Source organism: Schistocerca piceifrons, chromosome 1 (assembly GCF_021461385.2).
Source record: "Schistocerca piceifrons isolate TAMUIC-IGC-003096 chromosome 1, iqSchPice1.1, whole genome shotgun sequence".
In the NCBI taxonomy this organism is placed as follows: domain Eukaryota; kingdom Metazoa; phylum Arthropoda; class Insecta; order Orthoptera; family Acrididae; genus Schistocerca; species Schistocerca piceifrons.
Genome location: NC_060138.1, coordinates 622,935,546 through 623,079,724, shown reverse-complemented (window position 1 = coordinate 623,079,724; position 144,179 = coordinate 622,935,546). Strand labels below are relative to the sequence as shown.

General features: G+C 38.8%; 1 protein-coding gene across 1 annotated transcript; it reads right to left on the bottom strand.

The window, feature by feature from the left end:
• Window positions 1-52,840: 52,840 nt before the first annotated feature.
• LOC124757593 (zinc finger protein 721-like) lies at window positions 52,841-133,603 on the bottom strand. Its single transcript, XM_047249075.1, has 6 exons — window positions 133,054-133,603; window positions 95,858-96,059; window positions 92,656-92,817; window positions 82,960-83,102; window positions 59,523-61,100; window positions 52,841-54,114 (listed from the first exon to the last, which is right to left on the bottom strand). Exons 2-6 carry the CDS (start codon window positions 96,038-96,040, stop codon window positions 52,917-52,919), a joined length of 3,264 nt encoding a protein of 1,087 aa, XP_047105031.1. The 5' UTR covers window positions 96,041-96,059; window positions 133,054-133,603; the 3' UTR covers window positions 52,841-52,916.
• Window positions 133,604-144,179: the final 10,576 nt, after the last annotated feature.

The following is a 144,179-nucleotide window of genomic DNA, read 5'->3' as shown; positions in this document are numbered from 1 at the left end:
AATGCTGCAAATGTTGAATCGTCACTGCAGTCTTCAACAGTACTTCTTACACAACTTGCAGAGGGCATGTCCTCTGATGGAGGACAGTGGGTCAAGGTGAGTCATAATCTGCTCAAAGGATGAAAAATCCATATATTAATTTATTACAAGCTCAAGCCAACATCTGCCAACAGTTCGAAGGTGAGCCTCAGCCCACAAACCATAGGGCAGTGAAGAGGTGTAGTATGGTATCGGCCCCTGCTACACTCATTGCAGCCCTTGTAATGCACGCAATCTCAGCCAGCAGCTACGCAGCATCAGGGCTGATGTGGCAGGCTTTTACTACCTAGTGAGCATGGGACGTCCACTCCCATCCAGCTATGGCAAGTAACGGTCGGTCATCCAATGAGTGAACCCCAGACCAGCACATGGCTGGCAGTGACTAGCACTACTGAGCACCCAGCAGCTTGGACCCACAGAAGGCCTCAGTATGACCTGTGACCCATCAGGCGGCTAGATCCTGCTGGCAGGTAGTCCTGTTAGCATGACAGCAGAGACACTATGACTCGATGATGCGCTACTTCAACATATGCCCAGCCTGGCCAGATGGCTAATGCTAATTCATGTCAAAATCAGTTTGTTGTGGTGTTGAGGCTACAGATGTCAGGTATTCCACACGCCCTGGTATCAGTAAGCACTCAGGCACTGATTAGCAGGCAGTCTTTAATGTCCAGTGGATGCTGTCGTACAACTCTGCATCAGTAATGTTGCTGTAAGTGGCCAACTTTACAGCTTGTGTCATTATGTACTCATATATTGTCCATCCTGATTGTAATACTCAACAAAGTGACCTGTTATGTCCTAGCACCAGCACAGGGTGAGTTGTAGTTCGACACACTATACACCGCCACTTTTGTAAACTCAATTCTTGATACATTTTACTGAATACCATCCCGGCTTCTCTTGAAACAAGTGGAAACAAAGATTTTCAGAGGTGCATGTACTGAATAGCTCAAACGTTGCGAGAACACTATAACTTTGTCTGGTAGCAAAGCTTTCTAATACAAAACAGTTTCTTGGTGTGCATATGTGTCAGTGGTGCATGCAAATTGGGCACATCGTGTCATTGAATTGAGAATAGAGACCATAGCACAGTAGGAAAGTAGAAATAACTGTTTGCAAGCCAAATGTTGACAAATGACAGAGACCAAATGAATACCTGGAAAATAATTAAGTATCACAGGTTGTTGTAAATAAGCTCACCAGAGAGCGTGTAGTGCACATCACTGAGCTGAGAAAAGTGAGGCCAAAACAGTCTGTGGAAGTCCTTAAGTCTGTCACTGTTGTTTCAGCACAAGATCAGGCAGCAGTGGGTGTATCACTATGCATTGCAGAAAGTGACCTCATCAAAGATATGCATAATTGTGTCAGCTGATCCACTGATATGCCCTGTGTGATTACAAGAACACTAGCATTTGCATTGCTTCCAGAACACTTTCCCTGAGCGCATCCAGACATCGTAACAAGGTTAAACAAAGGAACAAAAAGATGCCTCTATATGTGACATTTCCCTGCTTTATTTCTTTGTTGATAGTCCTCAGTGTTGACGTGCTTCATTGTTATACTGGCTGAAAATTGAGGGGTGGAAGATGTCCACCGACACTGTAAACGATGTAGCTGACAATTGCACAATTGTGTTTCACAGTTCTTTACTTTCATTGTTCACAAGCCCCCAATATTACAGAATTATATGGCCAGTTCACTATTGGTAAATGTTGATAAGCCTCATTAATAGCTTGCAGGCAGAATCAGCATAGTGTTACAATAGTTTGCTGTTGAACATCTATGAGCAGTAAAAACCTAATCACACAGCTCATAGCTCTTGCAGAATAATATGGTACATGTGACACTATTTTTCAAATAAATTAAACAGACACTGTCATTAATTGTTCGAACACATGGCCTTTTTATGTTACACTTATTCCACCATTAAGTAGCCACATTGTTGTTAATCTAAACAATATATGTTTCATATCTGAAAACTGATCATGGACTGACTGTCTTTGGACAAAAAAAATGGTCCTTTATATATCCTCACAATAATAGGTACTGAAACTACACATTGTTCAATGTTTAAGTTACAGAAATTACAATTAAAACATAACTCATTCAATTAATTGAATACATCAAAACAATTCCCTCTTTTTAAATCTTCCTTCTACCACAAAGGTTAGGCCAAATTATTTGTTTAAATAATGAAATTATCAGACATAGTTACACAAACAATACTTTTGACAAACCTGGTAATTATTTTGGAATTAATTAAGGGCCGGCTTTGTAAATATGTTTTCAAATAGCACCAAGTAAATATTTTAGTGCAGAATTTATATTTATTTATGAGCCAACAGTAGAATCTTAAGTCATGAAACAATTAATGATATTAGCCTATAACAAAAGAATTAACTAGGAGTGGTCAGAATAAATTAGGAAGTTAATTACATACACAAACTAAGCATACAATTAGACCTGGTGCTATTTTCCATAAGACAGAGGGCCAACCTGTCTCTTATATGGAAATGCAGATTATACTCATGCATGTTAATGGTAATTGTAATTAGGCAGAAATGAAAATAAAATGAATTTAAGGAAGCAGATGGCAAAACAAGAGAGAAAGTAAAGAGATCCCAGCTTGCTTCGTCACATATACCTTAAGCTAATGCAACCTCTACAAGAATTGGTTGAACTTTTAGTGAAGATGATACCTAGTGAATTTCACACTAGCCTAAAAAAATATGGCACATTCTGAGCAGCATAACAAACAAAATCAGAGCTTCAAACAAAGGGAACTCCAGGCTTGATTATCAACAATATCAGAAAATGGGTAGATAGTTACTCACCATAAAGATGACCCATTGAGTTGCAGACAGGCACAATGAAAAGACTGTTACATATTATAGCTTTTAGCCAAATCCTTCTTCAACAAAGATATCCTGCACACATTCACACAAGGAAGCCCACCTCACGCACACTTGACCACTACCACCGGCAGCTCTGACCGGAGCATGTGGTGTGTTTGTTCACATGTATTTGTGTGTGTGTGTGTGTGTGTGTGTGTGTGTGTGTGTGTGTGTGTGTGTTCTTTGCTGAAGAATGCTTTGGATGGAAGCTATAATGTGTCACAATACTTTTCTTATGCCCGTCTGCAACTCAGCAGGCCATCTTTATGGTGAATAGCAATCTATCCTTCTCCTAATATTGTTAAAATTAGAGCCTCTCTCACCTGAGATGTATCACACTCCTTGGGAACACAGCATTGTGCAGACGCTGTGTTTCCAGCATGGCATAGATCATGTACATGGGTGTCCACAGAATTTTATCCAGGAAACGCATGATTCTATAACTGCCATTACTGATATTGTTTATTTGGTGAGTTGGAAGATATTGTGCTGCATGGGCAAAGCATCACAAGAGATATACAAAACATTTTATGTAAAGGTAGTATAGGTAGTATAGGTGTTTTGCCATTATTTTTTTAAAGTTACATTGCTTTATTCCTAATCAGCATGCAAAGTATATTCGTGTATAGTATTAAACAATGGAAATTCCAGGTAAGAATATCAACCATGTAGAAAAAGATAGATTGTTACTGTAAAGAAGACATGTTAAGTTGCAGACAGGCACAATTAGAAGACAGTTTGGCCACAGCCTTCAGCAGAAAGAGAGGAACACACACCATTCATGCACACTTATTCATACACACAAATGAGCACACCTCAAGCACACACGACCACCGACTCCAGCAGCTCAGGCCAGAGTGACAGAATGCACTCTACCTTTTCCTACATTGTTAGTACATTATTAATGTGATTATGGATTCCACCTTTCTTTTTCCAGTAATGATCCTAAATCAGAGCCATTTCTGATTAAATCAATTGTATCTGTTGAATTGAGACATAAAGATAAAAAATAATCATACAGATTTTTTATTCATAAATAAACTATGTTAGGTGAATACAAGATTTTTTTAAAAAAAAAGTCAGAACTGAGAAATTCAACAAATATAACTTACAAAAAGTACCACAGAGCAATACTTTTCAAAACGGAAACAGGAAATAAACTTAAAGAAAAACTTATTAAAGTCTGATGCCATCTGTAACACTGTTTCCTTACTAAGCTTCACATCTAATCATTCTAATGGATTTCTTGCATTATCTTCATGTCTTATATATTTTTTGTTTACTTGACTGAGGTAATTAGAGCTTAAGGAAATGGGTTTTGAATCTAAATTTTTTACCTGTTTATGTAAGATGTATCCCAGTCTCAACATTCAACTAGATTGATGTGGAAACCCTCCAAAACTTCTTTCAAATTAGTCTGTAGAACTAAACAGAATCTCGCAGCCTAGGACATAAACAAGGCTCAACTCCCCAGCTTGACACATTATTATTACACAATGCCAACTACATTGCATTATTTTGTAACTCTGTGGCTGCACGTTGCTTTGTGCTGCACTGTGCCCTGAAGACATCAAGAAGCATCTTTGCTGTATTGACAGTGTAACAAGCAAAAGTAATTTCATAATTTCCCTCAGCACTCAGCACTGCTAAATTTGTCGTTCATAGAACCACAGTCATTTTTAAAAATGCATCAGAAATCTGAAATGAATGAAAAGCCTGTACCCAGGATTCCAAGACGAGGCAACTGCACCCCTTTGATCCTCCCCCCTTCCCTAGTAGATGCGTATGTTCACGTACACAATGTCAGAGAAGAACAAGAAGAAAACTCAATGCTCTCAGAGGCTGTCTTAACTGAGAAGCACAGTTTTTATTTCGAGATGTTGATCAGTTTGCTGTTTGCCTTTTGGTCACCATAATTAAGGATACAGGGTCTGTCCCAGGAGTTCCTGGAATAATTTTCAGAAGTTGGCAAAGCTGGCTGGTGTGGCAGAGATTCAGGCAGAGAAGTTGGTGTGGGACCTAAGCTTCAAAACAAGACTAGTGTCATCTGGCTGTGAGCAGTTTTTGAGACAGTGTCACGCTCCAAGCACCAATATCTACTGCATCCTCATCAAGCAAAAAATGGATCAGTTTTTGGAGCAACATTGTGCCATCAAGTTCTGTGTGAAACTGAGGAAAAATGGGGTGTAAACAGTTGAATGTTTTCCAAATACAGTAGGACCTAGATAAATCATGCTTTGGAAAGTGATGAAACAAAGTAAACTTTCAAGTGACACATGAAGTTCTGGGGAGGTCAGGAGTCTGTCAACAATGATGACTACGCAGGATACATGTTGACATCACAAATGGATGACTCTGTGCAAAAAGTGAGTCAAGTTGTGGACAAGGACCAACAATTAAGTGTTTGGATGATTGCAGAGTAATGTAGAATACCCAGAATAATCATTAACTGCATTCTAACTGAGGATCTTCAAATGAGGAAAGTCTGTATGAAAACAGTGCCAAAAGTCCTGACAAGTGAGATGAAGGAGAAGCATTTTCTGAAATACCAGGAATTGTATAAGCACTATGAAATGGAGACAGAATTTTTTGACAGATTGATCACAGGGGAAGGGATGCGCATTTTTGAGTATGATTATGAAACAAAGCATCAGAGCAGTGAATGGCACACCAAGGGGTCTCCTCAAATGAAGAAAGCAAGGATGAATAAATTGCGAATCAAGGCAATGCTCTTTGTGTTTTTGTCATAAAAGGTGTGGCCCAAACTGAATTCATGTGACAAGGACAAACAGTTGACAAGGAGTTTTACTGAAAAGTGCTCAAACAGTTGGGCAACAGGGTTCGACGTGTCTGAAAAGAAAGTCACAATAACTGGATCGTGCACTATGACAACATGTAAAGCTGCACCAAACTCACTGTCTCTGAGATACTGACCAAAATGGGTGTGGTATTACTGTCCCAGACACTGTATAGCCCCGATCTGGCACTAGCAGACATGTTTTGTTCGCAACGATCAAAATAACCCTGAAAGGAACTTGGCACTGGACACTGAAGGCAGTAAAAGCAGCTTCAATGACTGCTGTCAATGAGAATCCTGTTGACAACTTCCAAGGTACCTTTAGTGATTGAATGAAGTGCTGGCAACTGTGCAACAAAGCAGGTAAAAATATTTTGAACAGTTCTGAAAAGATTGTAAACTGGTATTGAATGAATGATTTTCAAAAAATTCATTCAAGGAACTTTTGGGATAGACACTGTATGACAGACGTATAGAACTTGCAGACTGGCAGCTGACTTTGAAATCTATCAGATGAGAGCTATGTACCTCATGCTGTAGCAGCCCACACAGACAAAGAGGGCCAAGAAGACTGTAAAATTGTTTTGAAGTAATCCCTTATGGAACATTAATACTTACAATAGCAATAAGCACAATTAGTGCCTACATATAAAAACATAAATGTCAGCATACTCACATAAAAATGAATTTAGTGGGGTTAAATAAATAGCAGTAAAGTATTACAACTGGCGAAGAAGCAACTTTTTTAATTGTAAGCGATTTTCTGTGCACAGAGTAAGATGTTGATTTAGCGACTTTTAAGCACAATATAATCCCTATGAGTTCTTCTTCATGATGAACTTAATCAAAAATGAATAACTGCAAAAATAAACTAAAACTCCTAAGCTAGCTGACAGTACAGATGTATTTGAATTTTTATGGCATAAAATTTGTTATATTTTCTTGGAAGTAATCATTAGAATTATGTAAAGATACTTGTCAGTGTGCTATACTACTAGGTGTCTGTCTGGTTCAGTCTACAGACTCAGCACAGGGAGAATAACCTTTTGCTATATACATGGCATCTCAGCTGAATAGAGATGGCATCAATGTATTGGAAATACCAATATTTTGTAGTAATAATATCCACATTCCTAGATCAATATTATACTGTCATATTATTAACAGCATCAATACATTTCCCCAATATATGGAGATTTCATAATTCCATTTTTTTAAAACTTTCACTACATATTGAATCTAAATAACCAATGTATTTCATGAATCCTGCCAAAAGAACGTAACAGAACGAATATTCACTAATTATTTCTTGTGTCATAGTGATATATGGCATATAATAAAGGAGGCAATAAGTTGGAAAGGATAGATTTCTACTCACCTTATAGAGGAGATGTTGATTAGCAGACAGGCACAACAAAACGATTGCTATACACTTTAACTTTCCAGCCAAACAGCCTTCTTCTAAAGTAGGAAACACACACATTCACACAAGGACAACTCATACACGTGACCACTGTCCCAGGCATTGAGACTCCAGTGTGCATAAATGTATGGGTGCTTCCTGCTTTAGAAGAAGACCTTTTGGCCAAAACCTCAAACATATAGCAGTCTTTCTGCTGTGCCTGTCTGTCTTTCAGAATCTCCTATTTATGGTGGGTAATAATCTACGCTTTTCATAATACTGTTGTTATTCCATCCTGGATTTTCCATTGTTTTAGTTATACAGTTATGTAGATAAGCTTCCCAGAGTATTCACAGATTGCCTATATTATGAATCCAGACCTTTTGCACTATTTCTCTTACGACACAGACAAATCCGTCTCCATAGCAACCTCGTACTGATCGGTGTCTCCTTCATCATCCAATATTAACAGTGGCCAGAGACAGTGATCATGTTTGTGACAGTTGTGCTTGCATGAACACATGTGTGTAGTCTACTTCAGAAGGTCTTTCAGCCCAAAGCCCCCATATTTAGCAATTACCTATTTTGACAATCTCCTGGCAAATGATCAGGGTAAAATGTATTATATTCAAATGTTTTATGTTTTTTATGTTATACTTTTTGACATGTTCCATATCCATGAGAATCATCTCATTTTTTGGGTCTATGGAACAAAAACTGAATCTAATCTAATCTAACTGAATCTTTTTGTTGTGCCTGTCTGTGACTCAACACCTCCTCTATATTGTAGGTTGCAGGCTCTCCTTTTCATAATATTGTCTTGCTTCTATCCTGGATTTTCCATAGTTTGACTTAATAAACAAATTAGAGACATTGTTAACTTCATAAAATATCCAGTAAATAGCAGTGGTTGAGTGAGACAAGAGCAGAAAATTATATATATTCTTGAAAATGATACTGGTTCTGAGGAAACATTGAAACTCCACATTCCATAAGGCAAAACAATGTTTGGTTTCATTAAAGACTGTCAGTTTCTTGTTTCTAGGCCTAACTGTCTCTCCAAGCTGACTGGTAGGGAGCAGGAAAGTGCTACAGAAGTGAAGAACTCATATTTAGGGCATCTTACAACAGTATTATAAAGGGAAATCCATGTCACAGCTAGTATGGCAATTTCACCACTATATTGTTTCATCCCATCAACCCAGCAGTTAGAAAGCTGATCTTCTGAAGGAATTTAGTAGGACATTTAATGGCAGAGTGCACTCACATGTATTTACACTGGTCATGTTTTTTGACCTGAAATTCAAAAACAAACCCTTACTTTTATAAGAGAAAAAATTACCCTCCTGTAATAAAAAAACTGTTTCCTTGGTTTTAAAATGAGTGTTACACAAATTTTGCAACAGTGTTTAAACTGATATATTTTCGAACTTCATTTCTTTGGCAGACACTGAACTAAAGGTACTAACTTTAAAATATGTTAAAGTTGCATTAAAACCCACATTTTTAATGTACAAGTACTTGTTATTTATTACACACAACAAGGGAGACCACAGTGTAAAATAATAAAAGTATGTATTACTTTTTTGTAAAAACAAAATTTAATTACAGCTCAAATATTGCACATTGCACTATTAAACCAGTTTAAGGCTCCATGCTTTAGAAAAGTTAAATAGACATAAATAATTTGTATGTGCCAGTTATGAAATAAAATAATCACCACTGATTTGAAAATATCAGGAACAAGCTAATTATCAAAAACTGACAAAGAATTTGGTGCAGTTTAATTGTCTTATGAATAGCACAGATATGTGATGTCAAGGGTGTGGAATATGTTAGACAGGTAACTACCACTGACGGTTTAACTGAAATTTTCGTCTGAGCCCTCTGGAACATTGCAGAAATGCTAACTTGTTTCTTGGACTTGTAATGGGACATTCTCCTCTAGCATTACTTTTCCTCAGCAGTTGTCATTGACGACAGTATTATTTTTCGAATTTTGGACAGTTAAGTACTATCTCAGTTGCTTTTCTGAAAACTTTCCTATAATTTTATAGACATTATGTTGTATTTCAAGCTAAAATTTATGCAAAGGAATTATTGAAATATTTTAGTTTTGATGTTATAATGGATGAGTACTAGTTCTGAACGTACAGTTAAAATTACTTTTTTTTAGAAACATTTGAAATTACAGATTAGTTGCACACTTAAAATTTTTATTATTAATTATTCAATACTGTACTGTCTACTATGTTTATATCTGGATTCATTTACGAAATAATAATCGAAATTAATACTGTGACAGAAACTAGTAGAAATTCATTTTTTAAGAAAAGCTTGTAAACCCTTCAAAATATTGTTATTTTCACAGACTGAGAGTCATAAGCTGTGATCAGATGTATTTTTGTATAATAGGTACGAACAATGTAATTTCAGCTTTGTTAATGTGAAAAATCAAAACACTGTATGGTATACTAAAATGTGAGGAAATATATTTATGTAAAAAATGCTGCAACAACAATCCTCAAATTTATTTAGCTCAAACCAAGTGTGAGGACCAGGTGTGAGATTTTCAGTTTCAACAATCAGACCCCTAAACATGAAAAGGTGGAGCCATCTCAACATGATAAGCTAAGTAAACTTGACAGTTTTTTCTGATCTTCGCCCTCTCAACTCTTCATAAAAGACTTTGCTTATTAAAATTGAAACAAATGAGCCCTCAGTCACAATTATTTTTAGTCTTATTGACCAGGTTTCAAAACTTCTAAGAGTGCCTTCATCAGATTTAAAACAATTAAAATGACCTATAACATAGGTACAAATTTATAAGAAAAGAAATTTTTTATATAAAAAGTAAAAGTACTGACTAACTATAAAAGACAGAGGCAGTACTTACATGTCATATATAAAATAATTAACAAGCCAGAAGGGCTTTAGTCACAAAATATATGTATATTTTGTGAAAATTTAGTCACAAAAAATATATATTTTTTGTGAATATGTAGACTTAAGCCCCTTCTGGCCTGTTAATTATTTTCTATCCGACATGTAAGTACTGCCTCTGTCTTTTATTGTTAGTCAGTACTTACACTTTTTATATAAAAAATGTCTTTTCCTATAAATTTGTAACTATGTTATAGGCCATTTTAATTTCTTTAATTCTGATGAAGGCTCTCTTAGAAGTATTGAAATCTGGTCAATAAGACTAAACTTAATTGTGACGAAGGGCTCATTTGTTTCAATTTTAATTTAGAAATGGTCACTGAACCAAGTAGTCATGTTTAAAACTTTGCTTTGCTTATTAATTACTTGGGCAGAGCATTATTTAATGTGGACAATAGATGGAATCAGGAAGGAGGAGGGAGATTACAAGTGTGGGCATTGTCCGTGATTAATTAACTAATAATGAAGTTTTGCCTGCTGCAAAAATTGTTTTATTTCATTGATTTTTGAAATTTATGTATGAATAAATTTTAGATTGTATGGAGCAAAACTGAAGGCTGCCCAACAAAAGATCTTTATACCAATAGTGATGATGCACTACCAATAATGATGGACCGGATCTAATGAAAGTGAGGAGGACTTTACAACCAAAGACAGGGACATCAAAAATGAAAGATAAGTACAAACTATTTTGAAACTAATTTGTTTGTGGACTCGTGCACTTGTTAACAAAATGAATAGGGACAAAAGCAAAAGTGAGATAGAAATGGAAGCTGCATTATTCAGTCAGGACATGTTTGAGCTTAGTGAAATTGCAGACAGTAACGAAACAGTAAAGACTGATGTTTTTCGCTTACTTTTGGCAAAACTAGAGGAAATGAAGACAGATAACAATAGAAAATTAAGTGCAATTAATGATTGGGTAACTTAAATAAGGAGAGGTAATGATACCAAATTTACTTCATACAAAGACAGTTAAATGGCTTGAAAACTGAAAACAGTAGTAAAATGGACAGTTTGTAGCTGAGTCAGGGAAACATCCAAAAAATGACAATGACATCAGAGTTGAACTGAAGGCCTTAGCAGGAAAAACTGTGTGAGTTGGGAGCTACTACCTCACAAAATGTCACCAATTTAAACCTAAATATTTTAAATGTATCAAATGATCTGCAAACTAATTTAATATTTTAGATGAAAAATTTCAACAGTTTAGGAAAGTTGTATTAACAAAATTCTATGTGCAAACAATGGCATTGTGTGGTCCAACACTCCCATCAAACATTTTTCATCAGATAATTTACATCCAGTGAATTTTCTGCACCACTGCAGAGATAGCTTTCTGTCAGGCATGAATGACAGTCAAATAATTAAATTTGTTAAGAGATTTCTTGAATATAAAGCTTTGTCATAGGTAATTAAATTTAAGTCAGTGGGAAATATATCAGAGTTTTGAGAAAAGTTTTTTAAATAAATTTTGTTCAGAAGGAGAACAGGGGAGAATCAAAAGTGAATTTTTGAATGGTTCTAATTATAGGAATAGAGATGACACTTTGAAAGAGTTTTGTAAGAACAAACTCCAAAAATTAGTACATCTTGACAAACCATTCAGTGAAATAACCTTGATTGATGTCCTGAAAAGAAGTTTTCCAGAAAGATTACAGTGGGATTTGGAATATGGACCTGACAATTCTCTTGAACAGTTCTTACAATATGTTGACAAGCTGGATAGGGCAGTGGAAAGAAGTACATACCACAATAATAGGAATGACAGAAATCACAATGGGAGTAATCACAGAAGTAGAGATAATGGTGTCTTCCACCGGGATCAAAGTGTCAATAGAGAAAGAAATTCTGAACAGCAGCGTGATAGGAATAACTGGAATAGACATGGGCATTTTAATAGAAGAAACGGTCATAGAAGTAACTACTCACAAAATGGCAGTTCGCCTCAAAGAAGGTCCACAGTTTTGGGGTGAGGAAACATAACAAGCACAGGAGCCAAACTCACACTTGCAATAAGACAGTAATAAAAGTGTATCTGAAATTGAACAGAAGGAATATCAGATTTCTCATTTATGTTTTGACCAATAGTTTTGGGGTACCATGTTTGATTATGGTGATGTAAGTGCTAATCACAAGCCAGAATTTTAGAGTAGTGAGAATTTTGGTGTAGTACGTACTAATGATTTGTTCTCTTGTGCGGAAAACAATGTTGTTGATGTATATAAATCGGGTGATGACTGTATTGTATCTGAACTAGGTGGTATTTTTGATGCAGATGTGAATGAGAGCTGTGAAGTAACTGAGGTTGGTAAGTCTGAGACTGGTGGGTTATTGCAAATGAATGTAGGTAAGGTAAATGACTTTGATGGAGATGAGACTTGTATTATCAGTGACGTTGTTGATTAAGTAATTGTGGAGGAATGTGATGATGATAAGTCTTAGGTGTTTGTGGTGTTTAAGAATAATAGAGTTATTTGTAAATTATGTTTCCAATACAGGTAAGATAAGTGACGTTATAATGTTGTAAGTGAGGGTCATGGAATACCAGTCTAGTCAAAACAGTTTTTCATTCATGCCATGCAGCAGAGTAATGATCCAAACAAAGAAAAAAGGTGAAAACTTTTTGAAGTTTGTTTGGTACCAGATTGATGATAACTTAGGTAAAGGTGCATTGTGGAATAAGTTAGCTGTGGTTGGTCAGAATTTGTATCCCAATCAGTTGAATGAAGTGAAAGAGGATCTAAGCAGGAAGTGTAAGTTTGACCGTAGTGTGTGTTGTGTACCTTGTCTAACAAGTGATGTTAGTTGTGCCATGTGTAATAAAACATGTTAAAAATGTTTCTGCAGTGAAGTTTTGGATGTGTATCAATATTTAACACAAGAAAAACAATGTTCAGTATACCATGTTTTACCACACCTGTTTTCCACCTTGTGTAGTCCGGGGTGCTGCTTCTTGATGATGTCATAGGTTCATTTTGACAATACTGCATCATCACATGGTATTTATGTAATAGTTTGAATAAATTTCATCACTTATGCTGCTATAAAGACTTTTAATGCATTGCCTAATTATATTAAATGTACAAGAGAAAATGAAACGCTGTTCAAAGGTATGTTAAAAAAAAACCTCTTTGACCATCCACTGTACTCCTTAGAGGAATTCTTTTCCAGAAGTAATGCACTCCCTTAATAATAGATGTATTTAGTCTCTTAGTTATTAGATGGATGATACGATATTATGTTAATGTTATAGTGTTAATGTTATAGTTATAATGTTATAGTGTGAATTGCTATACTAGCTTGTAAATGAGAAAAAGTGATATTTATTAATATCTATAACATTGTATTATATTACTACTCTGTATCATTAATTGTATTTCTACAATTTTATTGACACGTTCCACATTCAGGCGAATCACTCACATGTACGGATCCATGAAATATGCATACCAAATAAAATAAATAAAAACATGTCTAGAATAGATTTTATTTTGTACGCTAGATGTTTGGCGGTGAATGTAAGACTTACAAGATCTGACTACATGCTGTTGATACAATATTCAGTGTTTCAAACAATTACTGTCATTGTTATATATTGAATTTTGGTTTTTTACAATTAAAGGTATATCTTCCCAAATTACGTAGAAATTTACATGGAATAAAAGTGAATAATTTCATACAAAGACAGGAAGGAATCTGTTTCTATTAAAACTATTAATTACATGTTTTATCATTGCAACAATATATTTTGTTAATTTGCATATATTATCTTACTGACTTAAAGGAAAATCATCCTATCATTTTCAGGTGAACAGACGATTAGTTTTATTGAATGAAAGGCCTATATTCAATTAATTAAATTTTATGTAAGTAAAATTTTACATTCCTATATGGTCATAATTACAGTTCTAACAAACATCAATTAAAACATGAATAGGCTTAATTCTGACTGAAAAATCATCGTGTCATATTTCTAATAGGGATGCAAACTATTTCTGTCTTAAAAACATAAAATGGCTCTCTCTCAATGACTTGGAAATATTGAAACTTTAATCATTAACTATTCCATAATTACAACAGCAAAATTATTCCTACCATGTGCTTGAAGTTTTTATTGTATGTAAATTATGACAGTACATTAGTTTTTAATCAAATATATATATATATATATATATATATATATATATATATATATATATTCCTCAATGGAGTAAAAGCAGTGATGCTTTAATATGACTTTAAACATTTTCTGAATGTTCTGACATTGGTTATTGCTTAGTTGATCTGGGTCATTTTAAGTTTTTGTTTCATCTGGTAAAGTGAACATGAATTTCACATGTGTTTTTTTTTTTTTTTTTTTTTTTTTAAATCTACAGTCATTTCCTATTACATTTACTTCTAAGAATAAAAATATTTCTATAATGTAGATAAATGTTTGTTCCATTTTACATCGTTGTTTCCTGTAATTCTACCTTACTTTCCCCTTTTAATAGAATTGTGGTGCCATCTGAAAATATGATCCAAATTTAAGCTTAAATCATTTATGTGCAGGTCCTTGGGGTACACCAGATTTAATTAGTTTATAACGTGACAAGTGTTCAGAAATAGTTTTTCGGTGGACATTTATGTGCTTGATGCACACTGCTTGCTTACAATTTATCAGGAAGGAACTGACCCATTTGCTGTACATACCTTGAATACCATATTCTTCAAACTTTCCCATCAGAATCTTATGATCCACCACACCAAAAGCCTTCAGTATCTCAATAAATACTTTGTTGATTCCTGTTTCTTGTCTGTCAGGCTTAGTATGCAGTTGATGCACTCATAAATGGCATTTGTTATTGACCTGTTAAGTCCCATAGTGCTCAGAGCCATTTGTTATTGACCTCTTATTTCAGAATACTGTTTTTATTTAAAAATTCTGTAAGTTTGTCACAAAGAACTTTAGCTAACAGTGGAAAATTAAGGATGGAATAATGACAATATTATGAAAAGGATTCTATCCTTTTCATAATATTGTCATAACTTTATCTAACATTTAAAAAAAAATGAAAGACAAAATTGTAATGAGTCTACATTTATTTACATTATCTATCTCACTAAGTTGTAACCAGTTTCAGTGGCTACATTTGAATTTATTAACTTGCTGATAGTCAGAGATATGACTGAAGTGTGTAAGAGATTTAATACAGTTCTTCCACTTAAAATGTCATTTGAGTTCAATTTTATGCACTCATAGAAAATTTGTCTTGTGTTTACCAAAAAATAGTGTAGTCAAAATACATATAATACTTTTAAAATATGCTTATTGAATCACAACACAGACAAAATTGAGACAGGTTTACTGCTCAAAAACTGATGGAAGACTGAACTGCCAACGTGTCTGTCGCTAGTGGTGCATTTATAAGATTCCACAATGAAACAAACTCTTCTTGTATCATTTAAACTGAATATAAATGAATTTGCTACTGAAATTTATATTTTTTGGTTATGGATTTCAGCTTTACAGATCATGTCAATATCTCTGGTACAATTAGTATGTTGAAATATCACATTAAAATTTCATGTAATCGGTAACAATACTTTAATTATTTTGGTTAATTACTTTACAATTACAGAATAACTTTTGATCCTAACATGAATTCTGTGTCTTTACTGTGGGCTCTGTTATAATTACTATTACACCTTTTGTATTGATTCTACAAAGGATTATTTCAGCCGGAGTTTCCATTGGTTCTTAAACAATCTCTATATAAATTGATCATAATTCAGTACTATTGGTTTAATTTCACCATATGTCAGCTAGTTTTCATAGATACAGTAAGTTAACAGGTTACAATCTAAACTTCTGCATGTATACGACATCATGTAGAAATAGCGTGATAGTATTTCCATCCACAATTAGTGTAGAATCTCTCATGATATTATCATAATAATATTTTTAAAATACTGGAATAATCGTAGAGGTTAAGCAGTCACAGTGTATTTCAATTAGATTTGATGCATTCTTATAATAATAATAATACTTTATTCAACATCAAATGATACAGTGCATATGCACAAAAACAGATTACAGTTCTTGATACCTAACACAATAATACATTCTGCTGAATACATCATTGGTTAACAAAATTATTAGATTATAAATAAAATGGTTTGCTTAACACTTTCCATATTTTTTCAAAGCACTTCTTATCCTGCTTGTATGTATGATATTCTGATAATGCACAAAAGGGATTTTGTATCAGGAATTTCTGTAGCTGAAATTTAAACTTCACTTGGGGAAGGTCATAACTGTGCATTTTGGCTAATTTTAAAGCTGCATATTGTGGACCCTTTTCAAAGAATGATGTTCTGTGGCTGCTGATGTACATTTTCTCTTTCTTTCTGGTACTGTACTGATGCAAATCAGAACAAATGTTGGGCTGCAGTCTTTTAACAAATAATATGGCTTTTAGAATGTACATGTTTACTATGATTAGCACACCAGTTTTTGGAAACAAGCCTTGGCATAATTCCTTATAATTTGCTTAACATGTGTGTCCCATTTTAGATTGCTTTCAATTGCTAAACCAAGAAATTTTACACTAAACCCTTTTTTTACTACATCATTGTCTATGTATAGTTTAGTTTCAACATTGAAACTACTGTTTTTAAACTCCAAGAGACACGTTTTACTGGTGCTTGCATTGTGTAGCCTCTATTAAAACATTGAACAAATTCATTTGTCGTATTATCACAGTGTATATCTAATTTACTAAACGATTCCTTTTTACACTCAATGGATGCATCATCTGCATACAGAACTGCTTTGGAATTTTGAGTGCAATATTTTTTGTCATTTACATAAATCAAATACAGAAGAGGACCCAATACCAACCCATGGGGCACTCCACATTTTCTCTTAGAAAATTCGGATTTGTGAACAAAACTTTCAGTTTAAGCAATATAAACTGTTTTTGGTTACTCGTGTAAGACTTTGTTAGGTCATGAGCAGCAACTCTGAGGCCAGTGTTCCATAGATTATCTAATAGGTAGTAGTGTTCGGACAGTAAAAAGTTCTCAATGCCACTTATTACCTCTTGTTGTTAGCTGCAATAGTCAGGAGACATGCTTTACTGATGCTTCACATTTTAGTAATTTTGACTGAGATAAACTCATGCTGCAGTGTTCTTCTTTGGCATGCCAGTGTAGAAGTGTGCACAGAGACAGCTAAGTGAAAAACTCATGCAGTACACGTGTCTATTTGAAGTTCTAAAATAGCATATTTCACTGTTGGCATCACTTCTGCATAATCTTTCATTGATTGTATCAATACCCAATTGCATTGCAATATATTGTGTAATTTTGAATATTCTCGAGTGCTGTGATAAAATCGTACTGTTATTGTCAATTATAGGCTGTAAATTAATTGTGCTCTTTTAAAATTTTTAGGAAAAGTAGGCCTATCCTCAATCAAAACAACCATTCTCTAATTTTATGGTACAATTATGTGATAAATAGGCTATTTTTGACAATTTTAGTATGCTTACAAAGCTATATTTTTGTAATTTACCAGTACAAGTGTCTTGGATATGTAACTTATTTCATAGCAAATCAGTGTTAGTGGTTCACAGTTCTGCCAAAGAATACATCACCTCTGAACTTCATTGTATATTGACACAAATAAACGTGGATTTATGAGGTTTTTCAGAAGCTGCCATTGTCCTTTGCATAAGCTACAAGCAATTTGTAGTAAATTGGCGTTTGTGATTTAATTACTGTAACAGATATTCTAACATATTGTGTTACATCTAGTTTTCCATTAAAGAGAAGTAGCCCTATACCTTATCTGCATTTATCGTAAATTAACTCTGTTTTTGAGCTTGGTAACAACTATAATTAACCTCAAAATGTTTTAGCAAACTAGCAACTTTTACCACAGATTTTTTTTTTTCACCTTAATAGGTATCTGGCTTTTTGTATTTGCTTCAGTTCTTATTGGGATTTTTCCACTTTTAAGCTCAACAGATCAAAAGACAATCAGTGAGTGTAATTTAATATTATTTGGCACCAGCCAAGATGCAGTCCCACTGTGAATGCTATTCTCGAACACAGGATGAGTTGGTTGATGTTTGTAAGCAGCTGGAAATCGCCCTGACTGCTGTCAAATGATTGGCAGCTGTTGCAAATCGATGTGTTGGAAGAGCTCCTGAGAGTTGTGTACCTTTGATACTGATACCACAGGTACTTCAAGTACTATCCTCTCCTGTGGATCCTGTCTCCTCTGCAGAAAGTACATGATCTGTCATTGCAGTTGACTGCAAGTGGTGTGTCAGTGTAGATCCAGGCATCCTGTACATGGTGGATGGGAACCAGGGAGGACTCAGGGTGTTGTACTGACCCCCCTAACAAACAATTTTGAGGTGATGTCTTATACTGAAACTGAAACTAAGCCAGTAGGACTCACTTCACCTGTTTTGGGGAAACCTGTTTTGTCTGGTGTCAAGAGGAAGCAAACACCAAAGTATAGGAGTCTATTAATCATTGCCAGTTCAAACTTACAGTGAATGATTATGCCCCTTATGGAAATGGCAGCAAGAGACAGGAAAGGACACAAGAGACAGGAAAGGACACGAAGTACTATGCTTGGGGGCTTCATTCAATATGTTGAAGAGGCTATTCCAGCAGCTGTTGAGGGAAAAGAGTGCAACCAACCATAGATTGTGGTGCACTTGGGAACAAATGATGCCTGTCGTCGAGGCACCAAGATCATACTTGGGTCACTCCAGCAACTGGCAGAGAAGGCTGACAAGACCAGCCGTGTGTGTGGAGTTTCAGCAAAGCTCACAATATGCAACATTGTCCCCAGAACAGATTGTGGCCTTTTGGTTCCGAGTCAAGTGGGAGGACTGAACCAGAGACTTCAAAGTTTCTGTGACAAGCTAGTCTGAAACTCCCTGGACTTGCACCATAGGGTTGAGAATTGTAGGATCCCCCTAAAAAAAAAATCAGCTGACTGTGCTTGGAGTGCATATGAGCAGTTTTTAGATTAGGGGACTCTCCATCCAATCCAGATAATGATAACTGTGGGAATCCAGGAAATATCAGAGTAAGATTAAAAGAAATGCTTCCTGTAGGTGAGAGAATTAAAATCTTAATGGTAAACTACCAAAGCATTCAGAATAAAGTGACAGAGTTTGAAGGGCTCATGAAAAGCAGTGAAGCTCACATAACACTAAGTACAGAAAACTGGATGAAACATGAAATCAATAGAAATGAAGTTTTTGGGAAAAATTTAAGTGTATATCAAAAGTTTACGGAAATGGAGATGGTTTTATATGTTGCAGTAGACAAGAAATTCAAATTGACTGAGGTAGAAATTGAAGCTGCATATGAGATTGTTTGGGAAGGGGTGGGCATAAAATGATAATTGGAGCCTTCTGTTACCCACCAGACTCATCTCCTGATGTGTTTGAAAACCTCAGAGAAAATCTCTAATCATGTGTGCATAAGTTCCTCAATCACACTGTAATAATAGGTGGAGACTTTCACCATCCAATAATTAATTCGGAAAAATAAAGTTTTCTTAGTAGAGCGCATGATAAGACATCCTGTGAAACATTACTAAATGTCTTCTCTGCCAAGAAGAGATAGTTAGAAACCTCAGACAGTTAGGAACCACACTCATGATGGAAATATATTGGTCCTAGTGGCAACAAATAGACCTGATCTCTTAGAGGATGTCACATCGAAACTGGAATCAGTGACCATCATGCGTTTGTGGCAGCAATGATTACTGAAGTACAAAGGACAATTAAAACAAGCAGAAAGGTATATATGTTCAGTAAACTAGAAAAAAAATCAGTAGTGTCATATCTCAGGAGGAACATGATACTTTCAGCACATGGCAGGAGCATGTAGAGGAACTATGGCTCAAGTTTAAAAGAATAGTTGGTGCACTGGCTAGATATGTCCCCAGCAGAATGGTTCATAATGGGAGGGGACATCCGTGCTATACAGTCACTGTAAAGAAACTTTTAAAGAGAGAGAGATTACTGCATAATAGGTGTAAAACAAAGCATAGGGCTATAGACAGAGAGGTGCTGAATGAAACATGTTTTGCTATCAATGTGTGATACCTTCAATGACTACCCTAGCAGAATATTGTCAAATGATATTTCACAAAACCCAAAGAAATTTTGGTCATATGTAAAGGCTTTAGTGGCACTAAAGTTAGTGTCCAGTCCCTAGCGAATGAGACAAACTGAAATTGAGGGTAGCAAAGCAAAAGCTGAAATGCATAAGTCAATTTCCAAATGCTCCTTTACAAAGGAAAACTCAGGATAACTTTCCCAATTTAATCCTTGGACCACTGAAAAGATGAATGGAATAAGTATTAGTGTCAGCGGTGGGGAGAAACAGCTGAATCATTAAAATTAAACAAAGTTCCAGGGCTCGATGGAATTCCCATTAGATTCTACACTGAGTTTGTGGCTCAGTTAGCCCCTCTTCTAACTATAAACTACTGCGGATACCTCACACAAAAAACTGCTCAGTTCTTGGAAAAAAGCACAGGTCACACCCGTCTACAAGACAGGTATAGTAGAAGTGATCCACAAGACTACCGTTCGCTATCCTTGACATCAATTTGTTTCAGACTCTTAGAACATATTCTGAGCTCAAACATAATTAAGTATCTTGGACAGAATGACTTCCACAATTCCAAACGGCAAGAGATTCAGAAACATTGATCTTATGAAACCCAACTCGCACTTTTCTCACGTGATACACTGAAAGCTTGGGAACAAAAGTCTGGTAGGTGCAGCCTTTCTTGATCTCCAAAAAGTATTTTACTCCATACCACACCCATGTTTATCATCAAAAGTATGATTATATAGGGTATCAAATCAAAATTGTGACTGGATTGAGGACTTTTAGATAGGGAGGACTCAGCATGTCATCTTTGATGGAGAGTCATCGTAGAAGTAACTTCAGGTGTGCCCCAGGGAAGTGTGTTGGGATCATTGCTGTTCATGTTGTGTATTAATTACCTTGCAGACAATATTAATAGTACCTCAGACTGTTTTCAGATGATGCAGTTATCTGTTATGAAGTGCTAACTGAAAGAATCTGTACAAATATTCAATCAGATTTTTAAGATTTTAAAGTGGGGTAAAGATTACAACTTGCTTTAAATGTTCAGAAATCTAAAATTGTGAACTTAAAAAAACAAAAAAATATAGTATTCTAGACTGTAATATCACTGAGACTGTTGGAATTGGCCAACACTTTGTAGGTATATAAAATGGAATGATCACATAGGTTCAGTTGTGGGTAAATCAGGTGGTAGACTTCGGTTTATTGGCAGAATAATGAGGAAGTGTTATCAGTCTACAAAGGCGATTGTTTACAAGTGACTCGTGTGACCAGTTCTAGAATATTGCTAAAGTGTGTGACATGCATACCAAATAGGACTAACATGGGATATTGAGGGCAGGGCAGCGCAAATGGTCACAGGTTTGTTTGATGCATAGGAGCTTATCACAGAGACACTAAAGGAATTGAACTGGAAGATTCTTGAAGATAGATGTAAACTATCCCAAGAAAGTCTGTTAACAAAGTTTCAAGGAAAAGCTTTAAATGATGAGTCTAGGAATATAGTACAATCCCCTACATACTGCTCACAAAGGGAGGATAAAGGTAGAATAATTACTGCATGAATAGAGGCAGTCAAAACATTCTTCCTATGCCCCATACATCAGTGGAATGGGAAGAAATCCTAATAACTGGTACAGTGGGACATACCCTCTGCCATGCACCTCATGGTGGTTTGCAGGTTATACATCTGGATGCAGATGTAGAAGATTGTTGAGGGACCCCATCAAGGCCAGTAGAGTTGGAATTTTTTCATTATTTTAATGCTTTTGCTACTTCATCTTGTGAGACAGAGCTGACGTTCATTGATCCTCTGCATGCATTAATTTTATATTCACTGGCTTGAGTGTTCTCATTAAGGTTTGATTTTATCATATTATCAGCAATACCTACAAAAAAGTTGTTAAATGTGTTGAACAGTGGAAAATCCAGGATGTAATAATGACAATATTATGAAAAAAGGATAGTTACTACTCACCACATGGTGGAGATAATGAATTACAGATAGACACAACAAAAATATTGTCAAACAAAGCTTTCAGCCAAACAGGGCTTCATCAGAATAGACAACATACACACACAAACTCAGACAAATGCTACTCACACAGACATGACCACTTTCTCTGGCTGCCAAGGCCAGACTTCCATTTGTTTCGAAAATCTGTAATCCAGTGTAACACATTGGATGCTATCAATAAAAGATTATCCATACCAATCACTTATTTGTGAAGATATTCCACATGATTATATCTCATTAGTGGCCAAAATTGCAGTACAGTATCAGGATATGTAAGATGCTTGTTCAACTGTGAATTATGTGTGAAAAAATGATTTTTTTTTACTAGAGCAGAGTGTCCAGAACCTGTGCTGATTATTTTTGAGAAACTTTATAGACTCCATGAATATTATAATCTTTGAGCTTACCATGTGTTACAGGATCCTGAAATAGGTGTCACAGATATCAACAACTAGAAAAAAAAAAGAGTCATTCTGCAGAGTATTCACTGTGCAAATCTTGTCTATTCACTTTTAGAAGTATCTTCATGCACTCTCTGTCCATTGTCTTCTGTTTAAACACGCAGATCCATGAGAAACTGTATGGAAGGTTTCAACACATTTATTGACTTGAAAATGACTAAAACTTCCTAGAATTTTCTTAAAGATCTTTTACCGTGGTTTTCCATGGAAACTGTTGTAGGTTTCATACATATCCCTCTTACATGTGCGTGAGTTGATATAAGGTTTTCTGTACCATTTTCCCTAATTCTCTTATGCAGTGGAAGTAAAACAATGCCTGCTTTCACAACATTCTTTAAATAGCACTATTAAACCAAGTTAAGTGTTTGCCTTTCTTTCTGCGTCTTATATTTCCCTTGGTTCAGTATTTGGAGCAACTGTCATTTTTCTCCTGTTACCATTTCTTTTCTTTTAAGTCCCATCTGTTACTTTTTCTTCTTTCTCTTTATTATTATTATTTTTTTTTTTCCAGGTAACCCTTTCCCACCTTCTTCTTTGTTTTATGGCTTAATCTTTCCTCCTCCTTTCATTTCTTTTGTGTATTATAATTAATTTCTTTTACAATTATTATGGTTTACCATTACAATTTGTGTTTTTCCTACTTACATTTTAACAATGAATTGTTACTTTCTGTTCAGTAATTTGTTTTGTAACAGAAACAGTGAAACATCAAATAAAAGTGTAAAAAGGTCTAGCATTGTTCTTCCATAGTGTAAGATGAATGCTAATTTTGTGAAGGCAGGAGGGAGCTATATAACAGAGGAAGATAGCTCAGTACAGTTAGACTGACTCCTGTAAGATTATGCTAGGCCTGATAAATTTCCTTGCAGCAGACATAACTGAATCTTTAAATCAGTCCATTCTAGGAACAGAAAACACACAGAGCTCTTTCACATACAGTTACAGCAAAGAACAAAGTTGAGACTACTAGACAGCAAATAAGCTGCCTGGAAATTTGGCTCACTACAAACCTTACCAGTATAAGCTCAACCCCTGCCTTACAAACTTTATAGCGGTTTAAGCTAAAAACTCCACAAAGATATATTTTTGGTCACAATACCAGAGAATTAAATCAAATTCTCTCTGACAGAATTTTTCTTACGAGATGTTTCTGACTAATCTTCATTATCTGTCTGTTCTGTTTTCCTCTGGAGTGGGTCTGTTTTAAGAATCAGAGTGTAGAGCTCTATTATGTGGAAAAATTCAGAGGTACTGTTGTAATGAGCATACAAATAGAGAAAAAAATGCATGAAAAAGGTAAAACTTCTTTTTTCTTGGATTTCTTATTTGTACTTAGCAACCTTGTCGCATTATATTATTAATCTTAAACTTAAGTGCAGTTAAGAGAAATTTCTCTGTTTGATAAAAAATAACAAGTTGGAGTACATGAACATTGATTCCAGTGGAAAGTAAAAAAATTATGTAAGTACTATTCACCTCCATACACCAAAAAGTATTTATATGAGAGAGAAACAGCACTTTGGATTCTTAATAACTATCTTTCTTTTGATAACTTAGATAAAATAATCCACTCATAAAAAATTATTACAGTGAATAATACAAATCTTTTGTGTAAAATATAAAAATTTTTCACATGGATGGCACACTAGGAAAAGTAATTTAGTCAGCCGCACTCATATTACATAAAATAAATCAAATAAACCACTCATCTATAGCTAGAGATGTGTGGTGCATATACAGACAGAACAGAAAACTTTTTATAGTAGCTTTTGAGCTCTTGCCCTTTCTCTGGTAGAAGTAAACATATTCACACACACAACCACACATACACCTACATGCACATGTCCTTGGCAATGGCAAGCTTGACTATACTATTAATAGCAGTTGCCTGGGTGATGGAGGTGGGCAGGGGATACGGAAGGATGCACGAGGTGAGGAGTAGGGTTGCCAGACGTACAGTTTCAGCTGGGACAGTATGGAATTTTCCTGTTTTGTTCTGGGTATGGTGCAAATCTTTAACCGTACACCAAATGTGCTGATTTTAAACCTGAGGCATAAGGACCTATATTTTTTAATATTCCAGTACCAAATTTTATGGTGCAGATTACGTTTTTCATGCTAGGTCACACATGTGATGGCAGTTGAGACTGAGAGTGAGATGGATGTGACTTCAGAAGCAGAACTGCATTGTGTGCAGCCTATTAAAAAGGAAATCAACAAGGCCTGCCTAGTTCTCGCTCGGCAGAAGTCAGTTGACTTCGACCTACTCATATTTTGTGTCGATTGCTGCCAACCTCAGCAATGCAACACAGAACCTCAGGTTGTAGCCTTGTGAAGTGATTGTTATGGTGTGTTCTTTTTATTGCCAAAATGTAAGTTTTATTACTGGCTCTTTTCAATTTCGAATTGTCTATGATACAGAATTAGGAGCAAAAAAAGCACCATCATTCAACATGAAACTATCAATTCCAATTGGAGCCTTGCTTGGGCATAAACTGAAACCAGTATGTATGTGTGAGTGTAGTACTAGCACTGCATTACCGAAGTGCTGCTTGTTCTCCCAACACCACACCCCATCAGAATTTTACTTCTTTTTGTGAACAAGGTACACTTCCACTCCATACAACAAGGCACATTGTTTCAGTTACTTCGGGAGCAGGTTCAACACTTTATCACAAACCATCATATATTTTACATTTCAGAAGTAGTGTGTTGAAAATGGATGGAACTGTGACAAATCCCACAAAAAGAAAATTATATATTCAAACCAGCACACACTGTAATAGAAGACTGCAAGTGTTTTGTTCAGTTTGGGAAAAAGAATATCCAGAAATGCAGACAGTTCCAGGAAATGTATATAAAGCAACAAGTACCTTATGTGTTGGAAAAGCTGGAGAGGGATTTTCAATTTCACATGGCAGTGTACCTGATGTTAGGCATCATTTTAATAGTGTCATCTACAGACACTGTCCAGACCACACTGATGAAAAGTCTCTACAAGGTGGACTCTGTTGAACCAGACAAGGTCTGTAGTACGTGCATGCTCATTTCAACATTTCTAATTTTCAAGGTAATAATGGACCTGTTTAGTAAATTATAAAAGGATGCTATTATTACTGCGTCTTTCTTCATTTTCCGATAACAGTGTCTGAACTTACATTCATGTTTCACACAGTTAAACATCATATTAACTTGCCAACACTGACTGCAATTCTCAGTTATTTATGGATTTGGCCATTCCAAATAAAATCACATGTGGTAAAACAAAATGTCAGGCATTAATTACTGGTGTTTTGGGGCCAAATAGTGTCAATAATTTAACTCGGAAGCAGAAGGAGAACAAGTTTTTTGGTGTGAGGTTTGATGCTTCCAATAAAGGTAATGGAAAGTGTTATCCTATTTGTGTGTGGGGCATTTGATGTGCAAGTAGGCATCTCCCACAGAATTCTAGATTTCTATGAGGACTCTGGTAATCTCCATCTGCAATGACTGAGCAGGTCTTGAAAAGGGTTCCAAAACACAAGTTGAATTTTTCCCAGGTTTCAAGTCTTACTGCAGACAATACACTGCAAACCACTGGAAGACAAACTGTGTTTATGCTCACTTAAAAAACAGAAACTCTTGGTACAGTGAAATCAAACTGTTGTGCACATATAGACCATAATTGCTGTAAATATGGTATGAATGCTATGTCAATAGATAGTGAAATGTTAGTAAGTATGACGTTCAACTATTTCTCAAATTCAGATAAAAGGGTATCTCAGTTGAAACATTTCTTTCAATTTGTTGATATACTTTGTTGAGACATGTACCTGCAAGGTGGTTAAGCCTAAAGCCTGCCACAGAAATACTGTTGAAACATCTTCTGGCAATTATATCAAATTTGTCTAGTGTAGATGATTGCCCCAGCTTTATTAAAAACAACTTGATGTGTGTGTCTGATTCAGGCAAACAATGTATTTTAGTGGAATTATATCTACAATTTTCCTTACACTTAACTGTTGTTTTTTCAAAGGGTGAACTCAACTTAGGAGGAAATGAACTGACAATTTGTGACGTATACCAGGTGATGGAGAAAATAAAAATGGAGTAAGAACATAGGATAAATGATCTGTTTTTGGTTATAAGGTGCAACTGTTGCTAGATAAATTGGAGGACCTGATCCCAGGTAACAAACAAATACAACTGAAAGACTGCAAACATATGTATGAAGTTTGTCTGAAATATTTAAGTAAATGGTTTGATTTTGATGAGAGTAACATTTTGTCCTTAATGGATTGCATATCATTCGCAAAAAAAAAAAAAAAAAAAATCTGAGTTTCAAAATATTTTGAAATTAGGTGAATCACTTTATATTGTTGATTTCCTTCGTGTATACAATATGTATTCAGAGGTTGATATGGTTTCTGATTTGTTTTGGGGAGAAGGTAATGAGAATTTGTAAGCAAAGTTAGCTACTATGACAATACCATAGTGATGGGTCTACATTATAGAAACGATTGGTGTGTCAAAACTGTGCTGTGTTTTAGTTTTAGTATCTGTTTTTTTTTTTCATTTTTTTAGTATTTTTCATTTAAATGCATTCACAGAGAGAGTTTTCTCCATCATGAACATTAAATGGAGGGATGAGTGAAACAAATTTTCAGTTGATCTAATGTTGTTGTTGTTGTTGTTGTTGTTGTTGTTGTTGTGGTCTTCAATCTTGAGACTGGTTTGATGCAGCTCTCCATGCTACTCTATCCTGTGCAAGCTTCTTCATCTCCCAGTACTTACTGCAATCTACATCCTTCTGAATCTGCTTAGTGTATTCATCTCTTGGTCTCCCTCTACGATTTTTACCCTCCACGCTAACCTCCAATGCTAAATTTGTGATCCCTTGATGCCTCAGAACATGTCCTACCAACCAGTCCCTTCTTCTTGTCAAGTTGTGCCACAAACTCCTCCCCAATTCTATTCAATACCTCCTCATTAGTTATGTGATCTACCCATCTAATCTTCAGCATTCTTCTGTAGCACCACATTTCACAAGCTTCTATTCTCTTCTTGTCCAAACTATTTATCGTCCATGTTTCACTTCCATACATGGCTACACTCCATAAACGACTTCCTGACAATTAAATCTATGCTCGATGTTAACAAATTTCTCTTCTTCAGAAACGCATTCCTTGCCATTGCTAGTCTACATTTTATATCCTCTCTACTTCGACCATCATCAGTTATTTTGCTCCCCAAATAGCAAAACTCCTTTACTACTTTAAGTGTCTCATTTCCTAATCTAATTCCCTCAGCATCACCCGACTTAATTTGACTACATTCCATTATCCTTGTTTTGATGTTCATCTTATATCCTCCTTTCAAGACACTGAACATTCCGTTCAACTGCTCTTCCAAGTCCTTTGCTGTCTCTGATAGAATTACAATGTCATCGGCGAACCTCAATGTTTTTATTTCTTCTCCGTGGACTTTAATACCGACTCCGAATTTTTCTTTTGTTTCCTTTATTGCTTGCTCAATATACAGATTGAATAACATCGGGGAGAGGCTACAACCCTGTCTCACTCCCTTCCCAACCACTGTTTCCCTTCCATGTCCCTCAACTCTTATAACTTCCATCTGGTTTCTGTACAAATTGTAAATAGCCTTTCGCTCCCTGTATTTTACCCCTGCCACCTTTAGAATTTGAAAGAGAGTATTCCAGTCAACATTGTCAAAACATCTAATAAAAAAATGAATTGTACATTTATTTCAATAATGATTTTTATAAGGCAGTATTGTCTAATGAACAAATGTTGAGAATTGCAAGCTCAGCTGAAAAGTGTTCCTCTTCATAGTGTTGAGTACATTATGAAGAAAATATGTAGTAAATATAATTATTTTAAAAAATGTCAGTGTCAATATATGTGTTCCTATTTTTCCCCACTGAAATCTGGTAACCCTAGAGAGTAGACAGTAGTGGGATAATGTAAGGCAGGTATTTCCTCAGATGACTCATCAGCTGCACAACAAGACAAAAGGAATTCAGCGAGCAGAGCATATAAGAGGTAGGTAGTGAGAGGGCCAGAGGGGTGGGGGGGGGGGGAGAAAGGTGGGGAAGGAAGGGAGGAAATGAAGATGGTAAGAGAGATATAGAGGAAAGGAAGAAAGGGAAAGGGGGGAAAGAGATAAAAGAGGGGAAAGAAGGAGGAAAGAAGAATTGTCTCTCCAACACATCCTGCACTCTCACACTCCCCCCTGGCTAAACCTCTCTAACTTGTTTTCCACTGCCTCACCTTAACCATTTCCCTTCTCTCTTCTGTCCACACCATGCCTTCCCCATCCAGATCATCCCTTCCATCCTGCCTTCTCACTTCCTCCCCCAAATGAGCACTCACTCACTCATTCTCTCTCTCTCTCTCTCTCTCTCTCTCTCTCTCTCTCTCTCTCTTATAAGCTCTTCTCCTTGAACTCATTTTGTCTTACTGTGCAGCCTCTGAGTCTTCAGTGGTAAGACCTACCTCACACTATCCCCCATTTTCTTGTGTGTCCTAAAGTCAATAGTCAGTCTCTCCATGATCATGGGTGTCTGTATGGTTGTGTGTGTAAATGTGTAGCCTTCAACTAAAGATAGAGCAAGAGTTCAAATGCTTATACAAATAGTTTTTTGTTGCTTGTTTCATCAATCAGCTATAGGTGAGTGGTTGCCTTTATTTTACAGATTATCCCATCCAGGAATTTCCATTGTTGTTATACCTTATTACATGTGATCCAGTAGGCAATGCACTTAAATTTCCAATGAAAATGCAGACAAATAGCATTCAGTATGATTCCTACAAAAACCAATAAACAAATATCTAAAAATTTAAGCAAGAGGGAACTTCAAGAGGGTGGAAGCAGATTTAGTATTGCATAAAACTGCAGGACCGCAGAATAATTGTTGATAGCTAGCAATAATTTGTAAATGGAAGGACAAAACCAGTAAACACAATGTTCTGAGTGGAGAGTTACCATCTTGTAGTAGTGCTGCTTTTATTGCAATTGCACCTACTGATAAGAGTTGTACTGAAGAAGTGTTGCTCAATTAAAAAAAAGAGTTACTTTTAAACTCTAGTACAGATGTTTCATCAGAGCCACCACCAGGTTGCTGACTATTTTCATTTTTGCCATGTTGTTCTGAATCTAATGCATCTCTCATATTCTCCAGCTTACAACTCTGACTTTTAGTATGCTTCTGTAAATACTTCATTTGCTTAAATGAGCAGAAACAATGTGAACACACAAAAGGTTTTTCAGTGTTATGAGTTAGTTTATGTTTCTTCAGATCATATTTAACACAAAAACTTTTTCCACAAACATCACAACAGTGTGGTCTTTCTCCTGTATGATTCAGTTTGTGCCTTGCCAGAACTGTTTTTGAACAGAATTGTTTCCCACAGACAGGACATGTGTGTGTGTAAGCAGTTGCATGGCATTTCTTGTGAACGTATAGTGATGCTTTTGTTTTGAATGTTTTCTTACAGTCTTCACATGCATATGGTCTTTCACCAGTGTGTGTTCTAATGTGATCCTCTAAAGTTTGTTTGTTAGCAAAGGCTCGACTGCAAGTCTGGCATACATGGTCTTTGATACCTTCGTGTACTTCTTTCAAGTGTCTTTTAATACCTGATCTAGCTGCAAACTGTATTCCACAAATTTGACATGTGTACGGTCGCTCTCCCGAATGAATCCTCAAATGGACTTTCAGATTTTCATGCGAAGCTAGTACTTTTCCACACTGGCCACATTTGAAAGTTGACATATCACAAGTGTTCAATTTATGGTGAGTTGGTGTGATACCGGCATTGTTTTCCATTTCAGCAAGTTGACTGCTGCATTTTTCTGATGTTCCTCCACAATATGAAGTACTTGAAGTAGTGTCCATTTGACCAACAGAAGCTGAACACCTGTAATGTAAAATGTTTAAATAATACTCAAATTGTTGGACATTCTGAACAAAATTAATTAATACTTGATTCTACCGGGTGGACTAGGACAAGATGTTTGTGAAATGGATTTATGGTGCCTCTCAAGGTGGGGTATTGGGGGAACCTTTAACAGTTCTCTCACTATCAAATGCCATTTCAATAGTGATGATGCAGTGAATGATAGAGATCCACATACAATGTGTATGTGTCAAATGCTGTGGCTGGCCACAGTGGGCGAGTGGTTCTAGGAGCTTCAGTCCGGAACCGTGTGACCAATACGGCCACAGGTTCGAATCCTGCCTCGGGCATGGATGTGTGTGGTGTCCTTAGGTTAGTTAGGTTTAAGTAGTTCTAAGTTCTAGGGGACTGATGACCTCAGATGTCCCATAGTGCTCAGAGCCATTTGAATCAAATGCTGTGCCTTTCAAAACAGTGCAGTGGCTTTTTTGTGTTCATTTTAACTGCGGACTCCACCATACCATTCCTAGGTGCAATACATTTCTCAGATGGGTTATCAGTCTGAGTACAACAGGAAGTATCATAAAGAAGAAGCCACCTGGTCTTAAGAAGACTAAAGATGCTGGAAAACATTGTGATGGTGAGAGAAGTGTTAATTCGGAGCCCAGAACAGTCTGCACAATGACACATGCATGAGTAAAGGTTAAATTGTGAATCAGTGTGCACTATTTAAAAGAAAGATTTAAAACTTCAGCCATACAAGACATATATTTCTTGACAGCTGAAAGCTGGAGTCTCACACATTGCAAGTGGATCTATGGACATGGTTTGCTGCATGTTTTCAATTAGGGTCATTTCTCATTTTGATGACATCGTGTGGCCTCCAATGTCCCCTGATTTAAGCACTTGTGACTTCTTTTTGTGGTGATACACAAAATCGTGTGTGTATTCTCACAAACCCTGTACATTGACTGATTTGGGGAGGCAATCACGCAGGAAGAGAAAGGACCTAATTATGAAATTTTGGACTGTGCTTACACTGCTCTTCAGTACTAGCCTGAAACCTGCTTTTGAGAAAGTAAACACTACCTGCCATATATCTTTCATTCATAACATGCATTTCAAATGACATGTGATTACAAAGGTGTTGTAGTAAATTCACTTTTATGTTACAAACTAGGTGTGTACTACTCATTTCAAAAATGTCCAATTCCTGTTGGTCACCTGGTATTTTAATGATACTCTGTGACTGATTTACATTAATTTGCATACTATGGGGTATGTATATATATATCTACACACAATAACAGATTAAATAAAATTTAAATTATTGGAAGGAAAAGGGGTGAGAAGGGAGGAGGAGAGCTACGGGGATTGAAGGAGGGAGAGAGCAAGAGGGAGTGGCACAGGGACAGTGGATAGAGGGAGGGAGGAGGGGGGGAGAGAGAGAGAGAGAGAGAGAGAGAGAGAGAGAGAGAGAGAGAGAGAGAGAGAGAGAGATAGAGAGAGAGAATGCAGAAATTATTATAACAAATATAAAGTCAAAATATGACAAAAAAAATTTCGTTTGTATAGGAAATATTTATCTAGGAAATGTACTAATCCTAGAAATGTAAAAAAAAAACACAGTGTAAAAGAAATAATTCTGCATTAACTTGAGTTCATTACTATAGAAACAATTTTTATTATGTAACAACATTTTAAGAACTTAAGTGTTCCTTTGTAAGTACAGGGTGATTCAAAAAGAATACCACAACTTTAAAAATGTGTATTTAATGAAAGAAACATAATATAACCTTCTGTTATACATCATTACAAAGAGTATTTAAAAAGGTTTTTTTTTTCACTCAAAAACAAGTTTGGAGATGTTCAATATGGCCCCCTCCAGACACACGAGCAATATCAACCCAATACTCCAACTCGTTCCACACTCTCTGTAGCATATCAGGCGTAACAGATTGGATAGCTGCCGCTATTTCTCATTTCAAATCATCAATGGTGGCTGGGAGAAGTGGCCGAAACACCATATCCTTAACATACCCCCATAAGAAAAAATCGCAGGGGGTAAGATCAGGGCTTCTTGGAGGCCAGTGATGAAGTGCTCTGTCACGGGCTGCCTGGCGGCCGATCCATCGCCTCGGGTAGTTGACGTTCAGGTTTCATAACTAACCTTTTTCGTAGGACTCTCCATACAGTTGATTGTGGAATTTGCAGCTCTCTGCTAGCTCTGCGAGTCGATTTTCCTGGGCTGTGAACAAATGCTTGCTGGATGCGTGCTACATTTTCATCACTCATTATCGGCCGTCCAGAACTTTTCCCTTTGCACAAACACCCATTCTCTGTGAACTGTTTACACCAACGTTTAATACACCACGTATCAGGAGGTTTAACACCATACTTCATTCGAAATGCACGCTGAACAACTGTCGTCGATTCACTTCTGCCGTACTCAATAACACAAAAAGCTTTCTGTTGAGCGGTAGCCATCTTAGCATCAACTGACGCTGACGCCTAGTCAACAGCGCCTCAAGCGAACAAATGTACAACTAAATGAAACTTTATAGCTCCCTTAATTTGCCGACAGATAGTGCTTAGCTCTGCCTTTTGTCGTTGCAGCGTTTTAAATTCCTAAAGTTGTGGTATTCTTTTTGAATCACCCTGTATATTCAAAATGCAAAAGCATTGTTAGAGAAACTTGCTTCCTGAAAGTAAGTATACCAACTTCTTCTGTGATTAAAAAAATAGATCAGAATGATATGAAAGATAAATATAACAGCTGAAGGTGTACATGAATGGTTGACTAATTCTTAAGCTTGTGAAAATTAATGTTAATCAGTTCAGTAACCCCAGATATACCCATTGATGAGATAAACTAAATGAAACATCATAAATAAAATTTCTGAATGTCCAGATGAAGAGCACAGTGAATTGGAACAACTGTTTGGAGACACGAAACATGAACTCATTTTCACTTGACTTTCAGGTATAGCTCAATGAGCTGAGATGCACACAGAAAATATTACTGTATGTATAATGTTTATTTCCTTTCATCTATTGTGTAATAAATATTTAAGTTATATCTTATAATAAATTATCATTGTCACTATTGATTTACATAATTTTAACAGAGAGATTAAATAAATGCATGGTCATACTGATAACAACCATCATTTAGAAATTATGTTTTTATTAGCTGATGTATGTAGAGAAACATGCTCATCAAAATTATGACTGAAGAGACAGCAGAAAAACAAAATAAAATGACCCATACATACTTTTAGGCCACATAAATATCAAAATTATTGGTCTGAAATCCATAAACACTTGTAAAATTGCAGTAGAAGGTTCAACATTGACCCTCTTATTAAAATGAGAGTGTAATTTAGGTCTCATATACCAAAATAAATATTCTCACTACAATATGATCCAAGGGTCCATAATAACTTTTTGATATATTTTATTGGTCCAGGCAAAGGGTTTACATGGGAAACTTTGTAGAAGTTCTGAAAATTTCCTCATTTATATATTTGTATATTTGCTGTGCTGATTAGAACTTAAACTTTTTTATCTCAATTTCTGGAAATAAATACAAAAAAATCACAAAAATTTCAATTTTTCTGACATATTACTCAAACCACACAATACACAGTTTCACAGCCACTATATGCTTCCTTGGCAATTTTTATTTAATCAGCGTTAGGCCATAGTCTGAGGTGTGCTCCTGTGCCAAATGTTTTGTTCCCTAATGCCATATGAAGGCTTCAAAAGTTGTTTACAATTCAGACTAGATTCTGGGCAGAGAGAGGAGAGCAACAGGGTAGTGCATTTTTCCAATTTGTTTTCATTAAGCTTAAGGAAACCAAGGAGATAGAAAATGATGATATCAATGCTTCAGTCTTTGCTGATGACGTAGCTACTTGGTGAGAAACAGAATTAGAGATAGAGGAAAGATTAGATGCCTAGAACACCAAGTTTATAGAGTTTCAGTTGACAGTAAACAAGAGCAAAACTGTAGGAATGGTTATGAGCAGGACATCTGGCCAGGGCAACCTGATGCCAGAAGGAGAAAAAATTAAATGTGTGGAAGCTTTCAATTACCTGGGAAGTACAATATCAACTGCCAAACTAGAAGTACAGAACAGACTAAGAAAGGGACCTAAATTTTTTCATGTGCAGAATCTAGTGTGGGACAGGAGAGTTCCTGTGAGAGCCAAACAAACTATCTTCCAAATGTATCTCCTGCCAATTATGACATACAGCCTGGAGTGCTGTGCAGTCAACAAGCCAGATTTGAGCAAATCACAAGAGTGCTAAATGAAGCTTCTGCAAACAGCCTTGTATAGCACTAAAAGAGATGAACTTAGGAATGAATACAACAGAGGAGAGATGCAAATGGATCAGTCAGTGACTGAGATACTGTGACCGCATGGCTCAAGTGGATTAGACATGTGAAGGATGAATGATAATTGCCTGCCAAAATAATATTGTATAGAAATATGCAAGGGAAAAGACCAACAGGACAACACAGGAAAAGATGGCCCGATCAGATTGAGTAAGATCTGAAGACTAGACAAGAAAGCTAGGAACAATATCAAGGCAAGTAACATATTAATATAGAGCAAAATGGAGGCAAATTATTCATAAACACCCTACCAAGCTCACCAGGAGGGTATAGAGGTGGTGGTGATGATGCAAGTCTCAGATAGTATTTTAAAACTCAAACAAGCTCATCAAGCTGAACTATTTATGCGCATACACAAACGTCAGGTTGCGATATCAGCAGACTGATTCCTGTATACACACAGAGACACGTAAACATGTTACAGGCCTCATAATGCTAAAGTCCACAACTTGTATAATTTCATTTCTTCTTTTCTCTCACAGTTGTTTTTGTATGTTTGAATTTCTATAGCCTCTCTGTGCATCCTAGCGTGTTGCTTTTGTGCTCTTTAACCTCAATACTAGTGCTCCTTTTAGTATTTCCCTTGCATATTTGACCACAAGTGCAAGGTACCATACTTCTGCTGTAGCCAGTGGTGGGCATAGTTCCTTCTCAGTGCTCATGTACTGGCACACATTTTGTGATAGTTTTAATACTGTCAGTATAATGTCTTTTTAACAGCCTGCAGATTTGAAATGTGGCAGTTTTTAGCGAGAGAAGGAAAACTTCCTCTTAACTTGGTTCTTTCTCACTAGAAGCTGCAGATCATTTAGGATGTAGTACCTTCTTTATCTCATAACTAGAAAAGAGAATGCATTTTTCAAGTAACATCATTACATAAAAAAATTAACTGACACTACTTGACTCATAACTTTATATTTATTTATTTTTGTCCCCTGCACCATTCAGCAGTCTTGGTATATGGAAATTACAGTACTTAGTAGTCAGCGATTAGTCACAGTGTTGCAAAATAAGTTACTTTTTATCATTGCCTTTGTTGTTCATGGACTAAGTCTTCTTTCGCTGATTGATTTACTTCTCTATGCACTATCAAAATATTTTTCTTAAACTGCTGTAAGGCAAAGAGGTATTAGAAGACATTGTAGGGATAACATACAATAGAATGCATACACATAATATACCAATAATATTATTTATTATGTGCAGATGAAGGACAAAATTAAATGATCTAACTATTTAATTTAAAGTAGTTTTTGTCTTTTAATTGTGTTCAGTCCAAGAAGCCTGGAGTCTTCTTCCTCAACATCCTCTGCTGACATGACAGGCATAAACAGTGTCAAACAGATGCTTTGGGCCACTACCTTCCATTAGAAAACCCATTGTTCCCCTGAAGGACAGTCAGATCTCCCCTCTGTTCTCACAACAGATGAGCACGCTCTCTAATTCTATGGTCTGAGTGATCTGCCCTACCTTTTCAACCTTCCTTACCATATATTTCTCTCTGAAGAAGAACTAGTGAACTGAGAAGATGAGATAGTTTTATGTGTGTGTGTCTACCGACGATACAAAAAATTTCACCTCCAGGGGGGACATACTGGCCAGTAATTCTGTATTATAATTTTATAGTTTTCTTAAATGAAGTTTCCTTTTTTACATGACACTGAACCATACATGTTAGGCAAAACACACAGTGGTTAAATACCATGGACAAAGGGGAAACAGGATCAAAATCCTGTCCTTTCTTTCTGTGGCTCACATAAAATCATTTCACACAAATGCAGAATACAGCTTACTTCTTCAAATCTTCTTTAACATGCTGCAGTGGTGGATTAATAAGTTTCAATTAAAAAGAAATCCCAAGATAACCTCCAATGAGCACAATACAATTTGTCCAGAAGCTTTAATTTATTTTTCTAGAGTTTAAGTTTCTTTCTATCTCTTCATAATACTACCTTGTAGCACAAATAATTTTCTTGTTTGACAGAAAAAAGTCCTTTGCTTTAAGGTATTTTTAATGTCAGGAAGCAGAAAAACATTAATTGAATCAGGTATGAAGAATAAGGATGGTGAGCTATTTTGATACCTAGGACCTGTCTTATGGAATTTTCTACTAGGACAATGCAGCTGTTATTCAGCAAATTTTGCACAGGCTTCTTTAAATACTTACTGGTGCTTTTCACCATAAATAATAATCAGTTTCAGTTGAACAGTTATTTATACACTCATAATAAAAGGAACAAGACTAAGTTTTCTGTAGTCTTTATCTCCTTAGAGGGTTCACAACAGGATATCTTATTTTGGTTCATATATCTTCCAACAAACGTCCATCAGTCATAAAGCAAGAACTTGGGAGTTTCTACACATCCAAGTTGCTAGGTCATAAATAAAGTGGTAAATTTGTTCGCTGAATATCTCAGCACATGAGCTACAAACAACAGATGAAGCATGAACAGCAGAAAAACTGTACCCAAGAGATTCTACACCACACAGAACATCTCAGTCATCTGTAACTGTTAATAGGCAACTGAATATTTGGATATAAGATAATGTAAAATGGAATAAATACATTGATCAAATAAATGCTAATATAAGTACAGGCTGCTATGTCTTGGTACAAACTCTACTAAAACAATACACAATTCTGTAAATCCATGACATATTATTTGCTGTGTCACTATTTTTCTCTATAAAGGAATACCTACAACAGAAAATGTGCCGGTTGTGATAAAACACAACACTTAATTGCCCAATGCAACAAATCTTATAAAAATTGTTGTAATGTACTTAAACCATTGTCTGCCAATGTAAATATTAACATATTTGGCTAATATCTTTAGTACACTATATGTCAAAGCACATGGATCAAACAAATAAAATTTTTGTACAGGTGAGTCATGCACAAAACTAATGGGGGCTTACCCCAATTTCTTTGGCAAGGTGAGACCTGTTGCAGAATACTATCCAAGTAATGCACACTATTTTAAATAAGCATTCCAAACAAAGTCCAGTTCATGCACCATCAGAGTTCTCCAATGACTGTCGGAGTCTGCAAGGTAAATACCACAACCAAATCAATATGCTGGTCCTAGCACACTTCATTGAACACATTACAACTGACTAATCCTGGCCATAGGCCAACTTATACACAGGAATCTTACGTAGTTTTGTCAGAAAGTGCTCCTGATGACAACTGCCATCTGGGTAGTGGCAACATGACAGACAACAGTAATGTTGCACAAGCTACTCTGTTCCCATAGTGATGCCAGATAGTGACTCTACATCATTTCCCCACCCCCTGTCTCTCTTGTGAGAAAAACATAGGTGGTGCATGGTCTGGAGGAGCTGCCACTGGGAGGGATGGCAGACCAATGTCTGTGGGTGTCACTAAATAATGGGGCTGAATAAGACTTGATGGAAGTTGCACGAGTCTCCCCAGAAGCTCATAGTCCACAGAAGTCTATGGGTGAAGATCATGGTGTACACGATGGGCCCACGGCAGACAGAGAACATCCCAAGGATCCCAGTTGGGTAGCATCCATAACTCATGGGCCCCACTGCGGGCACCAGCCAGAAGTAAGAGGCCTCAATGATGACACAGGCCCGTGGAACAGGTGCAACGCATCTGAGTGGTGAGAGAGTGGCGATAAAGCAACTCCACTGGGTTGTGGCAATCAGTTAGGGTGACCCCGTAAGTCGCTAGAAAACTGTAGAAGAATTTAGGTATGGTGTCGAACATCATTTCCTTGTGGGTGGTAACTACAACATAAAGTTCTGCTTGTTCAAGTCTGTTGTCCAAGAGGTCTGTTGTCCAAGAGGCTGAACTCAAAATATGTCAAGGGCAGTAGCATGATAGAACACTTGCTGCCGGTGTCTGGAACAAGAGTTCAAGGTTATGGAGATGGTCCTTTGAAATTGTGTCTGTAACCAAGAGACAACCAAGGATTCAGCACAGTTTGGAATACTTGTAGTATCTGATCATATGATCAGCTACTGATAATATGCTCTAGTGTGGAAGGGACAGATATAACCATAGAGCCCACAAACAATAGGGATTAATATATCTTGATTGGCCAGTGTGTCCAGTTCATTTTTAAGGGGAATCCGTAGAGCTAGGGGCACCAGCTGAGCTTAAAAAAGTGTGGTGCAGCATTGCCTTATGTGATGTGGGCTTCAAGATTATTCACCTTCCCTAATCCTTGCAAGAAAATTTGTAGGTATCCATCATAGACAGTCTTTAGAGCAGCACAGGGCCTTTCAGATTGCATGGCATGTACTGTTTCATGAACTGTAAATCCTACAGTGTGAAAAGAGCCTATACTGAGAACATTATCCACACCGGGATGATCTAAAATAAGAAAATTTACAGGACAAGTGACTTGGGTGACTTGGCTGTGAGCAAAACTTGAAGTTTTCCTAACAAGCACACATGATGGCATCCATAGGCATAAAGGATTAACCTGGTAGCCTGCAAGGGCACAGGGGCATCAGTGTCATGTAGCAACTTCACCGAGTGTATACATCCATCTAAGCATATTTGCTGTGTTCCATTCTGAGGAGAATGCACTTCGATAGGTTTACCCCCAGTTGGTTCACTTCCGCAAGTTGGCACATATTTTCATTGGAACTGCTATAAGAAACCTCTTGCAAGTGTCCCTTTATGCTGCACCTGTGGCATGTTGCGCATCGAAAGGGGCATACTCTGCATGAATAACAAAGGAACCAATGTTTACAGGTACTGAGAGGGTCCATTGCTACTAGTGTAGTTGTTTACGGGGTTGCCTGGGCCATGGTGCAGGTGAGGGCTCTCCTGCACTTGGCATGATGTCCTGCACTATCGGTGTCCGAGAGCTGACTGCAACGAAGTCTTCTTCCATTATAAACAAACTTTTGGTTGTGTGGGCAGTTTCATAGCCTTGAATTATTTGCATTGCTTCCATCAGAGAAGGACCTGACTTCCTTAATGCAAATTCCTCACTTCCAAATAAGGAGAAAGATGCACAATACTGTCCCTGATTAGAGGGTACTTGGAATTCTGCCCAAACAAACATTTCAATTGCAATTTCTACTTAATCCCTGCAAGTTGGTGGACCAGACTATGGATATTGATTGGGGCCATTTTTCTGCTGCCAAAATCTCTAACCTGGGTGCAATACCATTTTTCTTTATTAAAAAATGTTCTTGAAATAGGGAAAATATTATTGGCAATTCGAGTTCTGCCAGATTTCTTAACAGCTCTAATTTCTGTATTAGATGATATATTTCAGGATTTCCTGATAAGAGCATTTCCACATTGGAAATCTGGCAAGCCATAAAATAAAACTGTAGTCATCGGCAGTAGCATCCTACTTTTCACTTTGTTCATGATGCAGAGATTACACCTGTTACGTGCACTACTGCTTGCACTGCTTGTAATACTGCTGCCATTTGCATATGATAATCCGGCTCAGTTTGCATTAGAAGCAGCTGTAGTTCCTCAATAGCTGAGAAAACAATTCTCACCCTTTTTTTTTAAAAAAAAAAAAAAAAAAAAAAAAAAAAAAAAAAAAAAAAAAAAAAAAAAAAAAAAAGAGGGTTCGAAGACCGATTTACAGGTCTCACAGGTTCCAAATCATCACCACTTTTATAAAGATGAGATCTATTATGAAAAACTTTCCAAACAGAGAAAGCTTTTTTAAGTAATCATTCCAAACAGAGTTCTACCAAAACCCACCAGAGCCCATAATGTAAATAACAGAAACCAAACCAATATGCCAGTCATCACACACTTAATCGATTGCATTACAGCTGGCTTAGATTGGCCCGGAGCCAGTTTACATACAGGAGTTTGACGTGATGCCATCAGAGTGCACTTCCAACGACAAGCACCATTTGAGTAGTGGCACTATCACAGTTGAAAATTTTGTCATCTCAGCTACTCAGTTCCCATAGTGATGTAGAGTGGCAACACTACAACAATAGTGAGGTTATCAGCACCCTTACACACATTAACAGAAACAAATGTGGATAAAATTATGAAGGAGGAGGAGGATATTCGTGTTTAACGTCCCGTCGACAATGAGGTCATTAGAGATGAAGCACAAGCTCGGATTAGGGAAGGATGGGAAAGGAAGTTGGCCGTGCCCTTTCAAAGGAACCATCCCGGCATTTGCCTGGAGTGATCTAGGAAAATCACGGAAAACCTAAATCAGGATGGCCGGACGTGGGATTGAACCGTCGTCCTCCCGAATGCAAGTCCAGTATGCTAACCACTGCGCCACCTCGCTCGGTAAAAAATTACGAAAATAGTTGTTATACAGTGAGAGAGAAACCTATAAAATGACACTTATGTACTCACTCTTACCTCGCTCACTTCGACCTACACCACCACCCTATCTCAAACACCTTAAGAAAATAGAAAAAGGTTCGAAAGTGCTATCTAGGATTAAAACAGATATAAAACAACAGAGGAGTTAAAAGAAAGGCACAGGGAAATGTGACTGGCTGACCACTTGAAAAAATGTGGGTGAGCCATTCACACTGTAACACATTAAAATCTCTTCAGCAAAATTTTTGGAAACAAATTGGACAAATCACAAAACCTTAAAACTCTCACCACATTAATTTGAAAGTTACTTTAATTAGAGGGCAGATATGTCAACAAATCTGCTGCTACCCACTGGACAGAAAATAAAATATGATCTAGTAAAATGTGACACACAGAGATCTGCATGACTCAAGCACCAAACATTGGATGGTCCCCTCACTGTAGCAAGAAGCCGTGCATCATAGGACTGTGGCTCACACAAAGGTGGGTAAGGAGAACATCGTCCAGCCTGTGTGGCTGGGAAGAAGTACACCACAGCTGCATTTTGGGCTTAACAGGATGGAGCTCGTTGTCTGTTACTTCCAGTCACTCATCTTACCATCAATGCATGCCTCTGAACCTCAACAGTGAGACGATAGCATGCAAGTGGATGACACACAGAACTAACCAAGGAACGTGACACACCTCCTTGGCTGCTACATTTGCCCTTTCATTCCCTGGAATACCCATGTACCCTGGCACCCAGCAGTATGCCTCCTTTCTGAGCCTTTGTAGCTGGAGGAGGGTTTTCTGGATATCTCAGACTACTTTATCAACTGGATACAGTGTTGCAGAGACTGAAGGCCATTCACGGAGTTGGAACAGACAAGGAATTTAGCAGGTATGGCACATCTCATTTGCTCCAGCATCCTTAAGATCGTGATAGTTCAGCACTGAATACAGTGAGTTCCAGAGGCAACCAAATCTTGAGGACACAATCTGAAAAACAACAGAGCAACCAATGGAGTCCCCCCTGTTTAGACCTGTCCATGTATACAGCTACATAATCTCAGGGTGTTCCACATACCCAGTTCAGTTAAATAAAAAAATATGGTGAAAATGATTGAAATTAACACATACACAGATTGTAAAATCAGTCTCTTCAGCCCACTCCTCCAGCCTCTCTACTGTAAATTGCAACTGACAGGTTGTTGGTGCAATACAGGAGGAGGAACGAAAACTGCAAAATCATCCACAAATAAGTGTGCATTGCACAGGACTCCTTTCTGTAGACATGATACTGTTACAACTATGGCAAAGAGGGTAACACTTAAAACACTGCCCTAAGGAACACCATTCTCCTATTTGAAACTTTTCGACATAGTATCATGAACTCAGTACCATAAAAAGTACTTTGATGAGAGGGACCAAATGGAAATGGAGAGATGGCCATGGAAGCTCCATTGGTGGAGCTGTCCTAGAATACTGTGTTGCCAAATAGTATCAGACGCCTTACTGATATCAAAAATATACCTATTCAATGCTGCTGACACAGGTAAGCCTACTGAATAGTCACCTCTAGGAGGCAGACAATGGGTAACTATTCGCTCCAAGGTCTTTCTTACGCAGCTCGTGAAGGAAATGCTCCAGTAACTACTGCCAACAGTTACAGGACTCCAAATTGTTAGACCTGAAGTCCAACTCACCCATTTCCATGGTGGCATGGTCGTGATGAAACACTGAATCCTGGCTGACAGTGGCTGTAGTCAACACAAAATGCTCTGCCATTGTCTGTGTGATGACGTTCTGTAAGACCTATTAGAGCCTCAGAGTCAATTGCATCATGTGGAGGTAACTGTAGTGAACAAACTGTTATCCTGCGATGTATAAGAATTGCAACTGCAACCACTTACAGGTCAGCAGCTAGAGGGAGAGGAGCAGAGGAATGGTGTGTTATTGAGAAACACAGCAAGTCCTCCCTCGGACCTTTCTACAGTCGGGTCATCCCTGCCATAGAGTGTACAGCGCCATAGGACTGGTGCACCAAATGCTTCAACATGTGTTTCCTGGAAACACATTATGGTGTTGACATTACCAGTCTGTTTACTTCCTGACTCCATCAGTGGTGGCCACTTTACTTTTGATTTTTTGCCTTTGAAGCCATAACCATGGCTGTGGTTGTGGCAGCACTGTATGGTGTACTAGACTGAATCTTTGGAGGGGTATGGAGCTCTGCTGTGTCAGTAACCTTGGCCTTTCTTATGGTTCTGGGAGGGAGGGAAAAGGCATTGAAATAACTGCAACAGCACAAGTGCATTGACAGACACAGGTAAATGTGCTGAGACCACCAATCTTCACTTGTGTTGCAGCTTCAGATTTATGCACCAGCTGTTTAAGAACTGAGGCAAAAGAAAAAGCGAACACTGGGAACAGCATAGCTTTATATATTTTTTTGGCTTCACTATGCAATATGCTGTGGGAACAGCATAGCTTTATACATTTTTTTGGCTTCACTATGCGATATGCTGCTTCATAGTCTTAAGTTGTATCTTCCTTCCTTCCAGATATACACAGCAGTCCCAACTCCAGAGATGGTGAGCTCCAGAGAAATATGAACACTTCAGCAGAGATGAACAAGCCGTACTACCCAAGAGTAGTATGTCCTAAGTGCTGGCATTTGAAACAGCACATTGGGTTGGGGACGTAAGGCCATATGCTTAGGAGAAGGAAACATGGTTTAACATGCTCAGGAAGTTATGTGCCATTAAATGTCAGGATAAAGGAATCACATTTTACAAGATCCCCATACATCCTCTCCACAATGTTTTACACATTGACTATACCATCTGGAGCCCCACTCATCTTTTAGTTCCTCCTTAGGAGTGTCCACCAGATCCCTGCAAGACACAACACCTTTGCTGCAATTCAAGGTGACATGCAGCTCAGTTTTGAGGGTGTGTTCCCTAAGGCTAAACTTTAACTTGTTGGGAACTGGAAGTTTCTACCAGCAGTGACCCATTGTGCAATCACTTAATTGATTTTACATTGCCAACAATGCCCTCTAACCTCTTTTGAATACAGAAAAGTGAAAATTTTACGAAGCTGCTCTCTTTCCTTTTCACTATAAAAAATACGTTCTGATGACCACCATGCATTCTGTTACTAGACCCAAAATGTTGGAATTAACTACCATGTCAGGAAAAGTGGCTACATGAAACGTCATTTGATTGTGTGTTTCCCCCACAGGTCATATTGAACTTCAAAACTGCCATGGACATTCATTACTCTCTGTACTTTTTTATTTTTAGCAGAAATGTATAACTATTTAACATTTATTATTAAAGCTAATTAAAAGTATTGTGTTGTATAAGCACCAATTTTTTTCAGGATGTGAACTGAGTAACATTCATAGCTTCACATACCCCATACTGATCAAAAGCTATGGTTTGTAGCAATATCATGAAAAGGAAAGTTGGTACTCACCATATAGCAGAGATGCTGAGTCACAGATAGGCACAACAAAAAGACTGTTACAGTATGGGGAGCACACAAGGACAATGAGGAGAAAGAATAGGGCAGCTACGTGCAGGTGGGCAGGGAAAGATGTTGGGGGAGGGGGGGGGGGGAGTAGTGGAAAAGGAGAGAAGTGAAAAGACTGGGTGCATAAGTGGAATGAGAGCTGTGTAGTGCTGGAGTGGATGGTTGAGAAAGATGACTAATGAATGTTGAGCCCAGGAGGGTTACAGCAACATAGGATATATTGCAGGGAGAGTTCCCACCTGCGCAATTCAGAAAAGCTGGTGTTGGTGGGAAGTATCCTTATGGCACAGGCTGTGAAGCAGTCACTGAAATGAAGGATCTTGTGTTGGGCAGCGTGCTTAGCAACAAGGTGGTCCACTTGTTTCTTGGTGACAGTTTGTTGGTGGCCATTCATGGGGACAGACAGCGTGTTGGTTGTCATGCCCACATAGAATGCTGCACAGTGGATGCAGCTTAGCTTGTAGATTACATGACTGGTTTCACAGGTAGCCCTGCCTTTGATGGGATAGGTGATGTTTGTGACCAGACTGGAGGAGGTGGTGGTGGGAGGATGTATGGAACAGGTCTTGCATCTAGGCCTATTACAGGGATATGAGCCATGAGGTAAAGGATTGGGAGCCGGGGTTGTATAGGAATGGAAGAGTACTTGGTGTAGGTTTGGTGTATGACAGAATACCACTGTGGGAGAGGGAAGGATAGTGGGCAAGACATTTCTCATTACAGGGCATGACAAGAGGTAGCCAAAATCCTTGTGGAAAATGTAATTCAGTAGCTCCAGTCCTGAGTGGTACTGAATTATGAGGGGAATGCTCCTCTGTGGGCAGACGGTGAGACTTAGGGAGGTTGTGGGAGACAGGAAAGATAGGGCACAGCACCTTTTTTTTTCCAGACAGTCTGTGAAGGCCTCAGTGAGACCATCAGTATATTTTAACAGAGACCACTCATCACTGCAAATGTGGACCATGTGGGGCTAGGCTGTATGTAAGGGACTTCTTGGTAAGGAATGGATGGCAGCTGTCGAAGCAGTTAGTAGGTTTGATATGGATAGAGATACTGATCTAGCCATCTTTGAGGTGGAGGTCAACATCTATGAACTTGGTTTGGTGGGTTGAGAAGGACCAGGTGAAGCAAGGGGGGAAGAACCTATTGAGGTTATGGAGGAATGTGGATAGTGTGTCCTCACCCTCGATCCAGATTGCAAAGATATCATCAATGAATCTGAACCAGGTGAGGGGTTTAGGATTCTGCGTGTTTAGGAAGCCAGAGGCTGCAGCCATATATGTGTGTATGTGTGTGTGTGTGTGTGTGTGTGTGTGTTTATTTTCAACACAGGCCTTGTTGGCGAAAAGCTTACATTGTGAAAGTCTTTTTGTTGTGCCTATCTGTGACTCAGCATCTCCGCTATATGGTAAGCAGCAGCTTTCCTTTTCATAATATTGTTTCATTCCATCCTGGATTTCCCATTGTATGAAAAGCTATGGTTTAAATTATGATAGGAGTAACAAAGTTTGGTGAAAGTACTACACAGACATGTTCAAGTTCGAAAACATTCTTGTTACATTATATATTTCTGAACAGACACACACAACCCAAGACTTCACTGCACTACTCGAGAGCCAGTCGAACGTGCACCTATCAATCAGTGCAGGTATCACTGCAAACTTCATGTGCCCTGATGACACAGTTGGAATCTACGGCTGACCCACCATTTTTCTGTCTAAAGAAGAATTTTCAGCAGAAAGCAGCTATTGTCTCATTAAGGATATTTTGAAGGATCATCTACTGTTGAGTACTTTACAAAAATGTAAAAGTTCTTCCAGATATTGCATTATGTTTACAAAAGTCAATCATCAAGGCCACATTGTATTTGTTTCTTGAAAAGTGAAGAACATCCTCACCCACACCTGAGGTTTTGTGGAAGTCCTACCACACCTTTTGTTCATGCTGCTGCAGAGACCAGCTCTGAATTAATAGAGTGCTTCATTACTTTTAGCCAAGACAAGCCACTAATCTCTATAAAAGATGCGAGACAGATCTTTTGTGGTAGTGTAGGGAAAATAAAAAGTATTTATCCCTCAGAAGAGTGCAGTCAGAATATTGTGTTAAATTGATAAAGGAACATTTTGGAGTAGTGTCTTCAGGGACATATGGATCCCTATATGTGTGTGTCTATACTTGTACTGCCTAATGGTAAACATGATTCATAACAAAGAGTGAATTAAAGGGAAATTGTGCAATTTACTACCATAATATTAAAAGTAAAACTTTTCATATAGACTTTGAATTCCTATCTAGAGTTCAGAATAGAGCTTTATATTCTGGTGTAAAAGTTTATGATAGCTTGCTGATACACTTCAGATAGGGAATTGAAAACCCCCTTATGGTCAGAAACAAAGTAAAAGGGACCTCATTAGCCATTCCTATAATTTATTAGAACATATGGAGGTCAAAATGCCTCAAAAATGTAAAAAAAAATATATATGTAACATATTATATCTAAATGTTGCATAATCAAGCTACCTGACTTGTCTTCATGAAAGCCCTCTTCAGGATGGTGTATTCAGATTTGCATATGTCGGGTATCATTCCACTGAGTCTAGTTTGGACACTGCTGTCAAAAATTCTAAATCTTTGTAGCTTCTTCCTGTCGACAGGAACCGCAATGCCACTATCAGCCTTCTATGTAGTGAAATTACTCTGGTACAGGTATTTTGGTGTATTTTATGAGGAGTTATGAGTGTCAATGAATATTTGCAACGTAAGTTGCAAAGTAAATTAATATCTTATGTGAATACTGCCTCTGACTTTTGTTAAAATTTCTTAAAGCTAGTTGTGAACATAAACCACAGCAGAATTTCCTGCATTATGTTAGTGTCAGAAACTGAAACAAGCCCTGGATAATTGGTGGATGATCCCCTTTGTTGATACGGTTTTTTACTATGGGCCATTTGGTATGCTTTTTGCACCTGAAAATTAGTGCAAAAAGCTAACACTCGCTGACGATGTTCCTTGGTCAGGCCAGATTCTATTGGCAGTCTTCAGAGTAGCATCCTCTTCTGCATTGTTTGTAGTGGTAGTGGAGGTGCCCTTCCTAAACTGTTTAGGCTGTTCCTATGCACATACCTTTAGGGATTCATAGCTCCCCTTTACCACTCACAGTCTACAATTGTCGTTGACATGTAGATTTATTTTGTGAGCCTGAACAGCTTTCTGCAAATAGACAAGTTTCACCATTTAACTGCACATCTAGATCTAAATTGATGATTGGGACTCATCTCATCAATGACTGCAGGGTAAAAAGTTCTTCAACAACAAACAATTCTTGTTAGAATAGCTTAATCAGTCTGGAGCTCCACGCTTCCATAGTCTGTGACTTTGTGTTGTCTGCATGAAATCTCATCTGAAAATAATACTACAACTACATTCTATAGAAACTACAAATTTGGAGGGCTGTGTTCTGTAATTGATAGTTGTTTTTTGCAATACATGTTCCTCAGCTGGACATATGAGGATTGCCCAAAAGTAATGCATCACATTTTTTTGCCTCAGCCAAAAACAATGCTCCAAAAAACATTACGGGTATATTACATGAAGTCTCTTGAGTGAGTGTGTAAAATTTCCATCACTTCTGACAGATAGTATAGCTGCAGCACTGTTTCAAAATGGCATCTGTAGATGATGTACATTACAAACCACATGCTGTCATTGAATATCTCACTGTAGAGAAAGAAACTGTGGGGAATATTCACAAACGCTTGTGCAAAGTCTATGGAGCATCTGCTGTTGACAGAACTACAGTTAGTCACTGGGCACGGAGGGTGAAGTCATCAGAAGGCAGTTCTGCGGGGCTTCCACTTGTTTGGGCCATTAAAGGATGCTATTCGTGGAAGGCATTTGGAGGATGATGAGGAGGTGATTCACACACTCTGGCATGCCGCCAGGACAAGGATTGGTACCGACAGGGCATACGTGCCCTTGTTTCATGCTGGAGGAAGGCCATAGGACTGGGTGGAGATTACATGGAGTATGTAGATAAAACACTATTCTTTTGTGTGTGTAACTGTCATTATGTTCAATAAAGAATTGTTGAAGAAAAAAATGCACTGCATTACTTTCTGGGCAACCCTCATATTTCCCATTTGCAACTTTCAGCACAATCAATTTTCTTTCATGGAATATCTTCTTCTTTACCTGATGGCAATAAGCATCTGACATTACTGAATGTAAAGACAAAGTTAACTAGCTCCTAGACAGGTTGGCCATTAACAGTGATATCATTGAGATTTCCTGACAACTTGGTGACTGTTGTACATGGAGGATTTCATCTGTGGCAGCCTCATCTCCATAGATGATCACCTCGTTTAGTTTTCCTAAATTCAGCAGCTAAACAAGCATCTGTTACCTCTTTCTGGTGATTTTCAACAGCTACAGCAGGTCTGGGGAGTGACCTTGTCCATAGTAATGCGATTTCTCTGACAGGTCAACTACAATCCTCCACAGATAACTGCCATGAATAAGACTGTCATGACAGTTGATGTCTGGCAGTGTATTAGTTGTTGAACACCAATCTTCTTTCTCTACACTAGCTCACAGCATATCCACAGTGAAAACATACTGGCATGTTGCACTCCATTCTCCAAATATTGGTTCATCTGTGGGGTATTACAGTCAGTGGAGGAGTTGCTTGTATCTGCATTGATCAGATGCCGGGTGGTAGTTTGACAGATGAGGCATAAGTCCGAGTTGGCCAAGTCCATTCTTACTGGTGTGTTCAATAAGAGGCAGAGATCGGTGCTAAATAACAATACATCTCTCTTGCAATGTTCTCTATTACCTTCTGACATGGGGTATACATTCATGGCTATCTCTTGATCACTCTGTCCAACAGCTCTGGATGCCTTAAGCTGCTGTACCTCTTCTCTTAAGCCCAGCTTACATGATGAAACTGGGTTGCATGCAACTACACTAACAACCACTGGGCATACATGGTGCAGGTTTGCACAACCCTTTGGTGAAATTAAACACTTTTCGCTTGTTCCAACTTTTGCAAGACTAGTTGCCTGAGTCTTAAGGTTAGCTGTATTGGTGGAGTGTAAGCAAACTGAAATACAAGTGAGGAATGGAGGAAATTGTTTGCTTTTCAGATATCTTTGCTATGCATAGGTGTTACTACACTTGAGTGTGTCATATGTGATCTGAACATGGATGGACTGACAATATCTGAGCTGTAGAGCAACATTCATACAATTAGAAGTACATATACATATGAACTAAGAAAAATACAGGCATGCAAAATATCTGGCTTTGCAACAGCCCACTTCCAAAAAACAACAATTTCATGGTTTGAGTTGGTCGATATCTGGAAAGCTGAATTCTTTATTCAATATTCATTTACTTAAAAGTCACAACAGTGCTTCCCATGCAGAAATCATAGTACATATGATTAAATTTTGAAATGTTGCCATGGCACTTCAAGTAAAATTTTGTGAACATTCTCTCCTTAATGTGAGCTGCTTCAAATAATTATTGCAGCTTTGTATTTATCTTTACTCTTGTTCATAACTGGTAAATTCCATAATCAACAAGCCCCTGGTATATTAGCTATGGTTGCGCATATTTTTGGGAAGCTGTTTTTCTCTGTTGGTTATGAAACATACATATAGCTCTGACAATATTGTCAACTATTTCCAGGCTTAGCAGTGTTCGCTTTACATACAAGTGAAATTTGGAATGCAAATTCCAAATGCATTTTCCACAACATGGTGAGCTATATTTTTTCACTGAAACTCAATGGATCAAGCTCAGAAAAAGACTTAATACAAATGCTTCATCATCAACTAAAATCGCACCTTCTAACAGGGTGAGTTCTGCACTTTACATTGCACACCATTTGATTTGTAATATCGGTTATGGTGATAATGCTTCATGTATAATAATATTTTTCTTCGTTACTGTTGCTGGCATCTTTTCTTAATCCAGCCATGAGCTCAAATGCACTTTTATTTCTTTTCTTCCACAGAAATTTCATGCAAATTGGCATTGACTTCACCACAACTTGTGCAACTGTCAGAACTTTCACTGAGGACATGACTACGGCACTCACAAAACAACCAAACTGAAGTGTACACTGGTGTCACCGTGTCTAGTCACATATGAAACTATTTGCATGAAACTCATTTCACACAATGAGTGATGCAACAAAATGTCATTGTGTAGACTAGCTTTTATTACATGGTATATGAGATAAATGAGCTCATGGTGGTCTTCTGCCACTGCCATATGGACCACATTTGGGAGTCAGTCACACCTCTTTTGTCCAACTGTTTTTCTGCTGCATTTCCTTGATGCACTGGCACCACTTGAATTTCTTGGTTGTTGTGGCATCCTTTACAAGAAAAGCTTGGCACAGTGATTCCTATCATAAAGTGTGATATTTTATTGGCTCCTGTCATATTTGGATTCACAATGTGGTATAGGGCCAAAACATTCTGTACTTAAGACTGTGCTATTTTGACATGACCTTAGGTCCTGTTCATCAGTTGTTCCTCTGCTAAGTGGAATTGCTGTCATCAAATGTTTCCTTCAGTTTGCCCTGGAATTTGTCACAGCTATCAAGCCTCTCTTTGTTGTTCTTGAACCACTGGTGGGCTGTGCTTTAGTAAAAGTACGCATTTGCTAACAACATGTCGTATCATTCCACTTGTATTTGGTGACTCAGTCAAATTATTTCAGCCATTTTGTGAGGTCCTGACCAGCGTCTCTGAAAACACTGAAGGAAGTCTAATGTGTTGTTGACTTGCTGCTGCCTGGCGATCTACTAATTTTCTGAATATATATGGACCTAGGAAACAATGTATTGCTTGTATTCTGGTCCCAGTCTGTGTAGGTGATGGCTTTTATGTGGTCTATTTGGAGTCATGGTGATGTAGGTGTTTTGAAATACCTGATGTATCCACCACACAATGTCACATCATAGCCACAATCGACTTCAATTCCGATAACAGAGTCATCAGTGAAATATACCACTTAGCACTGAAAGCATATTCATTGTGAACAGTACCACACAGACAGAACTGAACTCATGGAGGGAGAGTGCTGTTGTTTGTACAACCATTATGCAAAAACTACAAACATGAGAAATTTCAAGAAACTTACAGAAATGATAAAGACTAAACTTCAAATAACTCCTGATGGTGGGACTGAAGTGGCAACCTAAAGCATGTCAGCCAGCAATGCAAAGTTTTATACCTCACTGAACGCAGTGTAGCTTGCAGCAATACCATTGTTCTAGCAAATAATGATTCATCTAATCAACAGTTTCAAATGTGAGTGACATATCAGTCACTGTGGTTCATCACAATATAACTATTCAGACTGGGAAATTATATAAAGTGATGCCTAACTGATCAAAAACAGCATGCCAGACCAGGATTTGAACTTAGACTGTTGCCTCCTGCAAACAGGCTTTATCTGAGTATGACTTGTGGCCTCTCTTCACAGTTTCAATTTTGTCAAAATCTCTTTCTTACCTGTTAGACTTCACAGATCTGCTGCATACCTCACTGGGCTTGCACTCCAAGCAGAAAGGAGGAATGACTTAGAAAAGACAAGGGGTTAATTTCATATTGATTCTTTAAACATGTTGCAGGATGTGCTCTGGTTTTTCCTACTGTGCCTGGATAGCTCAGTCAGTATGATTACTGCATGGAAAATGTATGATTCTGGATCTGAGTTCTGGCCTGGCTCTTTGGTTTAATCAAACAAGAAATTTAAAAAGCAATGCACACTTTGTTGCAGAATGAAAGCTCGAGTTCTGATTAAAAACAGCCCATGTAAGTACTTAATCAGTTTTGAATGTTGTTATACTTATAAAAACTGAAATGTAATTGTGTTAAGTGATCTCATCTTTAAAAATTATAGAAATTGTGGACCTGTATTATAAGAAAGTAATTGATTTAGCAACTGAGTAAAAATTTTGATCTGCTGTTTCTCATTTTTTTAACATAAATCTCCTTTAATAAGTATAGTCTGCATTTTAATAACATGTAAAAACAATTTTCATCTGTTATACACACACAATAAAAATCTAGTACATTACGACTGATTCTTATGTTGCTTTTTGAAATGATTGACAAGATAACGCTTCTGTCTGAAAGACATACCACAGACTGAACAGCAATAAGGCTTATCCTTTGAATGCACGAATTTGTGCCTCTGCAGCTCTCCAGACACACGGAATTCTCTACCACAAATATCACATGCACAGGGGCGCTCACCTGTATGTGTCATTTTGTGCACGAGTAACTCCTGACGTCTTCTAAAACGTCTTTCACAGAAATTACAATTATATGGAAAGATATCAGTATGTGTTTTGGCATGCATATAATGAGATGCTTTAGAACTAAAGCGTTTTCCACATATAGCACAAATAAATGGACGTTCCCCAGTGTGAGTTCGTCTGTGGTCATCACAAGTTGCTTTAGCAGCAAACAAAGTACCACAAATATCACACTTGAAGTTCTTGACACGTGCATGGACATCTCTAAGATGACGAGTCAAGCCTCCTGAATCACGGAAACCTTTCCCACAAATGTGACATGTAAAAGGGCGCTCATCAGTATGAATTCGCAAATGCCGTAGGAAACTATCTTTTTGGAAAAACACTTTTTCACAATCACTGCAACGAAAGGACTTTTTATCTTTCTTCTTCACATCATGTCTTTCTATTAAACCTATAATTAGATTTTGTTTTGTTGCTGCACCATTTTGATTTAAAATGTCTTCTTCAGCATCAGACTGTAAGTTCAGAGGTGCTCCCACGTCTGGGGTCTCTCCTTTGTCACATTTCCTTTGTTTCTTGGATTCTTCTATCTTATTATGCTCAGAGTTGCACAAATTAAGCATTTCCTTGTCTCTAGGATCTTCTGTTATTGTTTGGTGAATGTCCATCTCCATTTCAGGACATTCAGAGTTTGAGGTATTTATTTTGTTAAAATCAGTGGCAGCTACAGTGCTTCCTGTATTTTGAACAGCATCATTTCTCGTCTGGAATTCATAACCATTATTTGTTTCACTTATAATATCAGTGGTATTTTCTATTCTGCCGTGACAGGACTTCTGCATAATATATGATTTAACACTGTTTTTTTCAATAGGTCTTCTGAGGCACACATTACCTTCGAGTGCAATTTTGTTTTCATTTTCAATATTTGACCTCTTCTTGAACATATCACTAATCACATTTGTTCCTCTCACTTCAAAAGAATGACTGTCTGGACAGTAAGTGTTGCACCTGTAAGATAAATTACATAAAAAATATTACAATAACATTGTAATTTTCTTCACCACAAGATTCATACGAATATGTGGCATCATGCCTTGGAGTCAGAAACAAATCTGGAAAACTTTTAAGTGCTTCAAGTTTCAATGAACATTTTCAAATAAAACAAATACTGCATAAGCATTCTTAAGACCTCACATAGCTGAGCACACTAAAGTAAAAATTGATGAACCACAGAAACTAGTGCATATTGTACATAAAAAATAAAGAAAACAGGGAGGAATAAACAGGTGTGGTTATAGGATACCTCAGACGTTGTTAGTTCATTTGAGAGATTTCATGCAAATTTCAGATAACTTGTCACGTTGTGCAAAAATAGAAATGTATGTCAGGAAGTTAGAATACTCCAACTTTAATAATAAAAAGCACGAATTATTGATACCTTCCACACACGACCAACTCATACTGGCAAACCTTGCTGCAAAAACGTCAACCACAATTTTAAAATTTCAATCATTAAAATTACAGTAACAACAGTCTTCAGAGGCAGTACAGTTCAAAAAAATATCATCATCAGGTGTATAACAACAGAGCATATTTAGTATCATGACTGCAGTGTAAGTGGCAAAATAAGAAATGATTACAGTAATGGTCAGGAAAACTTTGTTTAATGGAAAACAATGAGGATGTCGATATCTCCCTCTCCAATGTTTCAAGGGAAACCTCTGCCCACATCAGACATACCACCAAAGAACAGTACCTCCACTTTGACACAGTCCCTGAATCCATGTCAAAAAGTCACTGCCCAATAACATGGCAGTCATTACAACAGAAAGAATAGATTGCTACTCACTTAATACAGGAACTGTTGAGTTGCAGACAGACACAACAAAAAGACTGCTATACACTGGAGCAGCTTTCTGCCAAAAGGCCTTACAAAGTAGGAAACACACACACACACACACACATTCACACAAGGGCAACTCACACATGTAACAACTGCCTCTGACCACTGAGGCCTCAGTGTGAGCAAATTTGTGTGTGTACCCTACTTTAGAAGAAGGCCTTTTGGCAGAAAGCTCAAATCTATCAGTCTTTTTGTTGTGCCTGTCTGCAAATCAACATCTCTTCCATATGGTGAGTAGTAATTTATCCTTTTCATAATATGTCATTATCGCAATTACTTCATCTTGGATTTTCCACTGTGTTAATTATACAAGTATATGGATAAACTTACCACAGTGTTCAAAGGCTGCCAAAATAATAGATCCAGACCTACTGCCCCACTTCTTGTATGATACTGACAAATCTGTCACCACAGTGACCCAGCACTTTATCATCAAATATTAGCAAGGCATTGAAAAACTAAAGCAAAACCTTTGTTAGGATTTCAACTGTCTCTTCTTGTACTCTATGCCACCCCTGATCCAAATACTCCATCTTACATGTCTCCTCTGTGGATGGTCCAGGTCCCAAACCTGTCACATACTTGTACCTATTATCTCCTGCTACAGCCATTACAAGGGATTTCCTATCCAATCAGAGGTAAAGTAGTTTGTTCGCCATCACGCATCAGCTATGTTCCACTATTGTTGTTAAGTTCGAGTGACAACTAATAATGCATGATTGGCCACTGTGGTTAGCCACAAACATTTGACCACACAGTTGCTGTACATGTTACACACTGTAACACCAATACATGTACCTTTAGATCATTCCCTAAGCATCAGATCCTCTGAACTGTGCTGGAGGGAACTTCCCCTCCAGCACATCTTCCATTCTTACTACCCATCCTCAGCAGCTCCCTCCCCCTCATACTTTCTTTGACGGACTGTACTCAGCTCTCCCCTGTGTTTCCCCCCCCCCCCCAGCTCTCTCTCTGTGTGTGTATGTGGGGGGGGGGGAGGGGCACACATGGAGGGGGGCGGGGAGGGGAGGGGGGAGGGGGAGAGGGGGAGAGGGAGAGAGGGAGAGAGGGAGAGAGGGAGAGAGGGAGAGAGGGAGAGAGGGAGAGAGGGAGAGAGGGAGAGAGGGAGAGAGGGAGAGAGGGAGAGAGGGAGAGAGGGAGAGAGGGAGAGAGGGAGAGAGGGAGAGAGGGAGAGAGGGAGAGAGGGAGAGAGGGAGAGAGGGAGAGAGGGAGAGAGGGAGAGAGGGAGAGGGGGAGAGGGAGAGAGGGAGAGAGGGAGAGAGGGAGAGGGAGAGGGAGAGAGAGAGCACTTTTAATTGGCATGTGGTAGGGAAAGATGTATACTGTCATTTGTTACAAATATGAAATAGTGGGACTTTTGTCTTGTATGGGGGGACTGTTGTCTTGTATGAGATTAATATAACACAACACAAAACATACTAACACTATCGAGGAACTGCAGCCTTTTGAAGTTTATTTGTGGAAACAACATACTGCAAGCTCTAGACAGGGCTGAATCCGAAGCAATACTACATTTTATAAACATTCAATAACAAGCCATTAAACCTGATAATGGAGGACATGTTTGACGATATACACTTTCTTTGCATTTTACAAGATACATTCTTCAATCACTTGGGTACAAGCACCTTCATGTCCATGGAATATTGCTCAGATAATTCTGTCGCAATTCAGAAATGATGAGTGGTGCATTGTCTTACTGAAAACACACTGTGAGGTGTTGTACGCAGTCACCTAGTTGAATGTAATTTGTCAATAGGTTCCTATTTAATTACCTGCTGAGAAACAAAGGAAAATATATCAATGACCTCATTTCATCTCATGAAATCCTCCTTCACATGGGAATGCTCCACAACCTGCCTGAATTGTGTGCTATTGTCAAGAGAGACTCACTAACTCATGTTGTTTTCAATGCACAGGGTGAGGCAATCAAATGGGAAGATTTGAGGACTGACTGGCTGCTGTGGTGGGGGTTATGGGACTGGGGGACTGGCCTTGGGCCTGTAGACAGGTAGAAGTTTCAGTAGCCATGGAGCATTGGTCTAATGTTCAATGTTCATTTACTGTACAGGTGTATTACAAAAATTATGATAATTTTGTTGGAGCTTGACATTCTTTCCATCAAAAGTTTAATTTAACCCCATGGGATCCCATGCCACCGCTGTCAATCTTTGGTTGAAAAATTTTCAAGCTGCTAGTAGCACTACAAAGAAGAGAGGTGGTAGTGTAAAAACAAACCAGATCCAACAGAAATTGATCATACGTATCAAGCTTTACAAAGATGTCCATGAAAATCACCTAGACAGCACAGCACAGAACTTGGTCTCAGAAATCGATTAGTGATTAGCGAAGAATTATCTGCACTACCATCCATACAAGATGCAAGACGTGTAGGTCCTCCAACCTCAAAATTACAGTAACCACTTATGCTTTTACCAAGTGATGTTAAATGTTACTGGAGAAAATGAAGGAAGAGCACAACATATTGATGACGGACAAAGCTCACTTTCACATGAGTGATTTTTTAATGAGCGGAACTTTTGATACAGGCCCAATTAAAATCCACACCATCTCCATGAAACCCCTCTCCATTCAGGAAAAGTAATGGTTTGGTACACAATGTCATCTTGGGCGATAATTAGACCTGACTTTTGAATAGGATGGGGTAAGTAGACTTGCGTTTCCTGGTTATCTCATCAGCAGAAATGGTGATATTCCATCATGGCCTCTCAATTCGTCAGGTTTATTGGCTCCAGAAGTTTTCTTTGGGGTTACATCAAGTCAAGAGTTTTCCAGGAAAACCATGCAAGAACCAGAGACAATACAAAAGGGTCAATTCACCAAGAAACAAACAACATTCCAGCAGAAAACTATGGAACATCATGGGTGGATTCATCCCCAGACTCTGGTAATATGTGAAAAACCAAGTATGCAGTATGAATAATACCACATTCAAAATTTGATAACTTTCAACATAAACTATTAATTTCCACCCATGTGCACTAGATTCATGCAAAAAATTTAAATTTCCAGTTTCTGTGATTTTTTAAAATCTTCTCATTTGGCTGCTTTGTCCTGTATTTGATCCCAGTTATCGATGTGTATTCTACCAGGGTCATCAGCCTATGGTTTTTTAAATATTTGAAGCTGCCAATAGCAGTGTCTGTTTCGTACAGGCTGCTCACTAGATGTGGTTGTCCAACACTGAATTGGTGAGTGATTTGCTCTACTATGGCCTGTCCATCCACTTTGCCAGAATGATATAAAGTTAATCATGACAGCAACAGTTCTCTCTGGAATGAGATACTCCTGGTTTACTCTGGCTGCAGAGGCACTTGAAAAACCGGTAGCCAACCAACACTGGAGACAGTGTGTTTCATGCATTTAGCATACCCAATATACTTGCAATAAAATGCATTGGTATCACAATGTCTTGCCCATCCTTAACTCATTGTCATGTTGATCCACAATAGAAAGCGTGGCAACATCCCATCAATGTGATACCATTATGACAAGCTAGTACAATTTCTCGAACAAAGCAGCGACTGCTAATACAACTACTGTAAGGATAGATACAAACTTTTGGCATACATCACTTCACATGTTTCCAAAGATGCATACACAATGCCCTGTGAATACAATAGGAATGATTTTCACGTATCTCTTGAACTTATTTGCCATTGTTTCAACCTATTAAGAAATTTTTGATCATCTGCACCCTGCCCATGTCTGAGAAAACTCATCTTGTTGATTTTAAATATCAAATAAAGTCCATTATTGCTGTTATGAGACTCTTTTAAATGTTATTTTGTAATAAATCACATTTAGATGCAACAACAGCACTCAAACTGAAATCCTTCATCACTGTTCTTCTTCTGGTTGACACAAAAGTCAAAAGCTCACTAGTAAATGTAACTAACTCTAGATCTCCAAAAGGCATGATAACCTTTGCCTGTAAAATTATTTATTGACCATGATGACCTCTAAAGGATTTTACACAACTGTGAACTCCAGTTATGAGTCATTAAGCAGTTATAGTTTTCACACTAAAGATAATAGAGGATATAACAAAATTTTATTCAATCAAAAAAGCAACCAAATCTTGCAATGAGAAATTCATTCAGTACAGAAATCTAAAAAATAATATTGCCCAACTGTTCATCCAGATTAGGTAGGGTTTGAATACTGTACACGCTTCATAGATCTCCATTTTTAATAAATATTTTAGTGCAACATATGTAAGAACGAAAATACAACTATGTATCAATTATTAATAATCCAGTCGTCGTATTGTTTACATATTAATGAGTATGACTGTATATTTTATTCTATTCTAGAAGTCATTCTGTATTATTACATATTATGAAAATTGTGGTAAATAAACAGTCTGTACATTTATTGTTCACATTTGTTCTTTATTGTGTCTGATTCTGAGGGATTACAATATTTATTAAATTGATATAGTTTTTTATATATTTTCAAAGTCCCTCACTGAAACTTCTTGTGAGTATTGAGATGTTTTGTCATGTCGTTCTTCTGAGCAAATGCTTTCCCACACTCTGGACATGGATAAGGTTTCTCTCCAGTATGAGTACGTATATGTACCACAAGATGAGGCCTGCGCCGGAAAGTTTTTGAACAATATGTACAGGAATAAGGCCGGGCATCTGTATGGACAACTTGATGAAGCCTATGTTGTTGTTGTGTCCGAAATGTCTTTGGGCAGTACTGACAAAGGAATGGCTTCTCACCTGTATGAATTCGAGAATGATTCAGGAGGGTGGCTTTTGCAGTGAAGCTTCGATGGCACACTTTACAAATAAAATCCCTTACACCACCATGAATAGTACGAATATGTCGGTGTAGGGCCCCTGACTGGGCAAATCTTTTCTCACACTGGGAGCATTGCCATCTCTTTTCACCTGTGTGACTTATATTATGCAGCAGCAAGAGCTTTTGGCTTTTGCACACTTTGAAACAAACACCACATATAAATTCTTTACCTAGTTTTTTCATGTGAGTTCTCCTTTTGTTAGGCTTTTGGGAACAGCCTTTACTCAAATGACGAGACAAATGTGATTTTCGTTTATAACAGGTGCCACAAAGAGAGCATTCAAATGGTCGATCTTCACTATGGCTGATATGGTGTTCACTTAGATCTTTCTCATGCAAAAAGAGCTTACCACAAATTTCACAAATATTGGGAGGGGATTCTGGGTGTTGCCGCTTGTGTTCTAGAAGTTCTGCCTTGCGACAAAATTTCATTTCACAAATTTCACATTTTAGTTTTGCTTTCAATGTACCAAAATGACTTCTCATATGCTGTTTAAGACTTGACTTCAACTTGTAACTTTTTCTGCAAAGTGTACACACAAAACGGTTGTTTGTTAAAGTAAGCGGATGAGAAAATGGCCCTTTCCCCATATTTTTACAAGAGTCCATGTGTTTTCTAAGTGACAGTGACAACCGAAAGCTTTTCCCACAATATCTACAGTAAAATGGAGTAACACCAGTGTGAATTCTCATGTGAGTCAGAAACACAGCCTCATTTCTGAATTGTTTTCCACAGTGTGGACATGAAATAATTTTCCTTACTTGAACTAACTTTGAATGACACTTTCTACCACTTTTACCAAGTTGACTTTTAACACATTTGAAAATAAAGAGGGGTTGACTCACTACTTCTCTTTCTCTATTTTCTTCACTGGTACTCTGTTGAACCACATATTCTGATTTTATGTAGTTGTGATCACTCATGGCAGTGTCATTCTCTGTAGCCACTGTACCATTTTCTATTAGTACTTTATCTAGTGCATTTATTCCATCACATTTTCTAGCCAATGTTGCATTTTCTGTGATGTGTATATCTCCTTTCTCCCCAGTAACATCACATAGATAGTATTCATCTTCTCCACCTTCTGTTGCAACATAGATTGAATAAATAAGTATTCCATTAGTATCTGATACCACTGAACTTTCTCCTACAGTTAACTGAGCAGCTGCATTATCCTTTCCCTCTCCTTTGATTACTGCAGATTCATCAACAGTTGGTATCTTCAGTTCTCTTGACCTGCAACACAAGGTGTGCAGTGCTGTTACAATGATGGTAAATCACCTAATGCACAAAATTTTAACTTCGTATGTTACATTAAATGTCACCATCTTTTATTATCTGCCTGCAAATCAAACTTTATGAGCACATTGTTCACACACGCACGCACGCACACACACGCGCGCACGCGCACGCACGCACACACACACACACACACACACACACACACACACACACACACACTGAGATCATCAGAAGATCTAACTAAAGCAAATTATTAAGGTACTCAACTCACCACCACTCATGTTGCTACTGTTCATTCAGAAAAAACCACTCTCTACCTATCAGAAAAGTTGAATGAAACGGGCCCAAATTCCTTTAAACGCTCAGTCTCTGAGGGTTAAAACATGGATTCTTCTTCGAGGCTCAAGAGAGTCTAAACAATTCCAGTAACTGTCACTGAGAACTCACTGCCAGAACAACAGCATTTACCTGTCTGGACAAGAAATGTAAGACATCACTTGGAACTTTCTTTCTTGTTTTCTGTCAATTGCCTTGTCAATCTGTCATCCTCAAGTCATTTACGCTTCTTATCCCTCTCCTTCATATATAATATATGACTCTACTATTTTAAGCGGCAAAATATGAGAGCTATTCAGAAAATAGATTACACTTTGGTATAACTAAGCACAGGAAAAAATTGTGACACTTAAATACTAGCTTTTAAGATATCTCCACTCGAACTTAGGCACTTTTCACTGCAGTGAACAAGGTTTGAAATTCCTTTGTCATAAAATTCAGATGCATGAAATTTCAACTAGTTGGTTTGAGACTTCAGCCAGTTAGACAAGCCCTCCCGCAGTTCCACCTCATCATCAAAGCACTGTGTTGCAAGCCAGGTCTTCATCGTTGAAAACACATGGTAGTCACTGGGTGCAAGATCCAGACCGTATGGCAGATGAGGAAATATATCCCACTTAAAAGCATTGAATACCTTTCGAGCATGATTTGCCTTGTGTTGTCAAGCATGGTTGTGCAAGAACGTAACTTTTGAGCTTAACTTTGTGGTTATTCTGAATCGCTTTTCTTAAGTTTTCCAAAGCTTTACAATACCTCACAGAGCTTTTTATTGTGCCACACTCAAGAAAATCAACAGGAAGCACATCTTACCTGTCTCAAAAAAGCAGTCATCATAATCTTTCTTGGAGACAGTGTTTGCAAGAATTTTCTCATTTTTGGGGGGTTTTTGTGTGCCTCCACTCCACAGATATAGTGTGCAGTTCACTTGTTTGACTCAACTTTCGTCTCCAGTTATGACTCAGTCAAGTAATGAATCACAATCTTTTTATAAAAATCCAGAAATGTCAGTGACATGGCCACTTGTTGGTTCTTGTGGTTTTCTGTCAAAATTTTTTTTACCTATCTTGCACAAATTTTTTGATAGTATAGCTTCTGTACAAAAATTTTATGCAACAAACATTGTGAAATTTGAGGAAAACCAAATGAGATCTTCATCATTATTAAGTGGTGGTTTTCTTGAATCTTCCATTGACTTTTGCAAGCAGTTCATCAGTCACAATGGTTGGTCATCCATCTTGCTCTTCATTGTGAATATTAGTTTGGCAACTTTTAAACCTAATGCACCATTGGCACACTTCATCTTCAATGATTACAATGTTTCTGTGCACTTCACACAGTTTTCAATAAATTTCAATTAGTTTATGGTTTTTTGGTAACAAAAACCTTATTACCGATCGCACTTCACAATTTTCAATTACGGCACAGCTATTGTGGCTGGACATTTTAATTTGCCAGATATAGACTGGGAGACTCAAAAGTTCATAAGGGGGGCAGGGACAAAGAATCCAGTGAAATTTTTTAAGTTCTTTATCCGAAAACTACCTTGAGCAGTTAAACAGAGAACCGACTTGTGGCGATAACATATTAGACCTCCTGGTGACAAACAGACCCGAACTATTTGAAACAGTTACCACAGAACAGGGAATCAGCGTTCTTAAAACGGTTACTGCATCGATGATTTCAACCGTAAATAGAAATATTAAAAAAGGTAGGAAGATTTTTCTGTTTAGCAAAAGTGACAAAAAGCAGATTTCAGAGTACCTGACAGCTCAACACAAAAGTTTTGTTTTAAGTACAGATAGTGTTGAGGATCAGTGGACAAAGTTCAAAACCATCGTACAATATGCGTTAGATGAGTATGTACCAAGCAAGATCGTAAGAGATGGAAAAGAGCCACCGTGGTACAACAACCGAGTTAGAAAACTGCTGCGGAAGCAAATGGAACTTCACAGCAAACAAAAATTACATGAAGCGAAATGTAATGTGAGGAGGGCCATGCGAGAGGCGTTCAATAAATTCGAAAGTAAAGTTCTATGTACTGACCTGGCAGAAAATTCTAAGAAATTTTGGTCTTATGTCAAAGCGGTAGGTGGATCAAAACAAAATGTCCAGACACTCTGCGATCAAAATGGTACTGAAACAGTGGATGACAGACTAAAGGCCGAAATACTAAATGTCTTTTTCCAAAGCTGTTTCACAGAGGAAGACTGCACTGTAGTTCCTTCTCTAGATTGTTGCACAGATGACAAAATGGTAGATATCGAAATAGACGACAGAGGGATAGAGAAACAATTAAAATCACTCAAAAGAGGAAAGGCCGCTGGACCTGATGGGATACCAGTTCACTTTTACACAGAGTACGCAAAGGAACTTGCCCCCCTTCTTGCAGCAGTGTACCGCAGGTCTCTAGAAGGGCATAGCGTTCCAAAGGATTGGAAAAGGGCACAGGTCATCCCCGTTTTCAAGAAGGGACGTCGAACAGATGTGCAGAACTATAGACCTATATCTCTAACGTCAATCAGTTGTAGAATTTTGGAAGACGTATTATGTTCGAGTATAATGACTTTTCTGTAATCTAGAAATCTACTCTGTAGGAATCAGCATGGGTTTCAAAAAAGATGATCGTGTGAAACCCAGCTCACGCTATTCGTCCACGAGACTCAGAGGGCCATAGACATGGGTTCCCAGGTCGATGCCGTGTTTCTTGACTTCCGCAAGGCGTTTGATACAGGTCCCCACAGTCGTTTAATGAACAAAGTAAGAGCATATGGACTATCAGACCAATTGCTGTGACTGGATTGAAGAGTTCCTAGATAACAGAATGCAGCATGTCACCCTCAATGGAGAGAAGTCTTCCGAAATAAGTGAGATTTCAGGTGTGCCGCAGGGGAGTGTCGTAGGACCGTTGCTATTCACAATATACATAAATGACCTTGTGGATGACATTGGAAGTTCACTGAGGCTTTTTGTGGATGATGCTGTGGTATATCGAGAGGTTGTAACATTTGAAAATTGTAATGAAATGCAGGAGGATCTGCAGCGAACTGACGCATGGCGCACGGAATGGCAATTGAATCCCAATGTAGACAAGTATAATGTGCTGCGAATACATAGAAAGAAAGATCCCATACATTTAGCTACAACATAGCAGGTCAGCAACTGGAAGCAGTTAATTCCATAAATTATCTAGGAGTACGCATTAAGAGTGATTTAAAATGGAATGATCATAGAAAGTTGATCGTCGGTAAAGCAGATGCCAGACTGATTCATTGGAAGAATCCTAAGGAAATGCAATCCGAAAACAAAGGAAGTAGGTTACAGTACGCTTGTTCGCCCACTACTTGAATACTGCTCAGCAGTGTGGGATCTGTACCAGATAGGGTTGATAGAAGAGATAGAGAAGATCCAACGGAGAGCAGCGCACTTCGTTACAGGATCGTTTAGTAATTGCAAAAGCATTACAGAGATGATAGATAAACTCCAGTGGAAGACTCTGCAGGAGAGACGCTCAGTAGCTCGGTACGCGCTTTTGTTGAAGTTTCGAGAACATACCTTCACCAAGGAGTCAAGCAGTATATTGCTCCCTCCTACGTATATCTCACGAAGAGACCATGAGGATAAAATCAAAGAGATTAGAGCCCACACAGAGGTATACCGACAATCCTTCTTTCCACGAACAATACGAGACTGGAATAGAAGGGAGAACCAATAGAAGTACTCAAGGTATCCTCCGCCACACACCGTCAGGTGGCTTGCGGAGTATGGATGTGGATGTAGATGTAGATGTAGATGTTTGTAGGTTCTTCAAGCAGACTGCCTATCACAGCTAACTAGTAACGTGGCATTCACACACTCAAATAACTGAACACTAACATGAAGGTGATTCGGAGAGTTGTCTACTAAAGTACACCATCTTATACAGTTTTAGTTTCCAGTATCTTTATCACAAAACAACAAGTATGCAGAAAAGCTCAAGTTCATATATTACATTTGTTTCATACTCAGCAGGAAACTTGATGAACTCATCAAAAAGAATATATATGTAGCATGATTACTTCTATTTTGTTCAAATGTCTTCTGGAAGACTGCATTTCCATAAGTTGTTTGTTGTACTGTAGTCAATCATTACTTCTAACAAAATATATTATTTTCTTCCTGTGATTTATTTTCTAATTAAATAATTTGAGACTTACAGTTACTCCATGTTTCAGCAATATTGTTGTAAGTTTCCATAAATCACTTCAGGCAATACCGGAGTAAGATGGAGAAGTATAAATACCCTCATGTTGAGAGAAGGTTAAAAACTCAGTGGGATGAAGAACAATGCCATGTTCAGTGAGGCACAGGGAGTTGTGAAGTGAAGAGGATGGGTTAAAGTCCATCTGAGTGTAAGAAACAAAATTGCTACTGGGCTGAGAGCTCACAAACGATACTCTATGAAATTGGAATTAAAAGTCACAAACACCACAAATTCAATGAAATCTGCCCTCATGTTTGCACTGTTATTTCATTGAGCACATTAATTTGTAGGCTGCCCCACATTGACAGTATAACTGACACTGGACATTCAGCACTCTCTCTTGTCATCAAGGGATAATAAAATGAATAATCTTTGTACATCAGCTGATAATTAATGCTGGCCCTCCAACAGGTTATTTGGTATGTAATGGCAACTATTTTGTTTGATGTAAGCTGGAAGAAAGGTGGTAGGAAAGTGTATGATTTGCATTTTGCATGGGAAGTATTGCCAGTAATGTTGTACACTCAACAAAAAATTGTAACACTAGGTACATTTGTTATTGATTTTAATGCACATGTAAGTTCCAAAGAAACCTGGACATCAGAGAGATAATTATAACAGCAAGTACATAACATTCGATTTGAACAAAGTTTGGTCATTAACAACAGTATCCCGAATAAGTATTTTCTTCTTCCATTTGGTATCCAGTTCAGAGCACATTTTGGAAGCATTTCTTATTGCATTATTTTGACACACCCATACCATTTTAGCTGTTCCTGTTGAATAAAATTAATAACTGAACTTTTAACATTCACTATATCTCTTACTACTTCATGTCTTATTTTCGCATTTGTTTATTTCACTGCTGAATTTCTTGATAAATCCATCTCTGCAGCTATAATTCTGAACTTAATTGCTATTTAATTGTTCAGACTCCTGAAATATAAGCAATTATGCTACCAATGAGGATAACATGGTTGGTGCCATAACCCAGTTTCCCAGAAACTTCACTCAGTGGAAGAGTATACAAAATAAATGAACATTTGTTTCAGCTTATCCGTTGATAATTGACCATTTCTGAGAAAACAACTGTCGAAGTTTTCAATGTAATTTAGATCTCTCTTAGCGGTCAATAAACTCAGTCCAACTGGTGGCGCAGTGGCTAGCATCACAGCCTCTCATATGTGTGTGCCATGTTCAAAACCCAATTACTGTTTTTATTTTATTTTACTGTTTATCTACTCATGTCCACAGAAAATTACTACATGAATGTTTTCCTATCAAGTTACAGGTTACAAGGACATTATACTGATTTTAAAATTATAACTGGGTTTCACAACATACATTTATTATATAATACGTGTGTGTTTTGTATTTTCAGGGCTTACAATCTTTTTAAATTCTTATATTCTTGTAATTCATTCTTATACCTATTCTTAATTCTTATATTCTAGGACAGAATAACGAAAATACTGTGAAAAGAATAGACTGCTACTCACTATATAGTGGAAATGAATTGTAGACAGACACAACGAAAAGACTATTAAACACGTATGCTTTCAGCCAGAAGGCCTCCTTCTAAAATAGACAACATACACAGACACATTCACGAAAACAGCTCACACACATAACTACTGTCTCTGGCTGCTGAGGCCAGACTGTGAGCAACTGCGCATGATGGGAGAAGCAGTCTGAATGGTGGGTGTAAGAAGGAGACTGAGGCAGGGAGGGGGAGGGAGAGCAGAGTATGAGTGGGGGACAGTAAAGTGCTGTTAGCGCGAGCATACAAGGATTAGTGGAAAGAGGGTAAGCAGCTATGTGCAGTCAGGAGATTAGATGGAGTGGACGATGGGAGCAGAAAAGGAGAGAAGTAAAAAGACTGTGAGTGTGCTTGTGGAACAGAAGGCTGTGGAGTGGGAACAGGGAAGGGATAGATGGGTGAAGGACAATGACTAATGAAGGTTAAGGCCAGGAGAGTTACAGGAACGAAGGATAAATTGCAGTGAGAGTTTCCACCAGCACAAATCAGAAAACTGGTGTTGATGGGGTAGATCACATGACTGGTTTCACAGGTAGCCCTCTTTTTGATGGAATAGGTGATGCTTGGGCCAGACTGGAGTAGGTGGTTGTGGGAGGATGTGAGGGGCTGGTCTTGCATCTATGTCTATTAGGCTTCACAGCCTCTGCCATCTGGATCCTTCCCATCAATCAGTCATTAAAATGAAGAATATTGAGATGGGCAGTGTGCTCAGCAGCTGAGTGGTCCAGCTATTTCTGGGTCACAGTTTGTCAGTGGCCATTTATGCGGACAGACAGCTTGTTGGTTGTCATCCCCACATAAAACACAGACACAGAACACAGCAAAGTGGTTGCAGCTTAGCTTTTAGATCACATGACTGGTTTCACAGGTAGCCCTCTCTTTGATGGGATAGGGGATGCTTGGGCCAGTGGTTGTGGGAGGATGTAAGGGGCTGGTCTCGCTCTAGGTCTATTACAGGAATATGAGCCAAGAGGCTAGGGGTTAGGTGCAGGGGTTGTGTAGGGACAGATGAGGACATTGGGTAGGTTTGGTGGGTGGTAGAATACCAATGTGGGAGCAGTGGGGAGGGCAGCGGGGAACAACATTCCTCATTTCAGGGCATGATGAGGGGTGATCGAAACATTGATGGAGAATGTGAATAAGTTGTTTCAGGCCTGGGTGGTACCGAGTCACGACAGGTATGCTCCTCAGTGTCTGGACAGTGGGATTTTGAGAGGCAGTGGGTGTCTGGTGAGAGAAGGCATGGGAGATTTGTTTCTGTACAAGACTGAGACCCTTGGTATGCTTCAAGAGGAACTGCTCACCACTGCAAATGAGATGGCCATGTGTGGCTGGGCTTTATGGAAGGGACTTCTTGGTATGAAATGGATGGCAGATGTCGACGTAGAGTTATTACTGGTGGGTGGTAGGTTTGATGTGGATGGAGGTAATGATAAGATGATGATATTTGGTTCATGGGGCACCCTTACAAAGCCAATTTTTACACAATCCAATTTGTTTTCACAGTCCAATCTAGCCACTGTCACGAATGATGATGAAATGGTGAGGACAACACAAACATCCAGTCCCTGGGCAGAGAAAATCCCCAACCCGGACAGGAATCAAACCCTGGACCCTGTGATCTAGAGGCAGCAATGCTAGCCACTAGACCAAGAGCCGCAGACAGAGGAGGCAATGATGTAGCCATCTTTGAGGTGGAGGTCAACATTGAGGAAGGTCACTTGTTGGGTTGGAGGAGGACCAGGTCATGTCCTGAAATGAGAAATGTCCTACCCGTTATTTTCCTGACCCCTCCCATAGTGGTATTCCGACACCCACCCAACCTATGCAATATGCTCGTCCATCCCTACATAACCCCTGATCCCGACCCTTCTTCATTTTAATGACTGCTTCACAGCTTGTGCCCCTGGATCCTTCCTAACAACACCAGCTTTTCTGAACTGCACAGGTGGTATCCCTCCCTGTAATTTATCTTAAGTTGCCTTAACTCCTGGCCTCATCCTTCATTAGCCATTGTCCTTCACCCACCTATCCACTTCTGTTCCCATTCCACAGCCTTCTGTTCCACAAGCACAGCCACAGTCTTTTTATTTATCTCCTTTTACACCTCCACCCTGCCCTTCATCTAACCTCCTGACTGCACCTAGCTGTCCTACCCTCTCTCCACCTCATCCCTAAATGCTCCAACAAACAGCACTTTATTGTCCCAAACACATATCCTACTCTACCTCCCCTCACCATCTCAACCTCCTCCTTACCACCATCACCCGGATCACTTCTCCCTTCATCACAATGTCTAGTGACTAATGAGGTTGCTGATATGGAGTACCTGGCAGTAGGTGGCAGCACAAGCACTTAATGTGAAAAAGTATGTTTTTGGGGGTGTCTAGATACTTTTGATCACTTAATATGTGTTTGGATGAGTGTGTGTGTGTGTGTGTGTGTGTGTGTGTGTGTTTGTGTGTATGTATGTGTGTGTAGTCTATTTCAGAAGAAGGCCTTCTGGCTGGAAGCTTACGTGTTTAGTAGTCTTTTTGTTGTGCCTGTCTATGACTCAACATCTCCACTATATAGAGAGTAGCAGTCTATCCTTTTTATAATATTGTCATTATATTACATTCCTATTTTTATTCTTCAGGAAGATTTGGTGCGTTCCCTTGGATTATATCAATTGTAGAAACATTTGACAGAGAGAAATACAGAACACCACAAGCATCACACAAAGGCAGGTTTTTCTTTGTACAAATCACATTTGGGAAAGGAACATTAAAATTGCTGAATATTCCATATGATGGCAATAATTTCACAGTAAAACACACATAAAGGGTCACTTTTCTGAAAACTGGTGCTTGTAATTGATTAAGAATCAAGATACACTACAGGAATTTCACTGAAAACAATTTCAAGTAATTTTTCATTAATTGTTCTTTTCTTTTTTAATTCATTCACCAGGTACACCATTAGAAGGTGAATAAGAACCACCTTATTTGAATATAGACTGGAAAACATTCATGCAGCAATCTTCTATGGACAGGGTAGCTAAACGAAAAACAAAAATAAAAATAATAATTGGGTTTCAAACAAGGGATGCAAAATTGTGAAGCCGCTATGCTAACCACTGTGCTACTCTTTTCGCTGAATGATGTTCCCCCCCCTCACGGGCAAATAAAGTACCTTCCACTAATTACCAAGTATGTCATTTTACTGATATTTACATTTAGACTTACATTTTATACTCTTATATTAATTTTTTTAGTCATACACTCTATTGCTTACAGTCTTGGGGTAAAATCAGTGAGTTATCTGCAAATTTGAATAAGTACACTCCACTTTCATTTAATAGCACTGCCATATTTTTTACATTTCCTTCAAATGCTGTAGAGTTTCTTCCATGTATATTTTATGAAATATGGATTAAAAAACCATTCCAGATGTAATCCTTGAGATGCAGGTGATAAATGCTTGGCCATTTTTATTTTAGATATAGAACTTTTTTTTAATCTTTGAAATGGGTTTACTTTCTGATGATTTAAATTCTTTCACAGATTGGTTAAAGGTACTCTACCGTTTAATATTTCTACATAGACAAACACCAAAGGAAGAGGCTGTCCTCAATATATTCTCAATTATCTGTTCTAGGCAACAAATACAATCATTGTTCTGTCATCTCTAAAGCCTGCTTTGTACTCAGCATATATTCCTTCATCTTGTAGAATCAGGTGAACTGCAGGTAGCCTTTCCCAACATCATCTTTTAACACTGTAGCTTGATGTCTTCATTAGTTTCCTGAAACTGGATGCTTTGCTGACCGGGTCCCATATTTATAGCTGGGCAGAGCTTGGTGTTCACTATGCCGTCCACATCTGCTGTGGTTAGTATTAGGATGGTATCCATCTGCAGGCATTCCTTCTTCCCCGTCACACCTGTCTTCTGTGGTGGCAGTCATCCCATGGCGTTCCGTAGTACGTCTGCTCCTGCCAGGCACATTACTAGCTCTATCATACGTTGTGAACCTTCCTTATGCTGTTCATGACCTCTGTGGCTCTCTCTTGTGGCATGTCATCTTCTGGCATTCTGAATTCTGTACACACTTTTTATGTGTGCTTTCTGTAGCATCATGCTGCTGTTGGAGTTGCATATTACAGGTATGTCAACACACATTGCAGCAAATCACTTGTGGTGGAAGATGCCATCTCGTGTTCCCTATTCTGTCTGCATCCATGTTGTCCAGTATCTGAGGTTTCAAGTGGTTGATGTTGATCCATATCTTATCCGTGATTGCTGTGGCTGTCTTCCTAGGAGGTAGTTGCTGCCTGTGCTCCATACGAGGTCTGTTCCTGTTAATTATACCCCCAGTCACCTTGGTTCAGTACCAGAGAATGAAACTTCTTTTGAGTGTTTCTGTAGTAGTTCCAAATCCAGATTCCATGCCATACTGAGCTGGTATCCCGCTTCATAGTACATCATGTTCTCTGCTATACACATGTTAATAGGTTCACTGATGACACTATCCCAGAATCCAGAGGATTTGAGCAATGATCCTGGTTTTGTCTCAATTCATGGGGTGTTCCAAGTTCCAGGCAATGTTCTGCTATAGCTGATTTAGTGGCTTGTTGTATCCTGGTATATCTTTGGTGTTCTTTACATCTTTTGTCCACTCTTCTGGTGATTTGACCAAAGTAAGGCACACCAAATTCACAAGGTATATGGAAACACCAGGTTTTCTTAACCCTGGATTATCTTTGACTGTTCCAAGGAGTGGCCTGATGTTTCTGGGTACGCAGAACATGCTTTTGATTATTTGTTTCTTCCGGATTCTGCTGATCTTAGGAGAAATATGCACTGCATACAGTAGAAATGCTACTTCCCCGGTGTCTTCTTCTTGTTCCTGTTCCATTATGTCAGGTAGTATGGTGGTATGTAATGCTTTGTAGATGTCCCTGGTTGAATAACCATTATCTGTGAACACTTGTTGTAGATGTTCCAACTCCATTGTTTAGCTGTCTGGGTTGGAGGGTATCTTGGATCTGTGAACAAGTAATCTGAGCAATCCGTTTTTCTGTGGTGGATGGTAGCAGCTGTCAGTGAGTAAATGTAAGTCAGTGTGTGTTGCTTTCCTGTATGCATTGTGGCTGAATGTGTCATCTGCCTTCCTCTTCATCAGAACATTCAGGAACTGGAGCTGTGCATCACTCTCTAGTCTAATAAACTTAAAGTTGGGATGTCTAGAATTCAGATGCTCCAGGAACTTGTCCCCACTTCTCCAGCTGTGTGGCCAGATGACGAATGTGTTATTAACAAACCTGAAGAAACACACTGACTGGTAGGCAGCAGTTGTCACACACTGACTGGTAGGCAGCAGTTGTCATGCCCTCATCCAATAATTTCTCCATATACAAATTTGTAACTACCAGAGATAAGGGGTAACCATCATCACCCCTTCAATCTGCTCATAGAATTGGCCTCCACGCCCAGATGTAGGCAAAGTAGCTGCCTTAACAGAGGTGGTGGTGGTGGTGGTGGTGGTGGTGGTGGTGGTGATAATTAATAGATGAGACCACTACACAGCAAAGTCATCAGTGCCCATGCATGAGTGATATGTGGAAGACCGTGGTGAAAAATCTATTAAAAAGTAATTAAAATCTTATACCCAATATGTTGGAAGAATTCTGGACATCACATAAAATCTTAAAACAAAAACTACTCTATCCTAGTTATCAGTTAAAACAGAGGGTAGGTTCCGCGGGAGATCCATATCAAATCTCCTGTTGTCATATAAAACACATTCAATTAAAACATGACATACTGATAGCTGTGTCCCACATCTGTGTCACACCGAGTGATACTAGGGACATAAGAGGCAGCCTCGTGTTAGTGGACAATGTCTCACTCTAAGCTGCATAAAGGCTACTTCTTTAGCCTGTTGCAGTTGGAAGGCGATAAGCCACGGCTGCACTGCAGGTTTGACAGAATACAGTTTATTGTTACACACTTCCAGCTACTGAATCTTCCTCCAACAAATGGTCTTCTTGGACACAAAACAGGTGACAGCCTGCAGGGGGCTGAACATCGAGCAAAAGGTGGAAGGGAGCAAGCCTCCATGGCAGCTACACATTGAATTTGTTTTCTTGAATCTCTATGTGCCCTGGAACCCAGCAGAAAATTAGCTCCTTGCCCTGCATGTGCAAGAGAAGGAAAGCATGCTACATTTCTTGTACAACCCAGTCTGCTGGGTACATCTGACTAATAGTGAGAAGAGCACTATGAGATTCTGGGCAGATGAGGAATTTCTTGTCATGACACTGTCTCATCTACTCCACTGCCCTCAGGATAGCAAATGACTCTGTGCAAGAAACTGAAAACTGCTCTGAGGGCCCTATCATGAGGACAAAGTAAGGGAACACAACAGAGCAATCAATAAAATTTCCCTGCTTTGATCCATTTGCGTAAACAGTTATAAAATCCAAGTTGCATGGTAAATTCTCATTAAGTTTAATTTTCATTAGTCAATTCTAAAAGTAATCTGGTCCTTTTTAGTAGCCAGGAGGATGCCCTACTCCACCTCTGGCTTTGGAATTTAATGCCCCCCCCCCCCCCCCCACTTATAGTAGCTCTAGGCTATCCCTTGCAAGCATCACAAACAGCCTTGTTGCCACTTTCGGTAACTGAATAGCCATTCCAGTGGCAACTGTGCAATGTAGCTGGATGCTGGTGATGTAGGAACAGACAAAGCCCTATACGCTTGGTGTATCATGAGAAGAACACATCAAATAGGCAGAGGAAGCTCATCAACCTCTGCACACGGGGTAGCAATAGGTCCTTGTTGGCAGCCTAATACTCTTGGGCTGAACAATGTGAAGCATTCTGAGGTACGGAGGACTTGCTGACCCATAAACCCAACATCTGTATTCAATCCATGGTTGTACAAAGGCCTTCTGAAGTTGGAGCAGATGTTCCTGTTAGCTTCTCAGGACCTATGACTGATGCATTTAAGGATGTTTCAGACCTTGAGACATATCAGTTTCAGTCATTTAAGATATGGCAGCCATGTTAGCTTCTCATCAAAAGTGAGGCCCAGATATTTCACCTTTTCGTTGAAAGTGAGAACTGTATCCCCTTGTTTAAAAACTGTAAATTAAAAACAGAGCGCAAATGATTAAAATCAAGACAAACAGTTCTTCCCAAAGAGGGTTTAAAACCTGTGGTGTAAGACTATTCCTCCAACCATCTGATTGTCAACTGCAATTGCTGAGTAGCCACTGCATGGTTGGAAGATGCACAGAAGACGGGGAAGTCATCAACAAACAAAGAACACCAGGGTGATGATGCTGTAGAGCAGAGGGGCAGGGGAATGGATGGGCTGCTGGGTCCAATGACGAGGTATCAAACTTCTTGATGTCATCATCATCATTCAGACGAGCCAGAATGATGTCTGATAGTGCCTGGGACACCTTTTGATCCAAATGCTGAGACCCTTTCCCAGCTCCCTTTCTCTTCTTGAGGATGACAGGGAAAGGAGGCATTGAGAGGCACTCTGCTTTCGGTGTGCTTTTGGGATGCTTGATCGAAAAATATTATGCACTGCATACAGTAGAAATGCTATTTTCCTGGTCTCTTCTTGTTATTTATGTTCTGTTGTATCAGATAGTCTGGTGGGATGTAATGCTTTGTGGATGCTCCTGGCTGAATATCCACTATTTGTGAACACTTATTGCAGATGGCCCAACTCCACTGTTACGCTGTCTGGGTTGCAGAGTGTCTTGGATACACGTACAAGTGTTCTAAGCACCCAGTTCTTCTGTGGTGAGTGGTGGCAGCTGTCGGCATGTTGATATAAGTTAGTGTCTGTTGCTTTCCTGTACACACTGCGGCTGAATGTGGCATCTGCTTTCCTCTTCACCAGAACATTCAAGTACTGGAGATGACCGCAATTCTCTAGTTTAATGAACTTAAAGTTGAGATGTCTTAAGTTCAGATGGTTCAAATGATCATCCAGTATTTTCTGGCCGTGTGGCTAGATGACGAACCTCCCATCACCATATCTGAAGAAACACTTCAGCTGGTAGGCAGAAGTTGTAAGGGCCTCATCCTAGAATTTCTCCATAACCAAATTTGCCATTATCAGAAATAAGGAGCTGTGCACTGCCACTCCTCCAGTCTGATCACAGAATTGGTCTCCACATAGGAACTAAGTTGATGTTAAAATACTGGGTGTATCAAAAAGAATCATCCAATTTTTTTAAAAAAAGTCATAACTATTACGTTATTTGATATATGTGCATGAACTACTAGCTGTTGGGAAGAGCAAACTCTTGAGTTTTACATAGTTCCCACTGGGTATACAGCAGCATGTGCCCACTTCAGTTCTAGTAAAAATTGTGTTGGAACAACAGAAAGCATTTTGTGTTCTACATTTTGCACAGTGCGGGTCAGTAATAACGGTTCATTGACTTTTGCACTCGGTATGGTTTGGATCCTCCTACAGCACACAACATTAGATGATGGCATGAAGTAGTCTGAGAAACAGATTGTTTGTGTAAAGGTACATCACTGGGCCGTCCTTGAGTGTCTGATGCAGATGTCGAACGCATTTGCTATAATTTCACAAGGAGTCCGCAGAAATCCATTCACCATGCAGCTCGACAGCTCAACATGCCCCCAATGTCCATCTGGTGTGTGTTGCGTCAACGTTTACACATGAAACCATACAAAATTCTGTTACTGCAAGCTTTTCATAAAGGTAACAAACAACAACGTGTGAAGTTCTGTAATTTTGTTCTTCGCAAGATGGAGGATGACAGTTTTCTTCCACACTTAATGTTTAATGATGAAGCAACATCCATTAAAATGGAAAGGTGAACCGTCATAATGTAAGAATATGAGGTATGGAACAACCACATGAAGTTGTACAACATGAGCGGGACTCTCCAAAATTTAATGTGTTTCATGCAGTTTCATGGGAAAAGGTGTATGGTCTTTTTTTCTTTTTTTTTTTCCTTTGCCAAGAGCACTGTTACAGGAAGCACATATCTCGATATGCTTGACTTTGCCAGTACATCCTGTCCCCTTAACAAGAGACTTGGTTTTCTGTCCACTTCATCCGTGGGGTCATTCTCTAATAGAATGTAAGCACGGTCCTCTGAAAGTTGACACATATTCTGGTCATAGTCAGTCTTCTGGAATTTCCCTTATCCACCAGTAACACCACTAAATTTTCATCTTCCCGCAAACTCATCAGGACCATCCTCCCTTTTTTTGAGATGTTAGTTCTGGGCAGCATGGCTCTGGTTTGTGCCCTGCGTGTCTCATTGCCTGGAACTTGAACACACCATGAATTATGATGAAACCAGGATCATGGCTCAAACTCCTTATTCTGGGATAGTGCTATCAATGAATCTATTGAAATCAAGATGCCAGAGAACCTGATACGCTGTGAAGTAGGATACCAACTCAGTATGGCAAGGAATATAGCTTTGGAACTATATAGAAACTGTGGAAAAAAAGATCCATTCTCTGGTAATGAACCTCAGATGACCGAGGCATAATTAACAGGATCAAACCTCCAATGGAGCACCAGGCAGGAACTACCTCTTAGGGAGACAGCCACAGCAATCACGGACAAGATAGGGAACATCAACATCTGAAATCCCAGGCACTGCGCAACCTGGGAGTAGACACAACATGGAACACCAGATGGTGGCTACCACCACAAGAGATTGCTGCAAGGTGTGTGGACATAATATGAAACACCAACAGCAGAATGATGCCGCAGGAAGTGCACCACACACATGAATACCAAATTCTGAACACAAGGAGGATGACATGGCCATGAGAGAAAGCTGCAGCCATTGCAAACAGCATAAGAAACACCTTAGAGTGTCGTGATAGTGCTAGGAATGCATCTGGTAGGCACAGACCTAATTTGGAATCCCTTGTGCTGGCCATCACTGCAGATGACAGCCACAATGGACATACACAGAATAAGGAACACATGAAGATGGATACCATCACAAGCAACGGCTGCAGTATGTGCAAACATCATAACGAACACTCAGCACACCCAGGCGTGAATATGGGACTTTGTAGTAAAGCGACCATTCTTAGGAAACACCTAATGAAGACGCCAAGTTACAATCTCAAAATATTGTGTTGGAAAGATGTGGAATACCAGCAGTACACCTCATTCTATGAGATGATAATAATGAATCACCAGGGATGTCTAAGAAATTATATACATATTCCTTTGTATCCTTGTTCTAAGAAATGTTCAATAATTTTTCCATAAAGTCTACTGAGGATACTGGTAACATTTATACTCCTGTATGTTTTGCAACCATCATTTTTTCTTTTCTTGTGTGTCATTGTATTATAACTGATTTTCCAATTACTTGGTGTATGCCCACTGTTTAAACAGTTTTCTTAATAACTGATATCACTTATCAGCACCAAATTTTAATAATTCGGATTGGTAACTGAATTACAAGGTTTACCCAATAGTTTACATGGTCAATAAGACAACATAAATAAAAACAAATCAATACACTGGATGATTATCCACAGACTTTTATGTATGGCTGACTTGTTTAAATAAGTGGAAAAGTTAACACCAGAGAATATCCTATTATTTTATCGTTAAATGGGCTCTTTAATGCAAGGTAACTGTTGAAAGTGATGTACACTGTGGTAATTAAAATTTAAGCATGACATCAATGAAAACCAATTAAGAATACATTTAATACATGATAGATACATGAAAATAATGATATAAAGGGAGATCACATCAGAATGATCATAACAGTGTCAGATGAGACCAGAAAATCAACAGGTATTTAACTTATAAATGGTAAGTTAGAAATTTAAGTCTGTAGTTACTGTTCAGAGTGAGAAATATCAGTCTCAATGCATTCATTTCAACACAATCCATTGAGAGAAGTGAATTCACAATTATCTGACCTCATCAGCTGTACACAATGTTTATGAAACATAACTACTAATCCACCAGTACTCTCGGCACAGAATTCTTTGATATTTGCATTTCACTTGCAAGTAGATGAGCGCTTATTGATGAATCTTCCCCTACATGATTTCCTCAGACATTTTTCTGTGAAAAATTCTTTGTTGAAAACCTTGGCTAACTATATGTTGTTTGAACAATCTAATTTCTCAAAATTTTGTTCCAACTATGATTATGCTTGTTCTGAAACATTTCTCTGTTTGTTCATTCTGTGGTCCTACAAAGAACAATGCTCCATCTTTCACAACCACCCATGAACTGCAAATGGTGGTAAATCCCACTACGGACTCATCAGAGATGATTGTGCCTTGTTTCCCTCAATAGTGCCACTAATATCATTGTTGCAGGCAAATGTATATCATGAAACACAATCATGTGCCTCACATGCATTGCTCTTTGAAGACTTCACACCATCTGAAATAATCATTTATGACCATCTTGCAATTTGGATCTCTTTCTTGGGACAGTTGATAAATAGTGAGCTTCTGTGTATTCTGCCGAGTTGCTGTTTCTGTTGTATGCACAATATTTCGATGACTGACCCAGCCATCTTATTCAGGTGCAGCAAGTTTTGCTATTAAGTGCACTTGCTGCCTTGACTACAACCAGACTGTGAACTATTGTTGGTCTCACATTGCTATTTACAGCAGAGTTCAACTCCCGACACCCACTATGCCCTTGGGTGGTCCTTTGTTTTTCAGCTCATACTGATATTCCATGAAATTCAATTCCTCTCATTGTGTTCCTACACTGGTGAATGAGAAGGGCAGCGAAATTTTAATAAATTGAATGCTGGACCCCAAGCATTATTTAAATTGAAACCACCACCCCTGTTTATTAGGTTTCCTGATGTCTTTGTTTCAATAAAATCTTTAATTATGCTGTTCCAGAGACTAGCCATCTGCACCTTGATACTGGTGCCATTGTACTTCATTTCATGATTATATTTGAGGCATGCTCGATAACAGATGATTTACTTGGTTGTTTTAGTTGGCTCTGTCAATAATGTTCCTTGAACCTACATCTACATTGATACTCCACAAGCCACCGTATAGTGCGTGGCAGAGGGTACACTGTACCACTACTTTGTCATTTCCACTATTGTTCCACTCAAAAACAGAGCAAGGCAAAAAAGAATATCTGTACGCCTCCGTATGAGCCCTAATTTCTCATATCTTATCTTCGTGGTCCTCATGCACAATGTATGTTGGCAGCAGTAGAATCATTTGGTAGTTAGCTTCAAATACTGGTTCCCTAAATCCTCTCAATGGTGTTTCTTGAAAAGAATGTTGCCTTCCTTCCAGGGATTCCCATTTGGGTTCTCGAGGCATCTCCATAACACTTACATGTTGTTTAAACCTACCAGTAATAAATCTAGCAGCCTGCCTCTGAATTGCTTCCAAGTCTTCCTTCGACCTGACCTGGTATGGTTCAAGCAGCATACTAGTAATACTGTATCCAAACATTACAGATTTGATCCTGACTGTTCTGATAATCTGTCTCTCCGTAAGACATTTGCATGGAATGTGATACACACCCAGCTTTCATACACTTTGATCACCTTTAACATTACAAAGCATACTTCTTAGCTTAGGTGAAGGGGGTGAAATATGCTGGATGCCTTGTTTCCATAGGAGTCTACCGATCTTTTCAGATATTGAGCCAGCGAAAGGTAGATAAGTAATTTTTGGCTTTTTTTTCCCCCTCAGTTTCAGCCTCAACCTCTTTCTCAGGCGTTCTTGATTTTAGACTTCATCACCCATTCAGTTTGATGATCTCAGTATCCATTCTTTTGGAACATTATTCGTAAGTGCCGCAATTCTTTTGCAATGCTCTCTTGGTTTGACCTCCAGAGATCTGAGCCTCTAGTGCTGAATTTCTTTGTGATGGATGATGATGCCTCTATGATGATGCCTCAAGATATGGAGATAGAGGTCAGTGTGTGTATGTTTTCTACATACAGTGTGACCCAGGAATCAACCCATTCTTCTCTTAGCTTAGTCATTGAGGAAAGATAAGTAGTATTATTTTTCAAATGCCGTCATCAATGTTATATTATCATGGATGGATCTGAATGTTCCAGCAACTCTTGAAGCTTTTCCACTCTACATGGTGACAACACAATCGTGTCGTCTACATACGGACAGAAACACATTGGTTTCAAGTTGGCAGATTCTAGTGCCTTTGCTTCATGTACAGGTTCATCACTTCAGCTGATAATGGACTACCCATTGCCATGCCATCAATCTGTTTATAATATTTTCCTGTTGAACAGGAAATAAATAGATGTAAAAAGTTCTGTGAAACAACTGTTGAAAATTTCTGTGATTAGTTCCAAGGAATCAGAAAGTGTAACCCTCATAAGGAGGGAGACTACATTGAAACTGAACGTGTATCTTGGAGTTGCACTTGACTGAGGTGGTATATAAAGTCAGTGGAGTTGTGGATGTCTTGTTTGCACTTTCCCACTTATTTGCTGACAATGCATTCCAGGTATTTGTCAGCTGGTATGTATGTGTGTCAAGAATACTAACAATGAGTCTTAAAAGAATTCCTTTATTGTGTACCTTAGGAAGGCCTTATAGTTGCAATGGCACTGCTGTTCCTGTTTTGAGATCCTTAATGATGTTACATGGCAAGCTATATTGATTAAGAAGAGTCAGTATAATCTTCTTGATTTTATTTACAAGATTGACTGCTATCTATCTGCATACAATGTCATTCAGGGGATTGAAAATCTTCTTACTGTAGCCCATACATGACCTTAGGACCACAGTATTGCCCTTGTCATTCTGGCAGAACTATAGTTTCCTTGTTCTCCCACAGATTTGTTAATGCTACTTGTTCTCCCTAGGAGATGTTTGATCTTAGCATTGTTGCCTTGGTGAGCACTCTCCAGATTTTGCAGGAAACCTCTTGTGCTACTTCTGGTGGGAGTGAACTACAAGAAGCTCCACAGAGCTGATGTAATGTGCTATTGGTAGCACTTTTGGAGTGGGTGCAATATTTAGCCCTTTAGCATGAATCTTCACTGTATCTTTGTCCAAATGTTTGTCAGTGAGATTAACTATAGCACAGCTGCCTGCAATTTGTTTTGGCTTTTGTGAATTTCACTTCCTGGCATGCAGGCATTTTCAGCTATGCTGATTCCGCTTGACCATGTCCTATTGTCAACCCAGCCCTAGAATCTGCGAAGAGTTTAATCAACATGTAAAGATAGAGATGAAGAAGTTCTTTTGAAGTGACGTCTAGCATTCTTTGGGTGTTGCAAATTCTCTCTCATACAAGAGCCTGGGTTACACAGTGCATAACCCTATTTGGCAATGGCATGATAATGTGATGTTTGATTTTAGCAAATTAGGTACAACTTGTTCATCTCAAAATTTATTTAGGAAATGAAACACAATGAGAGCAGTGTTGTGTTGCAAATACCTAGATTCTGGGACAGCGTAATTAAGGAGTCTATCAAAATAAAGATGTCAGAAAAACAAAGGAACCTGTTTCCACTGAAATATTGCTTGGGCCGAACACTCGATTTATTAAAATTTTGCTGGCCATCACATCCACCTTAGTCATAAAACAGTGAAAGAATTTGCATTTCATGGAAACTCAGTGCGAGTTCTGAAAAACGAAAATCCATCAAAGGGCATAGTGTGTGTCAGAAGTTGAACTCTACTATAAATAGTACCGAGATATCAACAATACTTCACAGTCTGGATGGAGTCAAGGCAATGAGTACACATAACAGCAAAAATCAAAGCACATGAAGAAGGCAGATGGGTAGGTCATTGAAATATTGTGCATAAACTGGAAACAACAACTCAGCAAAACACCTGGAAGCACATCATCAATTTGCAATTTACCGTTTCCTAATTCCTGAGTTACCTGTCCATCATTTCATTCTAGTAAGGTATATCTCAAATATTTTTACCTGTTATTTTATTCTTCAACAGCAGTAGTGCAGTACAATGATTAGAAGTCTTCCAAATTATTGTAGAATATTACCTGATAAATCCAAAAGCATTTTCTGCATTAGATGTGGCACTTCTCTCAGAACATGTCGTATTTCAAGCTGCTGAAAATTATAGCAACATTATTCGTGCTAGATGACAGGATTCACTCTCATGTATTCCATATATTTCTGTTTTATCAATGAAAATATACAGTTCTCAGGACTGAGCAGCAAGAACCTTGAACAAGATTTTTCCATACATAACATGTGTGTACATTTGCCTTTCTTCCTGCTTAGAAACCACAAAAATGTGCAAGAATGTTAGTGCCATACTGATGAAAGACACATGAAGCACTTCATTTTTTTAATTTTCGAACTTACATTATGTTGCATTTACTTATTCTACATTATGTTGCTTTTACTTATTCTAAAGAGTCACAAATAACTGATTTTGTCCAATTCCAATAGCACAGGGGGTAAAGCTCAGTCTGGGACCCATCTTTCCAATAACTGGATCTGTTAAGGTTGCGACTTATTCCACTATGTGAGATGAAACTCTACACAAGCATAAAATACGAGAATGGCAATAGCTCTGCTCCACTGTCTAAGCAAAATAATCTTATAAAAGACGAGTTTCTTGCAGTTTTTTCTCCACTGATTATAAGAAAAACAATAAACTAAATGACTATAAATAAACTAATGAAGTGGAAAAGAACAGGAACAAGAAACAATGCTTCTACAAGATAAATAGCCACAGCACTTGAGAATTACCTCTCATCTGATCCAGTCTCTGGAGTAGCATCAGCCTCATTTTCATTTGTCATTTCCACTGTACTGAGAGACATTTTGTCTTGTTGTTGAACAGGAGTCCTGGCCTCTGTAATTTGTTGATTATCTCTCTCTTCTGAAACAGACTAAATGGCAGTGTCATGTTAGAGAAGAAAAAAAAGGACACACACACACAAATCCTAAATCAATATATCAGTGTAATGGTTATCCAATTATGAATGAGAATGACAGGTAAAATTTTTACAGGGAGAGGTGAAATGTTCTGATACAGAAAATGAATAAAGAAGCAATGGCACCATTAAGATTCATCTACTGGCAATAACAGCAGGAAGAATCAGTGACATGTTGATCATACATTCCACAATCATAGATCATTCCTCATACTGCCTTGTAGGCAGCACTCAGTCAGTCAGAATAGGCCTACGGTCTAAATGTGTGAGTGGTGCTTGCACTTTACAGAAATTGCATTAATATTATTGCAACTTTATTTTTGTCAAGCTGTTACATGTTACACAATAATGCAAATGATGTGTCCTCTTGCCTAAAATATAATTCTGCTTACATGGTTTTTAAAAATATCATTTTGTTATGTGGTCAGTGCTTTCTTCAAATGGATAACCTGGATTAATGAACTGACATTAAAGTCAATATTTTGAATGGTTTACAGCCAATGATAACTAATTCAAAGTTGTTAAAAGTTAATGAGGAATTGTTAAATTCAATATTTTGAACAGTTTACAGCCAATGAAATTTGATCTGTGGTCCAAAACTGCAACAACAGCCATTCACACTGTTAAATTCTCATCAAAGGCAAATGAGAAAATAATTTTATTTGCACTGTTCAAAAATAGTTTTACAAAGAATACAACTGACGGTGCACAATTTCTTAGCATGTACGAGGTACAGGTTTTCATTCCATAAAAGGAACAGTAATCAGTGCAGTGGGCTGAAATCAGCAGTTCTGTAGCATAAAAGGTGGAGCTAATGTCATCTGCCAGATTGGTTATAGCCAGTGTTTTGTGGGATGTAAAAGGGATTCTGCTCATTGATAATCTCAAATGGGTACAACAATAACTAGCACAGGTCTGCTGGACACACTGGATGGAAAAAAATCATGAGTTGAGACCTAGATTGGAAAAGAAAAAGAAATCATTTCTATAAGGCAACACACCTGCTTGAAAAGATACTTTGCTCATGAGTAAAGAGTTGGACCAGAAAGATTTGTCACTTTCTGACTGCCATCTCCGTTTCCCACATTTAATATCTTTGGCAGTAAAATGCTCCAATCACAATGGGAAGGTTGTGATAGCTGTGAGTATTTTTGCAGACCTTCCAAAATCACTTTCCATTAATGAAATCTACTTGTGGAAAACATTTCAAAAAGTGCTTTGCCCCAAAAAGAGACTACACAAAAATAGGTGAACACAATAAGTGCACAGTCTTTCACATTCAGATGAGAGCTACTCACAAGCCTCTGTATTACCAAAATATCAATCAAAATTAGTTAAAAGAAACTTTTCCCCTCATTGATGTTGTTAATTTGGTTGAAACAATTAGTGAATTTCAACTTTTCTGTTGTTCTCAAGAGCACAAGCACATAAATCTAGCATTAAAATATCATATGTTATAGCATACCGGTAATGTAAATGAAATGTTACAGAAAACTCCATGGGCATCAGTAGCCCTTGTAATGGTGCACACACATATGAACATATTTACAATTGGCATCATTTGCAAATTTGGGCATATGTATGTGCACATAACTTTTTGGTTAGTATGCTGGATTACTGTTGTAATGATAGTATGGCCTTTGAGACTAACCATATGGTTTGAAAGGCCATCCGAATTTAAGCAAGTAAACTCCCAGTTGGTTTCTTAAGTTTTACATATCACAGATTTCAACAATCACACACTGATGACAGGTACATACATCATTTTCTTCCTGGCAAACTGACAGTTTTTCTTTTTTATTTCAGTGGTTACATCATCATTTATTTATTTGTGACTAAAGTAATACATCACTTTACCAAGCCAGATTTCATATCTGGAAAAATCGGTTACCACAAGTTCTCAAAAATGAAATTCCCTGATTTCCAGACACAGTTGTAGCATTTTCCCCTGACAAATTTTGACACCTGAAGGGTAATTAAACAGATAAGTTCACAAAAAAATATAAGGACTTCTGTATTTCTGAACATGTTTTTACCTCTAATCTTGAATGAACAAGTTATTGCCTTCTTTACAGGCAAGTTGCATAAAAATGTGCCATTTTTAGGTAAAAGATTTATGTGTTTATTAATGAGTCCACACAAACTTTGAATTAAGAGCATGTTTTTGCTCCTTCTCCCATACAGGATCTATGACCTTTCCAGGTGATACAATGCATCAGATTGGACAAGAAACATAAAAGGAATATATTGTATGACATAACATTTAAATTTCAAAAGTAACATGGCAGCACTGGGGTATATATATGGTGACATTTTCTCTGGCATATAATTCTCAGTGTTTTGTTAAACACTAAAAAGTCAGACAAACAATGAAAATCAATCAATGAAAACCAGTCAAAACTCCTTGTGAGAGAAGCAATCTCTTCATTAATTCCACTCAGTTCTGTGGCCATCTTGGCTAGTATCTAAGACTTTTTGGCTTTCAGTTCATTAACTTGCTGGACGATGGAACTCTTCCATGTAGTTCTCATGGCTGCATCATTCCCTTCACACTGTTCCTGCTTTAGAGCCTCATCATACTAATCTCACACATTGCAATAGTCATGAATAATTTTCTTGTTTTGTTCTTGAAGACACTGGCAGCCAATTTCAGGCCATCATACACTCAACATATGGCTACCAACATCTTGCTTTCTTGGTTGTCTGTCATATACTCTTTATTAATGGAGAAATCTTGCTCTATGGAGGATTCACCATGGGTCAGAATGGGAAGCTTTTGAGGAAACTATACAAATGGTAACAGACGGTACCACCATCCAGTCTCTCTCCCCAAAAGTGATCGATTCACTCTCTCCTCCCTTGTAGCTTGCCCAGAGGTCCACATATTCTAGCTTCCTGAGGAGTTACACGGATTCCTTCTCAACTTCATCACAGTCCTTAACACCCATCCAAATCTGTAAAGAGAATGTCTGCAAGGCATCTGAGATTATACTCTTGCTAGTTCTTGGGTTGCTATTTATCACAGCTGGATCACAAAAGGTTATGTATCTACAAATGATATACTTCAAAGATGACTTTTGGAGGAGGTCTGAGCACATTTTGATCACAAAGTCCATGCACTCAGTCCTGAATGTTAAAATATCTTTGGCAGGCACTTTTACATTTCTCAGATCAGACCATACAGCAAGACCTAAGTTAATTTCTTTGTCAGGAATTAGGCTAGCATCATCATCATCAGGTTTTATATTACATACCGATTTTGCAGCAGAGAATACATCAGGCTTAGCTGCTATGGACAATACATTAGCAAGAATAGAAGACAAGGAGCTTCGTACAGGAAAGGTGCCATGAGGACTTTACAATGGAATTCCCTCAAGAAGGGTGTGACCTGCCCTGAAACAAAGCCAAAAAAGATATTTTAGCCAGCAGCATCTTCGAGGTACTTCAACATCATTCGCCAGTTGTAAGTATCTATTTTAATGTTGAGTTCTTTTACTTTGCCCATGTAAATCTTTATAAAGGAGGTGATTTTTACAACCCGATCAGCCACATTCTCATTTTCAAGCCAGCACACAGAGCAAAACCTTTTAGGGAAGGGAAGATTTTTGGGCTTATTAAATCTTTTATAATCAGATCTTTGTGCAGGTGGTTTCTTCAACACATTATAAATTGCTCTCAGAAAAAATACAACACCTCAGTTTTAAGTCTGCATTCTTGAAATTCTGGAGAACTATATTCAGACCACAAGATCTCAAACCACTTAAAGCTGATGTACTGTCCTCATGAACACTCTTCACATCAAGATGCAAGTCCTTTAAGAAAGCCCAAGTTGGCCATCCACTTTTAGCTGAAGAAGTTTGTAATATTAAGGTCAGAAGTTTCTTTCTAAAAACTACTTAACGCATCAGCATCAGTGGTATGCCCTAAAAATGTAGATGAAAAGTAGTGCCTTTCAACCTGTTTGTTTAGTTTGTGCCAATATCAGAGTGCAATATCTATTTGCTGCAACTTGGCCACCTTGTTAAGGCTCTTTTCAAATGAGATTACAAATGAAATGTCTCTTTCAAAATCTGCAAGAATATTTTTTCTGAAGTGTGGAGCTAACCCATAAATGATACTTTATGATGTCTCAGTCTGCCCAAGCTGCATGTTACTACCTACACTATCATTAGGGAACATGACCGGAAACAAGGCAGTTTGCTTGCATGTAGTAGAAAAGGGCACATGGTTTTTGACGGCCCGCAGAGATCACAATATTTTCAGCCTTGCAACATAATCCTAGATCAGGTACTTTGAAATGCAATAGCTAGCTGATACCGTGTTAGCGGCAGTGGTGGAGGTGATACCGAGCTGCAGCTGCTGGGAGGCAACGAACTGACCATCAACTGTGAGATTTCTGTTTTGCCATTCACAGCAATCTTATCAAGGAATCATCTTCATCATGCCCAATTATCTTACCAGAGGACAAGGGAGCATGATCTGGCAGTGCCAGTGCCCTGAAGACAATCAAATATTCCAATAAGACGATGACATTACCCTGGTGATACTAGCAGAGGAAGAACAGTACACACATGTGATGAAGAAGGGATTAATAAAATCAGCCCCTTTGTCTTAAGAGGAAACAAGAAGAGCGAACACATCAAGAAAAACAGGTGGAGGTGGGACATATCTTGCCAATACACCAATCCTTCCTCTCCACTGCAAAAGTAATGGTAAGTTTTCATAATGAATGCCAAAACTTGAAATCTGAAAAGGAAAGGGCAAGTTACATCAAGCTGTACAAGGGTAAGTTGAGGATACTAAAATCTGGCAGTCAATTTGGAGCTCCACCCTGTTGGCAAGGGCTCCCAGCTCGCCCATCATTCCTGTTCTTGTCTCTTACATTTTGAAGCATTATTGGAATAAGCTTTTTCAGGGGCATACTCCATCACCAAAATGTCAGGATTAAAACAACGCAATTGACAAATATAAAATCCCCTTAGGGTCAGGGTGGATATACAGAGCACCGGGTAAGAATAAAAAATCCCCTCCAGGACTAATTTAAGAAACCCTTTGACTGTGAAGGACTACACAAATGTGGGGCAATGTGAAGTGACAAACTTACGCAAAACATGTCTCCAAATGTCAGTCCTAGGTTCTAATACTATCTCCGGAGTGATGCTTTTTCTTTCATTGAACTTTTTTCACACTCACTGACCCTAGGTGTTGTATGAAACAAGCAGCCTCTAAGAGTCTTCGGATCACATAACAGTTATAGTACTTCACTTGCTGAGGACTGACAAAAAAGACGAATGTCACCTGTCTTCCTGATTGCTACAACTCCTTGGAGACATTAGTTCTCCCACATAAATAACACTGGGGGAACAGCCATTTTGTTGTCGTAGATCTGTGACTTGCTCTTAACTAATTTTTGGTCTCTGAATTCAAAATTGTTAGCAGTTTTTCTCTATCACGTCAAGTTTTTTAAACTACAGGATACTCTCTCTTTATTCTAAATGTCATTAAAACTGGGCACACAAAGGAAAATAAAGTGGGTACTAACCATATGTAGGTAGAATATCAGAATAGTTTATTCATTCAAAGGTTATTATAATATTCAAAGTTGCATTGTGTTTGTACAAATAATAAAAACAAAGATATTAGGGGTACAAATTTTTGCTCATAACTTTTCCTACAATGTTCCATCGGGGGACATTCTCGCTTGATGCTCCAACAGTAGTCAGCCATCATACCGACATCCCATCTACCTTCATACCTTGCTTCCATGACTTCCAAATCTTGGTGGAATTGCTCACCCTGTTTATCGCTAACAGCACCAAGATCTTCTGGAAAGTTAGCAAGATGGCTATGTAAGAAATGCAGTTGGAATACTCAAGTTACAGCCAAGCTTTTTAAAGCTCCCCTAAGGGTTGTTGAACAATTCGGATGTAATTCTGGGCTCGTGTATTTCCTCAGAACGTCCTTGACAATACTTTTGAATTTTCAAGTTCAGTCATTGTTTCCTATGAAATGTTCATCTTTAATAAGTTGCCGATCTGTGGCCCATCAAAGACACCAGCCTTCATCTTCTCATATGACAAGCTAAGAAAAGCCCTTTCGTCGACAACAAGTTTAGTACAGACTCCTCACCTCATTGTTACCCTAGCATGTTCATACTAAAGAAGTAGTGACGATCACAGTAACTCATCAAGCAGTACACGTGATGTCAGTTTCTCCATAACAATCTGTAATGAAGTATATCTACATCTACATCTACATATACATACATACTCCATATGGTGCGTGGCGGAGGGTACCTCGTACCACAACTAGCATCTTCTCTCCCTGTTCCACTCCCAAACAGAACGAGGGAAAAATGACTGCCTATATGCCTCTGTACGAGCCCTAATCTCTCTTATCTTAACTTTGTGGTCTTTCCGTGATATGTAAGTTGGCAGCAGTAAAATTGTACAGCAGTCAGCCTCAAATGCTGGTTCTCTAAATTTCCTCAGTAGCGATTCACGAAAAGAACGCCTCCTTTCCTCTAGAGACTCCCACCCAAGTTCCTGAAGCATAACCGTAACACTCGCATGATGATCAAACCTACCAGTAACAAATCTAGCAGCCCGCCTCTGAATTGCTTCTATCTCCTCCCTTAATCCAACCTGATAGGGATCCCAAACGCTCGAGCAGTACTCAAGAATAGACATCCGTCTGATACCCTTCACCCATGGTTCGCAAGATATCATGTGAAAAAAGGGCGAGTTGCATTTCGCAGGAGCGATGCTTTCTAAAGTCGTGCTGATGCATGGACAGCAACTTCTTGTCTCAAGGAAATTCATTATATTCGAACTGAGAATATGTTCAAGAATCCTGCAACAAACCGATGTTAAGGATATTGGTCTGTAATTTTGAGGATCCGTCCTTCTACCCCTAATATACAGGCGTCACCTGCGCTTTTTTCCAGTTGCTCAGGACTTTACGTTGGGCAAGAGATTCACAATAAATGCAAGCTAAGAAAGGAGCCAATGCAGCAGAGTACTCTCTGTAAAACTGAATTGGAATCCCATCAGGACCTGGCAATTTATTTATTTTCAACCCATTCAGCTGCTTCACAACCCCAGGGATGTCTATCACTATGTCCTCCATACGGGAATCTGTACGAGACTCAAACAGCAGTATGTTTGTACGATCCTCCTGCATGAAGTAAATGCATTTTACAACAGTGCGACCAATAAAAGAAGAGTTTTAACAGTGAAAGTGATTCTTGAAATCTAGAATGGAGCTAAAATGGTGACATGTCACCAATTTGGCCTTGTAAATTCCACAGTCCAAACGATTTGGAAGAACGAGAATAAAATTGCTACTGTGTTTGAACAAAATGGATCTAAAATTAAGCAGCTATGGAAAGCTGAGTGGAGCAATGTCTATGAAGTGTTGCTTAAGTTGTTTAAGCAACAGAGAAGCATCAATGTATCCATTAGTGGATATCTCCTTATGGTGAAAGCAGAAGAATTTGCCAAAAAATTAAAAGATAAAGAATTTGTGTGCAGCAGGGCTGGATTGATAGATTCAAGCAATGTGGCGGCATTACTTTTGGCGAAGTGAGCAGTGAAGCCAACAGTGTAAACACTGAAACAATCCAACAATGGCTCATTACCGTATGGCCTACAATTTGTGAATGATATGCACACTGTCACATCTTTAATGCAGACGAGTCTGGAATTTTCTTTAACTTGAAACCTGACAAACTCTGAAACTCAAGGGCAAAAAATGTGTTGGTGGCCAGTTATCTAAAGAAGGAACAACAATTCTGATTTGTGCTAACACAGATGGAACTGAGAAGAAAAAATTTCTCATGATAAGTAAATAAAAAATCCTATGTTTTTTAAGCGTGTAAAAAATCCACTAGTGCACTACAATGTTAATAAAAAGTCCTAGACAACCTCCGAACTCTTTGAAGCTGAAACAAGGCACGGGTATCGGGAGCTTGGAAGTAAAAAAAGAAAGATACTGGTTCTTGCTGACAACTGTCCAGCGCATCCGGCTCTCGCTGGTCTGGAGAATATTAAGCTTGTTTTCTTCCTGCAAATATGACACACTTGTTGCAGCCCACAGACCAAGGAGTGACTATGAGCCCACAATGTCACTATTGTAAGCTCATACTACTGAAAATGACACAATGCATTGAGAAAAAGCAGATTACTCTCTTACACTGATGGATGCAATCAGTTGCATTACCAAAGCTTGGAGCCGGGTCATAACACAAACCATCAAGAACTGTTTACGTCATGTGGGAAACACAAATGAAAGAATAAATGCTCTGAAACAGATGACACATTAAGTGATATTGATGATTTGTTGCTATCTGCATTGCTACCAGAAATCAATTGTCGTATTCTCAAACAGCATAACTATGAAATGTATGCAACAATAGATGATGACCTTGTTACAACCAAACTGCAAACTGAAGACAAAATTGCAAATGAAGTGAAGAATCAGGGCCATGGTGACCATGGAGTGAGTGAAGCAGGTGAAGAAGAAGAGGAAGAAGAAAGAAATAAAGAGCTTATAACTACTATGAGTGACGCTTTAGAAGCTATTACAATTGTGAACATGGTCTATGAAGGTAGGGAAGGAAGCAGTGAAACTGCAAATGAAAAATGAACCTAGACTGTAATTTAGAAAGTGTGTATTGGGCAAATAGAAAGCAGAGTAAAATGACTGATTACTTTACTCCTAAGTAAAGATGTCTCGTAAATACTCGACATACTGCTGTACTTATTGTATTCGTGTAAGCTTAAGAGTGAAAACTGTGCAAAATATGGCTAAATAAATGTATTGTTTTCCATTTAACACCACAACAGACTGAAAATATGAATCTCAGTTACAAAGACTCTCATTTTTAACAACAGAATGTTCACGGTACTTTGAATGTTGTTATAGCCAGGTTCCACTGTACAAGAACCAGCAAACTCTACTGACTGTGAACATGCATGACTAGTGCAGGCCCCAAAATGTTGTAGCATACTGCTTGTTATATAAGTGTACAACACCCATGTGAAATTACATTTGTTTTTAAGTAGTTACACAGGATTCTCTATTTATTTTGTTACTATTAGACCTGAAGAAGAAGACCAGTGATGGTCAAAACTTAACAGCTGCAACCATTTGAAAGGTATTGTGTCTGTAAATAATATTGCTGAAATGTTATACAATCACTAATTTCTTCTTTGACAATGTTATTTTCCTCTAACAAGCAAATTCTTTTCCACATGAAAAGAACAAATAATTAAGTACTCAGATGATAAAATATGCTTGAAATGAATCCAAAGGTAGAAACTGTAATAATATTTGTTCTTTAATGTAAATAAAGAAGTGGTAATGTAAGTAGCTTCTGATCATTTCTTATATAGCAACAAATATCATATATCCATATACAAAACAATATGACATATTTATAAGGCAACTATTTTCCTGGAGAAATGTGCAAATGAAATAGTTTTTTTATTACACACAATAAACATACCTTAGAACCATCTCTACCAGCTTTAGCTTTCAGTATTTCTTGATAAGTGACTCTTAAGTTTTCATCTGCTTTTAGACAGCCAGTGATAAATTCATGCCACATTGTAAGGCATTGAACACAAGGGCTGCAGATTTGTAAAGGTAAGGTGTCATCCTCAGAAACCTGCAACACATATAGTCAAAGAAAACATGGTATTAACACTAATGGTCTGGAAATTCATGTAGTTCAAAACACCCTTCCATTCTATAGCAGTTTAGGTTAAGATGGTGTGGTGACAGGAAGGCCTTATACCAGAGAGGTGAAAACAAAAGAGGGGAAAGAAAACACCAATGTAATGTGACCACATCCTTATCAATAAATATGCTCACCCAACATGAACAACTTTAAAGAGAAAAAAAAGGACACACAGAAGATGATTCAAGCATGGAACACTGTTCCAATAAATTTCTTCAGCACATATACTTGAGTTTATGACCAGATCAACAATGTTGTAACAAGTAGTTGCGTATGGTTAGATATCTCCAGCAATATTTTAGCAGAGCATTGAGGTATTTAGCTGTAACAGGTTATTTGTTCTTCACAGGTTTCTAGCTGATAAAGCTTTTTTTTACGATACACAAGAAAAATATCGAAGAACAGAAACATCTGGAAAGAAAGCTTTCCCTATGTCAAGCTCTTCAAATCTGTTCTCTGATCAGTTAGAAAATTATGGTTCCAACATTACAAAGCATATTTCCTATGTAAGGCAGAGTCCCATCAAGTTGAGTAATGGAAGGAAGGTGGAGTTTAATGATCCATCAATAATGAGGACATCACAGAGACAGCACAGGCCCAGAGAATGACTCCCACACCCATTTTTCAGTCTTCTGATACGGCCAGTCAAAATTTGCTCTCCTGTGCTGATCCTTCTCATCTTGGAATAGTACTTACACCTAAAATCCTACATTGTATGTCATCTATATTTCAACCTCAGTCTTCTACAATTTTTGCCCGCCTACTGTAACATCTAGTCCTACAGACATTGTTACATAATCTCTTGACACTATGGCCAAGGAAACCATTGGTTCCATAAGCAAACATCTTCATGCTGCACACCTTACTTGAAGGCTGGCTATAATAACAGTATAGTGATCCAGAACCAGCTCTATGTTGTACAATGGCAAAGTACATGTCCTATTTAGCACAAGACAGGTACATTTTTGCACTACAATATGTTTAGGGTTCCAAAAATGGCTGGATGATTGAATCATTTCTCATGATCTCCATTCTCCAACTTCTTACCTCTCTATAACCTGAACTTTAGTTGGATGTGTAGGTCTATCGACCCTGAACAACACTACTCACTCAGAGACCTTCACCTCCCCTACTATTCTCCATCCTCCAATGTCTCTGTCCCTCCTAAAAATTGTCACAGGTAACTTCCACCAGTACCTTGACAATATTTCTTGGGCACTATATTTCTGTTCCCTTCTTCTGTTAGCCTCTCTCTATTAAGCTCTTGCCTCTCTCTTCCTCTGGTTCTATCTTCATTTGATCTACTCCTTTTCTCACCCATCCATTCCATCCAAAATCACTTGTCCCTGTTGCATTAAAGGAAAGAGTATTTTTTTTTTAGGGGGGAGAGGGGGAGAGGGAGAGAGAGAGAGAGAGAGAGAGAGAGAGAGAGAGAGAGAGAGAGAGAGAGGATGGAAAAAATGAAAAATCCAGGATGGAATGTAACAATATTATGAAAAGGATAGTTGCTACTCACCATATAGTAGAGATGCTGAGTCGCAGACAGGCAGTCTCTAGCTGCTGAGACCACACTCAACTCAGTAGTCATGTGTGCATGAGAGTTTGTGTGGGGGTGGGTGGGTGGGTGGGTGGGTGGGTACGTGGGCGAGCAGGCGGGCGGGCGGGTGCGCGCTCACGTGTGTGTATGTACAAAGAAGGTTTTGTTGGCTGAAAGCTCATTTTTGACAATCTTTTTGTTGTGCCTGTCTGCAACTCAGCATCTTCGCTATATGGTGAACAATAAAGTGAGAACAAATATGACAAAAAATGCTACCTGTGTCCTTTTTCTGGTGTACATATTATAGTAAGGATTCATTCAATCCCATGATATAGGAATAGAATAGTTGGAAAAGAATGATAAGTGACAATAAAATGGAGAAATCTGTCAAGTGAGATACAGTAAGGATAGAACAAGGTAGCAATTCATAGTGAAATGCTTACATTAGGAAACCAGAGAATTCATGAGCAACAGATAGTGCAGTCAAGAGATACAGTTGGAAAAATTTAAAACAAAATGCACTATTCATACACAATTGGGAAGATGTGGTAAAAAAAGCTGTACTAGGGAGGAAAACCAGAAACAGATCAACACAATTTTAAAACAAAGGAGAGGGCAAGGGAGAAAAAGGGAGTCAGTAAAGATGAAAACATATTATGAATGGAACAGGACACAAAGATATTCTGGGAAATATTGGAAACCTGAGAAGTGAAAAATAAGCAGGAAGGAAGATTCAGAGTGTAACATACTGTTGACAACACAGTTATTAGAGACAGAGCAGAGGCTCAGGCTGAGGAAAAATGGGGAAGGAAAGGAGCCATCTCAGCATTCACCTGTAATTATTTAAGGAAAACCTATGATGTCTGGATAGGAATATGAACTGCTGCCCTTCCAAGTACAAGTCTAGTGTCCTATCACTGCACCACCATGTTTAGTTGAAAGAAGTAGGCTACAACAGAAGGGACTGTAAGTAAGTGTGATTGGTATCAAGCACATCTGGAAAGTAAGTTCTCCTTTCTTGGAGATGCATAGTGTAGGTATTACAAACAATTTTCCTGTTTCTAATTTTTCTCTATGGTTTTCAAACTGATAAATATAATTTTAAAAAATTTTTGGCTGAATTCAAATAATGAGTAAACTTTGGAGTCCTTCCATTATTGCTTCTCCTATAGTACTGCAAGCATTTATTTAAACTCTGAAATATAAAATTTAAGGTAGCAATTGTAGCACAGATAACTTTGTTGAGCTTTTAAGGCAAAACTTATAAATAAAGAGAAGTATCTTTTCCAGATAACAATCTTTTGAATCACAAATGTGTTGTAAGAACAGACAGGATTTTCTTCACTTGTGAACTACGTAAGTTCTCAAAATACTTTTTTTAGTGCTACTCTATCACTCTTCCCTCTTGTTTCAGGTTTTATTTATAATTACCTCAACTGGCACATATGCTTTTATTTTTGATGGTAAGTCATCAGTAAGTCCTTGTCCTCTGAATATGGGCAACATACAGCTGTTATTCTTTGCACAAAATCTGCAGAGCTGATGAAACTGATCTGTTGTTGTATCTTCATCCGGAGTTACAGATCTGTGGCATTCGACTATTGTTGTCTGCATGGTGATTAGCTGTACTGACCTGTAAACAACATTATTCTTGTAAACAGAAATGAACAGTGTAGTAACTGTATAAGTTTTTTCAGTCTTCTCGTAACACGATTATATTCGTAGGTTCTTCCCCCCCCCCCATTTATTTTGAAATATGAGAAAATGTTTATGTCGAAACTGTATTCCACAGCACACTTGAAAAAGGTTATGCGTAACTAATAGCATCAATTATAATATTGATTAAAATTCAGAGGTAAAAGCAAAATTCTTAACTTAGAAAGAGCATGATTCAGTATAGCATTCACACATACTACAGCAAAGATAATACAACAGTTGACATAAAAATCCTGTGCTTTTCTAAGACAATTATTAACAAGAATATTCTGTATGTGGAAGGTAGACAGTAGTGGCACATGTCAACTGAAACTGCATATATAAGCACTATTCTATTATAGTTATCTAAGTGTGATTTCTGCTTTTGCTTTGGTGGTCTACAAACAGCTTTTATACAGGGTGTCCCAGCTATCTTGTCCACCAAAATATCTCTGGAACAATAATAGCTATTGGAAAATGACTTTCACCGGTATCAATGTAGGGCTGGGGCCCATGAATGTACATATTTGGAAACATTCTAAAACGAAAGCATATGTGTTTTTTAACACAAACTTATGTTTTTTTTAAATGGACCACCTATATTTTTTCTGCGGCAATCCATAGCATAACAAAGCACATACACAATGCCATTGATTGCATCACAATATTCCCATTAAATCCCGAGATATTAAGATGCAAAGTTGACGCTTGAAACACCCGACGTGCGTTGCTAGCGCACGTCCTGAGGCTCAGGCGTGAACCCCATGCTGCCCGTAATCGCGATGTGATTGACATGCGTAATCACACTTCCATACTTATCAAGAGGTCCGAAACGAATAATACGGTCTGCTGCCATCCTGCATTAACATCGTACATTACAGCAGGTATTTATGCCATAGGCTAGGGGTGATGCGGTTCTGTAACATATCTGTGTACCGCAACGTTAGTCACAAAGTTAACTTCGCTTATCGTTAATCCGTTACTTTGTGACTAATGTTGCGGTACACAGATATGTTACAGAACCGCATCACCCCTAGCCTACGGCATAAATACCTGCTGGAATGTACGACGTTTATGCAGGATGGCAGCAGACCGTATTATTTGTTTCGGACCTCTTGATAAGTATGGAAGTGTGATTACGCATGTCAATCACATCACGATTACGGGCAGCATGGGGTTCATGCCTGAGCCTCAGGACGTGCGCTAGCAGCGCATGTCGGGTGTTTCAAGCGTCAACTTCGCGTCTTAATATCTCGGGATGTAATGGGAATATTGTGATGCAATCAATGCCATTGTGTATGTGCTTTGTCATGCTATGGATTGCTGAAGAAAAAATATAGGAGGTCCATTTAAAAAAACATAAGTTTGTGTTAAAAAACACATATGCTTTCGTTTTAGAATGTTTCCAAATATGTACATTCATGGGCACCAGCCCTAATACTTTATAGAGCGACAAAATATGTAATCATCATTTCATACAAACAGAGACTGTGACTTCAATGTCTGAATGCCATAGCCAAATTGCACAGGAAATTTTTGATGACAATGTTTTGTCAGTTAAGTACTGTTATATTGTCAGTGGAAGATACCTTCTGGAATTCATATTGTAACAGGCTAAGAGTCTTGTTTCTACATTTATGCCAATCCATACTCGAGTATATGGAGTGTGGATCAGCTGGTGGAGCATCCGAGATAGTTTGCATATTTGCAATAAACCCTTGTGTCCAGGTGACACAGTGCTTAAAGCATGCCTAGTAAGCAGAACATACCAGGTTCAGTTCCCAGCCCGGCACACATTTACACTCATCGCTGTTGATTCCGCATAGGGTCCTGATGCAGCTGATATCATTAGTTCCTTCCCTTTCCTTTCCTTTCTCCCCCATCCACCTACAACTTATATAGTATGTATCATGACAACTGTGGATTCCGCTTTCTGTCTGTCCTTTCAGATATGTCCAAAAAAAGGAAAAAACACCACGCATTCATAAAGCTTTTACTTAGTCATGCATAACATTTGACCTCATCACAATCCTTTTGTACAGCATATTTTTTCTAACCTGGGGTGTGTCAGGTGCTACAGTTTCCATTATGAAACAGTTGTTAAATTAAAAAGGAATTTATACAGAAATGCACTTAATATACTGGATTATTCTAAATGATGGACCCATTTTCAAAAATTCTTATGTACTCAAGAACAAATACAAAATGAAGAAGCTTTATACCAATGAAAAGAGGAAGTTTCAAAGTTTTTGCTAGGCGGTGGCAGGTGGGCAGTGATGGTTTCAGAAGTGGCCAGGAGAGTTTGCATGGCAATAGGGCCATCATTCCATTTCACTGACAGTTGTGAGTGAGATGGTGACTGTGGAGCATAAGGTTTTCTACGTTCTCGAGTTCGCGAGAAGTGAGTCGTAAATTGCAGCGCAGCGGGCATTTCGTACCAAATTCGGTATTCAACCACCAACTTGCAAAAGTGTTAGCCATTGGTTTAAGTAATTTAAATGGACTGGTTGTGTGTGCAAAGGAAAAAGCACAAGCAGACCGCATATGTCAGAGGATGATATTCGACAGATTTAAGGAAGTTCTGTGTGCAACCCCAGTAAGTCTACCAAAAGAGCCAGTCGAGAACTTGGAATACTCCACTCAACTGTATGGGAAGTTCTGAGAAGGCATTTGCTATACAAACCCTACTGATTACAACTTGTGCAGGCTCTCAACCCCAATGACAAAGCAAAGGGTCTCGCATTGTGTGCTTATGGGTTAGCAAAAATGGAGGATGATGCATTTCTACAGCATGTAATTTTTAGTGATGAAGTGATGTTCCATCTTAGTGGAAAAGTCAACAGACACAATGTTCACATATGAGATATGGAAAATCCACATTCACCAATGCAACACAAAAGAGACTCACCGAAGATCAATGTGTTCTGTGCCATATCCCATACAAAGGTTTATGGGCCATTTTTCTTTGCGGAAAGAACTGTAATGGGAATCATATATCTGGACAATGGCTGTTCCCTCAAATTATGAAAGATTCCCAAGACTTCATTTTCCAACAGGATGGAGCTCTGCCCCATTGGCACCGTGATGTATGAGACTTTATGAATGACTCCCTTCCTCAGTGCTGGATTGGTCGCAGGGACTTGGGGACCTGACTCTGCACTTACGGCCATAGAGAGTTCCTGATCTCACATCTGTGACTATTTCTTATGGGGTTATGTTAAGGAAGCTGTTTACATCCTGCCTCTACCAACCCCTCTGAATGATCTGCGGAACCGGTAGTAACAGCAGATACGCTTTCGCATGTGTGCGATGAGTTTGGCTATGGCGTCAGTGTTTGCTGTGCAGCCAACAGTGGCACACTGGACATTGTAACATTTCTAACTATCAAATAATTATTAAAAACTCATTAATTACAAATTATTAAATTTATTAAATTGATGTCAAACATTATGTAAAAAAAACCTTGAAACTTCCTCTTTTCACTGGTATAAATATTGTTCATTTTGGATTTGTACTTAAATAAATACAAAGTTTTGAAAATGGGTCCATCATTTAGAATAACCCCGTATTAGTGATATGCAATGCTACACATACTCAGCTCCAAGTGATAGTGAAACAGGGTCCTTTTAAAGTTGTCTGTTGATGGCGTCTCCAAAGACGGCTTGTACGATCCTCGTCATATGTTGCAATGTTTCCATACAGTGAGGTTCAACAGCCGTAACGTATTTTATAAAGTGCACTTTAACCATCAGCTGATGGTTAAAATGCATTTTATAAAAAGTACTCGTTATATGTAGCTGGACACTAATCTATCGAAATATGGCATGTGGATTTGCCTGAAACAGGTAAAGTGCCTTGGACTCTGAAGCTTTTGCAATGCAGTAACTGCTGTCCACATGAGAATCAATTTTTAAGACTCAAAAGTGTACATTACATCTAATGGCATATCAGAGTACCACACCTGATGTTTGTGCGCTATGACACTAAACAATGTTGACTGCCAGATTGTAGTCCCCCAAGTTCACTGTCTCAAACGCTTCCAACAATCAGTGAAGGACAGGTGAAAGAGGAGCTTATCTGAAAACACCACATCTTACCTCTGAATATATCAGTGTAATGCTGTTCACATGCTAATTACAGTCTGAATTATTTACTACTTCTGAACAATAGAATTTAACACAATGGCATGTGTGTCACATTCCAGCCTGCAGCATGTGACACTGAACCTTCAACATATTCATGTCCCTGTCTATTGTAGTCCTTCATTGTTGAGCAAATACAGACAAGGAGCTGTAGGATATGTCATGGCAATGCAAGCAAGATACTGGTCATCCGATACCACATCTTTATTGCTTATGACTTTCATATTCGTTGGTTGTACATGTACATCGCCTACACAACAGCATAACCTGCATGAGCACAAATGACGCAGTATGACAAAACCATTCTGCATGTATCAAACTCACTCACATTCTGGTACTGCATCCTTTGAGATCAATCAGCTACAGTAGCACATCAACATTTACATTTTTCCCGGAGCTCTTCCAACACTAAGCTTTTCCTAACACCAACACACGTGGTCAAGCAAGAGGGGATGCTGCTGGACTTATATATCTGTCATCTCTGTGTAATCACATCACTTATATGATACGATTTTCTGTATACTGTCAAAGTTTGGTTTCATTTGGACCATTTTTTCTGGGTGCTGCAAGTTTCACAAACAAAGGAGCCCCAAAGCTTCACTAGCCAGCACAAATCTGATGTGAGAACATTACAGTTTAAGTTAAATTTTTGTATCACATTCTTCTCCAGACTTTTGTGTAACATAAATGTTGATACCACAATAGATGGCTACTCGCCATTACCATAGACATGAAGTAAACTCCTCCAGCGACAACATAAAAATTATTTGGAACATACTAGAAAATAAGACAGGAAAAACAAATCACAAAAAAATTTAAAGGTAGACAATGAACTGATCAAAGATGATGACGATGATGATGATAATATTTTTTTCTTTACCTAGCAGATGATTCAGGTTTGAACACTTCCTTAGCAGATAGCCTGCAGTTCCTAAGAATAGCCTAATAGCCTCCCAAAACAAGTCTGAGAAAATACAACTGTATTCAACACCTCCAAAAAGAAGTTTTCAATGTTATCGGCACCCTTAAAAATAAATCTTCACATGGTTGTGAAGAAATCATTAGTAAAATAAAGGACTTCTGTTCAGCTGAACAGGAATACATTGAGTTACTTGAGTGCTGAAGCTTTTCACAGTGGTCCTTTTCCAGAGAGAATTAAACATGCTATTGACAAGCCACTTCTCAAAAAAGGAGCCAAAAAGTTAGCAAAAGTGATTACTGATTCAGTGCACTATTGCCATTATTTTCAAAAAATTACAAGAAAATGCCATACAATAGACTTTACATACCCTTAATACAGGAAAAAAATCAAACAATGGAAAATCCAGGATGAAATGCAATATTGTGAAAAGGAAAGTTGCTACTCACCATATAGCGGAGATGCTGAGTCACAGTTAGGCACAACAAAAAGACTGTCACAAATGCAGCTTTTGGCCAGTAAGGACTTCATCGAAATTAGACAACAAACACACACATACACACTCACGCAAACACAACTCATGTACGCACAACTGCAGTCTCAGGCATCTGAGACCACACTACGAGCAGCACCAGTGCACGATGGGAGTGGCAAACGGGTGGGTTTAAGGAGGAGGCTGGGGCGGGGAGGTGAAGGGGAAGGGATAGTAGGGTAAGAGTGCCAGGCAGTGTCGTGCTGTTGGGGACCGTGCAGGGATGAGGTGGAAAGAGGGTAGGGCAGCTATGTGCAGTTGGGAGGTTAGGCGGAGGGCAGCGGAGCAGTGGGGAGGGGTGGGAGGGATAGTGGAAAAGGAGAGAAGTAAAGAGACTGGGTGCAATGGAGGAATGAGGGATGTGTAGTGCTGGAATGGGAACAGAGAAGAGACTGGAAGGGAGAGGACAATCACTTTTTATTGAGCCTACCTGCGACTCAGCATCTCTGCCCTTTGGTGAGTAGCAACTTTCCTTTTCACAATATTAATACAGAGAAACGCACTCAGTTCCAAAGAATCTGGATTTCAAAAAGGACTGTCAGCTGAACAGGGTATATTCACCTCGACAGGTGACACACTCGAGTCAGTATATGAGAAATAACTACCACTAGGAATATGTGGTGACTTGGTTAAGGTTTTTCATTGTGTAAAACAGTTAACATTATAATGGTGAAGTTCCTGACATTCCTAAAATGGCGGAAAGGGGTCATTTTGACACCACATACAATATTTTCATATTTGACTTAAATAAGTACTTTTTTTAGTATTTGTTAATCCATACTTTATTTCTAGTAATCACAACAATTATTTACAATTATAAATAATAATTATTTATTTATTTGAATAACAACGTATCATATAAATTTATTGTTGCTACAAGTTTCTAAACTATAGATTTTAATTTAATACCTATTCATACAACCTTCTAGACAAATTTAGTATATTTGGTCCATTTTACTCTCACATGTGTTTTACAAACAGCTCCGTATTACTTTTCATTCAAGTTATTTGAAGCTGCTAGATGCTCTTAACACAAGTGATTTCTGTTTTATGTGCACATTTTCTGCACATGCCTTTGTGGCACTTTGCACAGTTTTTGTTGGTCTTGTTGCCCTTGCAGAGGCTGATTTGGCACTTCCTCCACTTTCTATGTGATTTTAGTCCCATGTCCTCTTCCTTTGCCTGATGTTCTTACTCTTTTGTTCCCTTGAGTTCATTTTCCAGTTGAAGTATGAACTACTTCCTCTCCATTTTCTTGTTATTACTACGTTAAATATGACCCATGCATTTATTGCTGCCACATCCAGTGCGTTGTAGAAGATATGCATTGGTCATCCTCTCCATGCAACCTTTATAGTATATTTATGGGTCATTTGATCAACCGCGTCCACCCCGTACTTTGTTGCATTGTAGAACATTACGGCTTCAGGTTTTTCCTTTCCTCCCTTGCTTATTGCTAGTTCAGAATGCAGTGTACTACGAAGAATGACATTTTTATTCTTCTTCCCTTGGTGCAGTGTATGTTGCCATTACTGTGCAGTATTGTGGTGGAGTGTATTTCAGAATTTGGCTTCGTTACTTCATCAGGGATTTCACGGCAGATCTCGTTTGTTATATCAACTAATGAAGTTTTCTTTTCTTCCAGTGTTTTTAGCAAGTTGAATAGACATAAAGAAGTTGTCCGTGGCCACATTTCTTCCTTGATTTACAAATGGCTCCATGAGACACAGAACGACGTACTCTCCAAGTGGTTGTTTCTTTCTATGCATGTCCTCTTTGCCGAGGTATGGGAAAGCATTACATACATACTTTGTCGTTACATCAACAGCCAACCAGAATTCGAGACCATATTTGTTGGACAGGAATTGTGTAAACCTGCATCTTGCTTTGCTTGGCAACAGCTGCTTGTCAATAGTTATATTTTCTCCAGGGCAGTAATCGATAATACTGTTTCAATGAATTTCAGATACAAGGGCAAATTTGTTGGCTGCCAGGCCTTCGGCCCGGGTTGATTTTTCATCAAAATGGAGAAATCTGAGAAGCTCCTGAAATATGTACCTTGGCATAACGTCCTTTATAAAAGAAGGCCTCCAAGAGTGCAACCAGAGATCCAGTTCCTCAAGTGACACAGTCCAGTCATTGTTTTTTAGTACTTTTTGAGCATTTGATTTTGGTGTATTTCTTCATGAGACGTAGCATTGCTTCATAAAAAAATAAGACAGATGGTACTGATGACAGAGCTGTCTACTCATTGGTAAGCATAAGCAGTGGGACCTCCTCTCTCCTTCAGAACATTCACAGCTGACTGCCTTCCAGAAGACAAATAATTTCCAATCTCCCACAAGGTTCCATCCCTTGCAATGATCTTTGTAGCTGCTTCCAACTGCACCTGCTGTAGTGAAAGAGGTGATGATTTATGTATATCAGCATCTGAATTCTCTTCTTCTAATTGTCCCTCATTCACAATGTCTTCATCTTCACTTGTGTGAGACACATGATCATCATCATCATCAGTGTACTCAATTTCCGATTCAACTTTGGAATTCTCTTGGAGATGTAACACTTCTTCATCAGAAAGTCCACGCTGGCTATACATGTTCGAAAATGTGTTTTACGGATAAGACTGCCTGAGTGTCACAACATAAGCTGTGGCAAACTGGAATGTACACATGCCATGTTGCAACAATGAGGAGCTACTGATATGCATTACTGCTCACTGTTGCCACTGTATTGTTGGACAATTTACTTATATTCACAAAAGAAATCACAGTGGGGTCAAATTGACCCCTTCCACCGTTCTAGGTATACTGAATGAAATGACGAAGAAAATTAAAATATTTTGTAAATAGTGAAACATATTCAGAAAGAGAAGAAAAATTTAGAAAAGGTCATTAATTCATCAACGAAGTAAATAAATTGGATATGACAAGGTACGAAAAAGTATGACAGCGGTCATTTTGACCCCTTCCACCATTCTAGTGTTAAGATATTATGGAACAGTGGGCACAGCAGATCTGTGGTTCTATCTAATCTGAATGATAGAATGCAATGTGTATCAGTTCCATGTCATCACTTAACCATAAGCACTCAGAAATTGAAGCCATCAGACCCAGTGTACTGCAACGTTTAGTTTTTGATTATGTGTTGTTCCTGATTGACATAAATAATGTTGTACTTAAAGTTTCAGAAGATGCAAATTTTGTACTTTTTTCAGATGATACAAGTAAAAAAAAAAAAAAAAAAAAAAAAAAAAAAAAAAAAAAAAAAAAAAAAAAAAAAAAACCCAGTCCCCTCACTGAAAATGTAGATAATGAAATATTCAAAAACACTAACAGATGGTTCAAGGCAGATGGATTATCACTAAATTTTGACAAGACTCAGAACATACAGTTCAGTGCTTCTCACACAACTTCAAAAGGTAAGAATAAGTTTCTCAAGCAATGAAATACAAGAATTAAGTTTTTAAGGCCGTAGATATGAGGGTCATCCACAAAATGAAGACTGTTTAGTTGTTTGGTTACACAAAATGAAAAACACTTTATTTACTGGACAAAAAAAAAAAAAAAGGCCCACACACAGTTCCATTACATACAGGGAGCTTCCTTCATTATGTGAGGTGGTCACTGCATTCAAAAGCAAGACTGCTCGCACATTTCTGCCGTGCACTTCATTCCTCTTCCTCTTTTCAGTGTTAACCACTTTCCATATCAGCTGTACTCGTAATGCTATGAGTGGAGGTTGCAAGAAGTCACCCTTGTCCAGCTGTTAAGTAATCAAAATGAACTCCCCAACTGAAAATTTCACCATCAAAGGTAAGGCGTATTATTTGATTACTGAACACTTAAAAGGTGCAACCAGAAGATATTTACTGCTAACTGAAAACAGTCTATGGTAATAATGTAATGAATAAAAGAAATGAACCATGGACCTTGCCGTTGGTGGGGAGGCTTGCGTGCCTCAGCGATACAGACAGCCGTACCGTAGGTGCAACCACAACGGAGGGGTATCTGTTGAGAGGCCAGACAAACGTGTAGTTCCTGAAGAGGGGCAGCAGCCTTTTCAGTAGTTGCAAGGGCAACAGTCTGGATGATTGACTGATCTGGCTTTGTAACAATAACCAAAACGGCCTTGCTGTGCTGGTACTGCGAACGACTGAAAGCAAGGGGAAACTACAGCCGTAATTTTTCCCGAGGGCATGCAGCTTCACTGTATGATTAAATGATGATGGCGTCCTCTTGGGTAAAATATTCCGGAGGTAAAATAGCCCCCCATTCGGATCTCCGGGCGGGGACTACTGAAGAGGACGTCGTTATCAGGAGAAAGAAAACTGGCGTTCTACGGATCGGAGCGTGGAATGTCAGATCCCTTAATCGGGCAGGTAGGTTAGAAAATTTAAAAAGGGAAATGGATAGGTTGAAGTTATATATAGTGGGAATTAGTGAAGTTCGGTGGCAGGAGGAACAAGACTTCTGGTCAGGTGACTACAGGGTTATAAACACTAAATCAAATAGGGGTAATGCAGGAGTAGGTTTAATAATGAATAGGAAAATAGGAATGCGGGTAAGCTGCTACAAACAGCATAGTGAACGCATTATTGTGGCCAAGATAGATACGAAGCCCACACCTACTACAGTAGTACAAGTTTATATGCCAACTAGTTCTGCAGATGACAAAGAAATTGAAGAAATGTATGATGAAATAAAAGAAATTATTCAGATCATGAAGGGAGATGAAAATTTAATAGTCGTGGGTGACTGGAATTCGAGTGTAGGAAAAGGGAGAGAAGGAAACATAGTAGGTGAATTTGGATTGGGGCTAAGAAATGAAAGAGGAAGCCGCCTGGTAGAATTTTGCACAGAGCGTAATTTAATCATAGCTAACACTTGGTTCAAGAATCATGAAAGAAGGTTGTATACATGGAAGAACCCTGGAGATACTAAAAGGTATCAGATAGATTATACAATGGTAAGACAGAGATTTAGGAACCTGGTTTTAAATTGTAAGACATTTCCAGGGGCAGATGTGGACTCTGACCACAATTTATTGGTTATGACCTGTAGATTAAAACTGAAGAAACTGCAAAAAGGTGGGAATTTAAGGAGATGGGATCTGGATAAACTGAAAGAACCAGAGGTTGTACAGAGTTTCAGGGAGAGCATAAGGGAACAATTTCCAGGCATGGGGGAAAGAAATACAGTAGAAGAATAATGGGTAGCTTTGAGGGATGAAGTAGCGAAGGCAGCAGAGGATCAAGTAGGTAAAAAGACGAGGGCTAGTAGAAATCCTTGGGTAACAGAAGAAACATTGAATTTAATTGATGAAAGGAGAAAATATAAAAATGCAGTAAATGAAGCAGGCAAAAAGGAATACAAACGTCTCAAAAATGAGATCGGCAGGAAGTGCAAAATGGCTAAGCAGGGATGGCTAGAGGACAAATGTAAGGATGTAGAGGCCTATCTCACTAGGGGTAAGATAGATACTGCCTAAAGGAAAATTAAAGAGACCTTTGGAGATAAGAGAATGACTTGTATGAATATCAAGAGCTCAGATGGAAACCCAGTTCTAAGCAAAGAAGGAAAAGCAGAAAGGTGGAAGGAGTATATAGAGGGTCTAAACAAGGGCGATGTACTTGAGACAATATTATGGAAATGGAAGAGGATGTAGATGAAGATGAAATGGGAGATATGATACTGCGTAAAGAGTTTGACAGAGCACTGAAAGACCTGAGTCGAAACAAGGCCCCCGGAGTAGACAACATTCCATTGGAACTACTGACAGCCTTGGGAGAGCCAGTCCTGACAAAACTCTACCATCTGGTGAGCAAGATGTATGAAACATTCGAAATACCCTCAGACTTCAAGAAGAATATAGTAATTCCAATCCCAAAGAAAGCAGGTGTTGACAGATGTGAAAATTACCGAACTATCAGTTTAATAAGTCACAGCTGCAAAATACTAACACGAATTCTTTACAGACGAATGGAAAAACTAGTAGAAGCCAACCTTGGGGAAGATCAGTTTGGATTCCGTAGAAACACTGGAACACCTGAGGCAATACTGACCTTACGACTTATCTTAGAAGAAAGATTAAGGAAAGGCAAACCTACGTTTCTAGCATTTGTAGACTTAGAGAAAGCTTTTGACAATGTTGACTGGAATACTCTCTTTCAAATTCTAAAGGTGGCAGGGGTAAAATACAGGGAGCGAAAGGCTATTTACAATTTGTACAGAAACCAGAGGGCAGTTATAAGAGTCGAGGGACATGAAAGGGAAGCAGTGGTTGGGAAGGGAGTAGGACAGGGTTGTAGCCTCTCCCCGATGTTGTTCAATCTGTATATTGAGCAAGCAGTAAAGGAAACAAAAGAAAAATTCGGAGTAGGTATTAAAATTCATGGAGAAGAAATAAAAACTTTGAAGTTCGCCGATGACACTGTAATTCTGTCAGAGACAGCAAAGGACTTGGAAGAGGAGTTGAATGGAATGGACAGTGTCTTGAAAGGAAGATATAAGATGAACATCAACAAAAGGAAAACAAGGATAATGGAATGTAGTCTAATCAAGTCGGGTGATGCCGAGGGAATTAGATTAGGAAATGAGACACTTAAAGTAGTAAAGGAGTTTTGCTATTTGGGGAGCAAAATAACTGATGATGGTCCAAGTAGAGAGGATATAAAATGTAGACTGGCAATGGCAAGGAAAGCGTTTCTGAAGAAGAGAAATTTGTTAACATCGAGTATAGATTGAAGTGTCAGGAAGTCATTTCTGAAAGTATTTGTATGGAGTGTAGCCATGTATGGAAGTGAAACATGGACGATAAATAGTTTGGACAAGAAGAGAATAGAAGCTTTCGAAATGTGGTGCTACAGAAGAATGCTGAAAATTAGATGGGTAGATCACATAACTGATGAGGAAGTATTGAATAGGACTGGGGAGAAGAGAAGTTTGTGGCACAACTTGAACAGAAGAAGGGATCGGTTGGTAGGACATGTTCTGAGGCATCAAGGGATCACCAATTTAGTATTGGAGGGCAGCGTGGAGGGTAAAAATCGTAGAGGGAGACCAAGAGATGAATACACTAAGCAGATTCAGAAGGATGTAGGTTGCAGTAGGTACTGGGAGATGAAAAAGCTTGCACAGGATAGAGTAGCATGGAGAGCTGCATCAAACCAGTCTCAAGACTGAAGACCACAACAACAACAACAACAACAAAAGAAATGTGAGAAAAGATGTGAAATTTCAACAACGTGCACAATGAAACTCTCCCAAGATGCCTATACTCAGCACAGAAGACCTGAAGACCGCAGTGGAAACAGAACATTGCAAGACAAGTGTGTGACTTTAAATGAATTGCACATTGTTTTCAGGCATCTCTTGTTCTTTGCTTGCTGACATTGTATTGCAACATGTTACTATGAGTTCTGCAACAACTGAGTGAGCAACACAAAACTCAGAGAATTGTGTCATCACTGAAATTTTTCACTTAACATCACACATATTGAGGGATAGAGACGCTTATCTTGGTCAGGTGTTACTGGTCATGAGATCTGTTTATCTCACATTAACTCACGAAGCACACACCAAACGCTTGAGAGGCATCATCCATCATCACCCAAAAAACCAAGAAAATTCAGACAGACTCGCTCAACACATAAGATCATGGCAATCATCTTTTGGGATCTTAGAGGTGTTCTTTTGGTTGATTTTATGCCAAAAGACACTACAGTCAGTGCAAATCATTGTTATGAACTTTGGAAAACTAAGGACAGTGATTCAAAACAGAAGGCAAGGAATGCTTTCTGATGAAATTGCACTGCTTCATCACAATGCCTACTCTCACACTGCTGCTGTAGCTCAAGATTTGCTGGGTCAATTTGGATGGGAAATTTTTGATCATCCATCCTGTACACTAGACCTTGCTCCTAGTGATTTGCACCTTTTCCCTGTGATAAAACTGTTTTTGGACTGTAAATGTTTTGGAGAATGCAGTTACCACCTGGCTTAATTAACTGGCAGCAGAAGAGCATAACAAGGGAATTCTGAAGCTCATGACCATATGTGATAAATGTTTCTGAGTGTAGAAGGTGATTATGTACAGAAGTGGAGGAAGATTAATGTATGAAAAAGAATTTTTTTTTCTCCAATGAATATTGTGTTTTTCATTTTGTATAGCTAGAAACTCTTTATTTTCTTGATGACCCTCTTAGATTACAACCCCACATGGAAAAGCCCTTGCCTAGAATTATTGAAGCATTTTGGTTGTCAGTATCCATGATTACTGCTATAGATAATTTAAAAATGAAGAAACTAATTTATTCTGCACATTTTCACACACTAACGAGTTATGGAATCATTTTCTGGGGGAATTCAAGTTACAGGGATAGTATTTTCATAATACAAAAGTGTGTTATAAAAATTATATCTGTTGTTAAGTCAAGAACAATGAGAAGAGACGTCTTTTTAAAAAAAAGAAAAATAAATAAATAAAACAGAAGAAACCTGGCTATTTTGACAATTACTTTATAATGCATATATTAATAAATGTCCTGTCATTGTCAGTTTTTATCTCTTTACAAAAAACAGTGGAAATCATGAATATAACCCAGGATCAAAAACAGTCTCTATTAAGAGCTCAAACAGTTCTCATTAGTACAGAACGGAATCAGCAACATTGGTGCACACATATTTAACAATCTACTAGAGCACTTTAAATGTCATACAGATAATGTAGTGGCATTAAGACTAAATTAAAGAACTTTCTATTTGGTAACTTCTTGTACTCCATTAAAGACTAGTATCACAGAAACTCTTGAATTTAATATTTTAGGTTAATGTATGATTAGAATCAACACTGTCATATGGTAATGTAATGTCATTTCACTGCATTGCTGATTGGTTGGTTGGATGATTAAAGGCACAAAACAACTACATCATCAATTTCTTTTTCCTTGCACAGACAGGTCTACATGACTGTAGATCAGAGATAGCCTACCACATAGAACCCAGGGGGAGAACACCTCATGTTCCTAAAACGGTCAACGAAGGCAAAAAATAAAATAAAAATGAAGAAGAAGAAGAAGAAAGGGAGAGAGAGGAAAAAAGGCAAGCAAGGTGCCTCATCTATGGAGCAGCCAGAAGCCCCTGAAAGCAGAGTCCAATGAGGAGATACACATCCCCCAGCCCCTGCCATTATCTGAGGTAAACCAATCAGAAATTGCCTAATATATACTAGCAACACAGACAGGGCAAGAGGAGAAAAGAGAGACAAAAGATGAACAAATCTAACATACCACATAAAAGGGGCAAGAGGAGTAGACAAGAAGGCACAGTGAGGACAGGGTTGGACCACTAGGCCCAGACAGCTGCAGCCCGGTCCAGGCAGAGGAGGCAACAGTGTTCTGCCAACACCTCAATGGACCGACAACATTAAGTGGCCTTTCCTTAAAGAGAGTAGTGAAAGCCCCCCTTCATGTAAACTAAGTCAGTTGTTGGCTCTCCCATGGTCAGCAAGATTAAGAGTGTGCTGCAGGGCGACCAGGTTGAGACAGTTCAGCAAAATGTGGACCACCATCAAATGGGAACTGCAAACAACAGTAGAAAGGGTCCTTGCAACGGAGGAGATGACCATGAGTAAACATGACCAGAGGAGTATGCATAGCAAATGCAAAGTTGGCAAAGGACAGTAGAGTCCTTGTGAGAGGCCTGCATGAAGGACCTCCACAGATCCATAGTCTCCTTTATCACCTGTAGTTAGAGTGGTGAAGTCAGAATGAGCCATTCCATATTCCTCAAACTTGATGGCATAATACTGATCAGAGGTCTGTTTCCAGAACACTGATCTCAAGAGTTGGTTTACTGGTAGCCAGTTTGACCAGGCTATCAGCAAGTTCATTCCCCAGGATCCTGACACGGCCTGGGGCCCATATGAAGATCACTGAGTGTCCACAATGCTCGAGGGCATACAGGGAATCTTGAATAGCAATGACTAAGGTATGGCAAGGGTAACACTAGTTGAGAGCTTGCAAATTGTTCAAGGAGTTGCTGCAAATGAGGAAGGACCCACTGTTGCAGGAACAGATATGCTCAAGTGCATGAAAGATGGCTACCAACTCCAAGTGAGAGCAATACAGCCACCTGCTAAGGAGCACAGTTCAATATGTCACAAGTGAGTATAAGCAGAGCCACATGACCAGCAACCACCGAACCATCAATACAGACTATTTCTGAGCCCCAAGAAGCACCGATGATGGAGAAAAAATTATGGTGAAGGCGTTAGGAGGAACCCAGTCTTTCCTACTGTGTGAGAGGTCAACACGAAGCTGTGGCCAAAGGATTCACCATGGAGGTATAAGTGACTGGGCCCAGAGAAGAGATGGAAGAGCAAACAACTGGAATTCAGAGAGGAGGGACCAGACATGGATTGCAATAGTAATCTCTGATCTGGGCCGCCATTGCAGGAGATGGATCTCCATGTATGGAAAGAGGAGATGGTAGTTCAGATGCTTAGGGGAACTGGATACTATACTTGACAAGCTGTTGTTGGCACCTGATCCACAGTGGAGGAGGGCTACCATCTACAAGTAAGCTGTTCATAAGTGTAGTTTGAAAGACTCCTGTCACAAGTCGAACCCCACAGTGGTATCTCAGATCCAGTACCCATAATGCAGAGCATGATGCCAAACTGTGTGCCAGACTCCCATAATCAAGATGGGATTTATCAGGGTTTTGTACAGCTGCAGACAGGTAGTTCGATGTGCATCCTAGCTGGTGTTACTCAGGCAGTGAAGTGTGTTAAGGTGCATCCTGTACTTTTGCTTAGGCTGGTGAAGATAGGGAGAAACGAAGACCAGTGCTAAAAAGGGATAAGACTCCATTACATTGAGTAGTTGGTTGTCGAGGTAAAGTTCTGGTTTTGGGCAATTGGTACGATATTGCTAGAAGTGCATGACATGAGTCTAGACATGGCTGAAAAGCAAAAGCTATGGGTGAAGGCCCACACCTGCACCTTTTGTGTGGCACCTTGCAGTAAACATTCACTGAGACCAACACTAGAGGAGCAATAATAGTGGCAAAAGTCACCAGCTTACAAGGAGGGCGATATTGAGGACCCCACAGCTGCTCCTAGGCCACTGATGGGTACTAGAGAGAAAGGGAGGGACACACAGTACAAAGCCCTGCAAGACCCCATTTCCTTGAACTGGGGGAGGGGGCGGGCAATGCACTGTGGGAAGCACCAACTCGAACCCACAAAGTACGATGCAACAGGGAACTTCTAGATAAAAACTGGGAGTGGACCCTGGAGACCCCAACTCATGTAAGGTGATAAGAATGTCATGTCACAATGTGGTGTCATAAGACTTTTGTAGGTCAAAGAAGACAGCTATAAGGTGTTGACAATGGGCAAAAGCTGTTCAGATGGTAGGTGCCCAGTAAACCAGATTATCAGTAGTGGAAGTCCCATGGTGAAAACCACCATGGGACGGAGCCAAAAGACCCCAAGATTCACAGAGCCAGTACAGACATTGGCTCACCATGCATTCAAGAAACTTACAGAGAACACTGCTGAGACTTATTGGGTGGTAACTGTCAACTTCCAGAAGGTGCTTTTCCAGTTTCAGTACTGAAATGATGAGGTTTTCTTGCCACTGCAATGGGAACTCACCCTCGCTCCAGATGTGGTTAAGGATGATGAGGACACGCCATAGACAGTCCACTGATAGGTGCTCGATAATTTGGTTGTGGACGTGGTACAGCCATGGGGCTGTATCAGGACAGTTGGCTAGGACACTGGTGAATTTCCATCCACTGAATGGGGTTTATGTGACTCCAGGTGGCATACAGTAAAAGGTAGTTGCTTTCACTCCATCCACTGTTATACGACACAAAAGGCATGTTAATAATTCTCATATGCAGAGGCTTGAGCATAATGCAGAGTAAAATGTTCAGCGATGGCATCTGGGTCAGCATAGACAGTGCCATTCAAGTTAATACCAACTACACCTGCAGCTACCTGGTACCTGTAGAGATGTTTGCCCTTTGCCCAAACCTAAGAAAGGAAGTGCATGGGCTGATGGTTGAAACATATTGTTCCCAACATTCTTGTTTCCATCGTTTTATTACACGGTGGACCTGGGCATGGAGCCGTTTAAAGACAACGAGGTGCTCCATCAATGGGTGACACTTATGGTGCTGGAGAGCCCACCTGTAATCCCTAATGGCCTCTGCAATATCTGGTGATCACCACAGTACTGTCTTCCATTGGGACAGGTCTGAGGATCAAGGGATCACCAAATCAGATGCCAAAAGAATGGCTGTAGTTGTATTCTGGTGACAGCAGAGGCAAAAGCACCTCACTGTTGACAGCCCTTCTTGGCAGGCATCCATGGGAGTGACACTGATGGAGGGACAGGAAGATCGGGAAGTGGTCATTGCAATACAGGTTATTGTAGACTCTCCAGTGGATGGTTGGCAGAAGACAAGGACTGCAAATGGAAAGGTCAATGGCCGAGAAAGTCCCCTGCACTACACTGAAGTGTGTGAGGGTACCGTTATTCAAGAGGCAAAGGTCAAGTTGTGCATGTAAGGTTTTATGGTCTTTACTGTGGCCAGTGATCGTGGTTTCAACCCTCAAATAGTTATGGGCATTGAAATCACCCAAGATTTGGATAGGTAGGGGGGGTTGAAAAGCCAATGAAAACAAAATGTTCTGAGACACATCACTGAGATGGAGGTAAACATGAAGATGGTAATATCCTGAAATGCTGTTACCCAAACGGCCACAGCCTCCTAAGGTGTGCGAGGGGAACCAAAAGAAACTGGATTGTTGTCATAAAAAATTTATTGATGAACCTTTCTACAAAATTACTTCAGTCACCTTCAAAATACTCTCCAATACATGCGATGCACTTGTCAAGTCTCTTTTCCCACTGTTGGAAGCATGTTTGGAACCCTCCAAGTTTGATATTGTCCAGTGCCCTTTGCAAAACTGTTTTTACCGCCTCCACATCATCATAACGCTCCCCTTTTAGCGTTTTTTTCATTCGTGGAAATAGGAAAAAGTCACACGGGGCTAGGTCCGGTGAATACGGAGTGTGGGGAACGACAGATCGCCTCTGAGATGCCAAGTAGTGGGTCACTCGTAAGGCCGTGTGTGCTGGAGCGTTGTCGTGATGCAGAAACCAGTCACCTGATCACCAAAGTTCCGGGCATTACCTTCTCACATCTTCTCGCAGACACCTTAAAACATCCAAATAAAAGTGCTGGTTAACAGTCTGGCCAGGGTGTACGAATTCCCGATACACAATTCCACGAACATCAAAAAAGGCAATGATCATCATCTTCACATTTGACCTCACTTGCCTTGCTTTTTTTGGTCTGGGAGAGTTAGGAGTCCTCCACTGGCTTGATGTTTGCTTGGTTTCTGGGTCATACCCATAACACCAACTCTCATCCACTGTAATGACTTTGTTCAAGAAATTTGGATCATGTGCAATCTCTGTTTTCAAGTCCTGACACACATTCATGCAGATGGTTTTTTGCTCCTGTGTGAGAAGGTGCAGAACAAATTTAGCAGCAACACGTCTCATGTGCAAATCCTCACTCAAAATCCGCTGGCACGAGCTCCAACTGATTCCTGTCTCTGCTGAAATTTGGTCAATCGTTTGGCGATGATCCTCGTTGAGCTTTTGGTGGACCTTTTCAATGTTCTCCTCATTTCGCGATGTTGAAGGGCATCCAGAACGAGCTTGGTCTTCAACACACATCTCACCACATTTAAAGCGCCCAAACCACTCGAAAACCTGTGTGCGGCTCATAGCGTTTTCCTGGAAAGCTTCCTGCAGCATTTGGTGTGTCTCCGTTGCAGTTTTTTAAGCAGGAAACAAAATTTCCCACACTCTATGTTCTTTTAAAGTTGCCATAACGATTTCGCAAAGGTAACCTGCCAACAGTCAGAGAAACACAACACCACACTTGCACGTTCAGCTCTACACCGCCGCCGTCTGCACAGCTGTTTCATGAAGATCTCTACTAACACCATCAACCGTGAGAACCCTGCACTACGTCTACGAGTGGCAGCACCCTCGGAGACCAGTTTCTTTTGGGTCCCCCCTCGTATTATGAGACACAAGTTCGCTATATAGTGTGTCCAGAACATATGTGCAACTCCGCCCAACACCCTGTCATAGGTGAAACGATTCTTATAATAATCCCTATATCCACAAAGGGCCGGGGTCCATGTTGCTGGAAACCATGTCTCCTGAAGGGCTATGAAGAAGGCAGCGGAAGTCCTTATAAGATGTCATAGCACAGCCAGGTGGTGTAAAAAGCCAGTACAATTCCACTGGAGAATAATGCTGTCGATGTACTGTGAAGCCATGAAGGGACCAAGGAGGCAGGTTATGCCCTAGGTTCACTTGCTGACACTGGTTGAGGGATTATGGCCTCAATACATACTGGTTCCAGGTTCTGTTGTGTGGTGCGAACCAGGGCCTCAGGGGCTGCCAGAATCTCTGCTTCAGCCACAGGAGTGGAACAAGCTGGATCTGATGGTGTGGGGGCTATCGGATTGTCCTTCTTCTTGGAGGACTTATTCTTGTCTTTCCTCTCCTTAGAGGATTTTGATGACTGTGAAGCCTTCTCTGAATCAGTTTCAGGTAAAGATGATGACAGCAAAGCACTGAGACCAGCAGCCTCTGGCTCCTTCAACCACTGGTTGGTGTCCGGTTGCAGACAGGCAGAAAACTTGGAAGGAAGTGTCCTGAGGGACCCCTTCCTAACAAGAGAATCCAGAGTAAGGTGACTCGTCTCTGACTGAGAAGTGGGGACCAACGTCCCTGGTGGGTGGGAATCCATTGATCTCAAAGCAGGTGTGGGGGAGGCGGCAAGAGGGGAGCCCCCAAACATCAGAGGGACAGCCATGGATGAGCAACCCTGAGGGCCCACTGTAGGTGGTGTTAACAGGTGGGAGTATCGTCGCCAAAGTGGGCAGTGTCATAATAGCATTAACTGCATTAAAAGAGGATTTTCCTTCCACAGAGACTGCTGGGGTCATATGACCACCAGTGGGAAATAACTTCATCTACTTCATTTGCAGTTCAACCGCCATGGTGTCATCCACTCCAAACAGGGCCTCTCCTCATGTGTGTCACCCAGCCTCAGCAATGACTACCTGGCCAGTAATCCTTTGGTTGGAGTCCCTATGCCCCACTCATGATGGGCATATTCTCCTTGCGTACATGAGGAGTTTTCAGCTCAGGCACCAACAATGGAATCTCTCCTTGGTCAGAGGGCTACCACTGGCAAGTACTTGACGACCGTCTCACAACAGGATGGCTACCATGCTGGTTTGAGATATATTACTTTATTAAAGGGAAGGGTGCAAAGATGGAAAGGCACAGAGATAGAGTGTACACTGCATGGAAAACCTCCCTTCATGGTCCACACTTATGGAGAAGTTTGAAAATTAATGGCAGGTGAAACCCAACAATGGAGACCATGTGTTCATTTAATGAAACACTGTAGAGAACACCAGAAATGGAAACTTGAGTGCCAATCATAAATCAGGTCCAAGGAGGGTCTGCACCAAGAAAACCATCTGAATGTAGAGGAATTGTGCTCCTCATATAAATGTCTACATGGTAATTATAAAATAAATGGAACATTTTTAAAAAATCATTATAGATAAATGTATCAACAAAAAAAAATATTTTTTAAAAAAACTATAAAGCAACTCAATGGATGAAAATCTACTCACCAAGTGGCAGCAGAAGAACAAACATATAAGGGTATTGAAATCTGCATTTTCAGAGCCACTGGCACTTTCTTCTGACAGAAGAGTTGAAGTCCAGGAAGAACGGTGAAGGAAAAGGACTGGTCAGATTTAGGAAATGGGGAGAGTTTAGAAATTGTCACCCACAATCCCAGGTCAGGAGAGACTTACCTTATGGAATGAAAAGGAAAGACTGACTGTAGGGAACTGCACCAGATGAGATTTGAAAACTTGAGACAGACGGGATGGGATGAGGAGGAAAGTCTGATTATCCAGCAACAAACAATGTAGAAATTTCCATGTAAGTTATTCAGATGAAGCTGTACAAACTGCAGCTCCTACAAGCTGTAAGCCATGGCAACCAAATACCCCATCTGTATTGCAAAATGTTCTCAAAAATGACTTCACAAGTAAATTAATCTTCAGTGACAAAGCAACTTTTAATTTTTGGAAAAAGTCAACAAACACAACACATGTATATGGGGGACAAAGCATCCATATGTAGCTATTCAACACACCTCAGATTCTGAGAAAGTTAACATGTTCTGTGTGGGCCCAACAGGAAAGTACATGGGCCCTTTTCCTTTACTGTCAGAACTGTCACTGGTCTCACCTCTCCTGATACGCTGCAATTGTGGCTCAAGCCACAACTTGAAATTGATAGAAGGGATTTCATCATTCAACATGATGATGTCACTCTACATTCTCCCAGCTGTGTAAAAGGTTACCTGAATGAGATGTCACGAAGTCCACCTCTACTACAGAACTTTGAAGACTTGTGACACTACACTGCAGCAGCTGTTCATACTGTCACTCCTGTATGATAGGTCAGGTATGAGCATAACTGGATTACCATTAGATGTGTATCATGTGATGAAGAGTGGACACAGAAAATCTGTAATTGTAAAACACTTTTGAGGGTTTGTCTTTCACAGACCGTATCATTTGTTATATTGCTCATGGCCACTTATCTGTATCAGTATTTTGAATTGTTACAATAATTCTCATTTATTGTTCTGCATCAGTTGCTCATTTTTAAAACTAAATATGTACAGTCTAATATTTTACAATAAGTAGAAAAGACAAGATCTGTAGAAAAATGTATAATTTACCTAAGTAATTGTGCCAGCACTCCATCTTGATTACTCAGAACCATATATCAGAGCACTGTGTTTTGCTGCACTAACAGCGTAGAACAATGGGTATATAAAATATAAACAGCATAAAATAGCGAAATTATGAAATGGAACAAAATCTGGGCATTGACAGTGGGCAAAGAAGGCAAGGGAAGAAGGGTGGGGGAGGGAGGGATAGTGGCAGCGATGCTATGTGTTTAACAAGAGAGCGTCTTATACTTAAATCGCAAAAAGTCAATAATGTAAAAAATCTTCTGTTACAATACCAGAATGGTTGTGTAAAACTATAAAAGGGGGATAAAATAGTAGATTATAAAAGTGGAGATAAAGTAGCGAAAATTGAATTAGTATCTGAAGATATTCAAAGTGTGAACCTTTGAAAGTATAAAGTTATACTTTCTTATTATAAAAATAAAATTGTATACAAATTTTAATTTCATTTTACACAGTCATTCTGATATCTCAACAGAAACTTATTTATATTATTAACTTTTTGCAATTTTAGTACAAAAACCATTAGCATCTCTGCGACCATCCTTCCCTCCCCCAACCCCTTTCCCTTGCCTTCTCTGCCCACTCTCAATCTGCCCCCCTCACTCCAATTTCATAATATCATCATTTTATGCTGTTTACATTTTACATATCCATTGGTCTACATGATTAATATTTCAATGAGTATTTTTACATAATTATACACCTCCAACATATACCTATTTGAAACAGTGGCTGCAACTTCAAAACACAGTTCTCTGATATGTGGTTCTGAGTAGACAAGATTGGTTGCTGACATGACTACCTAGGTAAATTCTATGTTTATTTACAAATCTTGCCTTTTATACTTATTGCAAAATATTAGATGGTACACATTTAGTTTTATTTTGTTTTGCATCTGAAGATGATCCAGGGTGATCAAAACATGTAATATAATTAAAAATGTGCAACTGACATGGAACAATAATGAGAATTATAATTATCATGTAGATTATAGTGGTTTTGAATTGTTTCATGGACTTCATTACATAGCACCAATGTGAACTTTCTCCAGTTCTGCAGTAATCTCGTCAGTTTCAAACTAAATATCTGTAATGATTTGTTATGGCATATATGATCATCTTGCAATAAAGTGTTAAAGTGCACATTCGAGTCCACAAATGGCAATAGTAGTCAAGTACGTAGAAGCACGAAATTCAAAACTGTATGGATTTTATGCCAGAATGGAATTCAATTCAATGTATTTATGAATTGCCATACTTACAACTTCATTATTTCAATTTTATTTCTATATCAGCTTGTGGTTTGGAATCAGTATATGCTTTCTGTTTACCACAAAATATTTGTTATGGGTCAACATTTACAATGTAACAACAAACTACTGATGATGAAAAAATCTCTGAATCAAGCAGGTGCTACACTCCTCGAAAAATAATTACTTTCTTCCACTCATTCATGTTGTTCTTTCTTGTTTTCACTGATTAAAATAGGATTAAAATTCATTACATCCTGTCAAGAGGGTGGTTCCTGACTGCAGATTGTTTTCTACTTTTTCAACAATGAGGGGAAGTCTAGTTGCTCCAACACTGAACAAACATATTCAGCAGTAATGTGGAGCATCTTCCTGAAAACAAAACCCAAATACACCAAGATAGCTGGTCTGGAATTCAAATCTAGCTCCATTTCAATAGTACTACTGTGAAACCTCAAAGTTAACTATAAGGCGTTGAAGATGCTACAGGAACAGATTTGAAAGAAATAATTATTTGCATATATTTATGCATTACCTGTTACTTATTAATTAATACACAATCAGCTTTGTCCAACATGTGATTATTGTGATAGTGTACATCAGTTACAGGGTTCTTTGAGTGTTTTTTGTTAGCTCATTCACTAGGCGACGCTATTGTAGTCACGAAGCTTTCTCTTAAGAAAGATAGTTATCTTCAATTGTAGCTGTTTTCAGTTAATGAAGTTTGAAAGTAAACATTTAAATCTCAATGCTACTTCTCATATACAATATGTTTGTTGTTTAATAAAATTACCAATGGCAATGTAATATTTGAATAATTTTAATCAGTTTATGTGACTGTTCTGAGCCACTGTCAGTGTGCAACAATTAATGTGATGTTGTGCCATAATTAGTTAGTATGGGAGAGGACTGCAGGTTGGTATTTTGTTGTGGTAATTGTAGCTGGGAAGCCAAGAGAGTATCAGATGAGGCTCTCCCATGGGACTGTAGATTATGTAGTTGACACATGGGAATCATGGAACGGGGAAGAAGGATTTGTGCTCTTCATGCAGAACCAGAAATGGCATATTCTAAATTAGATGGGCTGAAGGAGTAAAGAGACAGCAGGATCTAGGAAAAGGTGACAAGTAATAAGTAAGGGGGGGGGGGGGGGGGACACTCAGGAATCACATTTCAGATTCCAGTTAGCAATCAGTTCAATTTCTTAAGAGCCTCAAACAGGGTTTGGGTGCAGCAGATTCATAGAAATAACTTTAAGCCTTGGTTGGTTGAAAAGTCAAGTACAAAGAAGAGAGTCCTGCTGCTAGGTAGTATTAACAGGAGGGATGTAGACCAAGTGTTACATTAAAAGCTAGGTGCAGAATACCAGGTCATAGGCATTGTGAAACCTATTGCCAGGGTTATCCAGGTAACAGGAAATACAGGAGCTTTGTGCAGGGATTTGGATGAAGAGGGTCAGTAGGTTTGTTTATAAAAAAATAAATCTTCTGCTACTAGTCACAAATTTTCTTTATTTTACTTTTTGCACGAGCTGTGTCGAGAAATAATTCCCATTTTCAAGTGCATTTTTTGTGTGTATTAAGCCATTTCTTTTGATGTTGTCAGTGTGTGTGAGTCTGCTTCATTTCGTTGACTTTTACTGCAATACATAAGAAACATGCAATTTTTTAGTTGGGTATCAATTCTTTTTGTGAAGTTAGTGGCAAAATTTAAGAGCATTTGTACTTACAGTTTTCTAACGGTCAATTTGTGTAGAACCTCACACACACTAACCATCACACACAACTTGTTGTACACTTTACACATCGAAAATATCTTATGTAAACAAAACAGTTACAAAGATCTTCTTACAGGTAGTCCACAGAGAAAACATTATAGGCCTTCCACAGATTATGATATGCTTTGGAACAGAGATTATTTATCTTAACAATTTGGCTCATAAATTACTTATATTGATTTTACAATTGTGCTGATTTCTATGCTTTACAATTTTTATTTAAGTATATTACTGAAACATCTGAAGAAATTCACTGATGCACTTTCAAGTTTGTCATTTAATATTTTATCTTCCTATTTTCTGTAATGTGAATATATCTCCAGTTCTTCAAGCAAATCCATTTTATGTCCTTTATTTAGTTGGTGGAGTACTTTGACATTTTGCTCTATTTTTTCAAATGGGTGTCCAGTATTGTGTGTGTGTGTGTGTGTGTGTGTGTGTTGCTATTGCTGGTGTAGTGTGTTTGTTGTGTGTGTATGCTCTAATGTGCTCTGTGTACCTGGTGTTGGAATTTTGGCCTGTTTGTCCTAAGTAGAACTTGGTGCATTCCTGGCATGTTACCTTGTATATTCCAGAGACTTAATATGGATCATTATTACACTTTATATTGTGTATTAGTTTTTGCTGTAGCTTATTAGATGTAAAAAACCCAATTTTTACTCTGTGTTTTTTGAAAATATTTGCAATATTCTGTGAAACATTGCCTATGTATGGAACACTAGATATACATTTGTTTTTCTCTTTTTCTTCTGTGGTGCAGCTTGTATTGCTGGGTTTTTCTTCACTTTGTCTATGATTGTGTCAACCATGGAAGCATTGTACCCACGGGAAACTGCAATCTTTTTCACTGTGTTTATTTCTTGTTGCATATTTTCTTGGTTCAATGGTATTTTTGTTGCCCTTATGCAGCACTGATCTGCATGCTGCCTGTTTATGGATATTTGGATGACATGAGGTTGCAGGGATTGTGGTGTCAGTCATAGTGTTTTTCCTATAAATTTTGAATGTGCATGTGTTGTTGTGTCTTGTAATATTTAGGTCCAGAAAGTTGATGCTTTTATTTTGTTCATGTTCCACTGTAAATCTGATTTTCTCATTTAGATAATTGAAATGATTTAGAATGTCTGTGATGTCTTTGGTATCCCCTTTCACTAACAGTAGAGTGTCATCTACGTATCTCCTATAAAATTCTATTTCCTTTAGGCAAGGTTCTTGGCTGTCAAATGATTTTTATTCTAAGTGATTTATGTATATGTCAGCTATGGTACCGGATATACATGATCCCATTGCTAGGCCATCTGGTTGTTTATAAGTGTTGTCATTAAAGGTAAAGTAGTTCTAATTTAGGATTAGCTGAAGGAGTTCCATAAATTTGACAATCTCTGTGTATGAAAGATTCTTGTGTTGCGTAAGGTTCTTTTGTATTACTGTTGGAGCTTATTGTATGGGTATGTTTGAATAAAGGTTGGTGACGTCAAGTGATATAAACTATGCATCTTGGGGAAGCTTTCTGGTTCTTAGTTATTTAGCTAGAAGCATGCTGTTTTTTTATGGAATATGTTGTTTCATATGTATAATTTTTCATCAGTATGTTATTCAGTTTTTGTGACAGTTTGTATGCTGGGCTATTTATAGAGATGACCACGGGACTTATCGGGTTTCCATTTTTGTGTATTTTTGGCTGTGCGCTTAGGTGTGGTGCTTTTGGATTCATCCATGTAAGGTAGCCTATTTCTTTTCAGTTTCTGTCAACAGGAAATGTGTGTTCTTTAATTGTTCCTTAATTTTACTTTGAAATTGTTTGGTTGGGTCTTTTTCAATGTGCTGAATATTATTAGCAGCAAAAAATTCATTTGTTTTGTGTATGTATTCTTTTTCTTTCATCACATCTAATGGATTGCTTTTGTCTGACTTTACAACTATGCACTGGTTGTTTTTCAGTTTATTATTTATAGATTTTAAAGTTTTTGTATCATTTATTGTAATTTAGATCTAAACTTATCTTTATTCATTTCTTTCTCAAGAAGCTTGCTTACTTTGTGACCTATTGCTGCTTTTGTATTTGAACTTAATTTTGAAGCATCTGCTGCACTTTTAGTTGCAGCTATAACCTTTTCAGTGTGTGGTTGTTGAGGTTAGGCTTTACATTGTATTTTAGTCCTTTTTGGAGTAGATCGTTCTCTCTTTGGTTGAACTTTATGTCTGTGTTGTTCACCCCTCTACTGTAAAATGTGTGTGTGCTTTTGTCAGTTATTTCAAGGTTGGATCTCTTATTTTGTTTGGATGTCAATGTCTGTAGTTTCTTGTTATGTGTGTTGCAAATGGTCAAGTACTCCTTGTTGACTATGTCTTGGATGTGCCTGAAAATGGTGTCATAAAGCGTGGGTTCGATGTTGCTTGCTGCAGCACTACCTGTGGATCAGAGTTCTGTTTCCAGAACACTGATCTCAAGGGCTGGTTTACTGGTAGCCAGTTTGACCAGACTATCAGCAAGTTCATTCCCCGGGATCTTGACATGAAGATCACTGACCCACAACACTCAAGGGTAGTCTGTAGACTACCTGTAAGAAGATCTTTGTAACTGTTTTGTTTATATAAGATATTTTCGATGTGTAAAGTGTACAACAAGTTGTGTGTGATGTTTAGTGTGTGTGAGGTTCTGCACAAATGGACCATTAGAAAACTGTAAGTATAAATTCTTTTATATTTCGCCACTAACTTCACAAAAAAGAATTGATACCCAACTAAAAAGCCGTGTGTTTCTTATGTATTGCAGTAAAAGTCAACGAAATGAAGCACTCACACACACAGACAACATCAAAAGAAATGGCTTAATACACACAAAAAACGCACTTGAAAATGGGAATTATTTCTCGAAACGCGCCGTGTGAAAAGTAAAATAAAGAAAAATTGTGACTGGTAGCAGAAGATTTATTTATTTATAAACAAACCTATTGTTTCTACAGTCACAGGCTTTCAAAAACCATTTATAATGGATCAAATCAGAAGAGGATCAGGTACTTCCCATATGAGAAGTAGGAAACAGCCTGGCTTGTAAGATAGAGTATAGTATCAAAGCTGACCTGGAAGAAATAAGTGCAGCAACAGCAAACACTCGTGGGGTTTGTGGAAGTTTGACAGTGACATGACCAGCCACTGGTTAACGCAGCTGTAAGCTGTGTAAACAAGGAGCTGAGTAGGTTGCTTTTGACTGAAACAAAGTCTCATTTCTGTGCTGTACCTGTTGCTACAAGAGATGGGTATACACAAATCATGGTCTTTCCTGAATAGGAATAGCTGAGCATCTTGCAGAAAGCATAAAAGGGGGGGGGGGGGTTCATCAGTACAAGCACACAAGAGAAAGTCCCAATGATTACTGGAGCCAGAGGGGCACAATTTTTAGATTGGTCAGGTTATGGACAGACAGTCTTGAAAGAAAGTATATCAGAACAGGATCACAATATATGTAATAGTTTCCAGAAAAGTAAAACTAATTTGTTTTGTCAGAACATTATGGGGCTGAAAAACAAGATAGATGAGCTTTTCCTACAGCTGATGTGGAAAGTTCTGAAGTGACACACATTCTGTGGCTCTCTGAACACCACGAAACAACAGGGATGGAAAAGTTAAATATAAGGTATTATACAAGGTGTTACAAAAAGGTATGGCCAAACTTTCAGGAAACATTCCTCACACACAAAGAAAGAAAATATGTTATGTGGACATGTGTCCGGAAACGCTTACTTTCCATGTTAGAGCTCATTTTATTACTTCTCTTCAAATCACATTAATCATGGAATGGACACACACAGCATCAGAACGTACCAGCATGACTTCAAACACTTTGTTACAGGAAATGTTCAAAATGTCCTCCGTTAGCGAGGATACATGCATCCACCCTCCGTCGCATGGAATCCCTGATGCGCTGATGCAGCCCTGGAGAATGGCGTATTGTATCACAGCCATCCACAATACGAGCACGAAGAGTCTCTACATTTGGTACTGGGGTTGTGTAGACAAGAGCTTTCAAATGCCCCCATAAATGAAAGTCATGAGGGTTGAGGTCAGGAGAGTGTGGAAGCCATGGAATTGATCTGCCTCTATCAATCCATCGGTCACTGAATCTGTTGTTGAGAAGCGTACGAACACTTCGACTGAAATGTGCAGGAGTTCCATCGTGCATGAACCACATGTTGTGTCGAACTTGTAAAGGCACATGTTCTAGCAGCACAGGTAGAGTATCCCGTATGAAAACATGATAACGTGCTCCATTGAGCGTAGGTGGAAGAACATGGGGCCCAATCAAGACATCACCAACAATGCCTGCCCAAACGTTCACAGAAAATCTGTGTTGATTATGTAATTGCACAATTGCGTGCGGATTCTCGTCTGCCCACACATGTTGATTGTGAAAATTTACAGTTTGATCACGTTGGAATGAAGCCTCATCCGTAAAGAGAACATTTGCACTGAAATGAGGATTGACACATTGTTGGATGAACCATTCGCAGAAGTGTACCCACAGAGGTCAATCAGCTGCTGCTAGTGCCTGCACACGCTGTACATGGTACGGAAAGAACTGGTTCTCCCATAGCACTCTCCATACAGTGACGTGGTCAACGTTACCTTGTACAGCAGCAACTTCTCTGATGCTGACATTAGGGTTATCGTCAACTGCACGAAGAATTGCCTCGTCCATTGCAGGTGTCCTCATCGTTCTAGGTCTTCCCCAGTCGCGAGTCATAGGCTGGAATGTTCCGTGCTCCCTAAGACGCCGATCAATTGCTTCGAATGTCTTCCTGTCGGGACACCTTCATTCTGGAAATCTGTCTCGATACAAACGTACCGCGCCATGGCTATTGCCCCGTGCTAATCCATACATCAAATGGACATCTGCCAACTCCGCATTTGTAAACATTGCACTGACTGCAAAACCACGTCCTTGATGAACACTAACCTGTTGATGCTACGTACTGATGTGCTTGATGCTAGTACTGTAGAGCAATGAGTCGCATGTCAACACAAGCACCGAAGTCAACATTACCTTCCTTTAACTGGGCCAACTGGCGGTGAATCGAGAAAGTACAGTACATACTGACGAAACTAAAATGAGCTCTAACATGGAAATTAAGCGTTTCCGGACACATGTCCACATAACATCTTTTCTTTATTTGTGTGTGAGGAATGTTTCCTGAAAGTTTGGCCGTACCTTTTTGTAACACCCTGTAGAATAGTATAATTTTTGTGTAGAGTTAACATGGAAAAAAGGATTCTAACATCAGTAAGAGTTGGACACAAAGTCAGAAATATTGGGGGAAAAAAGACAGTTTTTGTGTTGATCAGAACTCAGTGTCACGAGATTGTGAGTTATTGTTCCAGAACACTTCTCTGGTAATTTTAACATGCTACAGAACCCCTCTAGAAAACTTTCACATACTTATAAAAAATCTAGATGCATTATTGAGCCAGTGTAGATTTCTTAAAATGTACATACAGGATAAATGAACTGGAATCATTTGGGTGTTTCAATCTTATTTCAGTGGCTAATTTTCCAACTAATGGGCATTAAGATAACAGGAATCTGATTGTTAATATATTTACAAACAGCACTCATGCTGAAACAATGTGTACACAATTGTTAATGGACTACACAGTCTTGATGCACAATTAATGGAAATAAAAAATATAGCATCTCACAGTGGTAAGGCAGGTTCATGCAGAGCAGTGAGGCTTACTAACAAGAACAGGATACAATGGTTTAAGTGTAATTTAACAGAACTGAAACAGGATGAGGTATATACAGAAAGAAGTGCTAATGCCAAATTCAATTTACTCCATAGTGAATTTGTGTCAATATTTAAAAATAGAAGATGTAGCCAGAAAGTAAGTACCATTTCGTCTATCACCACCAACAGCACTCGTGCCACAGTTCTGCACATTTGCCCTCATCTCTCTGATTCGTCGTCTTTCATCTAACATCATTATAGCCAGATTCTGCTGTTTTTACATTTGTTGGTGATTGTTCAAAATGTTTAAGACAATCTCTGAGCCAAACGAGAGTGATGAGCATTCTGAAAAATGGTTTTTGAAAAAAAGAAGATAATCCAGCTGAAACTCATCAACAACTTGTAGTGGTTTATGGTTAAAATGTAATGACTGATGAGGAAATGGGTGAGATAATTCAATGATGGACGAATCAACTTTCATGATGAAACACAGTGGGCAGCTTTCAATTGTCAATGATTGTCTGGTTGAGAAAATTCATGGAAACAGGTGGCTCATGATACGAATGCTTTGTAAAGAGTTTCCATAAAGTTTGAAAAGTGTTTTGCATGAAAATGCCAAAAACTGCTTAACTCTTCATAAATTGTGTTCCCACTGGGTTTCAAAAATGCTTATGGATATCCATAAAATGAAGTGACTTGACAGTGCTTTGGCATTTCTTACTCAATACAGTTATGAGGGAGATGAATTCTTAAACAGAATTGTGACTGGTGATGTAACTTCGGTTTATCTTGTTGCCCCAGAATCAAAACAAAAGTCGATGGAATGGAGGCACTCACATTCCCCAAAAAACAAAGATTCAAAACAATGTTTCAGTACAAAAAATCATGTGCACATTGTGTTCTAGGACAGACTGGGCATTCTGCTTGCCGAGTTCCTTCCCAGAGGTGAAATCATCAATGCGGTACGATACTGTGAAACACTGAGATAACTTTGGCATGCCACTCAAAACAAAAGCCATGGAATGCTCAGTCAAGGTATTGCGTTCCTTCATGACAATGCACGTCCCAAATTTGCTGGTGTCATTCAAAACATTATTCAGTAATTTAGTTGGGAGCAGTTTGATCACCTGCCATACAGCCCCAATCTCTCATCTTCTGACTACCACTCGTTCGTGAACTTGAAGCCTGATTCTGGAAGAAGATGCTATGACAGCAACGATGACACAAAAAATGGTGTTCTGCAGTAGCTGTCTTCCCTGACAGCATTTTCATATGAAGAGGGCATAGAAAAGTTGGTTTCTTGCTATAACAAATGTCTGAACAATGGTGGCAATTACATAGAAAAATAGTTTAAGAAATGTTCCTTCCCGTGAAAATATACTTTTGTTTAAAAACGTTTTTATGAGTTTTTTCCAAAACAGTACTTTCTTTCTGAACATGCCTCACATATTTTCTAAAAAGTTATCCAGCTACTCCTTAAAAAGCAAGTAATGGGTAACCAAGGGAATTAAAACCTCATGGAAGCAGCAGGAAGTTTAGATAAGGGCCAGAATAAGTTGAGATCCAACATTACTTACATACTACAAAAAATACTGAGCAAAAGCTCATATGGTGGTCATGGAATTTCAAACATAATTATAAAAAGTTGCTCTAACTTAATAAGTAAGACCCTTAAAGATATACATAATGCATCACTGGCACAGAGATTTTTTCCAGACAGGTTAAAATATGAGCTTGTTACACATATTTATAAGAAAGGTAACAAGAAACACTTAAATAATTATGTTCTAGTTTCCTGACTGACATATTTTCCATAATATTTGAAAAAGTAGTGTAGTCAAGAATAGTCTCACATTTAAGCAGAAACAATTTTCTTAGAATATCACAGTTTGGATTCCAGAAGGGTTGCTTCACTGACAATGCAATTTATATATTCATATACCATGTGTTTGATTGTGCAGATCATGATACTTAAGATTTATTGTATTGACAGGTCTACACACAATTGGTTTCACGTCAATGGAAGGGTACGATTCCACCCGTCTGCTTCGGTTCATGATGTAATTGTGTTGTGTGACATCATTGAGGCATAACATGTTAGAAATGGATTTTGTGAAAGGGGAGTGTTGGGGTAACCGGTGGCGCACTCTAGTGTGTAGTGTTTGTTTCTAAATTTTTTTTGGGTGATGTTAGTGAGGAATTGGCCTTAATGCTGCTTGTTACTCAATGTTGTGGGAGTTTGATCTTTTGCTGCCTTGGCAGAATGTTATTTCAAAATCTTTAGTTATTGCCTACCAATTTATTTATGGTTTTGAAACTTATAGTTTATTGTGTTGTTAACCTTTTTTTTGTTATATCTATGAATGTTACGATGAAGTTTACTAGTCATTGGTTGGTTGCTGTTATAGCTGACAATATGGCATACCCAATTAAAGTTCTCCAGTTATATGGCCACTTGGTGGAATATGCAGTGTCAGCAGTGCGTGGAAATTATGACACTGAGCCAAGTCTCTGCTTCTCAATCCACACACAAGTGTATGCGGCAACATTTTCAGTGGTTTTCCGCAGTGGTTATTTTGGTGTGTGTGGGTGGAAGGGGGGGAGTGTCTTATTTGGTTTATTCTAGAGGAGGGTCGACCGAAGCATCCGATCCCACTCGTCGGCTTTGACCCGTGAAGGCTGTTGCGGTGTGTGACGTCACGACGCCGCGGAATTTAGTTTGTGAGAGTGGCGTGTTTCTAGGTGTTGTTTTGATGCGATCGGTGGTGCTCTCTGGTGGTGTGTCAACAGTTTTCGGTTGTCGGCTATGATGGGGGATAGTGCATCGTCTCTACTAAAATTTCTTCAACTATTCAGATTTTTGGATGAAGTCGTGAAGAAATGAGGCTTACTTAAAATTCTGGCATCTTGGACCATGGACGGCTGTATGTGGAGATGTCATAAGGATATCACGTCAAGGGAAGTGTTCGATCCCAATGTGTGGCTGTGAATGTTGGTATTGGTATCGGGAGATGTTTTTGAGCTATATAGGTCCGGGGAAATGTTGGGTCCTAATTTATGGAATCGGGAGCTGCTGTTGAGCTATATACGTCAAGGGAAGTGTTCAATCCCAATTTATGAGATTGGGAGCTGCTGTTGAGCTATATAGGTTTAGGGAAGTGTCCGATTCCAGATGATGTGTTTAGTGGTATTTGGGGAGCTTTGTGATGTTGGTTTTTTTTCGTCGTTTTGCGTGGTTTTGGATGGGGGTGGGCGTCTAAATTTGTTTATATTTAGTTTGTCCCCACCCAAAAAACCCCTATTTCCCACACCTGTCCCGTTAGTGTCATTAGGATTTTTGTGGAACGTGTGTGTGTTTGGTTTTCGAAGTATTTCGTCTTCATAATGTGTACGTAATGACTTTATATGGGCCGTGCGGTTCTAGGCGCTATAGTCTGGAACCGGGCGACCGCTACGGTCGCAGGTTCGAATCCTGCCTTGGGCACGGACATGTGTGATGTCCTTAGGTTAGTTAGGTTTAATTAGTTCTAAGTTCTAGGTGACATGACCTCAGAAGTTAAGTAGCATAGTGCTCAGAGCCATTTGAACTATTTGACTTTATATGCACAATATTGGAATCATGGTTTATGGTCGTTTCCACCATATTTATGATGTCATGGGTCAAAGCAGACGGGCGGGATTGGACGCTTCGGTATTTCCCTAGAGGATTTCGTGTTTGTTATTTTTCAGTAGGCCTACTGTTTATTTTAGAATGGTGACATTCTTACTGTATATTTAGCCTACCCCTGCCCCAAACCCTCTACTTTCTGCACCATTAGTTTCACTTTATTGCTGATGGTAAAAATTTTGCATGGTTAATACCTTTGTTCATGGGTGCATTTAGTGACTTTATGGTTGCCATTTCAAATAAACTGGGAAGTAGGGGCACCTGTCATCTTCATGACATCACAGGTCAAAGCAGATGGGTGGCATTGGACACTTCCCTACTGCTCTGGTTTGAGTCATACTTAACAAAGAGACTGCAAAATGTTGTGCTGAATAATTCAAACATTTTGTATGTATCCTGTAAATTTACTCATCATTCCACATCATTTAGATAAAGGAATCATCCAAATGATGTATGGAATTTGTAACAAATCTGATGTGACACGAGAATCCAGTTTCACACAAAATAGTTAGCACCCTCAGCCACTATACACATTTTTTAAACAAACAGGCAACTTTCTTGCTCTTTGCTGAATTTTTGTTACCTAAGACCGAAACAGGCCAAGAAGAATGCTTGATATAAGTCATCGGCTTTGGCCAGTGGCTTAATTTTAATGGCTTCTGTCACATCACCTTTTAGTGTATATATTTATTGTTTTGTTGTTAATTGGTGAAGCCAATGAATGGGATACTAAAAAACCCTGGCTGTGGTGACAGACTGATCTGTAGCTATGTCCAAGGTCTGGGCTAAGTTGGAAGGTGACGGTGTGGTTGAGAGTTTGCAAAGCCAATGAATGTGATACCATAAAACCTGATTGTTGTGACAGGCTGATCTGTCACTTAGTCTACATGAAAGAGTTGCCAATAACATCACATACTAGTCACCACATTGTTTAAGGCATTTGTCGCATGTTTCCTATGCCACTAGTCAAAGCGGATGATTTGTCTCTAACATTATTTGGCAGAAGAGCTTGCATAAAAAAATATCAACAGACAAAAATTTACCAGCAAACTTTTAATCTTGGCATCAAATGTAACTTTTTTAATTGTTTACTGCAACATATATTCTTAAGTATTAACTCAAATTCAAGTGTTCTACCTAATTTATAGTAGTTCGTGGACACATTAGAATATGTAGCTATGACCTACAGCTACTTTAGGGCTTGTGTGTGTGTGTGTGTGTGTGTGTGTGTGTGTGTGTGTGTGTGTGTGTGTGTGCGCGCGCGCGCGCGCGCGCGCGCGCCACTTGCTTTTTCCTCACCACATTACAAAGTGGTTTGTAATTTAGCCCATGACAGCATGCAATATGGTTAAAAGGAATGTCTCCCCTCCCTGCCAAATACTTCACATGAAATGATTCCACACTAATGATTCCAATCAGCTACATTATTCTGATGATAACTTACACTGAAAGTATTTCAATAAATACTTCAATTGTGATTATTATTACATTCATATTATTGTTCTCTAAAGCCATGTTTCTCTTGAATTGTTTACGACACTGTTACAATCAATGTTGGACACTGGTAGGTGACACATTACACTGCTTTAATCAATTCTCATTGTATCCATGGAACGTATTAGAGATAAACAAGGAGCTCTGATGCAAACATGTTTTGATACTACAGAATCTAGATATGGCTTCTGAGTCTCTGTCATGATTCAAAACATCAACCACACATTACAGCAAAAGAAAGAGTTAGCAAGAATCCAAAAACATTTGCATTAATAAGGAAACTTCGTCGCATTAAACTAGACAGGCGGTCCATGCTTAGTTTTAGGAATTTACTTCATTATTGCATAAAACATCTTGCATTACTCTGGTTTCACTAGAAACTAACTGCAGGTCAATTTCTTTTTAAACAACACTTAATTTATTTACTTATGCACATAATTTACTGACTACAGATTTCAGTTAATCAAGCAATTGTTAAGAGATTTTCTAAGAATTCTTAATTAGATACTGACAGATAAAATAAACGCATACCAGAATTTCTTTACCGAGGTCTCTCTTCAGACAGTTCAAAGTCGTGGCTGTAAAATTCTACTGCAGATATTCGCCGCCTGCTGACGCCGCCTCCGATGAATTTGTACCAGAGATATTTGTGTGTTTAATTTCATTATAATGCTTAGAGTTAACAAGAGAGTTTTCGTCTCTTGTCGTGTGGCACAGTAGTGAGCGGTCTTAATAGTACAATTTAGGTTACGGTTTGTTGCAATGCCGTAGTGCTGAAATGGTGCCAAACATCTTCAAAAAAAAGTCTGCACAAAACTATTACTTGCGTCTTAATTTTGTCTCATACGATATAGTCTCAATTTTCTTTATACATTTAAATAATTATTCAATAATTATCATCGGGTACTATGCGAATTAGTGCCGGCACAATTTCTCCAGGAGCCAGTATAATATTCGTGGAAGTACGTTTGATGTTGGTAAGTGCAATGTCACACACTACATCCGCATATCAACAAATACATCTACTTGTTTACAAAGGAGCTAACAGTTCTAAGAGCATACCGCTGCCCTCTTACTTTTGACACTTCAGTTGTTCCAAAGTGTTGCTTGGGCAAAGATATCACTCACCCCGTTTACATGTGGTTCCCAAAATCGGATTTAGTAACGGGGACCTTACACGTTCAATAATATTATTAAACTGTCAATATATTGACCGTCTGAGGGCGCGTATTGACATACTGTTAATACTAGAAATATTGATGAACAGCACTGATAGACCTCAAAATATTCTCGGTATTGTCAACACACACTGAACATGTGTGACCAAATATTAACAGTTTGACAATATTCTCCATTCAGATGTTGACAGACCTTCGGGAACCAGCCACACCGCGCTAGTGTGCAGGTTTTTTTTTTCCAATTCGCCGATGTGTATATCATAATTCAGGTTCAATTTTTAACTACATAAAAAAAATTTAAAAGGCCTACACAAGGGTAATTATTGTTTATGGCACTTCAGGATTGTTTCGGAGAATTCTCTATGACTTTTTTTACTTCATTAATTTGAAAATATAATGCAGATTGTTGTTACACAACACCTTTCAAAACCACTCCCATTTGGAAAAATGCATTGTATATCTACAATGACTACTAAGAGGTCTGCGAAATGCATGTCAATTCCATCGAATAACCACAAAGCGTAAAAAAAAAGTTTTATATTAATTGCGTGTACATTCCTAGCCAGGCAGACACAATTGCTTCACAGATTTCTGTACAATTTTACTAATTGTGCCAGCTGATATTACAGAACTTCGAGCATTAGAATGACCTGTCTGTCGTCAGACACCTCAGAGTTACTCCTTATCTCTTGACGAACGCGACTGCCTCCCTCATTAATATATTGTACTTCTCTATTTTATGTCGCTTCGACACTAGTAACTTGTTGTACAAAGCAGAACTCATCGGAAAGTTATTTATGAAATCTTCCGGGTCTGTGATTCTGATTTCAGTCAATAAATTAACATGCGACTGTTCGCTCCTTTTTTAAACTATTGTCAGACCCATTTGCTCTTTTGTTTTCTATTGGTTGCAAGCTGTACATAGCTTTTCTTTGGGTGCTCGACATCTTAACCTGCCCGCCCCCCGTAGCTGAGTAGTAGCTGGCATGGTAGGTCACCGTGTTCATTCAGAGAGTTGGTTGCCCACTGTAATAAGAAACTGAGATAAGAAACTGAGTGGAAGGCTCAACAAACGAACTTTAACGGATGTCATGTGAAAAAAAAAAATAGTGGGCAGCACGACAGAATGTCAATCCGAAGGGCCCAGGTTCTATTCCCGGCTGGGTCAGAGATTTTCTACACTCAAGTACTGCGTGTTGTGTTGTCCTAATCACCATCATTTCATCCCCATAGACGCGCAAGTCGCCTAAGTGGCCAAAAATCGAAAGACTTGCACCTGGCGAACGGTGTACACGACGGGAGGCCCTAGTAACATGACATTTACACCTTAACCTAAAATTGCGCTTTCAACTGCCAAGTTTTGTCAACGTTATTCATAGTGTGAGGCCGATTCAATACTTTGAAGATTCCAACAAACCAGTATCGTTCAATAAATATTGAACGCGTGTGGGCCCCTTAAACCACTTTCTCAGTACTGGTTCTGGATGGTCATCTAAACAAAGGAGGTGTTCTAACCTCCTTGATGAAAACAATGCAAAATCGTTTCTTGAACCTCCTTGATGTTAACCACAGTCTAACAAAATAGTCGCGACACTTCGCCTCAATTTGTTTCCTAATGCGCTAGCAGTGCGCCAAGTGACCAGTAAGTTAAACTGCTGAATTCGGCGCTAGTGAAAGCGAAAGCAGGTAGTAGTTGTTTAGTTGTTTACACAATTGTTTTTACAAATAGGAGTGTAGCGTAGCGCAATAAATTGCAGCAACAAGAAGAAGAAGATACCACTTCTGTCTTATTTTAGGTTTCCTAAGTACCCTGAATGGAATGGACAGTGTCTTGAAAGGAGGATATAAGATGAACATCAACAAAAGCAAAACGAGGATAATGGAATGTAATCGAATTAAGTCTGGTGATGCTGAGGGAATTAGATTAGGAAATGAGACACTTAAAGTAGTAAAGGAGTTTTGCTATTTGGGGAGCAAAATAACTGATGATGGTCGAAGTAGAGAGGATATAAAATGTAGACTGGCAATGGCAAGGGAAGTGTTTCTAAAGAAGAGAAATTTGTTAACATCGAGTATAGATTTAAGTGTCAGGAAGTCATTTCTGAAAGTAATTGTATGGAGCGTAGCCATGTATGGAAGTGAAACATGGACGATAAATAGTTTGGACAAGAAGAGAATAGAAGCTTTTGAAATGTGGTGCTACAGAAGAATGCTGAAGATTAGATGGGTAGATCACATAACTAATGAGGAAGTATTGGATAGGATTGGGGAGAAGAGAAGTTTGTGGCACAACTTGACCAGAAGAAGGGATCGGTTGGTAGGACATGTTCTGAGGCATCAAGGGATCGCCAACTTAGTATTGGAGGGCAGTGTGGAGGGTAAAAATCGTAGAGGGAGACCAAGAGATGAATACACTAAGCAGATTCAGAAGGATGTAAGTTGCAGTAGGTACTGGGAGATGAAGAAGCTTGCACAGGATAGAGTAGCATGGAGAGCTGCATCAAACCAGTCTCAGGACTGAAGACCACAACAACAACAACAACAAGTACCCTGAGAGGTACCAGTATACACGATCATATTACTAAACTGCATCGTCAAGATTCGCTTGCAAATAATTTATATATTGATGATTAAACGTTTTGTTTTGGGAGTAGAAAATGGCCAGTAAATAGCAGATGAGAAGATCTTATGAAAAAACACCCTGTTTACCTTTATAATAAGGTTAAGTTTTGTTTGTTATACATCGTAGAAAACCAGTTCATGGATGCAGACAATAAAAACTCGTGTGGAATACAGCTAACCACATTGTTTTACATTCCAAATACCCAAATACACCACCTCAACTGACAATGACGAGGAGCTGCCACAAAGGCTGGACAATCCGTCTAAAGCTGTAAAACACTCCTACAGCACAAAAGCAGCCAGTTCAACTCTCTATATATCAGTGCCAGATTCATCTGAATCGTCAATACAGACCTGCTTTGACGATGAAGTGGGAAAATTAAGTGCAGTTACTCGTGTTTAGAAAAAGTGTGTGGATTATCAGAATGTGCAGATTGCTATACTTCACGCAAAACTGTTATGGGACAAGGAAAGTGCCTATCACTTTAAGTACAGATATCAACAGAAACTATCAGAAGGATCAAGTGAAGAAGGACAAACAAATTTTGAAGACTATTGCATCCCAATATTTAAAAAAAGGTGCTCTTGACTTGTTGTTAAACCAGATTAGCATGCCATCTGCAAGATGGAAAGTCCAAACTAAGCTGTTTGCTCTAAATTTATTATATTACAGCACTCAGGCATACACGTGTTCTCAGAAGGTTTTGTGTTTCCATCAGTGTGTATATTACAGAGGTATGTGGAAGGCATACAAATAAAATGTGGGATAGGTGACAATATGTTCCACTTCTCTGATACTGATAAACTAGTGTATATGTCAGTGGATGAAAAGTCTCTAATGGCGAATTTAACATATGACAGCACTTCTGACAATGTTATTGACTTTGAGGACTTGGGGTTTACACTCACAGTATATTTCTCCCACTATACGGCACTTGCTTGTCCCACTTAGAATAATACAAATATGAAGGTCGTACTTGTGGCAACAGGTGACAATGACTAAAATACAGTAGGTCTATGGAACACCACATGGAAAGTCGATTCCTTTTGAATGTAGAGGTATATGTCTGTGCTTCTTATGTGTGAATCTATGTTTTTATATTCCATTGATATCAACGTGATAAGCTACAGTTCTATCCAATGACATAAGTGTTTCTTCACGAACGTATTGTAACTCGCCACTGGATTCAAGAGTTTTATCTCTACTTGTACTTATTTTAGAATCATTTTTAGGAACATCTGTCTTCTGATATTACACAAACTTTTGGAGGAAAAAAATAAATCCAATATTTTGTAAATCACGTAGTAAAAGGATGAAAAACAAGCACTATGCTTGCGACGCATCTGAAGTTCTCCTTTGTCCCCGCTTGGAGAGCTAGTGTCGCTTCAGCTGTAAAATGGCAACAACTTTCACAGTAGTGAGATACGCGACTGTTATGTTACACTCCGATATAAACGGTCCTAAATCATGTTTTGAAATCTGCTTCTGGTTGCCGGTTTTCAATTGCGCAATCGATTTTCGTTACCACGTAAACGCTACCGGTTTTGAAACGCGCTTGGGCTATCAGGTTTCGTCTTGTTTTTAAAAATTTTCAGTTAATGTGGACGGCGAAAAATTACTGCCATGAAAGTAAATTCCTCCTTTTCTTTTGAAAGTAACTGAAACAATTAGAAAAAATAGCGGGAATACGCCTGCACGAGTACCAGAATATATTTCGTCTGCATATTTGCTTTTCTTGAAGATATTCTTGTTTGGCAAGTAAATCTCCTAAAATTTCGAGCTTTTAAATTTCCTTTTATACTTTATAGGTGGCTCATAGTAAAACTAAGTCACCTGTTAACTCTTTCTCGCATATGTCAGTCCTTCCTTTGCTTTTTGCTCTGACAATGAGCGGTAGTTTGTTTTTACCTGTTAAGCAACATGTTTTGAATATTCACTCACAAATGCTTCAAATGGCTCTGAGCACTATGGGACTTAACTTCTGAGGTCATCAGTCCCCTGGAACCTAGAACTACTTAAACCTAACTAACCTAAGGACATCACACACATCCATGCACAAGGCAGGATTCGAACCTGCGACCGTAGCGGTCGCGCGGCTCCAGACTATAGCGCCTAGAACCGCTCGGACACAGCGGCCGGCTATAGACTCACACTTGCGTGTTTTATGCTACATTTGTGAAATAGTGGGACCTACACGTACAGAACCTCTCGGAAATTTGAAGATGAATAATAAAATTTTTGCCAATGCCAGGACGCTAACCAAAATTATTGAATAACCAAACCCATCCCTATTTTTCTTCACGCATGGCATCATCTATTATACCACAGTGAAACAAGACAATTTCGAACTTTCATATGCCGATAACTCATAATCTGTCATTAAATATCAGTTAACTCTATCTTTTCGAGAGATCCTTAGTGTGCTAGTGCATCAAACAGCATTTATTTATAGGACATAAGTTATAACGTGGTTATCATATAAAACACGCTAAATACGAGCTTAACAGAATGTAATATGGCCTCTGCGACATGCTTCCAATAAAGTATGATACTTAAAGAAGTGTAGTCACAGCACCTCTCGTAACCTATAAGAAAATAAATGCATGTTCATAAGACTAGCACACCGACATATGTTTGTAGACTTGCAAACATGCCTTTTTTTGTATGTACTTCCTTGATATATATACACCACAAAAAGTATTGTGGCGTATGCTCTGTTCAAAGATATACTTTGGCTTTCACGAAGGCATCGGTAGATGTCTCTGTTGTCAAGGTATCATCAAAGTCTAACGTATCAGTCGCGACACTCACTGCTGTAAAAGTTGTTACAGTTTGACAGCTGGAGCGACACTAGCTCTCCAAGCGGGGACAAAGGAGAACTTCAGATGCGTCGTAAGCATAGTGTGTGTTTTGCATCTCTTTCCTACGTGATTTACAAAATATTGGATTTATTTTTTTCCTCCAAACGTTTGTGTGATATCAGAAGACAGATGTTCCTAAAAATGATTCTAAAATAAGTACAAGTAGAGATAAAACTCTTGAATCCAGTGGCGAGTTACAATACGTTCGTGAAGAAACACTTATGTCATTGGATAGAACTGTAGCTTATCACGTTGATATCAATGGAATATAAAAACATAGATTCACACATAAGAAGCACAGACATATACCTCTACATTCAAAAGGAATCGACTTTCCATTTGGTGTTCCATAGACCTACTGTATTTTAGTCATTGTCACCTGTTGCCACAAGTACGACCTTCATATTTATATTATTCTAAGTGGGACAAGCAAGTGCCGTATAGTGGGAGAAATATACTGTGAGTGTAAACCCCAAGTCCTCAAAGTCAATAACATTGTCAGAAGTGCTGTCATATGTTAAATTCGCCATTAGAGACTTTTCATCCACTGACATATACACTAGTTTATCAGTATCAGAGAAGTGGAACATATTGTCACCTATCCCACATTTTATTTGCATGCCTTCCACATACCTCTGTAATGTACACACTGATGGAAACATAAAACATTCTGACAAAACGTGTATGCCTGAGTGCTGTAATATAATAAATTTAGAACAAACAGCTTAGTTTGGTCTTTCCATCTTGCAGATGGCAAGCTAATCTGGTTTAACAACAAGTCAAGAGCACCTTTTCTTAAATATTGGGATGCCAAAGTCTTCAAAATTTGTTTGTCCTTCTTCACTTGATCCTTCTGATAGTTTCTGTTGATATCTGTACTTAAAGTGATAGGCACTTTCCTTGTCCCATAACAGTTTTGCATGAAGTATAGCAATCTGCACATTCTGATAATCCACACACTTTTTCTAAACACGAGTAACTGCACTTAATTTTCCCACTTCATCGTCAAAGCAGGTCTGTATTGACGATTCAGATGAATCTGGCACTGATATATAGAGAGTTGAACTGGCTGCTTTTGTGCTGTAGGAGTGTTTTACAGCTTTAGACGGATTGTCCAGCCTTTGTGGCAGCTCCTCATCATTGTCAGTTGAGGTAGTGTATTTGGGTATTTGGAATGTAAAACAATGTGGTGAGCTGTACTCCACACGAGTTTTTATTGTCTGCATCCATGAACTGGTTTTCTTCAATGTATAACGAACAAAACTTAACCTTATTATAAAGGTAAACAGGGTGTTTTTTCATAAGATCTTCTCGTCTGTTATTCACTAGCCATTTTCTATTCCTAAAACAAAACATTAATCATCAATATACATGTAATTTGCAAGCGAATCTTGACGATGCAGTTAAGTAATATGATCGTGTATACCAGTACCTCTCAGGGTCCTTAGGAAACCTAAAATAAGTCAGAAGTGGTATCTTCTTCTTCTTGTTGCTGCAATTTATTGCGCCACGCTACGCTCCTATTTGTAAAAACCATTGTATAAACCAAAATAAACAACTACTATTCGCTTTCACGAACACGTCAAACTTAACAGTTTAACTTACTGGTTGCTTGGCAAGCTGCTAGCGCAGTAAGCAACAAAATCGAGGCGAAGTGTCGCAACTGTTATGTTAGACTGTGGTATCCTCATGAAAGAGGCAGCCATTGTAGCAGACGAATTAAAGCAGAAACTATTTATATGTTCAGCTTGTTGATTCATTGCAAATTTGGAAAGTATTTTTCTCTTTTGTTTCCTTGAAAGTGACAACCTGCCAAATTTATACTCGTTACACAGTGGTCTATTGTTTGAAAAGTACTTAACATGCTGCTTCAGCGTCACATACACTGAAACACCAAAGAAACATGTATGCATGTGTATTAAAATACTGATATATGTAAACAGGCAGACTGCAGCGCTGCAGTCGGCAACGCCTCTATAAGATAACATGAGTCTGGCGCAGTTGTTAGATCGGTTACTCCTGCTACAATGACAGGTTAATCATTAACATTTAAGCGAGTCTGAACATGATGACGAAGTCGGCGCATATGCGATGGGGTGTAGCATCTCTGAGGTAGTGATGAAGTGGAGATTATTCTGTACAATCATTTCACGAGTGTACCATGAATATCAGGAATCCATAAAACTACAAATCTCCGAAGTCACTGTGGCTGGAAAAAGATCCTGCAGAATGGGACCAATGATGGCTGAAGAGAATCGTTCAACATGACAGAAGTGCAACCCTTCCGCAAACTGCTGCAGATTTCAATGCTGCGCCATCAACAAGTGTCAACTTGCGAATTATTCAACGAAACATCATTTATATGCGATTTCGGATCCAAAGGACCACTCATGTATGCTTGATGACTCCCCTACGCAAAGCTTTACACCTAACCTGGGCCCGTCAACACCAACATTGGACTGCTGATGACTGGAAACATGTTGTCTGGTCGGACGAGTCTCGTTCCAAATTGTATTGAGTGGACGGACATGTATGGGGATGGAGACAACCTCTTGAATCCACGCACCCTTCATGCCAGTAGGGGACTGTTCAAGTTGGTGGAGGCTCTGTAGTGGTGTGGAGCATGTGTAGTTGGAGTGATATTGAATCCATGATACATCTAGATACGACTCTGACAGGTGACACATACATAAGCGTCCTGTCTGATCACCTGCATCCATTCTTGTCCATTATGCATTCCGACGGACTTGAGCAATTCCAACAGGACAATGCGACATCCCACACGCCCAGAATTACTACAGAATGGCTCCAGGAATACACTTCTGAGTTTAAACACTTCCGCTGGCCACCAAACTCCCCATACATGAACATTATTGAGCATATCTGGGATGCCTTGCAACGTGCTGTTCAGAAGAGATCACCACCCCCTCATACTCTTACGGATTTATGGACAAACCTGCAGGATTCATGTTGCCAATTCCCTCGAGCACTACTTCAGACATTAGTTGAGTACATGCCACATCGTGTTGCGGCACTTCTGTATGCTCGCAGGTGCCCTACGTGATATTAGGGAGGTGTACCAGTTTCCTTGGCTCTTCAAAGAATGTATGCTGGTTGTGTGACGTATGTTCTAATTTGTGCGAAAAATTATAAATGTTGTCGTATTTTCTTTCTTTGAAAGTGAGAATCTGTCAACTACATACAAGTTATTTACATAGTGGTATGTATTAAAAATATTTAAGGAGAAGCTCCCTTACTGCCAAATAAATCTGCTGGTTGTGTTAAGTAGGTTCCAATGTGCACGAAAAATTACAATTCACTGCCAGGAAAGTTAACTTGTTCCTTTGCTCTTGAAAGTAAGTGAAACATGAGCAGAAATATGCCTAAACTAACACCAGAATATATTTCGTCTGCATATATGCTTAATTTCAAGACATTCTTGTTTGGAAAAGAAGTCTCCTAAATAAGTAGCGTGTAAATTTTCATTATACTTTACAGGCAGCTGACAGTGAGACTAAGCCATCTTTTAATTCTTTCTCACATGTCAATCTTTTTTTGTTTTTGTTTTTTGTTCTCACTATGAGTGGGGATTTGTTTCTGCAAGATAATCAAAGTGTTTTGAATATTCAGCCGCATTTCCGTGTTTCTAGCGTAATTTGTAAATTATTGACAATGAGTAGTCGCATAAGCCCTGAGAACTGTGAAGGTGAATAATAAAATTTTTGGAGATGGCAGTACTCGAACCAAGAAACCTTCAGAAGCCAGTAACTCATTATCTGACATTTAATATCAATTTATTGAACCTTTTCAGCACACCCTCAATGTAATGGTGTTCTGGAATAGCATTTATTTATAGAAAACAAGTTATCCATTGTTATCCTCTCCACCAAAATCCTCAGCCCCACATAAGTTTCAGCTTTATCCAAAGGCCTCACATTCAGCCCTCCTCCCAGGTTTAACCATGTTGGACTTGTGAAATACCTACTCTCCTTTTCCTACTCCCTATAGTGGAAACAATTCTTTGCCACCAGCCCCTCCAATCAAAGCCAATCCAATCCCAACATTGAACCTGCCAATTCATACCACCATCCAACTGTGACCTTCCCTCACTTCCACCTAACTAGCCCTGGTCACCTTCCAGGAATTCCTACCTTCCAACTTGACCTCAACATCTTTCCCCAGTCCCTCTCTAAGAACAACAACCTTTCAGCAGAAGAAAGAACTGCCCACACAACCTACAAACAGATACTGACCTTATCATACTCCCAGCAGACAAAGATTCCATCACTGTTTTGATGGACTGGCGTGACTAACTGACAGAAGGCCTCTTCCAGATGTCTGACACTTCCACCTACAAGCTCTGCCAAAGTGACCCCATCCCAGAAGTCTACCATATCCTCTAATCCCTGCTGAAATCCTTAGACCCTTCACAGAACCTCTCCCCTGAATCCATCTCCCTACTCACCTCAACAACAGCATCGACACCCACCTTCTTCATGCTCCCCAAAATTCACAAACCTAACAATCATGGGTGCCTCACTTTGGCTGGTTACAGTGCCCCCACCGAAAGAATCTCGGCCTTTGTTGACCAACATCTGAAACCAGTTGCCTAAAACCTAGCCTTCCGAATTAAAGATACCACCAACTTCCAGCACCAGCTCTCCACCATCCTCACACCCTTACTTTCCTGATCTATACTCATCACTGTTGATACAACCTGCTTAAAGACCAACATCCTTCATGCCCATGACCTTGCTGCTGATGAACACAACCTCTCCCAATGCCCTACAGATTCCAAACCCACCACTTCATTGTTGATACACATAGCCAACTACTTCCTGATCCATAATTACTTTGAAGTGAAGGCATGTAAACAAATTCATCGCAGAGCCAACGGCAGCTGCATAGCACCCTCCTATGTCAACCTCTTCATGGGCCACATAGTGGAAACATTGCTAGCTTCCCAAAACCCCAAACCCCGGGTCTTGGTCAGGT

Coding starts and splice junctions, on each gene's coding strand:
- LOC124757593 (XM_047249075.1), bottom strand. CDS start 96,040: ATGCAGACAACAATAGTCGAATGCCACAGATCTGTAACTCCGGATGAA. Junction 83,103..92,655: donor CTGGTAGAGATGGTTCTAAG/GTATGTTTATTG, acceptor ACTGCCATTTAG/TCTGTTTCAGAAGAGAGAGA. Junction 61,101..82,959: donor GAGACTGGATCAGATGAGAG/GTAATTCTCAAG, acceptor CTTGTGTTGCAG/GTCAAGAGAACTGAAGATAC.